This window comes from Plutella xylostella, chromosome 20, assembly GCF_932276165.1.
Source record: "Plutella xylostella chromosome 20, ilPluXylo3.1, whole genome shotgun sequence".
Classification (NCBI taxonomy): Eukaryota; Metazoa; Arthropoda; class Insecta; order Lepidoptera; family Plutellidae; genus Plutella; species Plutella xylostella.
Window position 1 is genome coordinate 5,701,182 of NC_064000.1, and position 123,475 is coordinate 5,824,656.

The 123,475-nt window shown below is 37.1% G+C and overlaps 4 protein-coding genes across 6 annotated transcripts; 1 reads left to right on the forward strand and 3 right to left on the reverse strand.

Moving 5' to 3' along the window:
* Positions 1–643: 643 nt before the first annotated feature.
* Positions 644–8,640, reverse strand: LOC105384681 (zinc finger MYND domain-containing protein 10). Its single transcript, XM_048628376.1, has 10 exons — positions 8,458–8,640; positions 8,270–8,378; positions 7,899–8,012; positions 5,656–5,795; positions 5,238–5,360; positions 4,049–4,203; positions 2,015–2,160; positions 1,585–1,740; positions 944–1,176; positions 644–781 (listed from the first exon to the last, which is right to left on the reverse strand). The coding sequence occupies exons 1-10, from the start codon at positions 8,559–8,561 to the stop codon at positions 712–714; spliced, it is 1,350 nt and encodes a 449-aa protein (XP_048484333.1). The 5' UTR covers positions 8,562–8,640; the 3' UTR covers positions 644–711.
* A 546-nt stretch (positions 8,641–9,186) lies between these two features.
* LOC105387235 (60S ribosomal protein L7-like) lies at positions 9,187–14,141 on the forward strand. Its single transcript, XM_038109358.2, has 7 exons — positions 9,187–9,339; positions 10,064–10,193; positions 10,728–10,847; positions 11,215–11,304; positions 11,936–12,079; positions 12,943–13,092; positions 13,979–14,141. Exons 2-7 carry the CDS (start codon positions 10,068–10,070, stop codon positions 14,117–14,119), a joined length of 771 nt encoding a protein of 256 aa, XP_037965286.1. The 5' UTR covers positions 9,187–9,339; positions 10,064–10,067; the 3' UTR covers positions 14,120–14,141.
* A 720-nt stretch (positions 14,142–14,861) lies between these two features.
* On the reverse strand, positions 14,862–17,464 carry LOC105387234. The gene is made up of 2 exons (XM_011557931.3): positions 15,266–17,464; positions 14,862–15,184 (listed from the first exon to the last, which is right to left on the reverse strand). The coding sequence occupies exons 1-2, from the start codon at positions 17,390–17,392 to the stop codon at positions 15,071–15,073; spliced, it is 2,241 nt and encodes a 746-aa protein (XP_011556233.3). The 5' UTR covers positions 17,393–17,464; the 3' UTR covers positions 14,862–15,070.
* A 359-nt stretch (positions 17,465–17,823) lies between these two features.
* LOC105387248 (transcription factor AP-2-epsilon) lies at positions 17,824–62,880 on the reverse strand. 3 transcript variants are annotated; one of them, XM_038109738.2, is made up of 11 exons: positions 62,571–62,880; positions 50,414–50,530; positions 29,522–29,668; positions 29,218–29,370; positions 27,648–27,761; positions 27,079–27,133; positions 25,838–26,027; positions 21,198–21,316; positions 20,657–20,799; positions 19,979–20,146; positions 17,824–19,403 (listed from the first exon to the last, which is right to left on the reverse strand). In XM_038109738.2, exons 2-11 carry the CDS (start codon positions 50,471–50,473, stop codon positions 19,296–19,298), a joined length of 1,257 nt encoding a protein of 418 aa, XP_037965666.1. In that variant the 5' UTR covers positions 50,474–50,530; positions 62,571–62,880; the 3' UTR covers positions 17,824–19,295. The 3 variants fall into 3 exon arrangements, with proteins under 3 accessions (XP_037965666.1, XP_037965667.1, XP_037965668.1); XM_038109739.2 differs by lacking the exon at positions 50,414–50,530 and having other exon boundaries at positions 62,571–62,879; XM_038109740.2 differs by lacking the exons at positions 50,414–50,530; positions 62,571–62,880 and adding an exon at positions 34,793–35,211.
* Positions 62,881–123,475: the final 60,595 nt, after the last annotated feature.

The window sequence follows — 123,475 nt, forward strand, 5'->3', positions numbered from 1 at the left end:
TTATCAACGCTATCCTTATCACCAGCCTTATGAATCGGATGGACGATTGCTTTTTTAAAAGCTTGTGGGAACACTCCTGAAGAGATGGCTAGGTTGCATATATGAGTGATAGGAGGAACGAGTACTTCTGTGGATGATTTTAAGATTTTTGATGATATGCCATCCCAGCCCACTGCACAATTGTCTCTAAGATTTAAAATAACAGTTTCTATTTCAATAAAATCCAAGCTAAGGATAACCAGAGACTCTTTAGAAGTCCGTACATTATCAGTGTTGGGAGATGAAGATGGCTGTATAATTTTGGCGGCGAGACTTTCTCCAATTTGAGAAAAAAATTGGTTTATGTGATTAACTGATAAGTTAGGACTGATGCAGGATTTTAATAGTTCGTCAGGGGGTGAGATATTTTTCTTAGTGTTTGAAATAGACTTAATGGTTTTCCATAATTCTTTAGGGTTGTTTTTAGATCGAAGTAACTCAGATTTTTCGTAATTAGTTTTAAGATTATGAAGTAAATTTGTACAGAAATTGCGATAGCGCTTGTAAGAAATTTTTAGTATTATATTATTTGGATCTTTATTGACATGTTTGTGCATTTTATCGCGGTTTGCGATACAGCGCAGCAAGCCCGTTAATTAATTAGTATATAAAAGTCTCATATCTTTAAATTAACACTAAAGAAACATAATTAAATCTATCCGCCATTAAAATCTAGATCAGAAGTTGAGATAATTGATCACATAGCTCCTTATGTTTTGCCCATTGCTTCACTTGGCATTCTCTGAAAAACAAAAGCAAATCTAATTAAGAAAACGGCCTGAACAAAGTGAAATGGGTGAGTGAAAATTCTTGATTAAGGTGTTTACCGAGCTAACTTATTAGTAACTCTCGTAGCTGTAAATGGTAGAAGATACCTAGCATTCGTATACAATAAACCACCAACCTGCCACAATACCATTCGCTAGAGCACCTTCCACACTTCCTCCCCGCCTGCTCCCCGCAGCCCGCGCACCGCCCCCCCTCCAGCGCCAGCGCCGCGTCCCCCGCGTAGCACTCGAGTAGTCGCCGCGCCGCGTCGCGAGATGATGATGAACCGTCCACGTGGAAGTATTGTAGTTGGGCTTTAGCGATGGACTTGGCGCGCTTGTGGACTTGCTTGAGGTATTTGTCTTTTATCTGTGGATGCATTGAAGAAGTGTGGATGATGAAGGAGCAGTAGACTGGTCATCCAGACGAACAGAATAGGTACCAGACGTGATAGGGTAGAAGAGATGACGAGGTGGAGGGGGTCACAAATAGGAGAAATCACTTAGACGACCAAGAAGAAGGTTTAAAGTAGGTAGTTAAAAGTACGACCTTAGTAGTTAAAAGGCATGGGACCAATGAGCGCTCATGGGGATAACGAATATTTGCTAGTTATTCAGTATGCCGCTGCCGCTCGTAGATTAACATACGATATGAAATAAAAGACGTTACATAGACATAGGTAGGGGAAGACCTAAGATTAGAGTAGATAGGATGAGTCCGATGTTTTTATTATTCGTTGGTTGTTTACCTATTAACGTTTAACGTTACATAACTCACCTGCGGAACTATTTCCACCAGAGTGCATCCAGGGCTCTTGACCCCGTTAGCCGCGAGCCCGGCGCAGTCGCCCACGGCCAGCCGACACAGGAACATCTTCAGCTCAGCCAGCGGCGGGATCTGGTCCAGGACCGACTCTGATAGCTTACTTTCCAGCTGCGTGAGAAAATATAAAGTTGTTAGACGTGCTTGGGTATGAATTTAGCTAAGGTTAGGAATACGCTCGGCTAATGATATTCAACGCAAGCCATATATCATAAATAATTATTCGATATAGCGTAAATGAGAAAGTAGAATATGTGTTACATACATCGCTAGATGCCGCTGTCAGTACCATCCACCATGAGCTCTACAGGTAGTAGGTTAGGTTTCGGCAAGTTTTTGCAACACCCTGTATATCTTACATCCAAAGGCACAAAATCCAACGCACCCTGCAGAAGGTAGCCCGGGCGGTGTCGTCGATGCGGTAGTGCTGCGCGAGCCGCGGCTGCAGGAGCAGCTGGCGCAGACACAGCCAGAGCTGCGCCTCGCTGCGGTGGAGCTCGCTAGATGGCGTTGACGGCACCCATTTGCCCGCTGCAATGGCGAGAAGTTGTTAATTAATTGTAAGTAGATTAAATGCCTTGTACCTAGAGGGGTAGTGAGAGCTGCTTTGCTGCAAGTTTCGCTACTCTGAGCAATCCTGCCGAAGCTATAGCATGACATGACGGGAAGGAAGTTATAGGTCTGGGGTTTAAGCGTTGCACTCTTCAATTGCATTAGCGGCCCACTACGTATTTATTTTATCTGCCAAAGTGGAATAGTAAGCCGAAAGTGATTGAGTCAGTAGATCATCCTGAACAACTTTGACTGCATGAAATTCATTTGTAAAATGACCCCCTGAGAGGGACCCTTTTTGTTGACATCGACTAACACAAAAATAATGTCTATGCTACTCACACTCAAACACCTCCTCGCCCCGTCTCCACGGCTGGGCCTGCAGCAGCAGCGCCAGCAGCGCGGGCGCGGCGTGCGCGCGGTAGAGGCCGCTCGCGATGCACGCGCCGCCACTCACCGCCTCCATGTGCTCCGCTATGTAGCTGGAGTAGTTATGTAGCTATAGATGTTGTGGTGTGCTAACTACTATAGACTGACTCACATTCAAACACGTTGTCCCACCGCCTCCATGTGTTCTGCTATGTAACTGGGGTATGTATGTAGTTATAGAGATTGTGTCTATGCTACTCACATTGATATGCAGATAGCTATGTTGCCATGGTGAAAGCCCAGTTGTCCAGTGCGTCGGACTCTTATGCAGAACTAGACTGGTCTTTTGCCGTATTGCTAGTGAGATTCGCGCCTGTTGCTGGTGCGCTTGACGTAATACGAAACAGTTGTTAGGTCAATCGAGGAGGTACAGGTAAGCGGCAGAGAAACCTGACCCTCCTCAAGAAGCATTGTTACTATGAGAGGGGGTCAGGTTTCTCTGCCCTTGACCGTACCTATAGCATGGTATAAGGTTAAATGCTATTGCGCCTGAAGCTTATAGTCGAAGTGTTATATAAGACTCACACTCAAACACCTCCTCGCCTCGTCTCCACGGCTCCGCCTGCAGCAGCAGCGCCAGCAGCGCGGGCGCGTCGTGCGTGCGGTAGAGGCCGCTCGCGATGCACGCGCCGCCACCCACACCCTCCATGTGTTCCGCTATGTAGTTATGTAGCTATAGATGTTAGTATGGTATGCTACTGTGGCTGACACCTCGCCACACAATCAACAGATGGCGCTCGGAACGCAACACACATCAAGTATAGAAACGAAGCAAATCTCTATTAAATCCTAAATCGTGGTATCGAAGTTTCACAGCTACACTGCAATATACATATACAGAGCCCCAATGCTAACCGTAGGGCAGTTGCCCGCCAGGCCACACCACATCACTCGGCCTGGTCGGACGATCCTTCCTTTGCCATAGGGATGCGCCAACACTCCAGCATCTCCATACTACTATAGACTAACTCACATTCAAACACCTCCTCCCCCCGTCTCCACGGCTGGGCCTGCAGCAGCAGCGCCAGCAGCGCGGGCGCGGCGTGCGCGCGGTAGAGGCCGCTCGCGATGCACGCGCCTGCACCCACCGCCTCCATGTGCTCCGCTATGTAGCTGGACTAGTTATGTAGCTATAGATGTTATCATAGTATGCTACTCATGGAGGTATAAAAAAAGACGGAAGGAATCTCGCTAATTAAAAAGTGAGGCACCCAAAGTAAGTCAGTTTCATTTTTACCCGCCACACACACAATCACCATTCACACACAGTAAGTCAGTCCGCCGCCGCGCGCCAATCACGTCGCGCCTACGCACCCACACACACTCTCATGTCGCCGCCATTGCTGTGCCTCAATTTTTAGTTAGCGAGATTCCTTTCGTCTTTTTTTCTGCTTCCATGATGCATGATGGAGTTATAGTTGTTATAGCGGTATGATACTATAGACTGACTCACATTCAAACACCTCCTCGCCTCGTCTCCACGGTTCAGCCTGCAGTAGTAGGGCCAGTAGCGCGGGGGCGTCGTGCGTGCGGTAGAGGCCGGTCGCGATACACGCTCCGATGCCGACCGCCTCCATGTGCTCCGCTATGTAGCTGGACTAGTTATGTAACTAGCTACAGATGTAATTATGGTAATTACTATATAGACTAAGAACTCACACTCAAACAGCTGGAGTACTTATGTAGCTATAGATGTAATTGTGGTGTGCTACTATGACTCACATTCAAACACGTCGTCCCACCGCCTCCATGTGTTCCGCTATGTAGCTGGAGTACTTATGTAGCTATAGATGTTGTGGTGTGCTACTATATACTGACTCACACTCAAACACCTCTTCGCCTCGCGCCTCCATGATATGCAGATAGCTAGTCTGTTGCTGTGGTGAAGCCCACCTGTTAACCAGTCATGGTTGACAGTCTCTGATTGCCGAGGGTTCGTCGGACGGACTTATAATTTATGTAGAATAACACGACACTAGACTAGCTTTACAATAAGAGACTCACATCACTCACATTCAAACACCTCCTCGCCCCGTCTCCACGGTTCAGCCTGCAGTAGTAGGGCCAGTAGCGCGGGCGCGTCGTGCGTGCGGTACAGACCGGTCGCGATGCACGCTCCGATGCCGACCGCCTCCATGTGTTCCGCTATGTAGCTGTGAAAAAGTGTGATTGGAAATATTATTGTGGTAGAATCGCCCTGCAGATAAATAACTACTTACCTACTAAGTATGCCTTAGACAATTTTTCACTTCTTCGTGAAAAACATACTCTACCTGCTAACTACTGTACAATCGTATTGAATGGAGGAGCTAAATATGCCATATACATATATGTGTATGGCATATTTGAGTACCATATATGTATATATGAGTACCATGACGTATCTAACTAATATAAGAATTATTATACGCTATATACGTACGCTAATTTGTTGAATTCTGACTAGGTAGTACATGGTTAAATTCTGACTAGAAATTATGATGGAACTGATGTATAAATAGGTGACTAGGTGGTAGGTACATAAACATAGTTAACCCTCATTTTTGCTTATGCCGTAGTCGGGAAAATAGCTACGCTCCATCTAGTGGCGAACTTACGCAATTAATTAGAAATGCTTAACTTCTTACCGCACAATGGTAATGCATCTCATGCTGATGTCAAACTGCAAATCATTCTTCTGCCGCGTCAGTTCTTCAAGGGTCGATTCCGATAGTTGTTTCTTCACATCTTCAGGCTTCAGGTAGTCGGAGCTAGAATTATGAAAATAATAGGCATAAGTAATTAAACTGTTGAATGTTTTTTTCTAACTACCTAGTCCAAACAAAGTTACAAAGTCAAAAAAGTTTTTTTTAGCCTTCTCTTTTGAATCTTTGGATATATGTTTTCCATGCCATAGGCCTACTATTCAACTCAACAGAACATCATTATTGTAAAGGTATACTTTTTAGTGTAAACTTGTATAATGCGTAGTATGGGACAAAAGTTTAGCCAAGTCTTGTCACGAGCATCTTATGCCCCATGCTACGTGTGCTCGCGTTAACTCACTTGATAAGCCCCACCAAAGCCGTGAGCTGTTCAATAGCGTAGTCGAGGAGGTCCACGGTGACGTCACTGAGGCACTGCGCGCCGGCCTCGTGGAACAACGCCGTCTCTAGTAGACCCACCGCCGCCGCCTCGTGGTACAGCTGACAAAGAGTAACTATGCACTTAATGTGAGTACGTAGGTATATGTACAGGATGATAAGGCTCTCATTCACAGGCGCACCAATCCGCCGAACCAAATCTGCGTGTGAATGTGTGGGTGGGCGCGGCTCGCGGCTAGGCGCGGCGCTCGACGTCTGGAGACGTAGGGTTATGTTCTTTGTACAAGGCTCAACAAAGTTATTCACAATCGAATAGACTACTACTCGGCGTTCGTGTAGTGTGTGGACGATGACGGATTTGTTCACGGATTGGTACATTTGTTCACGGATTGGTACTGCTCGCGGTGCGTGTATAGTGAATGGGGTGCTTTAGATTAGTGTTGCCACGAATAGTGAAATGGCCGAATACCGAATACCGAATATTCGGCGACGCTGCCGGCCGAAGCGCCGAATATTCGGCCGCCGAATATTCGGTGCTACAACCTGTTTTTTTTGTTCCTGGAACTGCTTTGAAGAAGTCGCTACAGATTATATGAGAAATGCTAATTATTAGGAGGCAGAATGCTGTGGCAAACGAGTTGATTTTTATTTGATAATAGTTCGCCTTGATCGGATGGCCGATCCTTACAAGTGGTGGTCAGCAAACAAAAAACAATACCCGAACCTTTTGAAATTTGCAAAAACTTATCTTTTTTCACCTGGAAGTAGCGTTTATAGTGAGAGGTTATTTTCTGAGGATGGTTACAATGAAAAACGCAATCGTGGACTACCAAAAAATGCTGAAATGCTCGTTTTTATCCAGCACAACTTACTACTGATTAGGTCTAGGTACCACTCAAAAAACCTACTTAGCGAGATATATATAGCTCTGGTACAGTCTGTCTTGATGTACTGCATTCCAATATGGGGAGGCGCTGCAAAAACACGTTTCATAGAATTAGAACGAGCCCAGCGTGCTCTCTTAAAAGTTATGTATTTTAAGAAGAAGCGTTTCCCGACTACTGATCTTTACAAAATTGATAATCTACTCTCAGTTAGAAAATTGTATATCCTCTTAATTACGCTAAATCAGCACAAAAAATTACAATATGATAGCGCCATTTATAGTAAAAGAGTCAATTTCAGAGTGACCACGATTCCACAGACTAAATCTAAATTTGCAAGCATACAATATAGCTATCGATCAGCTTTCCTTTATAATATGATAAATAAAAACATTGGCATTTACAATAAAAACTTCTATGACTGTAAAAAATATATTATAAACACACACACACATACATATTTATGTACATACATACTTTTATATATATATATATACACAAACACGAAACTATATAGACTTGCACACTTTGTACACACTAAAAATTTTCCTTTTGTTATTTTTGTTATTTGCATCTGCATGCCTTTTAGAATTTTGTTTTTAGTATTTAATTGTTAGTAAATTCATAGCAAAATTGTTAAATTAATGTGATAAAACTAGAACCTTTATATGCGTACAAAATAAGTATCTATAGGAAGAGCGGAGTCTCCTGGCACAGGTGTTTGTAATACTTAAAAGGAGGCTTCAGCAACTAGCATTTAAGCATATTTTTGGTTAACGTAAATAAACAATTTTGAATTTTGAATTTGAATTTTGAATTTTGAATTAATTTTAAGTACTAAAATGTTGTGATTTGTAAATAAATACACAATTTTGATTAAAATAACAAGTAATTTTTACATGATTTACTATTCGGTATTCGGCCCGAATAGTACGCACTATTCGGCCGAATACCGAATAATGAAAAAACTAGCCGAATAGGCCGAATACCGAATAGTTGCCGAATATTCGTGGCATGTCTACTTTAGATGGTATGAGGAGGTCCACGGTGACGTCACTGCTGAGGCACTGCGCGCCGGCCTCGTGGAACAGCTGCCAGAGAGTTGTGTGTAATGTATGTACGTAGGTATCGTACAGGGTTTTAGATGGCGAGCCGAGAGGTAGAGTATGTAATGTGAGTAGGTACCTAGGTAGGTATAGGTACTTAAATATTAAAGTCAAAGGATAGAAATAAGTTTCTACATAAATGGTTGATTATATCATCCCTTTTGGACACAAACTTCCTTCTTTTTAGGGGTGGTTACAATTTAACAACAACTTACCACCATATAGATCCCGAAAGTGGTGGCTGGTTCTGGCTCCAGTTTCAAGATCTGAGGGTAGATTTTTTGCCGCCATACTTGAATACAGATCGCCTCGTGGACCAACACGGGCAACTAGAATCATTTAAAATAAGCGTAGTTAGTTAGGTGCATTGCGGGAATAAGCACAATTTACATCTACTAATAACACGCACTAAACAGTGTGTGATCCTGATCCATACAATATAATTATGTAAGTATAAGTTAATAAATGAATCAGAGATAAGTAATTTAAGTAAGGAGTTGAAATAAATATATCTATCTAACTAACTAGTTAGTTCTTACTTAGGTGTTTTTTTTTATTGAAAACAAAATAAAAGTGTTTTCGGTACCTTTCCCGCAGAAATAAGTGTTTCCTTGGTAAGTTCCTCCCCCATAGATGTCGCCTCCAAAACCGCTTGTTGATTCAATTTTTGCAATCTTATATGCCAATCTACCCAGCTGTGCAAAAGAAATCATCAGGTATAGCTACCAAACAATTGTACAATGTTACGTATCGCTGAAATTAATGAAAACTTACGATTGATTTCCAATATCCTCTATACTTTTCGGTTCCATGCTATCGATACATAAGTTCAGTTCGCCAACTTCTAAGGCACTCACGGCGATAGTTTTATCAGCCATTGTAATGGTTTTTCAAGCGAATACTTCTGTAAAATAAGAGAAAGAAATAATAATGAGTGCGGAGTATAGTCACTAGTTTAGGGTTTAGGACTTTAGGTTGACAATGACAACTTGACAACAAACAGACAACAATTTTGTTTGTTCGATAAACATTTCAAATATTCGCGGCACTGGAAACACTATAAAATGTTACCTGTGTAAAAAAAACTGGATACGTTTTGTTTTTAAAGTTATCATAGACCAATATTACAACAGACACAGAATATTATGCTCAATGAGGCGTCGAATCTCTCAGAATAAGGCGTGAGTACCCAGTTTTTTTCGTTTTGACAGCGCCATCTATTTCTCCAATAATATAGGTACACTTTTTTTTATTAACAAACGTTTCATCATTAACATCATTTCTAGCCTGAAATAAATGACTATTTATTTATTTATTTTTATTATTACGACGTCAGTAGGTATCTATATTGATGGAGCCAAAAATAAAAAGGCAGTGGTGGTGTATTCAGCTCTTTTCGTTAGAGAAATACTTATGGTTCTTGATTCAACCCGAAACTGAATTTAGAATACCCTGTCAGCTTTCAAAGCTTAAAAGAATAACAAAAAAATATTGGCTTTTGCAGATAGTTCCATTGCCACAAAATATGATGCAAAAAAAATGTTAGTGTGACCAGCATAAAAAAATCTGTTCAAAATGGCAGCCACCGGATGTCAATTTTTCTTGTCTTTCTTTTGATAACTTGACACACGTGCCGCGTGGAGTTTTGCCCCGCAGGTTGATAATTATTTAGTTTTATACGTTAAAATTGGTGCTATTTAGGTGATACTAGAATAAGAAGTTTATATATTGTGTCAGTATTTGAAAATAATCATTGGATATAGTGATTTTGTGATAAAATACACTTGGACATGTTCGACGGCATGCCGTGCTCTTCACGTATCGTTTCTTCTCATTATTGTTTACTATAAACCTGATCCTTTCACGATTCATTTTGCCATGATATTCCTTATATTTCTTTAAATTGTTGATCCTAAAAGAAATCAACTTCCTTAAAATTCAAATTCTAACCTCTTCAACCATGCAGTGTCGACTCATGCTCTACCGCCTACAATTTTACCTCTTTCTTTACTTTCAATGATTCTTGACTGTAGTAACATAGCCATACATGCATTATTTGTGCATTTTTACTGCTAAAGTATGCTCCTTTCCTCCATTTCTTCAGTTTGTTGTGTCCACAAATGTCAAAAATATTCTAACCTCCTCATCAATATGTTGTCCAGCACTATCATATTAATCCAAGTATCTGACTATCTTTCATGGAAATAGAAATATACTTGCATGCTATCTTTCTTTTTAAATTAAATCATGATTCACTAGCTCAATTACTGAACCAAACATCTGTTAGCCAGAAACAATGAATGCAAACGCACCATAGCAATTAACATCAGCAGTGTGTCTTCTAAGCAGTGATTTTTCAAAGTGACGGTTATGTTTCCAGCACAATGGTTGCCACTACAGCGAAGAAGCCCGTGAAGGGTAAGGAGGACAGCAAGAAGCTGCCCGCAGTCCCCGAGTCAGTGCTCAAGCACCGCAAGAGGAGGGAGGCTCTCCGCACCAGACGCGTTCAGGTTAGAGAACAACACTAGTATCCAGTTATTGCAACACCCTGTATAGACAACACATGTATCATACAATACCAGACAAAATTATTAACGGACATAAGAATATTGAACATAAAAAAATTGGTAAAACCATTTTAAGTGTCCCCTACAGTTATTTGTGTGAATTTGTAGTCTCAAAGGTTTCATTTTCCTTCCTGAATGTCGAATTGTACTGGTCTACATAATGTACGTACTTCAAAAAGAACTTTTCCCAAAATGACCTTTTACCTTAGGAACCTTTTGTTTGTCAACATTAAATTAATATCTTACATTTTCATAAACTAAAGTTTTCATATGGCTACTGTATTGTTTGTTTTGGAAATAGAATGATATTTTGTTGTCTAATAGGATTATGTATTGTTAACTAATTATGATTCTTATTGAATGGCATAGTTCATCTGATAAAAAATGCTGTTATCTTTCAATTCTGATTTACCACAGCTGTCAACATTTCTGCCTAAATATCCCTTCCAATAGTAACAAAATCCTCTCCATCACCAGGTCACCCTCAAGAGGCGCACAGCAGCACTCAAGAAGAGGAAAACTATCTTCAAGAGGGCCGAGGCTTACGTCAAGGAATACCGCATCAGGGAGCGAGATGAGATCAGGCTAGCCAGACAAGTGAGTTTCAATTATCTTCAATGAGCTTTATTATTTATCACTTCATGGAAATAGGTCACTATTGTTATTAAATAATTATCAAATTCATAAAATAAATAACAAGTCAATGTCTAATGTATTTGCTACATTCAGGATGAAGATAATAAAAAAATGAGAACCAGTAGCCTCTCATATTATGGGAAGTGAAGGCACTAACATCTAAATCTACAATTTGTTACTGTTGTGTATTGGTGTTATTGATGAAAAACTTGCATTTGTATAAGCAAACCATAAGTGATAATAAACACAAAGTTATTATGGCCAAAAAGCCAAATTCTGTATGCCCAATTATGCTTCATTGGTAACAACCTAATCTTTCTCTTTCCAGGCACGCAACAACGGTAACTACTATGTTCCCGGAGAAGCCAAATTGGCCTTTGTCATCCGTATCCGTGGTATCAACCAGGTCTCACCTAAGGTAATATTCCCGAATATTATGAATTATGATATTGATACATACCTAATAAGAAAAAACATCTACAGTAAATCTTAGAGGTTACACTCTCTTTTTGTAAACTTCTCCTTCCAATCACAAGTGAAAGTGTGCCCCAACATTGTATTCCTGTGTAATGGCTCCTCCTTACTTATGTTTCGCTCAGCACGAGCCGCCCCCGCCCTGTGTGGGGAGTGGCACATTACGAGCGTAGACTGACGTGAGTGCCCCTATGGTGCCTCGGCCATATGCCGAGACCTACCTTCCTAGCACTCAGACATTTTGTTTATTATACATACAGCCAACATAAGTGTCAATTAAAGTAAAATATTGTACATATAATATCTGTACAGCTGCTTATTTTGTAAATGCTGGGGAAAGTCTTATTGCCCAAATGTTTTTTTTTTGCTATAAATGAATAATTGAATGCTAAAAATGAATGAACCCATCATCAACTTAAAGATATCATTAACAAGTCACAGATAGACAGTTTTATCTGGGTCTTCCCTGACGCCCATCACAGCTTGACATTTTCCTGCCCACCAATGGCACCAATCTTATTCAACTTATTATGTTCAAGTGGAAGTGTAAACCAAAACTTTAACCTATATTCCAGGTCCGCAAAGTGCTGCAGCTGTTCCGCCTGCGGCAGATCAACAACGGCGTGTTCGTGCGCCTCAACAAGGCCACCGTCAACATGATGCGTATTGCCGAGCCCTACATCACGTGGGGATACCCTAACCTGAAGAGCGTGCGCGAGGTGAGCTAGATTGTTTATTTAAACACAGTTACCCTTGAGAATTAAGCTGTGGAATTGGTTATTAAGCCTATTCAGAGGCCTTCGAGCAGCTTGAAAACATCTTACATGCACTTACCCAATACTCTGAACACAAGCTTGCTTGTGTTGGAGTCCACCCACCCATACTCGGCCAACATAGTGGACTAGGCCTAAAACCCTTCCTTCATTGGAAGGACCCCATAATGGTTTGTGGTGATAACCCATGGGAATTATGGGATGAAAAGTAGCATACTCTGAGAATCAGTGTCCTACATACTAAATTTCATCAAAATCTGTGCAGTTGTTTTTATGTGAAAGAGAATCAAAACAGCTTGCATCACGTAATTTCATAGGGGTAGTCCATAATAGTGTATATTTCGCTCAGCACGAGCCGCCCCCGCCTTGTGTGGAGAGTGGCACATTACGAGCGTAGACTGATGTGAGTGCCCCTATGGTGCCTCGGCCATATGCTGCGACCTACCTTCCTAGCACTCAGACATTTTATCACTGTATAAAATCGAAATATTTTCGGTACCATGGTATTTAAATTTGTTTTAGCACAAGTAGAATTTGTAGAATGCAATAAGTGGGAAAAGCTACAGCACTGGGCCTCCTAGTTAAGTGCTAGTAAAATACAGCTGAATTTCCATAAATTGGACAAGTAAAGATGGACTATTCAGACCTCAATAAATGTTCCGAGTCAGTCAACTATTTCATACCTAGAGCGATGCATCCTCCTCTTACGTCTTTTAGCCCCTCCCCTATGTCTGAAAATGTTTCTGTATCACTGAGGTACTGATTTAATTTTTTATTCTGTGTGACTCACATTACCCTCATCCCCACAGCTGGTCTACAAGCGCGGATTCGCCAAGGTGAAGGGGCAGCGCGTGCCGATCACCTCCAACACCATCGTGGAGGACAAGCTCGGCAACAAGGACATCATCTGTGTGGAGGACCTCATTCACGAGATCTTCACCGTCGGGGACAAGTTCAAGGTGGGTTTTGAAAGGAAGACTATCAAGTATATCAGTTGTGGCTAGGACTAGAATAGAATATAACTTTATAATGCACAAAAATTAGAAGAAAAATATGTATAATAGGCGGCCTTATCGCTATGAGCGATCTTTTACAGGCAACCTTAGTTAGCAGACTAGCTTCGAATCCTACCATTATTTGGCATACCTGCATTATGTCAAAAAATCGTAGGATTGCTATTGCAGTTGGTGTGTCGCGTGTGTATGTATTTAGATTTCAATGGAGATTGTCCCCATCGAAAAATAATGATGCTGTTGAACAGGCATGGTAATTGTCTCATATTAAAGTGCTGCAAATTCTTATAAATCCAATATGTAGTAGCCCGCCATGGCCATGGCTAGATCCAGTGTATCATCTGATTTAATCACTATTAAGGTGAAACTATTGCTACACTTATAACTTCCATGAACTGACTGCAACTGCTATTGAGGATATATTTCGCTCAGCACGAGCCGCCCCCGCCTTGTGTGGGGAGTGGCACATTACGAGCGTAGACTGACGTGAGTGCCCCTATGGTGCCTCGGCGACATGCCAAGACCTACCTTCCTAGCACTCAGACATCTGTATTACCTTCTCAGTGTACTTACTGTAAAGTTGAAACAAAGTTGACACGCGGTCAAGACACATTTGGTGCATGTTCAGTGCGGAGCTTAGTAGCGGAGCGGTGTGCGAGGCAAAAATCATCCTTAGAGGGGATTTTTTATGCAATCTTATTATAGTAAATTTTTACCTCGCACACCGCTCCGTTCCCCTGCTCCGCACTTGTGGACAGGCTGCCTTAATCTACTGTAGATTTAAGTAAAGCGTAAAAGGTTAATTAACACATCCATATGTTTTGGTCCACAGTACGCCAGCAACTTCCTGTGGCCGTTCAAGCTGAACAACCCCACCGGCGGCTGGCGCAAGAAGACGATCCACTACGTGGACGGAGGAGACTTCGGGAACCGCGAGGACAAGATCAACGAGCTCCTCAGAAGGATGGTTTAAGAATAAATAGAGTTAATACCTATTTGCTGGCTTTTATTTTGGCAACTTGAGATAGGGCAATAGGATAGATAAAAATATAGGCGATGTTGATTTCTTAAGGTAGGGAAGGGGTCAAGATTTGTGTACGCCTAGTTCTATCGATGCGATAGCACAGATCAATTATAGTAGCTTACCTAATACTTAGGGCTGATTTTTCAATAGTCAGATAAATGTTTATTCTTGTGTATGTAAATGTTATTTCTCTCACGCATAGAACAACGCGGACTCGGCTCTCACGTATAAATTTGTTGCTGTCACTATCTAATACAAATATTTGGACGTGACAGTATCAGAATTACTCTTCGGATAACTTTTATCTGGCTTCTTCTTTTATCATGTAATCTGTCTATTGAAAAATCAGCCCTTATTCTGATTTCGTAAAACAGGCCATTTCTAAAGGCAGTTTAACAGCATGCGGGTTTGATCATGCACATGTTCATACACGTATTGATTGTTTCTAAGGAATGGCGAATGGCGTGCAACACAGGGTAAGTACATAATATTATTCTGGCGTGCAATCTCACGCGCGTGATGAAATCCGCATGATGTTAAAAACAGCCTAACAAATAATCACACAGATGGCAAGAAGTACACTGCAGGACATGGGCTTCAGGCGGTCAGGCCACTTACAACTAATCACATCATTCACAACGCGTTACAACTGGGAAAAAAATACTACTATAAGTAATATACAAAATTGTTAAAAAAAATTAAAGTATATTTCACACAAAAATAAGAAAGTACGTACTTTATCACAGCAATGGAATAACTTAATTCTCAGATCCATATGATCTTAAACTATACTATACATAAACCTTAGATTATTTACACTTATCGATAACGGTGGGTGTTAAACTTATACATAAATAATTAACCAAGTGACAACAGTGGATCATTAGTTGAACAACTGTTCTAAAATGGAAGACCACCAATGACATTCTTTTGGAACTGATCAGCCAACTCGCGTATCCTGTCTTCATCTTCTGTAAGGCTCTCGAGACAACTGCGGAGAGATCTTTGGAGGCCCTGAAAAGTAAAATTACCATTAGTAACAAACACAAAACAGGCAGAGCATATTTATGTATGTATGTAGTTTTTTTTCTTTACCTCAATAACAGCATATTGTGATTGTGGAATGAAAAAACTGGGAGAATCTTGCATTTCATATGTCCCATACAGAATGTTGGACATAAAATTCCTGAAATCCTGAGCCACTTGCATATCCTCACTTGAGACTTTCAGCAAGTCCCCTAAGAACTGGTCAGCCTTCATTTGTAGTTTCACTTTATGATTGTGAACTTCAAGTAACACTGGATTTCTTGACTGAATAAAGTTATCTGAGGACAGCTTCTTGTATAGGAATTCCGCTTTTGCCTCATTGAAAATGTTGTAGTATATTTCCTTATTTTTCAGTCTTGAGCTATAATTCTGTGGAAGTTTTACATAGAAGGTCCACTCTGTTGCTTCCGTCTGTTTCTGGATCTCCATGATGTTAAATTTATCACCATATTTACTTTTTGCAAATCTTAAAATTGCATCTTCAGCACTGATTTGTGAATCTTGTAGACAGATAACATTTCTAGAATATGGGCTACTCTTAAAAAAATGTTCGGAATTGAATTTCACCTCCCTTTTTGATAGAACAATGAATATTTGTTGGTTGATATCTAATGCTCCAGGCATGCATGGTACTAAATTGATTTTAAGTGTGACACTAGTTATATTTCCAACCCTCAGAGGAATTAGGATATTCATCTGTTTCACTATATCTTGTATTGAAACACTGACTGTTTTTAGTAGTTTGTCTTCATTGCAAAATGATACATGCAATTTTAGATTTCTGAGAAGACTTGAGATTACATCATTTAATTTGAATTGTTCCAATAGTGTTGCTTTGATTAGGAACAGAACTGATTCAGAATCATAATAGTCGCATTTTTTGTTTGTTAAAAGAATAAGATCATTGTTGTTTTTAGGTATGGCTTCTTCATAATCCTCATATACAGTTACATTGTACTGGATCACTTTTTGCATAACATCTGGTCTGTTAGCGAGAGCCATAGCTGTTATGTAGTTACTCTCAATTTCAGCTTCTTTTGCAACTCTTGTTGCTTTGACCAATTCTGTGGTTATTTTATCAAACTGATGGCATTTGGGTACCACTTTCTCTATAGGAATGTAGTCATTCTCACTGAACACCTTAACATAAACACTTTCATCATCTATTTGAAATAAATAGATAATGTTTGAGAAGGTGACACAAACAACTTGATCCCCAAATTTTATGAAATCTCTGGAAAGTTTCAAATGTAGTTGTCTGAACTGAATCTCACTTGTATATGTATTTTCACTTTTCCACATTGTTACACCATCAGTGTACAGGACAGAGTTGTCGAATGCAAAGAACTTGAAAATGGAGGCATTTAGATGAATAATTTGTGGTTTTCTCTGACCTAATTCAAAAGGCAGAACAATTAGTGTTCCAGACTTGAGTCCAATGACTACTTTTATAGTTGTGCCACCAGTTATTTGTATATCACAGATGTCAGAGGGGCAGGAGTGTAGTTGTATCAAGGATGTTTCATCTTCTGGTAATCCCTCACTGAAGAAGCCTCCGTAGACTGTCATACCATCAAAAGAAATAATCATAAGGTTACAGCCTCTCTCTATGTGTACATTTTTGAAAATACTCTGTAGCACTTCAGCATCTTGCTCAGTTATTTCATAGCTTTTCAAAATGGCTTTTTCGTGCATTTTGTAAAGAGGAGGTGGCTGAGAGTTGAATTTTAGCAAGACCTTGTTACACACGGGGAAATCTGCTGATAAATGATTCAGCAACAAATATGAAACCCCCAATTCTATTTTTATACTGAATACGTAATCTTGTTTGTGCAGTGCGCACACCCCAATGTCCTGTTCACGGGCCTGGAAATTACTTTTAAATCGTTTTTGGGCAGGATTTTTAAACTTCAAAGAAGTAACGTGAACATTCCCACTGCAGTCCACACACATTAAATAATTGTTTGTGAGAAATACTTCGTGGATCAGGAACTCGGGCTCAAATATAATTGCTACTTGGTCAAAGTTTAAATTTTCATACACAAATATTTGAAATCTATTCCACAATATTACCATCGAGTTGCTGGCGTTGTAAACAACATTTAGTTTGTCAACTACGTGACTTGGTATAGCGAAACATTGTTTTGTATTGTCTCTTTCTTCACAAATATCCATTTCAAAGACAACTATAAACTTTCTTGGCTTATGTCTTCAAAAAATTGTAAAATACAAGTTCACAACAACAAACCAAAATAAGTACAAAAACAACGGAAACTTTGACATTTCTAAAAGTCAAGTTACCCAAAGTACTCTGTTAGTGTGCCGGTACAGTGGCGAGTTAGCGGGAAAGTAGCTACCATGACGGACTGCGACGGTGTTATTATTCTGAGGATGACTACACTTGTTTGGTATTTGCTACTCAACCAGAGATGTCGCTGTCCTCCGACAGACCGAAGGTAAGCCTATCTAGTTCTTACTTCTTGCTACTTAATTCCAAGTGTTTTTTTTTGTTTTACCGCAAGTTAGAAACGCAAAATTAAAAAAGCTTTCGGTAAAAATAACATACCTACGGTACCTATTACAAAAATGTTATTAAGAAAACCAGATTAGTTGAAAAACTTATTTCATTTACTCCAGAAATAAAATTCATTACATTTTGTCAAAATAATTTAGGTACAGTCAATAAAAACACGACAGATATTTTTATTTTAGACCAAAAGTGCGGCTTACCTGCCTAAGTACGATCACTCAAATATGTAAGTTTGGTCATGTAGTTTTCCATTCATAATACAATATCTTTTGGTTATACCACAGGTTACGGTAATACCCTCTGTATTTGACAATAATTTTATTTATTTTGCATTTGTTGGATTTTCTTAAATTTTTGCACGAACTTATTTTTGAGCATTTAAATAACTAAGTTAAAATCTACAAGAAATCTTACGACAATGAGGTAATCGGCGCAAAATTAAACAAAAGTTATTATTTTAATTTCTAAACAAAGTTGACTAAATATAAAACTAAATTAATTCACTATACAATGTCGTTGATGAAGATACGTTTCAGATATTGGTAGGTAGGTACTTACAATACTTTTTGTCCTAGTTTGGCACATTATTATTTCGGCATAAGCCAAAATTATAATAACTTTTTGTTATGTATATTATGAGAATAAAATGAAATGAATTTACACAGAGTAAGTTTTGAGCTTTTTCCTATGGACAACCTCGGCCAAAGAGTCACAGTGATTTTATTGTTAAAGGTACTTACGAATAACTATTTACAATTTTCGACAATAAATATTTTAAAATACTTTGCTAGGTGTCTCCAATAAGACTGTTACACTAAGTACTTGGCACACTTTCACATATTATTTCCTAGCAAAACTATATTGTTAAGTACAAAACTCTAAAATTAAATTATATTTAAAGTTCACATATTTTTTACATCAAACTGGCAAAATATATACATAGATATAAAGTCACATTTATAAGTTTTCGATTTGATATGTGAATTTATTGCATGTAGTAAGTAGGTACCCCGATTATTTCTTTAGGCGTGTAGGTAACGGTAACGGTTATATACCTACGCGCCCCTTGATATGGCAAGAATACTTTAGCTGACAAAATATATAAAACGTTATATACTAAGTAAATGCTTAAATTAATACTTGAAACGTGTTAATAGTCTAGGTCAGTATTTACAATTTCTCACAATCTTGAGTATTATTATAGGTAATTGCACTTTATTTGTATGCGGCCAGCAACAAACGAGGGTCTTCATAAAAATAAATTTGCCTTTTAATTTTCAACGGCTCGGATTTACCAAAAATAACTTTTGAAAATTCTTTCTCGTTAGACCTAGGCATTACGCGTTGTGGGATTTTCAAATGTTATTTTTGATTCCAAACATAATATACAGTGCATTATTTATTTAACAACGTCTAGACGAAGTACTTTTCAGGATTCCATATCCTTCCTATTTTTTCAAATAGTTCGCGCGCGACGTGTATTATCATTGTACAATAAAATCTAAAGCCGTATCTCTTCACGGCGTCGCCGCCGTATTTTCGCTTTTGTTACTTCTTTATATCGGGGTCCATTTTGGTTTTGTCCATTGATGAGGAGACCATGCCGCTTTGGGGATATAACTTGTCTAAATGCTTCAGGGATTCGTTCAGGAAGTTCTGTAACAATAAAAACAGACATGTCAGACAACAAGTACCTAACTTATAAAAATAAGAAGGTTTCATGCTACGTTTGTAGCCACGGTCTTTGATAGCGAGACGAAATAATAGTCATAACTTCCTCTTACCAAATCTTAGTTCGAAACGGTCGCGTCTAAAACCTCTAATAAGTATGTAGTACCTAGAATCAAGAAGTTATGTAGCATTTTCGCTATATACTGCAGTTTTTAAATGTTAATGTGTGGTGCGTTAGCTGGTTTAGAAGGTCCCATACCCACTACGAATCCATACCCAAGTTCAGATCCACTAGCTGTCTCGAGATCCAGCCCGAAGGACCGTTTGACTGTATAGTATCTTATTAACCAGCTGCAGTCAGCTACCTGCTTGTTGATTGCTACAGTGGTAGTAGTGGTACAGTAGCTAGGTTAGCAGGTTCATCTGCCATTTCTTACCATGCGCCACTAGGAATCCATACCTTAGTACTTACAAGTAGCCTGGGACTATATAGGTATACATGTAGATACGTCCCGAAGGACCGTGGAACAGGATCTTATTAACTATCTGTAGACGTGTACCTGTATGGCGGTGAGCGCGGCCACGATGGCGGGCCCGCCGAAGCCGTGCGAGATGAGCGAGAAGTGCGTGAGGTGGCGCTGCACGGCCGGCTCCAGCAGGTGCGGCGGCCGCGTGTTGCACAGCGGGGAGCGGTCTTGGTTCAGGAGGTCCATTAGCTCTTTCGTCACCTGTGGGGGAGAGGTTGTGAGTGGTTTTCTAACAGGACATTTGAACTTGGCGCACCATGAGTTTCAGCGACTGATAGCTAATATGACTGACTAATCTTTTCACCGTGGTGACCAACGCTCATCCAGGAGAGATCAACTCAGGAGATGCTCAGGAAGGTCACTCAATCTTAAGAAAAACCGATTGCATGACAGCTCTCGTTCGTTCTATCCAAGAATCAACCTGCTTAGTGCCCAGTAGATCCATGACAGAGGTTGCATACAAATGATACAAAATAACACTATACTCTGTCCATTATATTATTGGTTTTTTGACATTCGAAATCCCATACATATTTAACGACTGCAAAGGAAAATCAACATTACTTACTAGAGATAAGGAAACGTCTAAAATACAATAACATAGTGGAAGCTCTATAGGAGGTCGAACGTCCAAGACTATTAGTTGCAAAAGAGGTCACATCATATACTCAACCTAACACAAAGAGGCTAAGGATAACCTCATTAACCAACCTGCTTGGTGGCCTGCAGCAGGTCGCGGCGGCGGCGCGCGTCGTGCTCGGCGTACTGCCGCGCCAGGTACTCGGCCAGCGCGCGCGCCGGGAACTCCGTCTCGCACACGTAGCCGAAGTCTCGCGCTAGGTGCACCGCCTCCGCTGGGGGGTGGAGAGGGAGGTGATTTTTTAGCGTTGGCAATACTATATTATATAGTCAATTTTAATAACAAACGAGTAGTTACTGATTTTTTTACTGCGTTGCTATTGGACCTAAAAATGACTCATCTCACTCTTTCAATATCGTAAATTTCAGAGAGACATACTTCAGTACTCTATTTAAAAAAAATAGACGGTAGGAGATCTAAGAATAAAGTTTGATGGCAGTATGGATATCGCAGGCTTATTTGAAAACGCCTAGTTGTATTATAAAATGCATAGGCAGAATTAAAAACGCCTAGGCTTAAATCCTAACACCTAAAGCGAGTTACAGTTACAAGTTACAAAATGTCTAGGTGCGTTAAACAGATAAAGTTATAATGTTTTATTTCAATTCTCACCTTCAACTAAGGAGGTCAACAAGGTGACGTTGGCCGCTTTCCGCCGCCCCGCCGGCAGGTTCAGCCCGATCTTCTCCAGCTTCTCCCGGAGCAGGCGACCGCCATTCTTGCTCTTTGCTCTGTAAAAAAAAGAAAAATGATTGAGTAAATACACGAAATTCAGGTGACAAAAACAAACAAGGTTATATTATAGCATTGTGAGATACTTATAGGCCATTAAAACTTAATTAAGTACCTACATACTTTAGAATATAAGAGAATATTTTTATGGAATGCCTTTACTGTAACTTCTTTATAAAGTACTGTAACTGTAACTTAATCATATTTTTGTCTAATACAATGGCTGGTGAATTGGTGATTGTCATGCTCATCCTATAACAAAAGTATTAATTTGACATAAACGTCATAATACTTCGTTAAGTAAAGGCTATCAATTAATAGACGTTTTCAAATTGGACAGAAAGTTTTTCTGAAATGAAACAGCTAAAACATATAAAAAGCTGAGTTTGGGTTTAAACAATAATTATAGGTACCTATGTGTTTTTTTCACGGACATTAGCCGTAATTTACTGTCCTATGCAGAATGTATTGTACCTATCATACTATTCATCACGGCCCATTAGAGTACGTCCCCACTGCTGGGCACGGGTTTTCTTGCAATGAAGGAAGGATTTTAGGCCTAGTCCACCACGCTGGCCAAGTGCGGTATCGTACTATTCAGAATATATTTATAACATACAATTTTTAAATTCATATTTTCAATTGCTTGACGTTAACTACAGCAAAATGGAAAACAATAAGTATGTGTTTATTTTTTGCATTAATAAAATAAAACAAAATAAGTACCTGCTACCGTGCCACCACCGAGACATATGCAGTTAACAATAAGGTAGCATCGCTTCTGTGAGACGTCTGTCAGATCCATACAAGTTACGTCAGATTTGACTGATAAGCAGTACTGCATTTAAACATTGTCAATTTCTTATTTTCGGTGGTGGTAGTGGTAACCGTGCAGCTAACTATCCTACCTAGGTGCCTATTTCAAAACGTATTTATCTTCTAAAATACAATTTGATTGATTAGTCTCACTGGGCACATGGCTCATACCAATCTTGATTAACATGTAGCTATAAATATAACGTATAGGAAGGCACCTTACGAAAGTTAAAACGGGTTTCTTTGTCACTGCATGCATTGTTCCGATAACTGTATAGTTTTTACTGTGTAGGTTTCGTGCTAAATAATAATACTTATTGAAATCTTAACCATAGAAGTAAAGAGGAAGGAAATTAACCCCCTTATTCATAGAGAAGTTACAATACGTTTTAACTAATAAACTGTTTTGTCCCTCTCCGACAAAGAACAATTTGTTTCTTGACAGAGAGGGACAAAACAGTTTATTAGTTAAAACGTATTGTAACTTTTCTATGAATAAGGGGGTAAAAATATAGAAATATATGTTATGGTTGGTTTTATAAATCACTTTAGTTTTGACAGCACTACATTTTAATTTATTGGATTCGTAATAGGTATTGGGCCCATGTGCTACATTGACCACACAGTTCGGAGTGAGAGAAAAAAAAAACATTCGGAAATTTAAATTTGACAGATGGCGGCGCGCGCTGCTACTGGACGCGAGATGGCGTTGATAACCTATCAATTACCGTCAAAAATTTGATTGACGGTTAGAAAGCCAAGGCGTGTTACCGTGTTACGTAGGGCTGTTTTAATATCGAAAACTTGTAATAAAATAAGATAGTTTAAAATACTTTTCAGATATAAAAATTCGTCCTCAAAGATAGGTACATACTTATTGCCACATTAACGCTGAGTTGAAGAAAGGATCATTAATTACGCTAATGACGGAATTAAATGTATGTCTGTCTCTTTCTGTCCGTTTATTGTCAAAGCAAGGCGGCCATACATTTAAGGTTCACATTAGCTTAAAGTCCCTTTCTGCAACTCAGTGTAAGATTACTTTCCATTATTATTAAAAGTACTTACATGGGTAGGTACCTACTTAGACTGAAGATATAAAAGATATCAGCCATTTAGAGAAATTGTAAAAAGATATACATCCGCGGTGTGTAATCGGATTAAAGATTTCACACGTATCGAATTTTCTGTAATGACAAAAGAATCGAGAATCATCGGCTCACCTATTTATTCTAACCAGCCAATGAGTTCCGATTTGAAACTACATCGGATGATTCGACAATTTGAAAAGCGAACTAATGGGCATAGATAGTATAGATTTATAATCTTGCACTCTTGACTGTCCTACAAAGAGGTTATAGATCAAGCACCTACCTACTTTGATTTCCCATCGATAATTTGATAACTAAAAAAGTTCCCATACAAACACATGCCAATTTAAGAGCGCAAGATCACTTGATGTCCAATTATTCGCGTCGGATGATACAAAATACTCGACTGTGTTGGTTAGTAAATCCATTAATAACACCACGATTGATTAAATCGAAATGACGGTCCCACTTACCACACAATGAGATTTGAATTTGGAAATAATGGCTGTCGAACGGTCGGTGGCGTACTGTTTTGACAACCTCTTTTTATGATAGATTTGAACAAACTTTTTCACGTATGATTTATACTGTATAGATAAGTTTTGTAATGGAATTTATCTAGGTTTACTTGGGCATTTTGTATGGTATTTATCGATGTATCAATCAATCAGAGTGGGATGGCCTCCGCGGTGGTTTGTTTGCGTTGAGTGTCGGCCACAAGCTCGTTTAGAAGTCACGAGTCGGCAAACAATGGGGACTGCCTGTACGGTAGTGTGGCAACACTGGTTATGAAATATTTTATGATAGCTATACTTAGATGTTTAAAATGGAGACAGAGTAGATACAGTATGGTCAATGGTAATAGTAGTTTATAAATGTCGTAGTGTTTTTCGGGGTTGGAAATATAAGCAATACATATCAGCTTTAACTTTAATAAAAGATTCCCCTGAAACAAAGTAACGGTCGTGCCAATTTTAGCTCGCACAAAATTGAATTTAGAACAAGTTTGCGCGCGAAACGCGGTTAACCAGCAGGGAGTGGCTAATTGCCATCATTACACGAGCCGTTGTCAAAACGCAGGGCTGGCCGGCAAGAAACTGCGGCTGCGGTAGAAAAAGAAAATATATTAATTTATTCTCCTACATGGCAACACCGCTACAAAACATTTTGAGTTTCATAAAGCTGGGTGTTTTTTTATCTAGACATCTTTGTATCATATCCTGAAACCTCAAATAGTACCAGCCTGCTTAAATATATTTGCAGTCAGTGATATACCTATTTAAAAAAAAATGCTTTTGTTCTAATAGTTTAATGTTTATTTAGGGTGAATGAAATATTTTTTCACTAGCCTATACCTAATTACAAGAGTAAAAAATGGTTTAAAAAATATGCAAGGGGACTATTAAATATGTGACTCTACTTAGCAAGTGACTGTGTCTCTGCTAATTTGACATTGTATGAAATACTTCGCATTCGTGTGTCGCACACGGTCCAATTAACGCTATATTTTTATAAATTTAGTACCGAAGTGAGTAAATAACTTACCCGTGTCACGTGAAGGCTAATTACACGTTTAAATACAGTAATTTTCATGTTAAACTCAAAATGTTGACTTGGCGCATCTCTTTGTTAAGGGCGAATAAATTTATTAAAAGGATAATAAAATTGTGTATCGCAGGTGTCGCTTGACAGCTCTCTAATCGATATACAGTAATATTTCCTATAAACACATGATTTTTTTTATCCTTAACTTAGTACTAAGAAGTACTTTAACAATCGAGGCAATATTTTAAAATGTGGCTGCAAGTAGAAATATAGATCAAAGTGTAGGTAAGCATTAAAAAAAACTAACCATAGACCGGACGATACCCTATGGTCTACTTTCTGACCGCTAATGTAAAAAGAAAAAAGTCTAAGTTTAAACCACGAACGCAAAGCGTTGTTTCAAAAGTTTTACATCTGTTATTTACCTCACCGCAAAACATACACAGCAGCGTTTAATCGTCATTAATGTATCCTTTTATTATATTTTATATTCATTCATAGTGAATATAGTTATAGTAGGTATAAAAACGCGTTGTAGTAAAATTGGTATCAGAAAGCCAAGTGTTCTTTGGTATCCAAAATAGTTACTTACACCCTTAATAAATATCACTTAAATCTACAACATACTCTTATTTAGCTATAAAAAGAAGTTTCAATTACTTACCAACCATAAATTCTCATTGAAATTATTTTATAATTTACGGTGTTAAAATTAGCATAAAATTGCCTTTATGGTATGTTTAATTAACATAATTATTCGTAGTGAGTGACAATGCTTTTTTCATGGTTTTTTTAGTTACCATTATGTTTTAAATGTTCCCTAGAGCTATTCCAGTTTTCCACTGTTTTTTTTTGTGGATGACAGAAGTTTTTTCTATATTGGTACCTTCTCGTAAATACAATTTAAGTTAGTTTTTCCCTAAGAACTGTCAATGGGAGTTGACGAATTAGATTATCGTGTGTATCAAATATAATACTTAAATAGTTTGAGTCTTTTAAAAACAGTTTTCACCTATTTGAAAATCGAACGCTGCCAAAAATTAAAACAACGTTCCATTTCACACTCACCTCCTCAACACGCCGCCGAGCAGCGACGCGTTCAAACACTCGGGCGGCGACAGTCGCCTCTGCACCTCGGCCACGGTGACCTTGTACTTGCTGGTGGATGACAGGAGCGACAGTCTGCCGGGGACGGAGCAGAACACGTCGTTCGGAGCGCAAGACCCGTTGCCGCCGAGACCGTCGCGCCCTTTCATCGCTGCGCGGGAAGATTTGACAGGTTAGAAATGGATGATGGTGGGTTTCCGGTTCCGGGGTGACCATAGATTAGTAGCTTTGCTGGATGTAATTATGGCTGGATTTATTAGACGGTATGAGTGTTGGTAGTTATCTTTTTATTCGGTAAAAAGAGGTAGGTAGTCTTTTCATGAATTGATTTCCAAATTTTGAAACCTACACTTACATTAAACCTTAGACCTTTGTAAGGTACCAAGTGGCAAAAAGTTCGATGCCTTAACTTGACTCTCAAGTCAAAAATAATAGAAACGAACTGTTATAAAATGTACCTCTACACTACATAAAAAATAGGGGCTATTACAAAATTCAACAATGGCACTCTAACAAACTCGCCCCGCCCCAAACATGCGCCCAGCGTGATTGCCATTATCATTGTAATACTCCTTTATGCCGACCCTAATACAATAAACATTAGTGTGTCATTAACTTTACATCACACTGGCTGTTTAACACCCAGTGCCGAAAGAAAAAATAAGCCACCAGAGACTCAGCCAATTACATTTCATAAAATCATGCGCCCCGCTGTTCAAAATTGGAACATTTTGGAATTCAATATTCGATTCTTACGCCAGTGCGACCATGATTATTGTAACAGAGGGACTTTTAAAGGAATGTACTTAATCAAAATAACGGACCCACATTTTGCATGTAATTACAGACAAGAGGAAGGCAATCAGCTGATATCATTTCTCAGACATACTATTCAAATAGATTGATTAATCGATACTTTTATTTCCAACGTGTCGAATCGACTGACCGTTGTATAGTTTTTTTATGAGCTACTTAGAAAAAATGATACACCTATGCGATAAGTTCGAATCAAGGCCTAATTACAGACTTATCTATAGCGGGTCATCGCATAGAAATAAATAACAAAAGTTTTCGATAACCCGATAAGTTCATTACAAATATGTGCAGTTACTATAATTGAAATTTAATAATGGTATTCTATTTTGAACAAATAGGTATAGCCATTGTAAATAGTCATATTTAATAAACCAAAGTTTACTTACTTTTCAGTAATGGTAGATCAGTCATGAAACCCGTAGTATCGTCCATACTGGCGTTCTATGGAAATAAAAATACAACATGTAAAATATTCTGCAAAAAAAAAAACGAGGAAAATATGTCGATAAACCGATTTTGATACCCCTAAGATATTAATTTAGTTAGCTTATTATTAAATTCCTTTAGGATAGTCGACATATTTTCCAATATAAGTAGCCAATGAAGAGGGATTTTCGTACAAAAATGTTAGTTAATACTTGTACATAAAAAAAAATATATTTGATGATAGGAATTCGGTAGTTGTGTAAAGAAGAAGGTTGTATCTAACCGGTTACGTGATTCTTTTCTTTCGTTCATAGAGCTAGAGAATAGAGTTTGTCACCGTGGTGACAGGATTAGCCAGTCAGAATGTGCGCAAGAATACATAATATAAGGGAAAGGTGATGCTGATGCGTCACTCTGGCAGGCCTGCATCCCTCGCGCATCCCTCTTTGCGTGCACCCTATTGGCTGAAGATGATGCATCAGGCTTTTCCCATCCACTCCATTGGCTGAAGACATTGACAGTAACCAACCGGCGTCTCCTCAGCGGAGTGCAGCGCGTGATGCAGCGCCAGCTCGTGCTGCTCCCGCGCCCCGTAGTCCGCGCGCCGCTCGCCGCCGCCGTAGCTGAAGCCGCCGTGTGACAGCTGTCAGTGACAGACCATAGAGTTAGTGAGTTTGAAAAATGATTTTGAAATTTGAAGAAGGTTGGTACGGATATGGGTATTTGTGTATGATGTTTGAACACTTTTGAATTTAGAAGATTTGAGAATATTGGAGGTTTGAACGTGGTATAAACGCATCTTTCTATAAGTTGGTATGATAGGAATTCGCGTAGGCTCATGTATGGCTGGAAATGGCTTTATGGTGTATTAATTTATTTTGTTACATGAATTTAATTCATATTGTTCGAATTAACTAGACATGGCTTTCTTAATCGCAATATAAGTAAGTAGCAGAAAAATATATAACAATGCCAAACATCGCTATTCAATAACAAACAACATTGAATTCTCATATAATAATCGAGTCGGGAGTCGTATCGAGTGAATGGATTCGACTTCTTCAGACCGGGACATTACGCGGCTAATCTACTAAAGTGGGGTCACCTTACATTCCACGTTCAAAAAGTTTGCATTGTCCCCAAAATGTATCTAAACATATTGACGTTCGATTTTTGATTTTGTTATTTTCGTTTGTAATAAAATTGATGCATGAAGACTGTACCCGTATCATGAAAATTCGAGCTAACGAATAGAATCGAATGCGAGTGCGACTATTGTCAACTTGACAGCACTTTCGAACACTTTTTACCTTTCGAATGAGTTTCGAAAAGAATGACCACAGAGTACATGATATTATTCTGACAATGACCTATGGAATGATAGCTGTCAAACTTTCGCAAATCTGTACACCGCAATACACCGCCATTTTGTTGTTGACAGGTTGACAGCACTTTCGAATAGACTATCGAATAGAATATGCTGCGGTTTTTCATGATACGGGTACTGAAGATATTAAAGATGTAGTTAGACATTATTACTCTATGATTAAAGCATCATAATGTTTTTGTTTCATCTTATTCAATATCTTGGATGCTGCAACTTGATTTACGTTACAAAATTTAATAAAATAAACTTAATTGTTTCTAAATATGTGAGCTATAATGCGAAGGATTTCTGGAGTAAAATTGAGATCTTAATAACATAGTTGGGGCTTCTAAGTAGCGTAATAGGGCGAACTATGCTAAGACATTCTTTCACTAGGGTGGCAGAGCTCCGAGGGTGAAGCAAATAGTTCATACACATTTTACCAACATTGTTATGAATATGAGATCGATTACTGAGGAGGTGGAATAATTTCATTTATGCGAGAGTTCAAGATCTTACGCAAATACCTTTCCAGAAGTCTTCGCGAATACCAAATGATAGCTTCTATTAATAAACATCTGTCTATGATTAAGGAAGTTGTTTGAAAATGGAACACATTTTGTGTAATAATATTTTAACTTCTTAATCAGCCAGCCTCTTTACTCACACCAAAAAGTCCGTCTAGCGTCTACCTTAAAACTCCCTCTCTCCCTCAGAATAAGGTATCACTTACGTGGTGAGCGTGTATCGCGTCATGGTGGTCTCTGTGATGCCGCAGATGCGAGTGGGGCTCGTGGTGGGTGTGGTGGCGAGGCAGCAGCTGCTGCGGGGCGTAGTGTTGAGCATACTCCGCGTTGCCACCGCCGCTGTACTCCATGCCATGGCTCTGGTGAAGAGAGGTGGGAGTTAGAGGTGGGAGGGTTCTTGTGGGCTATGTGCGCCTGGTACTTTCAACTGGGTGGTTGTGTAAGAAATTCATTGATGCTGTACTCTGTTCTTATATTGGGTAACGTAAAAACGTATAACATAGTAATTACCTGTTGCTGATGATGAGGAGAGGCAGCATGCGGCGCGGGCGCGAAGGGCGGCGGGAAGTAGGGCGGCTGGAAGTCGGCCAGCGAGGGCTGCCCGCCGCCGCGGAACCCGCCGCCGCCCAGCCCGAGCCCGCCGCCGCCCAGGCGCTCCTGGGGGACAAGGGGGAAGATATGATTAGATACTCTGTAGTAGTATGGAGGTAAGAAGTTGTGATGAGATACTCTTTGGTTGGACAAGGGAGAAGATATGGTTAGATACTCTTTGCTACAAAGCATGGAGGTTCTGAGCATGGAGGTTATAAGTAGGTATATAATGGTGACATACTCTTTGGTACAATGAACGGAGATGAAATGTGATGATACTCTTTTTAAGCAAGAGAGAACAAAGAGAGAAGGACTCAGAGAGAGTATAATAGTCACGTTAAGAAACGAGTTTGTTGCATTTTTAGAGTCTGATAAAAAGAATAAACCATATGACTGAATTGTATGTTATTAATGGAATGTATGTAGGCATCTTCCAAATATGAAACAGTCATAAATCAAAGTCACTATAATTATCAAATAACATACACTTTGTAAAGAGACAATGGCACAAACCATCAAATGAAAATAAATAGCATCTGGCACGTGTATCTAATGATGCTTTAAAATTACTAATTATCTTGTTAAAAAGTTATTATAAGGCAATTATAGCATCGGAACGTCTAAATGTTACAAATGGTAATTTACGGTGTAATCGCACCTATGTATGTACTCTCTTTGTATTCATACACAAATTAAACGTCAATTTATTTTGAGTGTGTAGGTATCTAGGTGCGGTGCGGATAATACGTTAAAAATTTACAAGTACCAAGTTCAGTTAATAATAAATTATACCTAGTCATAAAAGAATTGGCGTAAAAATTTGGGTAAATTAAGATGTTTCAATAAAATCGAAGCTATTATAGATCAAATACTGTGTGGTATGTCTAAGGTACACATTATTAATGATTTAAACATGATAAAATAATAATAATGGGGGTAGTAGAATAATATTTTAAATAGTCTCTGTACTTAAGTAATTGAAAAAAAAAACTACTTTGGATACTTACTATGTATAATCATGATATTAAACTAGGACGATAGGTATCATCTGTCAGGCCCAAAATGATATATTGATATAATATTATGTCTTAGGATTAGTATGATTAGAAGTAGCTAAGTAATTCAATAGCTGCATGCTACTTAATTGCTTGTCAAAATTTCCTACTTTTATCTTTTGTCATAGAATACAATATTGATATGTCAATAAATAACGGTTTTTGTAATACCTACTTAGGTAAGTATATTTTTTGTTTGTTTATTATTTAAGCCGACTTTATAATGTGTGCACATACATAGACTGAATATTTTCAAGTTTGTCTTAGTAGAAATAATTTAATCATAGTTCTTGATTCAGTCGGTCATTATTATATAAATAAATGTTTACATAGGCAAATTTAATGCTTAAAGCATTCTCTCTCGTTCTTCCAGATAAACAGGTACCGTCAAACTTTTAAAAATGTTTTCATCTGACAGCCCTACTACGTCTAGGAAGGTTCTTAATTTAAACTTATAAAAGTAAGTGCGTTGCCTATCAAATGTCGATCATTATAATACTGGCCGTGCAGTTTGATAGTTATTTTTTTTCTATCAATCTCGGGAGAACCTGTTGGCTTCCTGATAATTTTAAAGATTGCGGGCGCGAGTTACGCTTTTTACTGGGGTTGCCTGATAAAGAGAAATAATGATCATATTTATTCATAAAATACTAATTGGTAAATGATATTAAATTAACAATAATAGGTCAACTTTTAATTCTGAAGGTAGGAAAAAGAATTGATGGAGTTAGAGTTTTCCCTGTATTTCAGATGTTATAGCTCTACTTTTTATATTACGTTTCTTACTCAAGTAATATGTAGGGTGTTGCAAAATTGGTAATTTTTTTTTCCATAGTAAAAAGTCACGTGACCAACAAAGTTTCTATGGAAAAAAAAAATCGCGAATTTTCAAATTCTGATTTAAGTTTCGGGCTTAGATATACCTATAACATGCTGCACATGTAGGTTTCGGCTTAGTATACCCTTTTTGCAACACCCTGTATATGTTTGTTTTGAATCCAAATTCTGATTTAATAGATAAAAAAATACTTTTTAATTTTACCAAGATTAGCTAGTCAAAAGCTGGTCACACCAAATTATTTTCCTCATTCTATCCGTACCAGCACGCGTAAGTAATTATTATGTATGTGGAGCAATTTACCCGTAGATCAACTATTACTATTATGGACACTAAATCAATTCATAGGAGCAGCTTTTTGTTAATTGTAACGTTATACTTCATTGGTTTTTGTTAATCAACTGAGTGACTTTTTAAAGGTCTGTTTATTACTTACGGATTACCTAAGACTGTCATAGTTATGACATTCATGACCCCAATTTTTTAAACATTAAATTATTGAGAATTTTATCAAAATATTAACGTTGTTATAAATTTGTTGGTTATAATGTGCACTGTTAAATTTCCTTCAATATTGCAGACATTAAGATAGTATTTTCCGTTTAGTCTAATTTCGTCAGGTAAAGTGCAATAGCAGTTTTATTGCCAGTAAGTATGTTTTTAATTTTGCCATAAAGTTTAAATTATATGCATGTTTATTATCTCGATTTGATTCGAAATACATCCTACTTAAACACACCAGTTTAACAAGTAAGAATAATGTTTGATTTTCAAATTATCAAAGAGCAATTAATAGTTTATTCATAATGTAGGTAAATAGATCACAGCGTTCATTTGAGAAACGTAAATTATGTAAGAATGTATATTAAATGAATTGGATCAATTACCCAATGCTTAGTAACAATTTATTTTCTAGATAAAGTTGTGAATCTTGTTTAATTAAAAGTGTTATCGACAGTTCACCTGTCGACTATGTACCTACGTAGTCTCTCCGATATAAAAAAATACCAAATTACAAAATGTCGACACCAAATTTTCCGAATTTATTTAAACATTAAAATTTGACTTTGATCAAAATATTCACTTTATAGTTGTTAATATTATGCGCTGTACTTGAATATTGCATTTCATTGCTCTTGAGTGTATTATGCTGACGTCACGGACACTATACTATACCGCACAAAGTATAGTTTGGCAAGGTACAAAAATGTATAGCTACTTATGAACCGTGGGTACTCAAATGATAAATATTCGTGTGGGTACTCCCACTCTGCTGGCTACTGAATGTTAATTACTTTTTAAACTAATTCTTTTTTATAATCCGGCATTCTGTGTCGACCTGCACGTGCTGGCCATTAGCTACTTGTGTTTCAAATGTGTTCTAATCTGATCAACTTATTATACTCAGTACAAAATCATATGCAATCAAACCTGGATAAGAGGGACTTCAAGGGACCTAAAAATGGAGAAGCATATTTTTTTGCATATTTCCAAAAGTCGTAAAAGAAAAGTTGTTCAGATTGACCACCAGGGTGACCCCTTTTTGGCTTAGTATAAATAGGTACACTACTTTTGCAAGATCCTGTTTACTTAGGTATATCTATATTCTTTCCAATAACTTATTGTATGTGTATACAATAAAGTGTTTAAATAAATAGATGTAGAGGTACAAGCAACCAACATGTCGCAATTGCCTCACATTTCAAATAACATACAACTAAGCACTTATAAAGATCTGTCAAAAACTCCATTACTAAATACTGTAATGGCGGCGTACGGCTATCGATCACTAGTGGAATGTGTATTACGTTGTCCCGATCACAATACGGACTTGCATCAATTAACAATAATACGTGACAGAGCTTAGATTCTGATGGCACAAATACAGTTTTGCGACCATCATGCAACCATGGAAATGGAACCTTCTGAATTAGTGGCAATTTCTCCATAGTCGGTTAGAGCATAACCAGGGAGTAGTGGTTGATTTGTGACACATCTGAAATGAATTTTATATGGAGATGACGTTTAAATTATAAATCAATCCCTGTCGGTTAGATAACCGACTATTGAGAATTTGGCACTAAGAGCCAATTTCACCATTCTCGGTTTTCTAACCGACAGGGATTGATTTATAATTTAAACGAAAAGTTAACCATTACTCCCTGGGTATGCTCTAACAGAGAATGGTGAAATTGGCACTTAGTCTATGCCTTTAACGGATCCTTGAAAACGTCGCGTAGGTATATATTATATGAATTCTACATGGAAAATTACAATTTGCGATTTGATCGCGACTGTCTTAGAGGAGAATTGACTCTTTGTTTTGCACCGCAACTTTCTGTAAAATAAAGACTAGATAAAAGTAAGGGACGTCAAAATCATTTTAACAATCTAATGATAAACTATCTATACTACGAGTAGGTAACTTAAACTTTGAAGTCCCGAGGTTCAAGTCCTCGCCAAGGGTAAGGATGGCACTTAACTCTACCACTTTGGAACTAATGTGACCCTAGTGAAAAGTGCAGCTATGAAAGTCCGTCTCGAGACCTATTGAGCTATGGAGTTACTTGAAGGAGATTGAAGAATCTTTATTTTAGAAGTATTTGTAGGTAGGTACGAGTACGCGTGCCCAATAAACCAATTAACTGGTATCCTAGACAGTTCGAACAGAATAATGGCCTGCCAACTAAAAACTTTATAGGTAGCCGAATGAGAGAACGATCGTAACATGATATATGTCTCATTAACTAGCCGCTTCTAACCCGCCGCCGAATCGATAAAATAAAAAGAATCGATTTTAACGATCCCAAGCAATCAATCGATGAAAAAATTCGTTTATGACAGACGAAATTAAAAAACCAGATTTAGATTCAGCCGCGCGATTTTTTTCAAATTGTTGTTTAAGACAGCCACCGTTACGTTTCATTTTATTGTGACAGTTTTATACTTTTATTTGAGCCAGATTTTTTTGGAGTTAATTTAGCTGTTATGTTAATTATGAAGCAATTATTAACTATCTTATGAAAAGCGTGAATGAATTATAACTGGTTCTGGAACTGAGTTTGAATCGATTTCCTGTCCTGTCGTTCTTTATTTGAAATATGGGAAACAATAAATAATTAAGAAAAAAAGAATGGTGTGAAAATTACGTTCGGTTATTTTTTTAATATATAGGTATATTTTTTATTTTGATTTTGACGTGACCACTGTCGGTCTATTGAAAATTTAAAAGCGTTCGTGTGTAATATGATTTTTACAATCTACGTCAATAAATAATAATAATAAACAATACTTTACCTGCACCTCAATCACGCTGGACAAATCTACGTACGCCAGCGCCACTTTTATTGCTCACTTTATCCAAAAAACACCAAAAAGTCTCTTAACTATTTCACTTACATTCACTATAACTTATACATTTCCTTCCGTTGCATCAAAAAGTTCCTCAAACAAGCGTAAAAACTATTTACGCGCAAAAAGGTTGCACTCCTACGCTAATGAAAAGAGGTTTTAATTTTTACTAACAAACTTTTTCGTGTTCGTTCGCTTCGGTGAAAGCTATACGAGCTGCGATATGTAAATGCTTCGTCCGTCGACAATCAGTGGGCCCGTATAAGGCGGTTGATTCCGGGTACAGACCTCTAGTGATTACTTTTTAAATTGCTCGCCGATGACCCAATGGAAACGGACTACCGGATTTTTTTTCAGTTAGTGTTGGGCTGTAATCGATATTTTATTAATTAATGTAGCTTTTAAATGTTATTTGAGAGATTTTAACCTAAAGTAATGGGGGTCAGTTAATTGTCAATTTACTTCGATTTTTTTTTATTTATATCCGCAAGTTCTAAACTCTCCTACTGAGCTCGTCCCATTTCTAGATGTGCTAAAACTTACAACCAAGCAGGCAGGTATAGTTATCAACACTAACACATAGCCAGAGGGTTATTTTATACATATTGTATATTTATATGTATATGTATATTTAACGACAAACAATCGATCGAGAGCTATAGTCTCGCAGCAGCGCTCCGAAACAAATTTTGTATCATATGCCTAGAAATGTGAGATTATTGTTTTGATTCTTAGGTAACCATTATTATGCTTTGTACAAATCTATGGGACATACAGTTCCAATTATTCTCTTATCTTTTAGAATTACCCCCTCCCCCATTTTCACCGATGTCGATAAAACGTCAACGCATCACTACTGGCGTATAAATCGATTCTCTATGGTAAATTAACGCGCTCATTGTTACCGACATAAAAAGCGACTGTAACAAGCATCTAAATCTAAATTATTAGTTTCGGTACAGTTAGTTATTTATCAACTGAGTAATAGCTGCAATGCTGGTATGAAGTATGTGCATATTTTACATATGTAAAAAGTTTTTAAAACTACTTATATAAGTACGGTGGCCTGCGCCTAAAAGTATACAGGCGGAGTTTTTAAAATAAATCCCTGATTATGAAGGGACCAGCTACATCTGTTATAAATCTGGGGACGTGTTGTGTGTGATGTGTGTAGCAGTGGTGTTTATGTGGATGTGCTTGAGCAGCATGTGAACTTAAGATCGCTATTTTAAAAACTCCGCCTGTATACTTTTAGGCGCAGGCCACCGTACCTAAAAAAAGTAGGCAGGTACCGACTTATGTCAGCATCGTGGCACGTGGAGATCTATATAATAGTCTCTGCCTACCCCTCTGGGAGATAGGCGTATGTAAATGTATGACTATGTAATAGGTACTTAGTATTTATGTCGACGTATGACGTAGTATTTAGACTACATTACTACAATGTCCCGACGGCGGCGGCTATACAGTGTCTTCCGAAAATTATAGTTAGGTAAGTTGTTCAGAATGACTGCAATGATTTATGAACTAACGTTATAAGGCAAACATTGATAGGTATAATTTTTTTTGATTAGTCAGACTATACAGCTAGACATACTTTACATGAAATAATTTGAATCGACCTTTCTTTTTTACGGATAATGATAACCGTCCGAACTTTTTATTTCTTGACGAACTTTTCTCAACCTTCTACAGTTGTAAAATAACTTGCTATAAGAATAATACAGTACAACATACAGTATAGACTGAAGTCATTTTCCTGAAACATATTGGATATGTACGTATACGTTATTAAATTTACTTTCATTACAATGACTAAAAGAAACAAAACGCATTACAATTTCTCCATTCGATTTATATCTATACCAAACCCTCCATACCACACACACCTACACGTCTTCCTAACCCACCGCCCGTTTGTAGGGTTAAAACCTCAGCACAATAACCTCGCGCGCTCAGTGCAAACTTATACTTTTTTTTCGGCAACGACAATGAATGTTTTCAGCCAGAAGTTCGGCGTTTCGTTCGGAAATCGACCGGCGGCGGTTGGGTCTCGCGGGCGACTGCCAGAGGGCGGGCCGCGCCGCCCCTGGGGTATTCAGAGCGGTTTATTTGCACAAGCTGCGGCACTATTAGCCTTTAGGGTAAACATTGAGTTGAGTTAATAGTTGATATCGTTAAAAGGAGAAGAAATGTTGAGAAGAAGGTTACGTATGCAGTTACAGTGCCTAAGTGTAGATGGTACTCACGTACGGTACATATTGAGGCCATACCAAACTTCGCCACCAGATACCTGGTGACGGCTACACGGAAATCGGGTCGTATAGTCTGAAAAGGCAAATCAATTTTCTCAGAAAGAGTAGTATTCAGAGGTACCTTTGGCTATCGTTTTAAAACGAGAAGCCCAAATTTCCGTAGCAAAGTGTAGCAAAGCATCAAAGTGTCAAACTCCATACAGAAAATAGGTATGGCTGCGTTGCTATTGCAAAGTAAGCGTTTTTGTTTTTAAATGGGCTAATTTGGTGTTGAAATTTTGTAAGTTTCACTGCTCGAGAGTATACTTATTTATATCAAAAACCTTTGACTTGTCGACTTTGTGACAACAGCTCGAGTGTCGGTAGTGCCGCTCCGCCCCACCCCGCGGCTACATTAATTGCACGCACGTCGCCCAGGCGCGGCGATTGGCGATCACCGAGCCGAGCATGAGTTATGAACGCGACTGTACACAGCATTGTAGCTAGCATTAGAACTAGTCATTATGTACCTACATGTACCTTTACCTATATTAACATAAAATAGAATAGATGTACCTACAGGCTACAGGGTAGGACAGTCAACGTCCTGTTACTCCTGAAGGCTGTTTGAAACTAGGAGCCATTATAAGATGAAATGTAAAATCAAGAAAAAAAAACAAGTGTCCGGAGAACGGATCCCCTTTTTTCACCATTTCAGAGTTCATGACAAAATTAAGTCCATAATATTTTACATAATTTAACATAATATTTTGGTCGCATCGGCAACAGAAATTTCAGTACTAAAATTAACCTGTAAAAATAGTGGAAATTTGTACTAACTCTATCTAGCTTGATCTTCGGGCAGTACACATTGTATATAGAAATACATTCGCATAATCTATTCAGGCGTTACGTTCAAGAGTGCGAATAAATAATTATTAGCTCACACATACGAGTAGGATGCCCTGCAGCTCGCTGGATCGAAGCCCTTAGGGATAGGTTTACCATCTTATTCATAAAAAAGTTACTGGACGCTTTAGCAATTGAACTATTTTGTCACTCTCTGACAGAGAACAATTTGTTCTTTGACAGAGAGTGACAAAACAGTTCAGTAACTTTTTTATGAATAAGGGGGTTAGTTTATAGCCGTAAGGACTAGAATATTTCTGAATGCTAACTTCTTATTAAAGTGCAAGTAAAAAAATAGATCTAGACTAAAGTCTGTCATCGTGGTGAAAGGAATGTCAATTGTCTAGTCAGGTTAGCATTAGTCACTGAATGCCGCAGTGTGCATCGACTTTTTATCAGGAACAGAAGGCTTAGCACGGGGCGTAAGCGCTTATATATCTGCTGGCTGAAAGAAACTAGCCTATTAAAGTTTAGATACCTACGATTATTATAAAAAGTATCCACAGTTTCGTAGGTTTTTTTAACGTTACGTGCGATCAAATTGTCTATACACAATTTGTATGTAGAAGTACCTATACTGTGTTACAATCTGAAGCAACTATAGTAGAACCCTTCGACTGATTTACAATTTCTAATCTGCCTATTTCTCTTTATTTCCGTTGTGTTGGCACCCCTGCCTGAACTTTTGCCTCAGGCTTTGAAGAGACGAAATAATCTGATGAAAGAGAATATATGGAGGTTCGTTGAGTTGAGATGCCCAATGTTTTATATTTTATACGTCTATATAGAAAGGGTAAATGGCAAAAGGGGATAGGGACATTTTGGTTTTTATATGAGTACATAATATAAACTTCTCTTAACTACTACAGTACCTACTATGTATTTTACAATAGGTTATTTGTATCTGTCATGCGACTAAGAAATCTAGATCCATAGCTAGGTAGGTACGGCAGTTGAGATGTAACTCTGAGTTGTTCAGCTTGATCTTAAATTTAGATGAACCAAGTTACGTCGTACGTTGTTTTGTGAAAAAAAATCTTGAAGTAGGTACCAAAATGAATTAATTATTTAATGCTTCGGTTCACTACTTTACAAATTTATTTCATAAAACAAACCCAATAAGTTTTAAAAGACTGGCTTTATTGAAAAAAGAAGTAATTGAAAATGTAACAAAAAAGAATAAAAAAGTTCTACACAACATGCGTCTAATTCGAATTTTCAAATAAAGAACGCGCTCCTATTGGTGGCACAGCCCGAGGCGAGATGGCGGGGGGCAGGCGTTCGGCCGGAAATGCGTTTTATTTCGCTAATTACGTCCCGAAATCGAATGTGGCCATTCATTTTCTGAAGTGGCACTGTGTTACGATTATAATGAATATTTTAATGCATGATAGAACTGCAAAATGGAAAATAATGTATTTCAGACGTAATAAATCGATATTAGGGCTAGATGTGACGAAAATCTACTTTATGAGTATCTGCCTGAAGATTTTCGTATTTTAATTGTACACTTATTTCTTTTGATATAGTGGTTATAGGATTCCAATCTACTGAATTCGTATTTCGAAAAGCTTTTTACCAAAGAAGCTATTTACAATGAAGAGCCTGTAAATTATAAATTACCTACTTAATTTCCAAATGAGGTTTATGAAGACATTATTTACGTTAACCTTAATTTAAACTTGAAACTTCAGGTAAAACAATGGAGAGATCGGTTAAGGCTCGATAATTTAAATTCCGTGTAGGTACGCACTACGCACTCTTGAAAAATGCCTTAATAATTACCAAGGGCGTACCCAGGATTTCAGCTAGGGGGGGGCAGCTCTTGAGATGATGGTCGATCGGGTATATTGAAACAAAAATCATGAAAATTGTCTTTTATTAAGGTCAACTAGGCCAATTGCGTCTACAGGCCAAATTAATCTTTTCGATCCTATTTGAAAACGGCTTTATCAATATTGAAAAATGCCATCTAGTTACGGTGGCTTAAACTAAATACTTTTCATGAACTGCAGACAGATGGTGTTGTAGTCAACATAATATTATCCAAGTATTCAGTCATTTTGTGATTTGCACATTTTTTTGAAAGTTTGGTACTGTGACAGGTGATTGAAAATGTGAATCTAAAGTTTTCTTTATCAATTGATTTTATTCAGTAGGTATTCTAAACAATAGTCATTGGGCTACTTATATAGACACAAATTTTCAATGAAATAGCTTCATTTGATGAATTAATGATGTTAATTTTTTATGTTTGATAAAAGTCTTGAGGTAAATGCGTTAGGCGTAATGGGGCTATTGCGATTGTTGCAACGCATTGCCTCAAAACAGAAATCGTCAACCTTTTAATACATACATAATTATGCTCACGACTGTAGTCACCCGCTTTTCGCTGTAAATTTGTATCGCCGTTTTTTATTGAGTACAATGCACTAAAGTTGTCGGGTAAGTGTAAGTGTACAACCCGACTGCTTGATTTTTTCAAACTGCCCGAAGGCCTCTGACTAGGCTTAACAACTGCTGCCGAAGCAGCAACCGGGACCCACGGCTTAACGTTCCATCCAAAGCACGGAAGCGTCCAGAATAGAACCATTTGAAATCGGTCATCCATCCCAGGCTGACCGTGCCATGTGTTAACCTTAGTGATCCGTTACGATCACTGAAACCAGCTCGATAAGGATTTTTAATATTTATGAACACTAAACTTATTGAAGAGTATGGGTTTTGCTATGCACATATTTTAATTGATATCTAAGTTTAATACCCGTATTTGATCCAATCTTACTATTTTTCTAAAGAATATAAATGAGAGGAGGGTTCCCCTCATCTCGCATAAACTTTATTGCCCAAAACTCGTTTTGCATAACTCGTATGGTCTAAACTTTTTTGGCCGAATCATCACTTCATCAAGACTTATGTGGCATAAGTCTCGTTTCGCCTAAAACTCTTTTGGCACAATCTTAAATCACCTAAGTCTTGTTTGCTCAAATTAGTTTTCGTATAGGTATTATCTTGTTTCTATTAATATTATCTTAATAAATAATATATTATGCAGTAAATGTACACATTGCGATATTTTTCTCTTACATCATTGAATTATCAAAATATCGAAAGTGAATGACCATTATAATTATATTACAAAAGCCATTAAACCCCATGGGATCGAAACCTAAAGATAGGTGCGACGACGAGCAAAGCGAGGAGGAGCGTGTTAGGTGCACATGTTCGTCAAAAGCAAAGCGGAGCGCAGCGAAGCGGAGCGGAGCGTTTCCCACATAGCGTAAACAATGCAAGGCACCAATTGGCGCTATGTAGGAAAACGAATATGATTACTTTGTATAACATAATGCCATAGCATTATTAGGCTATTTAAGATTTGACCATACCATTATTAGGCTAAACAAGATTATGCGAAATAACTTTTTACTAAACGAGATTTATGACATACGATTTTCAGCGAAACGAGACTTTGACCAATGCAATACGAGATAAGGCAAATAAATCTTAGGCCAAAAAAGGTAGAACCATGAGAGGATGTATGGATGTTACTTTATTTTATTCACAACTGTCACTCACCACTATTAAATCTACATTCTTACTCACTTTACAGGAGTACTTAGGTAGTTCTTTTTTCATAAAAATGTTATTAGAATTTATCATGGAGTAAATGCGTCCATGAAAATTAGACGCATTTTCCTGATTTCTACTAAATCATCTGTGAATTCGTCAATAGTTTATTTTGGCTAAATTAACTGCCATACTATTAAAGTCTCTTATTTTTTACTCGACTGCCGAAGGAGGAGGGTAATGTTTTTCGATTGTATGTTTGTATGTATGTATGTCTGTTTCTTTGTTCCCTCCTGTAGTCTAAACTTGTACTTGTAGCCTAGGCTTGATAGATTTTGCCTGCGATACTTTCCATTTACATTACATTACATTTACTATACATTGGGGCTTGTTTTCATCTTTTTAGCGTGCAGTCGGGTTTTTTGTTTGTTTATAATTATTTCACGGAAAGCTTACCTATTGAATAGTTACATACTAAAAACACATTTGCCTCAAACCTGGAAAATGCGTTCAAAATTACGATTTTTTTAAGAAATCAATGCTTTAAATTTGCTAAGAAATAGTTGTTCAATAGTCGTTAGTTTCTTAAAGTCACTTTTACATAAAAAATTTCATACCTTTGCTCCCATTATTCCGAAAACTTTTAGTGATCTAAAAATACAACGTAACCCCAGTTGACCTGAATTAGTTTGATTAAGATACAAAACAAAATAGGTAGGTAGGTAAGAGTAGATAACACGTTTTTAATTCCGACTTGGCAGGAAAATTAACGTTTATTTTATCTTCTAGGGGGGGGCAGCTGCCCCCCCCTGCCCTTACCTGGGCCCGCCCTTGATAATTACTATTACTTACTTAATTAAGTTGTGTCAATGGGCTATTGTATCGCCATCTTAGGTTGTTATAGGACACGTTTTTATGGGAATTAACGAAATTAACCTTGTTTTCTATTTACTGGGATATAAACCAAGTTAACTAGCAGTTGATAGTTGATTTCAATAAGTACTTGATATTTACATAGAGTGACAAAACAGTTCAATAGCAAAAGCGTCCAAGAACTTTTTTATGAATGGGGGTCTTAACTATATTTTCGTCTATGGTAATTAAAATTATTAGTCAATTATATTAAATACCAAAACCTCGGCAAGATTACCGGATATTCCTCATTCAAACTCGAATAGGCGTCCGAAACTAAAACCTAAAACCGCAAGTGTGCCAGTTATCAGATCACTTATTCGGAGGTTGAGCAATCAAATGACATGTCCTCCGACGCCCGCATGTACGTATGATACAAGTTGAGAACAACTTTCTCGAACGCACCCAATTTTGACAGCCACTGACGGTCATTTAGGCGCGAACGCAAGTTCGACGTTTCGGTTTGCGATCCGATGTCTTTGTCTTATTTTTGGGATTTTTATCGTCTTTACAATTAAACAATTAAAGTTTTTAGAAAAAAATAATAACTAAACGACGTTGTTATAAAGTAAATTCAGTAATTCAATATGTTACCAAGAGAATTAGGTACATATTTTTATTGTCTGTTTATGTCACATTCATAATTATTAAGTTTATACACTCACGACTAATAGCACCAAATTACTCCTAAACGGAAATGACTAGCACAATGGCACCGTCTCAAAAATATTGAAGTATATTTAACAGCGCATCTGAATATAACCAACTAAAAAGCAATTTTTTTTTTATCAAATTATGAATTAAATGTTATTAAAAAATTGGGGAAATTTCGTATTGCCGTTTTGTGTGAGAAACTTTTTCATTGCTCGAGTCATCATCATCATCAGCCAATAATCATCCACTGCTGGACATAGGCCTCTCCCAAGGAGCGCCACAACACTCGGTCCTCGGCCTTCCTCACCCAACCACTACCGGTTACCCGCCTAAGGTCGTAATTGCTCGAGTGCATTTGTTAAAATCTCAGTACTGCGGATCGTCGCTTCAATTCGCACAATCCACTCGTGCGTGTGAGGACCGAATATTTTATCTCAATAACAACTGAATTTATCCAATGGGTTAATTGCATCACCTAGTATGCGTAACAGCGTATGTGTTTACATGATGGTAAAAAGTTGATTAATTTCTAGTTTATCACTAGCGTATTCTACGTCTAACTCTTAACAAAATTTATGATCCGGTTACATAAGTCATTATACACATTACATTCAAATACATATATTTACAACTACATATCCTGTCTTACATAGAGGTAATTAATTGACGACCGAATGTTGTATTGGTTAGTGACACTGACTACTATGCCAAAGGTCCCGGGATCGATTCCCGCTGAAGAAACTTACTAAAAATCAGTTGACAAATATAAGATAAATTTGTCTGACCACTAATAAACTATTTATTTTCTTTATCTTTATAAACTGGGAATGATGGCGCGAAATAAAAGAGTACTTATCGGAAAGGAAAAGTTTCCAAAAGACAGGTGTGCAAAAATGTCGGATAAGCGCGAACCAGTATTAATTTAAAAGGGTTCCGTATGTAGAGTTTGTTTCAGTATTGTTAGGAGGCACTTAAGTAATAGATACATAAATAATAAAATAATAAAAATTAAGAATAAATACGCGTAAATAGATAATATATTTAATTGTCAAGTAAGATTGCGTAACACACAGATGGTGTAAAATTATTTCTTAACTTACAATACACAGGTATTATATGATATATTATTTCTATTTATTAAATATGTCGCCTATAAATTAAGAATGTCTAATAACAAATTAGTCGAAGTTTATGCAGCATTTTTAATTAGTTTACTAGTTTTTAATGAACACACCATTCAATTAAAGTTAATTTATTATACTTCATTTGTAATGGCAATTTGCAATCAGTTACAAATTTTAACAATTAGAACTGTACTAAATTTTGTACAATATATTATAATTTAGTACCATAGTATCCTCCTCTACTGTGGAGACGGCCCTAAATCCTAACTAATATTATAAATGCGAAAGTAACTGTGTCTGTCTGTCTGTCTGTCTGTCTGTCTGTCTGTTACTCTTTCACGCCAAAACTACTGAACGGATTTGAATGAAATTTGGTATACATACGGTCTAGACCCTGGGAAAGAACATAGACTACTTTTTATCCCGGAATTCCCACGGGAAAACTTTTAAGGCGAAGCGAAGCGCGCGGGAACAGCTAGTATATCTAATAAAGTCGTGGCCATCACAGCAAGCAGCTGTAGGTTAACCATCAAATTCATAGACCATATTGTACTCGTAAATTTACTACAAGGTTAAAATTTACTTTGAAACACATGAGTTTTGACTCTTTACGTCATTCAAAAAGTTGAAATTCGTATATCAATATGTAAATTTTTAACCTATTGTAAAGTGTCAAAAAGTTCTATGAATTTGGGGGTTAGCTTTTCGTAAGCTAAAGTTGCCCCCCAGTCTTATAGTTCCAATCCCAGGAAGTCCCAGTTTGAGACCGTTTCCAAAGAGGCCCGGGGAACCCCGAATTCCTTGCACTTTCCTCGACATGCAACCTACTTGCGGCAACCTTTGAGCCTCTCGGCCACTGGTGACATGACCACTATATTTTATTATTATATTTTATACAGGGTGTTGTAAAGCGGTATAGTAAGCCGAAAAGAGGGATGATAGAGGAACAGAATTGGTTCACCCCCTGAGTGATCCCCTTTCTGAGTACTATACTATAACACTATATTATTATTTTTTTAATTGTAAAATATATAGGTAGTTTAGTGTAAAATATAATATAAGTGGATAAGGTACCTATATTTAAACTTCTCATTATATATAAACCTGAATAAAGAATGGAAAGTTTAATCTAAGTTAATCATTGCCCAGCAGTGGGACACTGAATCGGCTACATAAAAAAAAAATCATTGATTAATTGGTATATTGTATAAATAGTTCATAATTTAAGTACCTACATATTTAGAAGTTACGTCACTTCTTATTCTTCATTGGAGGTCTTACAATCAGAAAGCTATTGCGTTGCACTTGCTCTATCAAAATGTTATCTTTGAATGCATCCGGGTGGAAATGATACTACACATCGGGCGTGAGACGTGTTCACTAAGAGTTTTGGAGTGATATGTGTTTATTTTACCTATACATAAAGTACACTTTGTAAAATATAGCAGGAACTCTTTGACAGCTGTCAAATCCATACATTGTATGGGCCATTTGTTGGTTTTGAAGGCAAAATGAACTTAATTCCCCAGGCATAAGCATATGCATCTGTCAAGTAAACGTCATAGGGCTGTTTGCTATATTTACGACAATAATGCATCAGTATAGGTACTATATCTAATGAATGTTTTTTTTAATAATTTCCTATTAATAAAAAAGAAAAATAAGTCAGTCAAACATAAAAACGTCAGAATGTAAAAAAAATATTTTACAGTGTGATGGTTAATAACCATAATATTTCAATAAATCTGGTTTCTTCTGATCTGTAACTGCTAATAATTACTAATAAAGCTATGGAACACTTACATCAGCAGTGTCTTCGAGGTCTGCCACGCCGTATTCGTCACCGTTTTGAACTGTCACATCGTCATTCATTTGTTTTTCACTGTGCTCCGTTTCATCATCTTTTATGACATTATTGTTATAGTTAATTTCACTACTTTCCATAGACAAATCGGAAAGTTCTTCTCCGTTTTTAAATCCGTTTTCAGCAGTCGGTTGTCTCAGTTCCAACCTTATTGTTTTGTTTGGGCCTCTGCCTATGCTTATATTTATTTCTGTTGGAAGCGTCTTGTCAATAGCCAAATCACTTTGAGTCACTTCAGTTGTTTTCGTTAGTTTCCTTTTAAGGGATTGCGTTTCAGGTGCTTTATCCAAATAGTTTATGTTATTATTGTTATTGAGTTTAAGTATATCGTGTGTATCTTCATCCATGTAAGTATCTACTGCCGAAAATTTCGTAACTTCCATCTTTTTCGCTTCAAAATTTTGATTCAAAATATCTTCTACTGTCAGATGTTGTTGCTCAGTCATGTCCCTGAGATCGTCGTTGATTCTAGTCATTCTGGCGAAAGTCTAAGCGGCACCTAATTGGTCATATTGTATGAGAGACCGACGGGGGTTATCTAATGCCATTGTCGGTTTAACGTAGCGTAAATCATCGCCAGATCATTATCTATCAACTTGAGATGACCGATCTTGCTGGCCAGTTTAATGAGACCTCTACAATCATCGTTGGTTTCATAATGATGCTCAATCAGGCGCGGCTCATGGCCGGCTGGTCGGGGAGCATTGTTGCGGTCACCGTTGGGCAAGTATCGTGAACTTTTACAAGATTATTGTTCAGCTATTACAATTCCGTATGAGAATTCTATTTTCTTTAGATCGATGATTGGCGCTCTCTGTCTCTCTTTCGCCAGGTCTTTTGTCCCGCTCTAGCGCTAAGTATGTTATTGTTGAATTACCCCGTTATTGGTTGCAGATGATCACCCATGATAATAAACGTAATGAAGAACTTGAAACCTGTAGGTACACTTTATTTTTTTATGCTAATAAATACTGTTCCCATCACTTTTTACAAAACACAAGCAAATCACAAAATTATAAAGCTACACACACACTATCGCAAAACGCGCAATGAAAATGTCACGCGAAAAATCCTGGCCACGAAGAAGTTCGGCGTTTAAAAAAGTAGCGTTCTTAATTTAAAAGTAGTATCTTCCCGCGTTCGCCACGTGTGGGCGCTGGGGGCTATCACGTGGAGTGCGCGCGCAGCCTCCGGCCCAGCCTGCCGCGATAAACACGGGGAATGTGTAGACCATTGACAACTTGCAGATAAAACCCCCCATACTTATTTGAAAAAACAGTACTTAAAAAGAAGTAGGAACTAAAAACAACGTAATCTTCTTATTTGACTTTAAAATTGTTTTTCTTGTTTGACGTTAAATGAAATAGATTTTTACTATGATCAGTTACAGTAGGTTAATGCGATTTACAAATACATACGTTGGTAGTTCATGAAAAAGTTACAAGGTTCGAAACTTATGGAATTATAATGATGCCGAAAGATGAATGTTAAAAGCTGAACGTTGTTGTAAATAATAATATCTTGTACAGTAAGAAATATATTAAAATTCTATCAATTTTAATTACGATACTTTGAAACCAATTATTAATCTTTAAAGCGCACATTTACTTCCTCAAACCAGCTTCTTACTCGCACTTCGCCGAAAATCTATATCAGTTGTTCCTTTCACATCCACACTGCTTGTGTGGGTGTAATCAGAGTTGTGATTACGCGGTGTGTATGTGTGCGTGCATGATTGATTTTTGCTACATATGCTCGTACGCATGTCGCGACTTTTCGTGTAATTAGTTCTGCCATTATTCATTTATGGAATTTGATTTAAATTATTTCTTAAATAATAGTAACGTATGCATTCCTACATATGGAAGGCTTTATAAAAAACAAAGGATCAAAAGCTGCATACATGCAATTGGTATGAACAAGATAGAGTCGTGGTTCTATTCTATTCTATTCTAGAGACGTGAACAGAAACATTGTTTTCTTTATGCCTAGTTTCACCATAGTCTGTTAGATCATTAACATCCCTGTTACATTGTAATGTCATCAATTACACGCCATCTATATTAAATTTCGACAAATGTCTCAAAAATCAACAACTAACCCCTTGTTATCATCTAACAGAGTATGGTGAAACTTGGACTAAAGCTACTTCTTTTATCCATCTATTTAATCATCATAGTATGCACACACACTGCACGGTCAAGCGGCGTGGTCCAAAGACGATTGTTCGGGCATATCATTAATATGGCCATTGCTATCAGATATCTTACCACCGGCTTCTCTAGTTAATTAGAAAGTTTAGGGTTAAATCTTCTAGAGTTATGTACTTTGTACTTTGCCAGAAATAAGGTACTATCATGCTTAGTATAGTGGGTGACAGCTCAAGACTCTCAAGAGTAATTGGTCTAATGAAAGTGGCTCTTGTGACGCAGGAGGTAGGAATAGTATTAAGTCAAAGCAAGTTTTTGTGACCGAAACCGTAATTTTGAAACCTTATTGGCAAACCATTGTAATTATATAAAAAAATCAATGACTAACATAGCTTAATTAAATAACATATAATAAAATAGTATTTTTTCTACAAGTAAACAAAAACACACGTTTGAATTAAGCAGACTAAAAAAGTAGAAAACTAATTTATTAATTAAAAACGAAATAGAGTAATCTTTAATTTAATGTCAAATACATAAATTAAAAAAATTGATCTGTTGGAAGTTAAGTGTTAATTAAATTGACATCATCGACTATTGTTTGAAGCAAGTGTTAGTTCGTAGCATCTCGTAGCGCTACGAACATGGCCGGCGCTAGAGGAAAAGACATCAACGTGCGAACGCACTTACAAAATGCTTCATTCTAAAACTGTTGTATGGAAGAGATCGCTTTTGGCGATAAGCCCGCCATTTGTGCATTTATGTTATTTAAATTAAATTTTATTTTATGGTGTGTAAATAAAATTTATTATTATGTTAAGATATTAAAATGTTAAGTAATAGAATTTTTTATTAAGTATAGTATGATTTTAATTTTATAGGTACTTACATAAAAAAGTGTTGTATATTTGTTTAGTTAACAGTGATTGGAGCATAAATACCTAAGTACCTAACCTAACAACCAATAAACTCAAAATAAAATTTACTATTTATTTTATTGGTTTTAACAAGCTAAGCTCGCCTACACATACAGTTCCATACCACACCATTTTACTAACCTTTTTAAAACAAATAACATCTCAATTTCACCTCAACTCAGCTACCGCTACCATAATCAAGTAGGTGTCTTGCCCAGTTTCTTATTGCACCAAATCTAAATTAACAAGAACTTAATCCTGCTTAATAACTATAACGCATAACGCTACATTAAACTAATTTTCTACTTACTTTACGCGTTGTCAGGAGTGTCACTCACTAAAGTCTATTGATGAATGAACGAACGGGAATGGTCACGCAATCCGCACGCTTTATACAACGAGATAGAGTCGTGATTAGCACTGCAGTTATGTTTTTCCGAAGATTCGGAGCGCTGCGCTAACCACGGCTCTCTCTCGTTGTATTAAGTGTACCGATTTAGTGACAATTCTTGTTTCTCCGATCGTTGATTTAGAGAGTGACCCCCAGGTGTGAAACCGGCAGTAAGTCTATAGGCTATTGTAGTATAAATTTCGGCTTCCCACTTGAGGTGTCTCAACGCACTGTGGGCGGGTGTCACTCAGGCGGGTCACTAGTGGGTCATCGACATGTCAATAGACACTTGAAGTGTTAAAGCCCTATTCCGTTGGACAAGCAGGTTTAATTTTGCAATGAATTTTGACACGTAGAAAATACTTTTAGTAGTGAGTCCAACTGGCTGTATATTACGTATGTAATGATATGTATGAATACCAGTGTTAATAATATACACGTCCAAATATGACGTCTTTTTAAAGTCTGTATTTGTTTTAATTATATATTAACAATAACATATATGTATAACCAAGAGTAGGTACTTTTCTTTACTGCCATTGTCAAGTACAGTTTACTACATACTACTAGCGACATCTGTGTAAGAACCATGTAAGAATAAATATCAGTACATTTACATCGCCACCTATTGTCGAGTAGCCGAATTAATACTTACAGCAGCAGCATCCGGGAGCCTACATGCTTTTCTGACGAATTAAAGAGGGCGCTGTTACGTTTTTTTATTATTTAAAATACTGAAAGGAAATATATATTTTTTAGGTATTTTGATTATTATTTATTTTCGGAGTAGTATTTTCGTTTCTTCAAATGTTGAGAGTAAAAATAATAGTTTCGTTAAAACTTACCCAGGTGGCGCTGCTGTCGTTGGACACGGTTTGAAATGTAGGCACACAACGGAAAGTCATCTTTACTATGATTTTGTAATTATTATATCACTAAACTACGTAAATCTCTTCTCACAGCTTACCTAGAACAAAACAAAACACTTACTTAGTGATGCATAAACATAAACCCGTTATAGAAATGATTAATGATTACTCGGATACTCTATCTACCTGCTTACTTACTTCTATTCTACGCTTATTTACTTACTTATTCCTAGATATTTGTTGGTATATGATTTGTTACAAGCATCGAGTAAGAAAGGAGAACTCATGACGTCCGTGCCTGTATTGTTCTATATCTATAATTACAAATGATTTCGAATTCAAGTTAGTTAGTCAATTCACTATTCGATAATTAGTATGAAAATGTAATTCTACTCCGGAGCATTCTTCAGCAAGACTGTAATTGGTGATTAACGTTGTGGTCTACTGTAATCGATAGGATTTCAAATTGTTCGTGGTAGCATAGAATAACGAGAACTAGAAGTACTGTACTTGTCGTTCTATGGTGGTAGGTCTATGTACCTACTGGGTTAGTATTTAATTTAAATTTGGTGAACGTACGAATTTAGCTTAAATTTCGCTCCATATATAGGAAAATTCACTCAACATCTTTCTGTTTAGTGCGATAGTTCAATTGACGTACATTTCTAGGATTGTTATAATAGATATTAATTTTACATTACTTTTGGATCTATCATAGATAACCTGCAATCACATAAATCTTAATAATATATTAATAATATTAAGATTTCTGTGCCCGCAATGGACGTCGTCGATAGCAATACCGTGTAGCAGCTGCAGGTGTAATTCGGACTTCATACACAGTAGATACAGGTACGTTCGTTCATAGTTGTCTACATGTCGGGGATTGATTGGGCGGAAATTATCCCGTCAAATGTGGAGGTGAATGAATCACAGACAAGAATGCCGTACCATAGACTAATATTAGTCTTTGGCCGTACGCGGCGTAGACGGAACACCATAGACAACACACATACCTACATCCATTAAAAAATATTTTAGTAAATATGAATTTAAGAGTTTAACGACATGTTTTTATAAAGAGTTAGTTTAAAGTGAGAAGTTGCTACCTATGTAATCTATGTATACATAACTATGTTTTGTACCCACCTATTGGTGGAAATAACTGAAAGTAATACCAGAGTTTATTTTTAAGTCGATTTTATCTTGAACGGTCAAGTGTCGAAACCGCACCTACAATAATTATTCAAACCCACTATCAATAATGAAAAAAGCGTCTAAATTCCACCTAAAATACATTACGGACGAGTAATGCCGGTGTAATCATAACTCTGCCCAGTAATATACGTTCTACAATGAGGCATAAAACATGCGTTGTCTGGACCGAAAACATCATTGAAAAAAAAAGTAAAAAGCGTCGAGAGCTCGTTCGAATTTCAACTTTGATTGTACGCGCGAAAGTCGTAAGGAGGCTGTCTATGGTCGGCCGTCTTTTTTTGAAGGCATTACAAAAAGTTGGTCATCAAAGTTTCGCCGCAGGCCTGGCACGGGCCGCGTTCGCCCCGTCGACTTTCTGCCTAGAAATCTTGATCGTGTATCTGTTTTTGAACGCTAATAATAAACTTTTTAAGGACTCGTAACAATATTTTATAGATATGAAAATTGCCAGTTACAGAATGGCTTCGGGGTTATTTTTCGTAATGGTTTTATTGAGTTTTTTAGTGCCTAGACAAGTGCGGTTACAGGTTTGGCTCGAGCCAACATTCTTGAAATACTTAATTAGATGATGTCAGACTATTGATTGAGTTTTTTAAAGAGTATCTAAGAAATATAGTAAAATAAGAAAATAATGTAGGTACTAACTATGATGCTGAGCTATAATACTCAAAATAAACTGTTTTATATTTAAAACTTATTTATTAAAAACCTATTTAATTCTACCTATGCAACATAACATGTTTCAACAATTTTGCTATTGTGTCAGTCAGTTTCACACCTAAATTTGAGGATGGAATGCAGCACAATGATTCGCTGAACTGTCTTTAACTTCATGCTTAGGCATGCTAGGTATTATTTACACAAGTGAGAAACAGGACCTATGCCTAAAACTGTTGAAGCAACCGTTGTTGGAAGGAACTTATCCAAATCAGATGAAAAAACATCGGATCTAACAACCCAAAGCCAACTTTTTATAAGAGAATTCCTGAGAAACAGATCATTACATAATTGTTGGTTCAAGGCTAACCCTGCATGTTTTTTTTACCTTAACCCGAAAGAAAGGTTGTGATAATGGTGTAGGTCACGCTATAGTTTGTAAATTACCAAATTGTAGATAGTTTCTGTTATTTAGTACGGTAATGTTGAAAATGACACTTTTATCTTATTTTTCGAGAAATAACTATTTTCAATGATAAGTAGGTAGGTAAGTTATGTAAGTTAGCGTAAGTCATTTAAAAGCACTTCTATAGAGTCAAATCGTTACTGTAATATAAAAACCAAATAGTTATAAACTTAAAAAAATATCTTAACATGAATTCTTCTTCTTGATCATCTGAGGCTGCAATATTACAGGAACTACAAATTCAAATTCCGAACACAAGAAAGAAACAAAACAAATAAATCTCAAACCACCTGAAGTTAATAACAGAAAGTGGAGGAATGTTGATACGAGCCGGCTACCTACAAGGAATACGCTTCTGGAACCACCGATCAATTACAAACCTAACCTTTCACAAAATTCGGTACACTTTACCTTAAAACTGTTCTTGACTTGATGCTTTTCAATTATCAGTGGATTGCATCGACTTCCGTTTTTAAAATCGTTCGAGCAAAGAAGTGTAAACTTTAGTGGTTGAAAGATAAACTTTAAATTAGTTTGTAGGTCGATTACAGTGAACAGAAGTCAGGTTATATGATATGGGTTAATTTGTTGGTGCATATTTATCGTTTTACTTCGTTGTTTTAGAGCAGGAATGCAAGCTGTTTTAATAGATTTTGAAAAAGAGTATGGGTGGTTATGTTTTGGCTCTACACAGGATGGAATTTCATCAATGACCTTATCGTTTAGTTAGTATATGTTAAGTTAATGTCCCTTGTGTTAAATGTTCATTAATTTGATAGGTAGTAGGTACATACAAGACGACTGAATGGCGTAGTGGTTAGTGACCCTGACTACTGAGCCGATGGTCCCGGGTTCGATTCCCGGCCGGGGCAGATATTTGTTTAAACACAGATATTTGTTCTCGGGTCTTGGATGTGCCCGTAAAATGGCAATAGGCCCACCCCCTATTACATTGGGACTAACAGAACACTCTGGCGAAAAGTGGGTGCAGCAATGCACCTCTGCCTACCCCGCAAGGGAGTACATTAGTACAAGGCGTGAGTGCGTGTTTTTTTTTTAACAAGTAGGTACACAAAAAGTTGTTTTAAAGTTGCAGATTGATCTTTATTTGATACCAAATAAAATAATGCAAAATTCTAGTATTTCGTAGCGCTACGCACATTATGATTCTAGTAGAAAAGACATCAACGTGTCTCCGCACTTTCTTTTTCTTTAGCATATTTATTAAAACTTTTTCAGTTTAATTTATTAATACACTCTTACATACCTAATACTTATTAAATGAATTGTTGAACTCATAAACATATACACACAATAATAAAAAGACTTAAAAATAGTATAAAGATAATTTATTTTTCCAAGACATAGGTGTATTTATTTAAAACTATATAGGTTTAAATAAAGCATTGTATTTTAGTATTAAAAAAACTTCCCTCTAAGTTCATCAACCTCAAAAATCTTAAAACTGACTCCGAGTACGTTTAAAGCTTATGCAACTCTACTTCGCCATAGTGATAGACTAAAAAGTAATTAGGAGCTGGCTAGAAGGCGTCACACTGGAAAAAAACCTTAAATAGAAAATGGTGTATTTTTTTCAATACTTATTACCTTTACGGTATAATATTCTTCAACAGGGCCATAGTAAAGTTTGTTTATCCCAATGTCAAGTGAAGGGGGTCACTTTATATAACGAAAAACTAAGTTTTACTACTGCGCGTGCGACGACTCTTTCTCGTGGTATTAAAAGTGCCGATTGCGCCACAGCTCTCGTCCGTTAGTTTTTTGTCAGTATGGAGTGACCCTCGATAGCCGCTGTGGTGTGTTGTCGCTATCGGCCGACAGGGGGCGTGGCGGCGTGATGGATGACGGGTACAGATCGACAGTCTCGTCTGCGTCATGGACTAGTCTTTGTGGACTATACACTGAACAGGAAGTTGGAACATTTTAATACTGAATATGGGGAAATTTTAAAACCTACGTAGGTATAATATTAAAAAATATTTAAGGTTATTTTTGTTTATAGTGACTAGGTTTTTTATAAACCCCTTTAAATGACAGGGACTTCCGTGATTTACAAAATCATCAAACAGTTAACTAAGTTTACTAATGACGGTGAGTTTAAATAAATTGAAATGCCAGTCGGAGGGATCCATCATTATGACTGACTTTTACTGAAGTGTGCATTATTTTTGGGATATTGTCTGATGTAAACAACTTACAGTGTAAACTATAAGTACAGTGTAAACTTTATAATTGTGTCTAACGGTAACTTAATGAGTATAAGTACAGTATTCTATTCTATTCTATTCTCTGTGGGGGTGTCAGTACCTGCACCTGGCTCTCTCGAATGGAACCTTTGTGCATATCCCCAAGGTCTAAACTGCCTTCCCAAGCTTGGACCATTCCCCACCACGCTGGTCCACTGCGGGTTGGTGGGTTCACATATCTAGATGTGCTAAATCTAGATATGCAGGTTTCCTCACGATGTTTTCCTTCACCGTAAGAGCGATGATATACATTGTACTTAAATTCAGAAAAGAACTCATTGGTACATGTCAACGCCGGGATTCGAACCCGCATCTCTTGCGTGAGAAGCAGGCGCTTTCCCGACTGAGCTACCACCGCTCTATGTATATAAAATACAGTAAAGCGTCTGAATTTATTTTTCAGCTATTTTATGGTTTACGCTCCTATTTAAAACTTTTCTGAAAGTACTTCCTATACTACGCCTTATGGTAAATATTTATGGCATTATTTACACACATTTTCACGGCTAAAACCATCGATCAGTCATACCCAGTAGAATGTACCGGTATTACCCCCGCGCGTGCGCGAAGAGGTCACGACTCGCCTGGTACTGGCCAGAAATAAAAATAAAATGAAAAAAACAAAAACTAATTACGACACATTCTCTTTGGTCGGTTCACTCGCTACACCTAAGATGTACCAAAGTAACTTCTATCACAAGGTATTAGAATGCACTAGAGATATACCTTAAAGGAGTTTTAAGTTAAAATGAACGCCGTGTTACTAGATTTATCGAAATTTGTAGTTGGATTTTGAAGCTACCGGAATGGAGGGGTGTGGCAGAAAGTGTTTAGGTTTCCGTTGAAAAATGATTCGGTAGCTTAGCAATTAAAATTACTTACATTTTAAAAGGATTTTAAAGAAGGATTTAGATTACAATCTTGATAACTGATACATACGAGGTCTGACGATAGTGGTAAATTTATGTTCAATATTTTGGTACATCTTATTAGTTTTTGGTACATCTTTAGGTTTGTAAAAATTGGGTACGAAAAGTTATAACCAAATCAATTTTCTGCTATTGACTTAACCCTTTGCTTTCAACAAAAATATAGGTAGGTACTAATAAAGATAGAAATATTAACTCACATTACTTTTATTTATGATATTCAATAGGATTAGTTTTTAATGAACCATGCGTAACTCATGCTCGCGAATCAAGTGCCGGAAACGTCAGAAAACGCTCAGTCCATAGACAAGACATGTCATAGACAACTTTCTTCTATTCTGTGTTATTCCTCGAGATAAGAGTGCGGCCACAAAGCTGTTGTGAATAATTCCTTCTAACAGTTCGAACTAAAAATTAAAATCAAAAATGAAGAAAGAGACAACGATCTTAGAGAAAGACGAGGCTAGTCTATTATAATAATTGACGGCAGTAAATCGATAGGTGTCATGTCTTCCGGTGGACGAAAAAAAAAGTTAATGCCAGACCAAAGCGGTCGTCATAAAAACCTATAGAGTATAGAATGAGATTTAATTTTGGTAGAAGTATTTTTCATAATTTATTCATTAACGCTTTAGCAATCAAATCGGACTTAATAAATATATTTTTTACTGAAACTCCTTTAGCCAGCTGGACTAGCGACCTAAGAAAGGTCGGTAGTCATTAGATGAGAAAGGCCGACTACAGTGATATTTTATTTAAACACTTTATTGGATACTAAAAACACATTTACAAAAATGGACCTAAAAAGTAGTGTATACTAAGGCTTATTGCCAAGAAGCAATTTCTTCCAACCAACCTTTGAGATAATGATCCTTCTATGTCCAGCAGTAGCTGATTATGGGCTGATGATGATGATGTTGTTAGGACTTTAATTTAACTCTAATTGACAATAGTCCGAATGTCAATTGCCGGTGTATCATACAATGGATACACGAGTGTATCATTTTGGTAGAACGTGATCGGGTGTTCGGTGGACGGTTACGCCTCCAATCGTTCCAATTTTGAAATTAATATTCGAATGCCAGCCATGTTGAATGCAGAATTTATGAATGATTTTTAGATATCGCCCATGTACATATCGCATGTTCCAGTTGGACTGGGATAGTGTTTTTAATATTGTATGGTGATCGTGATAATTAGAGGACGGTCGGCTCGATTTTACTTCGTAAATCAGCGGAAATAAGTATTTTATGACATAAAACATAAAATAAATAACACAATAATAAAAACAAATCTTCACTTCAATTTAACAAATCGAACATTCCGTTTTTCCTGCATTCGCGCACGCAAACGGGAGGCCGAATTAAAAAGGAACCGTGTTCGAAATTTGAAACATTTAAATTGCACGTTATTGCTACCGTGCACGCGGCCATTGCATTCGATTCTTCTCGCAAATTCCAATGCAAAGATGTAATTATGTTCGCCGCTGCTCATCCGATCCAGTGTTGCAAACAATAAAAAATATTTTAGTTAGTCGTGTGTTTGAGTAATTCGCCTAATTCGTGGGAGTCGAAATTCTATACCTACCTACCTGCTTAGCGTGAGAAAGGCCTAAAAACAAAAGTCACGTTTTCGTGGAATAAATCTTCGACTGTCAATTTCCAAATTGGCGTAAAATTGGTGGAGGAAAAAAGTGACTTATTAGTTCGATAATAGTGTTAAAAGAAGAACGCCGCGGTGCCGATTTCTAAATTAAAATGAGATAATTCGTATAAGGAACGGTTGCTAGTATCCCGCTGCGAGCGCGACTTTAAAAAAGGAACGACGTCAACCGGACTGTCAGTACGCGGGTCGGAAAATGAGAAATGTTGCCAGCCTCGAAAAAAAGACTTAGACAAACTCATTCATGAGCCGGGCTGCGTTTAGAAATTAGTTTATTTTAATTACTCGCTGAGGGTATTGTTGTATTAATTATTGTTTGAGCTCCATGCGGACTGGACAATATATTTTATTGTCTTTCCGTTCCGCCATGATTTATGCGTCTAGTTAGTAAGTTATTTGAATTTTAATTTAGACGAGTTTTAATGGGGTACGCTTGAATGGATTCTAATTAGGGAAAACAACCAGCGAGGATCTGTTTTGAATAATGTTGGGCATAAATTTGGGTTATGGCATAGGAAATAGTGGCTATTTGACCTTAGCGTAGCGGAGCGGACACAATGGCCCGCGCGCTATGACAAATGGGCTGGGAGAGGAGATCTATGGGGGTTTTTGAAACTCTTTGTTGGTTTTCTAGAGGAGTAATAAGTTGATGACCTAGTTGATGTTGCTGCACAACTTTTGGATCAATAGTTCTCTAATAACGTATTTTTTTCATCAGACATGCGTACCTACTATTAATATGTGTAGTTTGAGTTGAGGGCCCAGATTTATTTTACTGTTTAAACAACGTTTATAACTATAAGTTGTACTTGTTTGTAATTAGTTTGTAGTCCTTTTATTTAATACTTAGATATTCGAGTTGATCTTGTTGGCCTCACATTTTTTGTTGTTGTGAAGTATTTCGTTTATTAAGCATAAAAATACTAAAATACACACTAAACTTACCTGCCTAGATTGTACCTATACCTAAAAATATTTATTCATTTCAGCAATAAAAAATGACAACGAAAATCCACAGATCATAATGTATAATCAAATGTAATATAATTTTAATGATTCTGTTCATTACTGCAATCGTAAAGGAATCATCACAAAAGGTGTATTGTTTATTGGCATATGAGTTTATATTGACGGGAATACTCTTGCATATAAATTGGCACCATATTATTGTCCAGTATGGTATAGGGCACCAAATCAGCTTAATTTGTTTTAGGTTTGGATTCAAATAATGTACCTATAGTTCAGTTAAACAACTCGTTAATTCTAAAGTTGGCAGCGAATGCACTTTTATACGTTGTCAAACTAACACACCGCCTATTCATTTTTCAAATATTGACAGTTGGTTAGGCCCGGGTCTCCTATTTACGCCGCAGGTCGCGTCCAGCGTCACGACGTAGGCCGCGTCACGATGCTCACTATAGAAATGTACTGATGTGGTCTCCCTCACACGCCGACGTTGGCGCGTAGACCTAGTGAGTATCGTGACGCGGCCTACGGAGTAAATAGGAGACCCGGGCCTTAGTATGACTAAGTCCTTGGTTTAACCACTTTTCTCCTATCCTCGCGACTCGCGATAAAATGCGGTGATGTGATTGATGAAACGCGCATAAAAACGAGTTTATCGTCGTCGATAACGGCCTCGTGCCACGGAGCCTGAAGGGGATAGGCACAAAGCTTCAATTCGAGTGTGCTAGTGCAGTGTAAGCTGCTGCTGCACCCTGGCAGAAAATAGAATTATGGAAAAAATGTAACAAAAGCATAAGACTATTTTTGAATCACATTCACAGCATTTCGTTTATTAAATTCGATGCGACAAAATCATAAATTACATAAGCATCATGTCCTTGTTTAATTAATTAATTTTATTTTAATATGATCTGTGTGGAATAATATTTGTGCATTTAAAAATTTTATAATAATAAAAATACATAAGACGATAGTAGAGCTTTATACTATTTTTAATTATATCTTTTTAGAGCTCCCAGTGTAGTGACATTACTCAATAGTTCATTAACGGGTCCACAATCCATTCAATATAAATCAAATTTATAAAAAACAACGACAAACTCATTTGGCTGTTCAATCCCAGTGCCCCGTGCCTTACACACTAATAAAAAATAAAATTAAAACAAAAACAACTGCTAAGCTGCCAGTTCTTATTGCCTATTAAAATTATATCGGCCAATGTTTATTGAAATTCTAAATTTAAAATAGCCAATTAGATGCGAGTTTTGATTCGCGTTGTGGGCGTTACGGAATGTGACATTTGATTTTGTCGAATTTATTATTGAAGTTGGTGTGATTTTTGTAGAAAAATATAATCATGAACTCAACTCTACCATACTGTAGTTTTTTCACAAGTCATTTATTAGGTATGGTACAATTATATCACGTATTTTTTTAAATTGTGCAATAAAAGACAACCAGCTCCCGTAACTCCCATTCCATCTCCAATTCGAAATTCGAAAATTAATGGCGTATTTGACAGGAGCTTTATTCTGTTCCTAATTTAAATCTTATCAAGAGTGCGATGACAGCGAGTTAATGGATTCGCGCGGTTTTAAAAAATCATAATAAATAATCTGTGGCGATTCGTTTCGTCGGGATCATCTTTTCTTTTCTAATTTTCTTCAGATGCTGATGGATTAAACCTTTTTTATTGCTCGTTATTTTGGCAGCACTCTAAACTTGCGTTAAGGTATAACTTTATAATTTGCTATATTTCAGTGCTGTTCTGTCATAAGTTTGTCACAAATTGTCGTCATAGACGATATTAGTAGCAAAGAAATTTTGTAAATTTAATTCCAAATAGGTACCATTGAAAGAACTGACTGTATCTCATCTAGGAACCTCAGAGAAACAGATGCGCCCTTACATTACACCTCTAAAACTTAAACCACTTCAGATATACTTATGTAATGTCACTGTAATGTGTAGCAACCCTAAATTTAAAAACAAAACGCACCAACAAATCGGAAACTCTAATTTAAAAAACTAAAATCCCATTAACAATGTTGACAAAACAAAATGGTGGCGGCGTCATAACCTTTGCGCTGGCGTATAATGGACCTGTCACAACGGTTAAATGATGCGCGCCGCTTCTTGCGCACAAAATGTAATGAACTAATGCGTAGTGCTTGTAATGGATGGCCTAGGAAGCTTTGTGGAAACGGGAAAGATTGCTACTAAAATACCTACCGTCTTATTTTTTACTTAACCCTTAAATTGTAATTAATAATAAGTATGTAATGTACTAATGCGTAGCGCTCACAATGGATGGCCTAGGAAGCCGTGTGGAAACAGGAAAGATCGCTACTAAAATAGGACCGACTTATTTTTAATTATTACTTAACCCTTATTTTGGCGACGGACATTATGAGGTAGCAGTTGTAGCAGACGTTTCGCAACGTAATAGTTTAAATTGTCTGCAAGGGGCAAAAGGAAAAGTCAAAAATACATAAGTATAGGGTAAAAAACGTCCTAAAAAATAAGCCCATACCAATTACATAGTAACCGTATTTATTATGAATTTCTATGCGGTCATTTTTTCGGTTCGCCGGCGGCGGCGGCAGACGATCTATACTTACAGGTGATCTTTCTGCGGCCTATACGGTCTTAGCATGGACGAGTTCTCGAGTGGACACCACGAACATGCAAACATTGCGTGGGACGCCCTCTAGCCCGCTTTGAGAAGTCGATGGCAGTTAGCTAATGATGGTGATACATAGCAACACTGACTTATTATCGACGCATAAAAAAATGTCTCGCGAAATGCAATAATCATATACAAAAGAATGAATACCTAAAATTAATATCCTTGGGTTTCGAATCTGAAAACAAGAAGTTAAGCAGAACTTAAATATGACATTCCTTGCTGTGATTGGCAGAGTTATCGCTGCAGCAGGACATAACTTCATGCTGTACATTTAAACTCAAATCAGAAACTGGGCCTATATTTAGTGATTCTGTTAAGAATTGTCTCCTCTGTATCTCTGTTCCACAGACCAACAATTAAGGCTTTAACTATAACTTTGGTGCCACTATAATTATAGTCTGTGCGCGGTTTAAAAAGTCTTAGCTGTTGCGTTCCTTTTTGGAACATTTTGTCTTTTTCTTTGTTTAACATGTGAGGTGACTTGGAAAACTGAGTAGTTATTAATTATACAGGTATGGTTGTATTGCCTCAATACTGTTGTGGTCTGTTTGACCGTATCCGATATTAGTACTTTTTTACATTGCAATTCTTCGATATACCCAAGTTAATTTGTAATCCAAAGATATTTTTTTTACTTACCTAAGTACCGGGATAAATGAGCTTACATTTATTTTAATATATTTGTTTAGCTAGGTTGGTCATCAATTAACCCTTAAAAGCACAGCGGGTTTATAAAATTATGAAATCAACAAAATGTACTAAGTATGTATTTTTGAAATTAAGTAAGTAACTTTAAGTAAAGCCTAGTGATTAACTTAAATATACTTTTCTTAATTCATATTTCTTCTGACATAATTATTGGGCTATTAGCCGAGTATCTCGAGCGTTGAAGATTGACCGTTCAACATTTCTACATAATTGTCTTTAAGTGCCATGATTTATTATTTGTATTTGCGTGTTTAACATTGAACTGATGAATAGTAACTATAACTGCCTGTAAGTAGGTACCTTGGAACAAAAATTTATCGTGAAAAAAACCGTATTAAGTTCCAAAATATCTGTGGGTTTCGCAAAATGCGATTTTCGTGATGCAGCGCTATGAATTACCAAAATGTATCATAATAGTATCGTATCTTAACTTAATTTTAGTTATTCCTTGTTAGCCAAAGCTCAAAAGTATGCATCCATGATACACAGGTATAACAGAAGAAATGTTTCATGTTACAGTCAGCCTGATCTTCTTGAACACTTAAATAAACGAATAAATGTGCTATCATACCTCACGATGGCACTGCATGTATAGGTTCATATCGTCACAATGTTTATCTATACTAAGGCAAACATATCACAGAATATACACAAAAATGTCTCTTCTTAAGTAGATAGATATCACAGTAGAGCAAAAAGTTCCTTATTCAAAAAGTTTTCAGTATAAGTTGATTCGCACTGAGTTTGGAACATAGCTATCGATCGCCAACCACCCGGGGCTATCCGCGGAGATCACCGAATCACGCATACGAAATGTAATAATAATCGACTACCATCCCGCGGGCTTATCTGTAAACGACTGCAGGCGAAAAGGTTTTCGCTGGGGGCGAAACACCGAGCGACGCTCGAGGCTCCGCCCCGGGGGCCGCTATTGGCCGCAATGAGGTAGCGAGCCCGCGCCGCGCGCCGTCATTGGCTACTCGCTGCCCCTGGTAGGGATGACGGTCACAGACAATATTTTGACGTTTTTTTGCCGACGCGGTGGCATTTCTCGTCGCGCCGATTAATTGTAATTCTTTATGGCCATTGTAGGGTTAAGTGAGCAGTTTGACGTGACGTCGCTTTTGTGATCAATGTTTGAATGGATTTGTTTGTGGAGTGTTTTTTTTCTTTATTTCGCTTGATTTGCGCCAGCGCATCGGTTTCAGGGCGACCGGAGGTTTTTGAGTGTTTGAATAGGCTGTTACTGTATGCGAGTTAGTTGCGGTGTTTTTTCGGGTTTTTCGAATGATTTGTTGAATATGGTAAGATCGCTTTGGCACCTGTGCACTTTTTACGAAATGTAAACACTCTTGTTGACAATGGATAAGGAAGGATAGGATAGTGTAGAGGATTCTTGTTCAATAGAGCCTGATCCATTATCAAAAGTTTTAAAGTGTCTACCTAGATCCTAGAGAATTCTCTCTAATCTCTCTGAAATAGGTAAATGTTTTATTATTATTGCATATTTAATTATAAGTTTGTAAAAACACAAGAACATGTCACAGGAAAAATCTATTATTTCTGTATCGCCATCATAATCATTTATACTTAAGTAAGTAAGTATATTGCATTAACAGTAGCCAATCCATCCAACGCCAAAATATTACCTAAGCCATAACCTAAACCTATCTGTCTGTACCTACCTACTTACCTATAGAGGTGTGATATAATGGCTACATTAAAATAGCAAGTGTTACTGTTAGTGTCAACCTATCGGTACCTATGGAGAAACGGCGTCGAAAATGCTGATGAAATGGGCGCCCTCGGCCGAAAGGTGGACGGTTACCTCCGCTTTGCATTGGTTGTAAATACTCCATGAATATGAGCTAAATGAATAGAGTGATCAAAGGATGCAGGCACCTGATGAAAATTCTATGCAGTACTGATGTGTTTGTGTCTATGATCATCCTCTATGGAGTCTATGAGTCTATGGTGACCTCTTGTCACGCTAACTCTGTCTCTAACTAATAAAATGGCGGCTAACGAGCAAACCCTATTATTTATTACTGTATTGTTTGGGGGTTCATATATTTATAATAAAAAGTCTTCACTGGCACAGTAATTGATATTGTTTTATTTCAGACACAGTTGATACAATCTTGTAGACCAGACCAAGTTAAAAGTGACAAGTTGCTATCGATGACATTGACAGAACTAGAGATGTGATGTGATAACTAGTGATGTGACATCCCCTTTCTTAAGTTTGAAATGATATTATGACAATACAAAATATTAAATAGACATTGACAGAACTAGAGATGTGATATGATAACTAGTGATGTGACAATTACTATTATTTATTATTATCTTAGCTAACCCGCAAATACTTCAAGTACCCAATGATTTAATTCTAAATTAAAGGTATGAAAAATGTTGATGTCTAAAGGAGATCTCTAATAAGAGTAATAAGACACATCACACATGGCCTTTCGGCTATCCGACCCCAAACTATAATAATTATATGTAAGTATAGGACAGCTGATAGGGTATATCAACACCGATACATAGATATAGATACATTATTATACATATATCAACACCGATATACATATAGATAGTAGTAGATACATATTGACACTTAAGACCCGAGTACAAATGCTTCCGTGCTTTTAAACAAATATCTGCCCCAGTCGGGAATTGAACCCGGTACATTTGGCATAGCAGGGTCACTAAGTAACGACTAAGCCATTCGATCGTCTGTTAAATTGACTCTATACACTATGGTATAAGTTAACCTAAAATCATAGAATAACAAGTTCTTACAGTAGTAGTACTCGTTATTCTATGCTAAAATGGATGAACATGGTTGGACTCCTAGACCTCGTCCATTCATGAACTGCCAAGAATTTCGGTGCGCATCACCTCTTCATAATTTACGTCCCGCGGGCACCCTGTGCAGCGATCACAGGATTCGATACTATTTTAGAATCTACACAAACATATGGAAAAAACAAATGTCACTTTTGGAACTGACTAATTTGCCTTACATTTTGACAGTGACAGTTGACAATACTGTTCTTTTTCCATATGTTTGTGTAGTTTCGAAAATAGTATCGAATCCTGTGATCAAGGCCCTGGGCCCTGGGCTGTCAGTGTGTCAGTTTCCGCTGGGGTGGTACAAACAGTCAAACATAGTATATACAGGGTGATTGGTAAGTCGATGTATTCCTTTAAATGGGTTATAGACCAAGGCATTTCCAGTCGATTGAACCCCATAATGCATTATCCGAAAGTCAACCATTTCTGAGTTATTTACGTTTTAAGTTTTTTTTTGGTTTTTGCCAAAATTTATTTTTAAAAGCAAAATATTTAAAATAATTACAATTTTTTTAATACTTTTTTGATTGATTTGCATTAGTGACACCTTAGCCTAACCATGTTATCGGACAAGCATTATTTCGGTGAAGCAACAGCAAGCAATCTGTGCTTTTGAGGAACCGCGCTATCGGAGAAAAATAATTAATAAACGGTTCAGAGCTCTACACAGTCTAGTTATAAGAGTTTTTACCTTAAAATTTGAACGAATCTTGTTCGTTTCCGTACTGAGATTTGTCCGCCTATGTGGTTGTTTTGGCTATATCTTGGTCATACCTTGATCGATTTTGGATTGGCATATGTCATTTGAAAGCTTATAAATTTACTATGTTTTTAAGCTGAAGTGCCTGAATTTTTTTCAGATAAAATTCTTTTTAAATTCACCTTTTTTGTTTTGACCTTTCGTAACATTTTCTGAATGTTTCACCTATTTTGAAGCACTGTGTTTAAATGAAGTTAAACATTGCCCATTTAATGATTATAATTAGTTAGCTAAGGTGTCACTAATGGAAATAAATCAAAAAAGTATTAAAAAAATGTTTATTATTTTAAATATTTTGCTTTTAATCATAAATTTTGGCAAAATTCTCAAAAAAACTTAAAACTTAAATAACTCAGAAATGGTTGACTTTCGGATAATGCATTATGGGGTTCAACCGACTGGAAATGCCTTCGACTATAACCCATTTAAAGGAATACATCGACTTACCAATCACCCGGTATATCAGACTGTACCTACGACCTACACCCTACCCCAAATACTGCTGTAAAATTCATAAGACAAATAGGCACCGGATGCATTATGCAGTATTGTATGTTAGCGAGAGCCGAGATTGTACTCTTCTTACAAGAGGGTGAGACAGGGGTGAGAGTCAGTGCAATAGTGGTATACTGAGCCGAAAGAGGGTGACTCTGGGAGTCATTCTGAACAACATTTCAGCTCTTCTGTTATTGAAATAAGTAATCATTCCTAATTAAAAAAATAATAATATGGACATCTCACACACGGCCATCCGACCCCAAGCTAGGCAGAACCTGTGTTATGGGTGTCGGACAGCTGATATATCTACACAAATATATAGATAAATACATAGTACCTACACCATATGCGAAAACTATTAAATGGCTCTTAGATGCAACATATAAATGTAAACTAGTTTAAGATAGCTGTAAGTTTTCCGAATACGATAAAATAAAAAAAATAAAAATAAAAAAACATACAATATAAATATCAACACCCAAGACCCGACTACAAATATCTGTCTTTGAACAAATATCTGCACCAGCTGGGAATCGAACCCGGACCTTGGGCATAGCAGTCAGGGTCACTAACCACTACACTTTAACTGGGGCAATTATCTTTTTATTGGAACATTAAGTGAAAACTTGTAATTGGCTATCTATCACTATTTAAAAATTCTTATTTAAAACAAATTAGCTGTAAGTTTTCCTATAAATAAAAAATAAAAATAAACTAAAGACATTCTGAATACATTCAGTCATATGCTCACAACTGTAATCCCCGTAGAGGTAGTCAGAGACGACTTGCAAGCTACATTCTAATAACAAATGAATAACATAAAAAACTTTTCTATGCCAATTTCCAAAGGTCGTAGGAAATAATAATATGTCCAGAATGACACCCAGAGTCACCCCCTTTCCACTTCATCACAACCCATCACGTCACCACTGCTAGGGCACGGGTCTCCCTTCCAACGAAGAAAAGGTTTGTGGCCTAGAATACCATTTTTGCAACCTCCTATAAAATAATATATAAAACTAGCTTAGTTTCTCGCAAATAATATATTTTGGCAACGCATGCAGTGTGCACACAAGTAGTAAGTCGTTATTCTATGGTGCCCACTTACCTAGCGAAGTCAATATATCTCGATACTGGTGACAAATTGACATGGCGTTTTAAACGCTACACCCATTTAGATGAAAATTATCTGAAGACGCTTTCAATTCAGCCCTTTTTTCACAAATAAATATATACCTGTATTGGATTGGATTGAGTACCTATCTATGTACCTAGCTACAGTAAACAAATTACACTTTCATCGGTACTTAAAACATATCAGGCCATTTTTGGTGTTATTGCTAGAAAAAACTGTCACTGACAGCTGTCAAACTGTGTGGTCCTCTTGCGGTGCGGAGGCAATTTTCAGCCCCGAATAATTCCAAGATAATTATTAATTTCGTGTGGAAACGCTGTAATATCGTTTCCGTGTTTTTTTAACACCCCCGGGTTACACACATGTGGCCGGCGAGGGTTTTAAATCAATAACAAAAACTGGCTTCTGAAATAAGGCTTTTCGTAAAATTATTGTAATGACAAAAAATACGACCGAATGGTGCTGCGATTAGTATTGCGCCTGCAGATAGAGAAAGAGTATGAAAATGGCCGCCGTTGTACTGTCACAGTTTACTCAACAATTTAATACTACACACAGTGGGGAAAAGGTATTATAGTCTAGCTAGATAGAGTGATCTACGACGACGGTTAGTTCGAGATAAAATATATCGCCATTTTCCTATTCTTACTTTATCTGCGCTCGTTATATTTACTTAAAATTAAATTATCTGCTTAATAATAATTAATAATAAAGTAATAATTCTAGACTACATGTAATCAAGACTGGCTCAATACATGGGTTTGTTGGAACTAACATCACACTGCTCTACATGTAGCGGTCGTATTCGACAAAGGTTAATGAAACTACTTATTTAGCGTTATAGGGCATGAGTTTGTTTAATAATAATATGTAATAATACGTGTAGTAAAGAATTATTCCTTAACTTAGCACTTATTCCGAATCACATTAGACTCTGAACAAAAAGTAAATCTAACACGCAACTTGCGGCAACCCAAAAGACTTTCCCAATAAAATAAAAAACAAATCGCCATAACACATTAGCAGCTAATTTGTCCCTAATTTACCACGTCGAGCTGAGACTGGCCACTCATCAATTAAAATTAAAAACAAAAGAGAAGCCGCCAAGTTTTGAAAAAAGAATTAGAAACGTCAAATCGATTTGATAAATTCACCCGTTTGATTTGTTAGGGTGTCCCGTTATGGTTCACGCGTATTAGCGAATCGCATTTTGGGTTAACTGTTCTTTAAAGATAATTTGATAGCAAAAAATATAAGTAAGTAATGCGATAAAAAATGATACGTTAGGCTAATTTAAAATGGATTTTAATTGTCTAATGTGCGACAGAAATACCTACTGCAAGAATTTTACACAATTTATTATTCTAGTCTCATCAAATCCTGTGGATCCGATCCCAGGTCTGGCCTATCAACATTCCGATCCCGCATATCAATCTGGGCACAATTACTCTGGTATTTTGATACTACGACAATTTGTCTGGCACGCGAGCCTCGAGTAGGTAAATGTGAAATTTATGTAGTTCGGTGCTGCGCTCTATTCTGAATAAGTACTTACCTATGTTGCTTCGTAAGGATTATACTTACTTATGATTCTTTTTATAGTTGGTATCATCAGTTGTCATTAACACTTTTTCTAAACAATAAATAAATAAATAAACACAATTTAAATTGAGAATGCAGATTTTAAGTTCATGTCTAAGTAGAATTACTTTTGTGGGAAATTGGGCTTTATTTTGATGATATTCTAGAGATGCAGTTGCTACAACATGTACAATAGAATAGAATAGAATAAGTTTTTATTTGCAAAAACTAAATTTAGCTTAAGTAACAGTTAATTGGTACCTCCTATTAAGCAAAGCCTGTGGCAGGAGGCACCGCTCTTTCCTTACTATGTATACATTGCTAATTAAGAAATAGTGTTAAGTTTACATGTAAGTAGGTACCTACATATTTATGTAAAAAAAAACTTTTCAAGTTTTCTCTATATGTTTAGTTTTGATGTAAATGTTTAAAATCACCACCACATTATAAACCTGTAGGTTTACTCCAATTTGATAATTAAAAACCATAACGTTTTTTGTCTGATGAATGACCTTTTCATGGGCTATAGGTATCCTAACTAAGCTATACCTAGGCAGAGCCTAACTACATAATTACATATATTTTAAGTATAACTGCTGACCCACAGATCTTTCTGACCCGCACTAATCGTTTCGGTATAGCACGATATCTTTAAACAGCCGCAGATGTTCACATAATATATCTAGTGCCGCTGCCGGTTTGAAACTGATAAAAACAACACGCAACTTCAGTCTATTATGTATTTATTTATTTATTTATTTACTTAGAGACAAACAGTCATACAATTTATCTGTAAACATAACTAGGTAGTATATTTTAGACCTTAATGCCGAGTTGCAGCAAGGGACTTTAAGCTAATGTGGACATTAAATTTATGTCTGTCTCTTTCTGTCCGTATACTGTCAAAGCAAGGCAACAATACATTTAATGCCGACATTAACTTAAAGATCCTTTCTGCAACTCAGTGATAGTCCCATAAATAAAGTATTTATAACAATAATAAGCTTAAGATCGAAAAGTTAGTATTTAAGTAATGTAATTATTTATGTAATTACAATAATCTAAAATCTGTAAAAGTTGCACCCTATACTTTTATTTTACTCGTCGTAGTCATTGGGATTAAATCAAAGTATAAGAAAAAACATACGTCTCGTAATGTCACTATTACTTATGGGACTTTTTAAAGTAGTGCTACACCACTCGTCTTCAGCCTTCCTCATCCAGCCACTACCTATCTATGTCACCTGCCCAGCCTATTGGAGGGCGTCCAACGCTATGTTTACATGCTCCTAACCCACTCTCTTCTTACACCATACCAGAAACTAAAAGATTCATATCACTATATAAAATTATGCATACGATGGATCATCATCACTTAGTAATGACTCGAGGACATTATACTCAACAACAGGCACTTAAGTAAACGCTAACCTATACTTAAGTACGTATTAAAATCATTAAGGATTCCCTCAAAATTTTATAATGAGAGTGTTTTTTTTCACTTGGTAACATTCTAGAGGACATTATGGGATGTGGTATGTTAATTTTGGGTTAGTACGGGCTATTCGACCTTCTTCTAATGTTAGATTTAGATTAGATGAGGGTCAGGGCAGGGTCTAAGATATCGAGTGTACTTAATGATTGAATAGGTTTTTTCGGATAAAAGTGCGTTTATGATGGTATTTTTCTAGGAAAGTTGTTCAGCCTTATTAGTGTAAAATATTGTTGATATAGCTCTAATGTTAATAGTCACCTTCACAAAAAGAGAAGTAGGTACCTATACTTACCTAAATCATATAGGTAGAAGGTACGAGGGTGAATAAGATAGGTAATAAAAGCGATATATTAGATTATATTTAAAAAAATAGGAAATAACTGAAAATCTATATCTTCTTACGGTTTATAAAGAGCTAAAGGTATTTTGTATACTTACTAAAGAACTTCAAACAAAAAGGTTAACATGCTTGGTCTGAGTCAATCATACTATTATCGGATTAGGGCAGGATGATCGCACTAACAAATTATTATAATTTACCTCCTTTCTACATTTTATTTTCTTTTTTCGTTTTCAAAAATGGAACGTCGTTTAAATCTCGGTTTAAAGTTCATCTCCGCGTGATGCAGCCGTTTAACTGAACAAATTGTGATTGATCCACGATTACGACCATCACGCGTGTTTTATTATAAATTTATATGTATGTAGGTAGGTGGTATACACATACAGGATGTTTTCTTACTTGACGATGAACCCAACATTTAGGTGGAATTTCACCAAACGCTAAACGTATTTAGTAGCCTGTCAAACGTCTGTCAGTTAATACAAAATGTATTTATTTTCAATACGTTTAGCGTTTGGTAAAATTGACCCTTAGGAACGGTGGAATTTCAATAGTGATCAACCCTAGAACAGTAGAATCTATCAGAAAAACCGACAACACATTTTTGACATGTTGTAACAATTTCATCGCATGGTTTGTTAAAATTGTATACAATGAAATATATAATAGCTAAACTTAGAACTTAGATAGATAGGTACATAAATGTATTGTATCGGTAAACTTTTGTCTCTATAACTTGAAAGCGAAAACAACAAACTACCAAAACCTAACCTGGATGCCAATAATAATTTATAACCATAGTCTAAACCTAAATCCCTATTCCCAACTCGTACCACGATTAGACCCGAATCAAATAATTACACTAAATCAAAGTGGCAGTTCACTTTGTACGGTACGTTTCGGGACAATTTGGAGCGATCGCTGAGACAATATAATTTGACTGATTGATAGCCGGGTCAGGCTGGGCCCGTGCACGCGACGGAGTTGGACCCGTGTGACGTAGGCAGTTGGACCCGGCATTCCAAAGAAAAAGGTAGAAGGTAAAATAAGTAAAGTAATTGTTAACTCTTCAATTGCTTATATACTACAATACTCTTTATTTGTACCAAAATGAAATAATACAAGAAACAATATAAAATATAAAAATCGTACAGAAATGCAGTCTTATTGTTTAAAGCAAACTCTACCAGACAACCGAAGTACATAAAATTATAACATAAAAATACTCACGAAAAATATGAGAGATGATTTGGGCCTAGACTTTTCACTGCTATTCTATTGTACTATAATTAAGTACCTAGTTACAGAATAAGTTTACGGCTGCATTATCATACATAAAACAACAGAAACTTGGTAGTATAGGGGATATCATAAGAATTTAACTTAAACTAACTTTAATTTAAAAGTGGGTCAAAATATGAGTACAAGTTAAAAAAACGGATTATCCAAAAAGCTGTAAGGAATTTCAATTGAGACGATAACAATTTTTGTACAACATTGTTTAATCTAATGAAATAAATATAGTTCAAATCAAACCTCGATTGTTTCAATTTTAATTAATAATAGAAGAAAATGGCCTCGGTTATCAACCAGGGGTGCAGGGGTGAGGTGGAGGTAATATGATAAAAAATATTTCTTTATTCGGTGTCTGGCATTATTGTTTTTTATTCAACTAAATATGGTCTGACAAAGTTAAATTATAAATACTGTGTCAACAATAAACCTAAAAAGTTTGATTCGTCAGACGTGTTTTTGTTTGTGACCCTCATCCCGGGACTATCCCGGGATCCCAGGATTGTCTTCATCCAGTCCCGAAATCCCGGGATCGCAAATAAAGGCCGGGATTGTATTCCCTACTGGCATGTCACACCAAAACAATTTATGTGATTATTGAAATTATACACGTAAAAAGTGTGTGGTCCAGTGCCCAAAAGATCCGCGCCTCAGGTTACACCGCTACAGTGAGGTGGCACCCACCTACTAGGCGCTTTCTACACCTACTAATATGTGCGAATCCCAGGGCGACTGACCATGACCACTCTAACCTGACTAGCTAGAGGCCTTAGTGCCAATTTCTCCATAGTCGGTTAGAGCATAACCAGGTATTAGTGCTTGACTTTTGACACATCTGTCAAGAATTTTATATGGGGATGACATTTAATTTATAAATCAATCCCCGTCGGTTAGATAACCGACTATGGAGAAATTGGGGCTTAGACCATCTTTAGCGTGTGTCACCAACAAGCTGAAAAAGGAGACAGTGTTTTTTTATGTTAAATCTGATTGAGGGTGAGCGGGTACTGTCAATCAAATCAAAATCAAAATCAAAAATTTTCTTTATTAAGTAAATAGTCTTAATCTATATTAAAGTACATCCCTTTTAAGTTCGCAGAACCTGTATTAGGGATGAACGCTCTTTCCCAATAAGTTAATAAACTAATCTACTTAACAAATCAATTTAATAATTAATTTATTAAACAACAAAATAAAATAACAGGCGGAAAAAAAGTTATTCTAATATTTCTAATGTTACAAAAGTGAGGTAGATAAGAATCAAACAAGACCGTTCGATCGTATTTGAGCCATGAATGTACAAAGTAACTATCGAGAAGCTCGAGCAATTCTAGTCCGAATGTCATTACCAGTGCAGGTTAGTTCGGCGTAGCATGTATTCTTATCTACCGGACGATGCGACCACATAAACTATTGACTTAGTGAATTTAGGATCAGATTACAAAATATATGGTATTTGAAAAAATATTTCTTAATTTTAAACCTACATTATTATCTTAAGAATAAACTATTATTTATTTAAATAGCTACCTATAATATACCTATACCTTAAATATAAGTACACATTTATTAGTGTTTACTTTTTTAGACACATAATAATGATTATTTTTAGGATATTGATTATATTATTTTAGAATTTATATTATTTTGATATAATAATAATATATACCTAACTATATTTTTTTTTCAATTCATAAATCATTTTTAAACATTGGATAAATAAAATAAAAATAAGACATATCATTTTTTTGCAGTTATACAAAAAATGTCTTCAGCTTGCTCATATATAATTTTTTTTTTTGGTTTTTTTTATTTTTTTTTAAATGGTTTTTTTTATAATTTATTATTTTTGGATTATTTTGTTACATTACTGAATTTCTACAAATAAGTCTTCAGTTTGCTTATAATTTAATGTTTTCAGCCACTTTGTTACCGTGTTTTTGCATTCTTTTAAGGTCATTGGGTATATGTTTAGGATTCTATTTATTTTATTGTATAATCTTCCAGATTGTGTCACGAATTGCTTTGCGGCAAAAGTTGTTCCAACAGTATCAGTCTTAATAACATTGTAATGGGTTCTTTTACTTAATATAGTTATATCTAACGCGTTATTTTTGTGAACTTTTAATGTGCATTGTAGAATGTATAATTGTCTTACTGTTAAAAGATCTGTGTCTTTATAGATTTTTTCTGTTGAATAAAATTTGCTCTTGCCAAGCATTATTTTCAAGATACTCCTCTGTGCACGTTCAATACTCACAAATTTTGTTTTAAAAGTGCCGCCCCATACGCTTATGCAGTAAAGAAGTAGGGACTGTACTAGGGTTTTGTATATATACCTCATAAGCTGTAGATCACAAACGTTACGGAGTCGTTTAAAAATCCAGATCAATCTCCTAGCGCGTTTTGCTACTATATCTAGCTGAGGGTACCAAGTCAAGTGGCTATCTATAATAACTCCTAAATATTTTGTGGTAGTTACTCTTTCGATTTCAGAGCAAGAACATTCATGATGCATATCACATATATGAGCTTTTATTTTTAAATCAATATTTGGCTGTGAGGAGTTTCGTATGGAAAACGAGATATAATTTGTTTTACCTAAATTGAGTGAAAGTAAATTTATTTTAAGCCATTTCATAACTGTGTTCAATCCCAATTCAGCAACATTAAACGCTTCAGTCCAACTCTTTCCGTAGAATAGTAAGGCTGTAATATAACGTTTTATAGGATAAGACCGCCGAAGATTGTTATGGGTCACACAGATGGCAGAAACTTCACTTATTTATATCTCACATAAAAATGTACAAGAGATCAACTTAAAAGTGTTTATCGCCCAACTTTCGTGATTTATTACTGACGAGAAAAAATCTTATAAAATCCTGCTCCAGCCCACTCTTATAATGAAACATAATTTGCACAATAAACAATGCCGGTTGATTTATTGATATAGACGAAAATTTCGCAAATTATTTTATAAATTGTGTTTCATGACTTTCATGTGATTTATGAATATTTTTGAGGAATGATTGATGTTTTTTTTTTTTAAATTCCGAGTAAAGAATATTGCTGGATCTTTTTTTATTAATAAAAGGTTCAGTAATATTCTATTTGCTAATCCAACTGTAAGTTCTATGCTAATTTTCAACTTTACCTATTCAGTGCTTGATCTGCATAATCACTATCATACATATCTACCTACTAGTACTTAGTAGGTACTTACCAAGCTTCTCAAGTGAATACTAAGTAGGTACCTAAATAGGGCCAGATGCATTCAGCCATATTGCACGTCGCGTGACCGAATAATCAATCAATTATATGCATGTATGTATATCGAATGTAAATCGATTCTCTAAATTACTAACAGGTGCATCGATGCATTCGGAATCGAGGAAGCGGATCATCCAATAACAAACGAATTAACGAATATTTTTGAAATTGGAATCGGAAAGCCTGTAGGCTATTGGCTGGTTTATTTATTAATCTGTGCGTAAGCAACTGGCTGGCTGGATTTGTGAAAAAAAATATGTTTATGTATGTAAAAAACTTCATGAGCTGATTCTTGAGGATATGTTTAAGTATTTTATTTAGTATTTCATTATTTTTTAAAACTCTTGAAGGTTTTCTTTTGTTTGTTACAAATAAATTCGAACGAGAAACGATCTCTAGTATCTGGGTAATCATTGTACTCGTAAACAAAGTACGTAATACATACAGAACAAATAAAAATCTGCAATTCCAACATATAAATTTGAGGGGTGCGATGCGGCGACAATCGATGCGAGACGTATTCAATCTTGATTCGTTCAGATTTCGAGTGGGTACGAATGAGATCTTTGATGTCGAAACTTTTTGCGTTAAAAATACAAGTGTTTGGTAAGGGGATGGTTGGGTTGGGCTACAATAACTCGGCACTTTGATTTGTGATCCAGTATCGGTTCTTTGGAATAATATTTGGCTTTTCTTCTAAAACTTAGGCCATTAAAGCAAAGAAAATGTAATTCAGGATAAACTGAGAACGTCTATAAGACCAAGAACAGTGATAGTGGTAGGTATGTAATGTATAATTAATATTGTATTTAGTAGTGGTAGGTATATTTCGGTGAAAATGTATTTCTAATCACGAAATACGGGCAGAAATTGCCAGACATAGATTTAAGGTGGAACTTAGTTATGCTTTTTCCACAAAAACCTTACAGGCACACACATCCGCACATCCCAATCATAAGAATGTAATTTGCATTAATAAATTACATAGGTACATCCAAAGGTTTTCTGGAAAAGATTGCTATACGTAAGTGATAAGACCGCCTCCGTTGCCCTAATTAAAACTGTATACTTAATCTAAAAAAAAATGTTTTTCTTGGTGTACAAATAAAAAATATAAAGTATATATTTTATCTATCTATCTAAGCTCCAATTTCTCCATAGTCGGTTAGATCGTAACCAGGGAAAGGTTGGTCAATTATACGTCATACGTCACTCATCTCCATATTAAATACTTGACAGATGTGTCAAAAGTCGAGCAATAATCCCTGTTTATGCTCTAACTCACTTCGGCGAAATTGGCACTAAGGACTGATTCGTAGATAGTTCATTAATTTCCCACAGCTCCAACCCTGGGGGTCACTCTAAATCGACGAACGAACGAACGTGTTTAGGGCTCCAAAGTTTCGGAAAAACAAAACTGCAGCGCTTACCACGACCCTATCATGTTGTATTTGGTCGTACATTATAGATTAAGAGAGTGACCCCCCTGTCACTGCCAGCTCTCAATCAAACGGTCCACACCACACGCCGTCAACTCCATATGCTAATGACGTCACAAAGTGGGCTTAAAACAATGATATGGAGTGTGAAGTAGTGAGAGCCCAGCGGGGGTCGCGGGGGTCGCGGGGGGGCACGGGGAGTCAGCGGGGGGGGGCACGGGGAGTCAGCGGGGGGTGGCGCGTGCGCATCGAGAGATTTACATGCGTAGTAGTGAAGTGGAAATGACTTCTACGTGTCTAGAAATAGTCATATAAGTAGGTGGTTCATTATACGAGGAAAGAAAAGGTTCCAGTGACAATAGCAGTAATGGCACCCTACAACTACTGTACACTGGAACTTTTTCATTGCTCGTGAGTATATTTTTAATGACTTGAATATTTCACCTGAGACTCTTCGGATGTACTTACAAACTTTTGCATTATAGGTAGATTTCGTTAACCTTTTATCAAGTAAATAAGTGCGAGAATAACTACTTCGTCATAAATTAATGATTTACTGCACCCTTATATCGTCATAGATTTATATATTCATTATATTTGTATATATATGTAGGTATTTGGAATATGTATTTTATAGATATGTATTTGGAAAATTTACGCATAAAATACTTGTGTTTTTTACAAAATAATTCGATTTAATGAACAATAATCTTAAGAAATATGATACCGTGTTATTTATAACAATACCCTATTACAGATATCAAAATAACAAACCATTTCCACAACTTTTTTCCTCCTAATAACATAACGAGCTTAAATAAAAAGGTCTTGTTAATAAAAATTAATGAAAAAACTGCCCATATCAAGTGTTGACACGTGGCGCAGGGTGCGTTTGTATGGAGTTTTGTATGGGAGTTTGTATGAGACGTCTGCTGCGTAATGGGTGACGCGTGCGGGAGTGCTCGCTTGTATGAAGCTTCGAGAGGGGGCGGAAAATGTGGGTTCAGGGGTAAAGAAACTCAGTTTTACCTTTACCTAGCACCGTGGCATTGTACACCCGAGTCCGCGTTGTTCTATGTGGCATTGCGACTAGAAGGGTCAGTCACTACTGCCCTATTTTGAGAAGCTACAAACAAGAACAACGATTTAAAAGTAACTTTGAAAAAATTGCCACAAAATAGTAAATTCTGTAGGTGCTAGGTTCTAAATAAATGTCTAAATTATAAGTTATTATGGTACAGTTTGGTCCAAACAACTTGATAGATCCTGAAGTTGGCTGTCATTGCACTTTTAAATTCTCAAACTAACCAACTGCCAATCTTTGAAATATTGAATAGGCGGATTGTTAGTGTGACAAAGCACAAAAGTGTATTCGCATCATAATCACGAAGTTGTTTGAATCGATACGAGCTTAGAACATAGTTTTTTTTAAGTAGGCATATCTATTTTTTCAATAAGTTGCGGTTGTTGATACTAACGGGATACACGTGTCATCTTCAAGCACTATATTGAAACCACCCTTAATAAAACCCTATGGCTTTTATATCTAGGAACGTAAAGACCATTTTATAACTTCCATATATTTATCAACTTCATATATATGAATGTAATAAATGCCGTGATCCTTTATTCCCTTGATATAAAGGCTACTTTAGCTCGATCTCCCTTCGATAAGGTACTCAAACATTCACACGTGTTGATACTTTTAGTCAAGAGATGGCGCACGTTTCTTTTGATAGAATTATCATAATTAATACGTTGATTAATTAAATTTCCATGTTTAGAAGTCATGTTGAAGTATGAAACGGATAGTTTTATTAAATAGGGTTTGTTATGATTGTAAAAAGTGGTGCTGTAATTTTTGTGAGAACTATTTTCGTATCTTTAATAATTAAATCTACCATCAAACGATTAGTAAGTAGAAAGGCATACAGAAATTCACAAAGGATAGTCATTGTGAAAACTTTAGTTATAAATATGGCATTGACAAATTCGGAATAAACTTTTGGCCTCTCCATAGTCTCCATACAAAGTGCTACCAAAAAGCTGGTACGAAAGCTACTGAAAAAGTACAACTGCGAAAATCACCAAATTACTCCTAAACGGAAAACGCCTTCTGCAACATTGAAGTACCTACATTACATCAATAGAGAACAGAGCATCAGGATATTACCAACTAAAAACTATTTTGTTATTTTTTTATTAAATCTTTGAAAAAATTGGGTTTCTTTGGTGTTTTCATTTTGTGAGTGGAACTGTTTCCTTGCCCGTGAGTATATTAACATTAATTTCATAAAATTGAGGAATTCGAACAAACATTGAAAGATATTCATAATTTTTTATACGTATGATATTCAATACGTGTCCAAAAATGAAGAAGAGCTTTTCCTTATTAATGGTTATAATTACAAATAAATTCAACTCAATAATACCTATAATTACACACGAATTTATGCCATCAATAAATATCTAGTCCCTATGATATACTTAGCAGTTGAGAGTTGTATAACCACGTTATAAGTAGTGCTTTTGGTCAACCAGTTCGAATCCTGTCATTAGCCATATTAGATTTGTGGCCGATATGACGATAGGGATGAGATGAGATGTAGAGAAGTTCCAGTGACGTAACTGTTTACGATTTCAAAAACACATTCTGAGGATTATTTGACACCATTTTATAATAATCGTAATATTATCCTAAAGAATAACGATTAATATCGTAATCGTTATCGCCGATTCGTTGCTTTCCTAATTTGTTTGTTTTTCGTACGTGCTTAGACACCATATTTGTCATTTTTCGTATTTATAATGTTAAACTTAGATAAATGCTCTAAAAGGTAATCCCACATATCCCACTATTATGTAGTCTGAGCCTATCTGAAACCTAGTTAAACATTGTGAGATATGGCGTTTCGACTTTCTCCGTGTTCGGCATCATAAGGGTCACAGTGTCAGTTAAATAAAGTCCATTTTTTCTCTCCACCTTTAGTTTGCAAGGTGCGGGTGCCTATATAAATAGAGTGAGTCGCCCGCGCGCCTCAGTTGGTTTTTGATTTTTGAAGTGAACACTTCGGCAAAATGGCTCAATGTCCACGGTTCTCGTCGGCTTCGCTCCGAACGGGGAAAAATATAATATTGAATTTGCGGAGTCCTCGCTGCCGGGAGCAGCGTGATGCGGACCAGGCGGCGCGGGGCGCGGCCACCGCGACACGTGGCGTCGGGGAGCGGGACCTGCCGGCTGCTGCGCACGCAGCCATTGCTGAGGATTTCGCAACGAAGGTTTGAGTTGATAAGCCGTGAGTAAAATGCTATTATTTACTGCTTTTAAAAGCTCAGCCACTGGTCATAATGCTCCGGCGCTTGGGGTTTTTATCCCACGCAGTAGGGTCCGATTCAATAGTCGTGGTGATGATTGATCACATATTCCGGTCCTACTAGTGGCGCTTGAGCTAGATACTTACATTAATGACCGCTTTAAGTAAAGCATATGTTAATTTTATACAGGAAAAAATAATAAAAATATATTTTTCTACCCTCAATTTCTAATATTTTTAGAAAACAGTTGATAAAAACTTTGCTATTACAATAATGCACTTGATTATAGCTTATGTAAGGCTTTACAAACAGGAGGTTTCCAGGACCGTCATAGGATTTTTTACAGGAAGCACGTGGCTCCGAGTTTCAGTATGTTGGGACATTGTGGCATGTGCGGCAAGTAATGTGATCCGCCGGTACCTACCCGCTGAAGGGTAGGCAGGCCGATTCGGTGAAATTGAAGTTTCGTGTAACCTGCACCCGGCCCTGTGCTCCCGCGCTGGCCGCCGTCTCGTGCCACCTGCATCGCAGCGTACACCCGGCCCTGCGCTCCTGCCCTGGCCACCGGTTCGTGCCACCTGCATCGCAGCATACACCCGGCCCTGTGCTCCTGCGCTGGCCGCCGTCTCGTGCCACCTGCATCGCAGCGTACACCCGGTCCTGGCCCTGGCCACCGGTTTGTGGTACCTGCATCGCTGCATAGACCCAGCCATGCACTCCTGCCCTGGCGGCTGTACACCCGGTCCTGGCCCTGGCCACCGTTTTGTGCAACCTGCATCGCAGCGTACACCCGGTCCTGGCCCTGGCCACCGGTTTGTGCTACCTGCATCGCTGCATAGACCCAGCCATGTACTCCTGCCCTGGCGGCTGTGTTGTCCCACCTGCATCGCTGCGCACACCTGGCACTCCTGTTCTGGTTGCCAGATCCAAACGCCCCCTGTCTGGGAAGAGATTTTATGCTCAGCGGAACCGCCTGCACTATTGCTAGCACGGTCATCATCATCATCAGCCATCATTATGAGTGACTTATTTAGAAGGTATCGAGTAACGTGCGCTATTCATCAGTGATTTAGGCATATGCGGACGAACGTTTACTGCCAAGGTTGGTCATGTTAGCCATACAAGGGCACACCAACGAAGCCTGAGTAACCACCTGCAGTCGCCGTAGCCGCATCGGCATGGATGACGACAAATCGGGTAACGTGCACCGCTTCTAAAAGTGTTATAGCACTTCAATTTGTGTCCGCTGAGGTAGGGTATTCTATTAAAGCAGCTTTCTTCTGAACTACCCAAAGTGACCTGTAGACTGCTCCTGGGGATAGTTGTGCAATCAATTTTTTATTTCGATGTCTCTGCTGAAGAAACTGTATAATGCAGCTTTTGTTCTAAACTGCCTAAAGATCATTGGACTGCTCATGGGAATGGTGACGCACGGTAAGTACAGGAGCGTTACTCTATACTGATGAGAAACGAACGAACGAGAGCTGTCGTGCAATCGGCACGTTTAATACATACAAACAGATAGAGCGGCTCGCGCCGCAGTGCACTGAAAGTTCGTTTTTCGTCATATAAAGTGACCCCCCAGACACTATCTTAAGTGTCATGACACATCGGCAGATTCCAGCTTTGAGTCTTTTCTTTTCTCGGCTGTGAGCAAAGTGAATCCCACCGGCGAGTGTTCAACCTAAAAGCACTGAGCTAATTCCTGATTTCGTGAAAGTCGCTGTTGCTATACCATACCGCTTCACAAGTTACCGAATTTATTATGATCCTCCTGTGTCCAATCCTGTCGGGTGATCATGATCGGAGTGTCATCGCGGTTTCTGAGTGGCACCATATTAGCTGTCTTCCTTATGTCCCAGTGGATTGTGAGTGTATCCGAGTATCCGAGCTCTTTGTTGAAAAATGCGTGAACCTCCTACGCAGCAGCTGTCTACTACGAGTAGTTGTGTATCGAATAAATCGAGTAACGGTGCTCTTGCACGAGACGACTACCTTTTGGTAAAATTATAACTTCCACTATTCTGGGAACATGCATATACCTACTGTGTACTGTGTATCACATCACGTGTAGCCGCAGCCCTACTCAATGTACGGGGCTAGATAATAAACAATGGCAGTCGTCATTAAATTTCTATGAATTTCGAAGGTCATCATTTGGAGCACAATCCAAAGGGTGAAAGTACCTATTCATGCCTAAACGGCTTCTCTAATGAAAATGTATTTTTAATTCGATTCTGGCGCAAACGTTTCATAACTATTTTTCAACGCTGTATCTGCTGAAACTACTTAGACTGACTGGTTAAGATGCAGACGTGCCGTTTTCACAATTCCATTTTGAGTAATCCTCAACTGTTTTATGGATCTTTCAGTTAGTTACGTAACTAGTTACCAAGTAAAAAATTACTTGTGTCATGCTCGTACTCGCATCTCATTTAGGAGCTCTCTGGCCTCTAGCTGAAGGCTAGAACTGGTATATATATCTACTAAGCTAGTACAGAGCTATAACCGGGCAGCGGTGACGTGGTAGCTGCTTGATTTATTAGTTTGCTGAAAACTTTCTAAATAAGTAATAATTATTAGTCATAATATTAACTCTTCGCAGTTCTTTCAGAATGCAATACCAGGTCGCTGGAGTAGGTAACCTTCCTTAGCTGGACAACAAAAACAACAGCCTTTTGTTTTAATGAATGTCACAGTTATTCGCTGTTCCACTCTCATATCGATGTCCAAGGAATTTTTCTTAAGGGTATAGCTAACTACCTAAGTTTACCTATAGATAGCCGCAAGCTATCTGCTGTTGGCGAACTGTCAGTTCTCAGGCTCGAGGTGGCTCGTCCAACTGTCCATGTTCCCGCCACCGTGATTGTTGCTTCCACAGATTAGAGAGTCTATGTTGGCTGTCGTTGCATCAGGTACAACTAACATCTTTACGTACCATCTTTATTTAATCGAGCTATTTTGTTTTATCTAGGTTGACTTAATGGTTTTAAAATCGAACCTACAACAATGTAAGTAGGTACCTACCTACGTACCTTTGAAGTTGCAACAAGGCGAAGCCTTAAGGTTTTGGCCGAGACCTGCCCTTAGTATTGACGAACATACCTAAAGGTGACCTTGTTAATGTTTTTCATATGAAGTACTGAACATTTTACTTATCCTGGTGGCATGACTGATCATTTACTTACCCAGTTAAGACATGTTAGCCGGGTTTCATTTATCAACTATTATAATTGTTATTGTTGTGTTAATCAATCTTTATTAATTGATGTCATCTACCAAGGAATGCTGCCAGAGCTCGTAATATTCACACATGATGATACAGAATGATAGTAGCCCACAAAATCGGTGCAAAGGCTTATAAAATAACTTTCCTTCCTAGTAGGACTGCACAGGAACTCGTTAACCGCCGAGTTAGTTAGAATACAAAATTAGACTGTGAATGTGACCTGCATCATGTTTTGAAAAACTGAATACTTAGTTATCCGCCAGTGTCACAGCCTTCATCTAATCTTTTCCAGTAGCTGATGAGGCTGAGATATTTAGTAAAATTATCTTCCCTTCAAGCACCACTCCTCGTTCCAAGGACTAGATGCCGCGCCAGGTGTTGCAGGCCGTGTCGTCGTACAGGACTGACTGAGCAGGTCCTCGAGGCTCCAGGGTCGGCTGCTGCATTTCTGAGGTCAGTCCAGAATTACATACCCTAGTCAGCATGTGCTGACCTGAGCCCCAGCGGCCTGGATCGATATTCTACATTTTACAACTTTTAAATATTGTTGCAAAGTATTTCACTGGTTCCATCCATTCGGCTAGTGTATGTTAAAAATATTGCCTTGACAATAACAAGATTTTGATCAATAATTACTTATAAGTATTGCTTTCGAAGAGGCACTGTATGTATCCATATGTATAAATACCTACCTATATGTATAGGTACATACCTTCCATAACTTTCTGACAAGTCAGGAATAATAAGGAAGTACTTAAGTCTTATGTATAGATATATACCTTTCTTTTTAGTATATCTATTACCTAGAAATCTATGCATTATAAATTTATAGATTCAAATATTTATCTACTGATACACTCATCAGTAGCTTATGGGTCACAGTTGGTTTTCTCTCCACCATGCGATAATAAACACATCTCACAATGTTTAACTAGGTTTCAGATAGGCTCAGACTACATAATAGACGCATTTTTCCTGAAATAAAAATGACATATTATGTATCTAGCCTATCTGAAACCTAGTCATTTCTGCATGGTGATATTACAACTGAGGCGCGCGGGCGACTCACTCTATTTATATAGGCACCCGCACCTTGCAAACTAAAGGTGGAGAGAAAAAATGGACTTTATTTAACTGACACTGTGACCCTTATGATGCCGAACACGGAGAAAGTCGAAACGCCATATCTCACAATGTTTAACTAGGTTTCAGATAGGCTAGATACATAATATGTCATTTTTATTTCAGGAAAAATGCGTCTATTATAAAAATAAATAATAATTCAAAAGTGTTTTTTAATAAAAAATACTTTCATGGTGCACTATAAACAGTATTCTATTCTAACATAAGCCACTATACCTCCGCTACACCGAGGGCGGCGCTGGTAGTGAATATAAAAAACTTGGGGTCTCATAATTATAGTTTGTGCCCGTAATGGAGGGCTCGGTGACGACTCGAGGGCTGTTCTGTGTTTAGAGGTTTTAACCACCGACGACAATGAGGGATGTTGTAAGTTGGACTTCTGTTTGGCTGTATGTGATGTGTGTGTTTGATGAAAGTAATAGTTTTGTAGTATCACATAATTGCTTCTATATTAATTGATGCAAATGAAATGATAATGTAGATTTATCATCTGGATCTCTGTCTGGATCAGCTGGATCAGCACTATGGATACCATCGTTTATATTAGCTGAAGGTCTAGTACGGGGCGCATTTAAGACGTGATAAGAGTTTTTCATCGCGCTCACTCACATCGCGCAGCCTCAAGAGCGACGGAGAACTCTTGTCACGTCTGAATAGGACGGCAGAATGGCGTAGTGGTTAGTGACCCTGACTACTGAGCCGATGGTCCCGGGTTCGATTCCCGGCTGGGGCAGATATTTGTTTTTAAACACAGATATTTGTTCTCGGGTCTTGGATGTGCCCGTAAAATGGCAATAGGCCCGCCCCCTATTACATTGGGACTAACATAACACTCTGGCGAAAAGTGGGTGCAGCAATGCACCTCTGCCTACCCCACAAGGGAGTACATTAGTACAAGGCGTGAGTGCGTGTTTTTTTTTTTTTTGTCTTAATAGCGACCTGTGCTAAAGGGTCTGGTGGCCCTAAAAACATTTAACCTCGCATCTATACCGCTGGGGGTCACTCTAACTTACGAAAAACGAAGAAGACTACTGCGCTAACCACGTCTCTGTCTCGCTCCATTAGACTTACCGATGGCATAAAAGCTTTTTAAAGTTCTATTCTATTCTATTCTATTATCTGTGGGGAAGTAGGTAAGTACCTGCATCTGGGTCTCTCGAATGAAACCTTTGTGCATGCCCCTAACCTCACCGCACCGCTCTTAAAACTAATTTTAAAAGCTCTCGTCCGTTAGTTTTAAAAAGCTAGAGTAAATACAATACAATAGACTTTAGTTGCGCCAAAAGGAGGCCTTATTGCTTATATCTCTACCAGACCATGGCTGGAAGAGAGTGAGTTTAAAAATGATTGTGAGGTAGTTGTGGTGCATGTAGATATACTAACCATTTTGTTTTGATCCGCTCCCTTCGGTTCCGTCGTGACGGCCGCGGGGCCTGGCTTACGTTCAGACGCTCGCATCCAACAAATGAGATAGTTAGGCCATACCATACGATACACATGACACGACACAAAGCTAGTAAGTACAGCTGTTTCGCAGTAAACGCAAGGAGTTTCGGTTGAGAAGCTAAAGTCTGTTTTTTAAGCTCAGATGGTAAATGGAAAATCGATTGTCTCGTGAGTGACGTAAGTACTCTTATCGTTCTATTGGCGCGACAATCGATTGTTGATGAACCGTTCAGAATCTGTCAAATTTTGAATCTGAGATTAAAAAAAAGACTTTAAGTACTTTCCTACGTTAAAAAAAACTTGGATATAATTAGTTTACTTTCTATATGGGTATATAATGTTGTGCGGATTATGTCATTTGGAGTGGCTTACATCGAACGTGTCTGAGCAAAAGAGCTATAGATATAATATTGATAAATTTTAGGTGCAGTTGCCCTTAGAATATTATCTTATTCCAGATTTTTCAGGGTTTGAAGTTTTCAGTAATTTCAGCTTTTTACTCATGAAACAATGTCGGGAAGTAGATTTTATGAGTCTTAAATTTCTCAAATTTACTAGGTAGTATACTATAAACCATAATTAATTACTTATTATGGTTATACTTTTCAGAAAAAGCAAAGGAGGATGTATACTCACGTATGGCCAAGGATGCGTAATGCGTATGCTTATGGCTTAGTTCCTTACCTTTACGACCCTTTTCTGGTAAATACAAAACACAAAAACAAAACCCTTACAAAACAGTAATTAATCAACAAAGATCTCAAAGGATTCCTTAAAAGATATAAAATAATAACAGTGTTTGGAGATATGGTGCGGAACTTTTTGGTGAAACAAGAAGGCTCAAAGCGGCCTGTGTTATTATTCCTCGGCCGGGCGCGGGGCGGCGCTGAAAAATGAAAGTAAATGATAAACAGGTCTTTCTTTGTGCTCTGTGGACTACGGGCCCATTATACAGCCATATGTATCTACAGGGTGATGCAATAGTTGTGTAGTAAACCTAAAAATTTAGTTAATTATCAAGTGACTTTTTAGTTTTTCCTGCTTTCATATACTTATCTTTTTTTGCACCTTTTCACCTTTTTACTTGTACCTCCTGTAGGTTGGCTGGTAGAAAATGCTTTTAGCATTAAGTCCACCTTTTGTACACTTATATCTCATATTTGTGCAATACAGTATTAAATAAATTAAAAAAAAATCGTAAATACAAAAGATGTTCAGAGTGATCCTCTACACCTATAAGGCACCTTTTGGAATATTTTATACCACTTTTACAATATTCTGAATGTGCATAATTATATGCTATATATTTTTTTATAATTATATGAATAGGCATTTGGAAATCTACCTATATACTACTTACATTAACGATTCAAACACCATTCGTTTTTTTTAAATCTTTTTTTCCATGTTTGGTACCTAGTACGGGTACTTATCTAGGCCTGACTGGCAATGAAAAAGTACTGCCGTAATGCCAAAGTATGTTTATGAGGTTTTTGGTACTTATTGTAAGTATATTTAATATTTTCATACCTCCTCCATCTTCCTTCATCTATTTGATTGCTTTTTCAGAAAAACTCTGGCTACAGTTTTACAAAAACGAAAATTCCTTCTCAACTCTCTAATAACAGACTATTATGGCGGAATGTTGAAAAACACAAGATTATTTCATACTTCGCGTGACAAGTAAATGTCCACTATGCTGTTTCCTTTGCTGCATACATTAAAAACGGACAAGAGGGTCTGAAAATAAGCAAGATGGTTCCATAGCTGTATTCCAGATTCGTCAATCCAATGAACCGTCTAAAGAAAAATTAAGGTACTTATTATATCCATGAATTACGAATAGTCCAAACAACAAAGTATATACAGCCTGGGAAGGTTGTATAGAAACGGAACAATACATTTTTTGTGCTGGCTCTACTCACTCCCATTGGAATATTGGGAAAGCTATTTGCCATATACTGAGGCCATTTATTAAGAAAATTGGTGCCCTATTAATTTCCACTCTATCTTTCCAGACTGTTCTTTCATCAGTTTTCACAATGACAGTTACAAGACGGATCCCCACAACTCTCCCGCCATTTCCTTCGCCGTTCGAAAAACAAAATTCAAACAAGAGCACCAGCCACAGCTGCGAGGAGGTTGCAACAAAGCGGTTGCAACAGGAGGGTTACTCTATACTGACAAAAACAAACGAACGAAGCGCTATCGTGCAATCGGCACGTTTACTATGACGTTCGTGGTGTGGAGTGACCCCCAGAGCGGTGCGTACCGTGATGACCCGCGGCGCGCAACCGTACGCCACGAGTGCCGCCATAGAGTATATTATAGCTGGTTGCCGCCGACATGTGCGGAGCTGGCTGGAAATAATGCCGCGTGATTGATTCGAATTTTGAATCTGTTTTTGTCTTTTTGAACATTTTACCGTAATTATAGAATGTAGGTACGTTTGAACTGAAATGGGAAATCTTTACGTGACATTGGTTGATACAGTTCAACTTAAAGTCATAAAAATAAAGAGTGCGATTTAAGACTTTTTATCATTACTTATCATTAATATAAATAATTGTATTTACTCACATTTACATACGTTTTCAAAATAAAATACCGATTAGTATTATAGATTGTTAAAGGATTTGTGCTTAAATAAATATAATAGATCTTTAAGACAGCTTTGTACCATTTATGACATCTTCCGTCCCCTCAGAAGTATGCAGCTCATAAAAAACGACAGGCCGGATGCCATGTATTGGTAGATTTTGGAACTTTTAAACGTCAAAAGATAATCTCCCATTAATTAGGATCCACTTCCGTTTTCAGGATTTTATAGTATTTCTGTACATACGTAGCAAATAGCCAGTTCCGTGTTGAAGGTAAATAAACGGCAGAATCACAAGAATATTACGTAAAGTTTGGTCCATCCATCCAAAACATGTCTGGAATAGATTGCTATAAGACCACTTTTTGTACCTTAATGAAGCTTTAATGTAAAACTGTTATTTATTCCTTGGTGTACAAGAAAAGAGTACTCTCTATCTATATAGTCTTATCCCGTAGTAAGCACGGCGACCACAGTAACCGTGGGCGGGGTTTGAATGGCAGGTGTATGATGAAACGAAATACTCTTAGAGAAATGATCGAGTACTAAATTATATTGTTCTCCGTATCGCCTTGAACCCAGCGCTGCTCGCTACTTATCTATTCATCTGAGACCAGCTGAGTCTGTTGCCATTTGCCTCAGATCCATTATGTGTAGATATACCTACTAAGGTGTTACTCTATTAAAAGGTTTAGATTAAGTTGTAAGGTAAGGTTTAAGTACATCTTTAAAGTGTAAAATTTCGTCTGTGGCAATAAAGTATATTTTCTTTCTTTCTTTCTTTCCATCTAAGGGCCTGGATGGTTACTCTATACAGACGAAAACGGAACGAACGTGCAATCTGCATGTTTAAAAGACCGAGATAGAGTCGTGGCTCAGCATCAGCAGTGCTCCAAAACTTCGTTTATCCTCTTATAGAGTGACCCCCCTGATTCCACTATTATCTTCGAATTTCAATATCCAACCTGTTCTTTGAGTAGGTATTTTTTACTGTTGTGGTTCTGTCGTACGAGAAATCGCTAGTTTATTCGTTCGTTTTAGGTAGGCAATTAATTGACCTTAACCTCATCATTAGAGTATGAAAACTAAAAAACACTGACGATGAGTTCCAAATTGGTCGTACTACTATTCTCAGTTGTCTTGGGACGGCAGATACCTAGGTTATTCATTCAAAACAAATTAAATTTTCGAGGATTCCATTTTAGTAAAGTACTTATTTATAAAATATACAGGTATAAAGTAACTTTTATTAACTTTATGTTCAGAAAAACATACTCATTTCTCATTTGCAATACAAACTGCGTACACTGATGTTAATAACCACAAACCCGCACGTCAAAAAACATCTAAAACATCATAATTAGAAAACAACAAAAACAAACAAATGTCTAAACTTTGTGAGATGGATGAGGTGTTTCATGAGACCGACATTTTTCATAGGGGATTCAAAACCACCCTAAAAGTTTACTTTAATCATTGTAAAAAAACAAAGTACCTGATACATAATAATTTAAATTATTTTTAAATTGTAGCGTTCAATCTTATGCAAAAGATGATGAAAGGCAAAAGTAGTTTCAGCATATTTATTTACTTATAGGGATTTATATCATTGACAGCGTATTCTTGTATGATGTAGACTTTATTAACTACAAATGCAAAAACTTTTGCATAATACTTATAATTATTTGCGTGTAAGTACAGTTGTATTAATTTATTCACCCTATTGCAACTAAAACCACACCATGTTTTAAACACGCCTACGATAAAGAACTCATTTATACGGCGAATTAACTACGAAACGGACCGTAAAAAAACTCTATAAATAAGCGGAAAGAAAAAACAATTTGAACAAATGTCACTGGCTGAATGCGGTGTAATTGAGCTGTCAACTTTCGGAGGGAAAAGAATTGTAGCGTTCGGAAACCAAGATTCGTTATAATAGGCATCCTTTTGTTTTAATTAAACTTATTGTTTTTGAAGCAACTTCTTGGCAAATGGAATTATAATTTAATGGATTTCGAGATGAATGAGCGTGGTAATTAATAAATATCAACGCAATATCGTAAATTTTATTTATTGTTTTGAATCTTTTAAAACGGATTCGTTTTAATAACAAAGCATTTATGAATATTGCTTGTACAAATTTGTAGGTTATCTAATACCTATGTTTCCACAGTTGACTAGGACCTAGCTTTCCACAGGTTGAATCGAGTTTTTTTACAAGAATCACATTTGTAAAACTAAAAGGGCAGTCATTTAAGTTTTGTGTGGTCTATTAACTTTCCATTTAAATGAAGCTATCGTAGATACTAAACGAACGCACCCCAAGAGGGGCCGAACTCATTTCTCGCCCAATTTGTGGTTGATTAAAAACAAATTTTCTGTCAGAATGCTCGCGCGGTTTTAAAAACGATAGTGATGCCCTCTCTAGACTTGTCATGCCCAGGGAAGTTATGATAGTTTTCGGAAACGAAACGATAATGTATATCTTTTCATCTGTTAAATGCTTTGATAAGCATAAGAAACGTCTCGACAAATACAATACAATACAATACAATCCTCTTTATTTGCACCAAAAAAAAAACAGAATCAATACAAAGTAAAACTTAAAAATAACAACAGTACAAAAAGGCGGCCTTATTGCTTATAGCAATCTCTACCAGACAACATTTGGATGGAAGAGAGTTATATAAATTAAAAAATAGGATTAGAGGTAGTTGTGGTGCAAGAGTATAATACACTACATATACTAAATAAACAAAATAAATAAAATAAAAATAAGTAACAACTTACTTTCCAAGTGAGTTTTTATTTTGATTTTGAACTTAAAACTTGGTTTTAATGTAAAAAATAGTATGTCGAAAGTATACAACTTCTGTAACTGTAGATATGTGGGTATACATTTTCTGACATTTATAATTACTATAAAATTTGACTTAAAATTATCCTATTATTAGACCTTATTAAAGCGGTTGCAATCTTGCAATGTAATTGTTATCGAAAATTAAATTATAGGTACTACAAATAATTTAAAATTGTACAGGGTGCTTAATACAAAAGTGGAAGCATGAAGAAGTTATTTGACTAGGAAACCAAAAGTTTTTTTTTTATTTGCTTATTTTAAAAGACGAATTTCAACAACTAAGTTACAGATTCTGAATAAGTCCTCTCGTCACAACACAACACTATCTTCGCAAGACTGCATCTCCATATTAAACACTCCCTCTTTGATGTCCCTGCAAGGGGTTGACAGTTCTAATACTCACATACACGCGCAGTGCACAACCCTCCAAGTTTACCGACTGCTGCAACGAGTGCGATGGAGCTCGTTGATTTGGATTGTCGATCTTTCTTTTTTTTTTTTCTTGATTTTAATACACTGGCGAGCAATAAAAAAGTTCCAATAAGTAAAATTACTCCTAAACGGAAAAGACTAGTTCAATGACGCCGTCTCCAATATTGAAGTACTTTTATATGCTGATATATCAGAATTTATTACCAACAAAAAACGTGAATATTTTGAATAAATTCTAAATTAAATGTGAACAGCAGATTTTTTAAAATAATTAATATTTGGCCGTATTAATTACTCATATGAGTATGAAAGTTGCTAAGTATATCCGGCAAATCGCCTGCCTTTGAGATTGTATACAGAGTGTTGCAAAAGTAGTACTTACTTACCTATATACATATACTAAGCAGATAGGGGGTGGGGTGACTCACAGGTCGTTGTGATTGACAATGATCCTAAAAAAATATTCTCCATAGTAAAAAGTCCCTTCTCCCCTACCAGACTCTTTTTTAACACCCTGTAGAGTACTCACCTATGTCCAGTTCACAATACAGGTTGTACAGTAGGTACATGAGTAGTTGCATTAATGGGCGAGGCGGGAGGCGGGGCGAGCCTTACCGATGCACTTAGTAATGTAATGTTGTGTCTTATGTACGGAGCAGCCGTCGAACTGCCATTAAGCATTTACTTGTACATTACATACATAGTAGTACGGTGGCCTGCGCCTAAAAGTATACAGGCGGAGTTTTTAAAATCGATCCCTGATGATGAAGGGACCAGCTTCATCTGTTATAAATCCGGGGACGTGTTGTGTGTGATGTGTGTAGCAGTGGTGTTTATGTGGATGTGCTTGAACACCATGTGAGCTTAAGATCGTTATTTTAAAAACTCCGCCTGTATACTTTTAGGCGCAGGCCACCGTACATAAATTAAAAACTTAAGGTTCCCGTGGTATTTATACATACATATCTAACATACATGTTATTTCAAAATTGGTGTATTAAGCTGAAAGGGGGTGACTCAGGGGGTCATTGGGAACAAAAGGCTTGGTATAAGGAGCACTTTTATAAAGAAACGAAAGATATATTATTTCCATATAATCTATTTATATATTGGCATTCGTTTTTTTGCCAATAAGCTGAAGTTTAAAGTTAGCTTTACACGTAGAGTTCTAAGAAAAACGAGCCTTATGTAGTTCACTAAGAGATAGTGAATTAAGGCTGACTATAAAGATGAGTTGATATACACACAAAGGGAACACACCTGCTGCAGAATATTTAATTAATTTCAAGTAAAACTACACCTCTTTATTGGTAAAATAATTGTAATTAATTTAAGTACAAATTTATTCCGATACACGGCCATTTATGGACACTTAACTGTTATTTAATTCAAACTTAATGAAATTTTCTTTTGTTATAATGTAAATCGTAATGGGCATGTATGAGCATATTATTATGTTTTACAAGTAGATAACAAAAAAAACTATAAAAATATATATTCTGATAGATGTTATTGTACACCAGAGAGTCTATGACAATTGTAATAATTTTATTTGAGTTCTTTAAAGTTTGCAAATATTTAACTTTACGACATTTGCAAGTTTGCAACAAACAAATGCTCACGACTGTAATCCTCAAAGGGGTAGTCAGGTGACTCGCTTTTCATTGTACTTTTCTACTTAAATCTGGTACAAACCGTATCGCCGTTTTTGAAAGAGTACTATGGGTCTACACATCTAGAATCTCGATCCACCTTTGTTGTTTCTACAAATTATTAAATTACAAAAATCTGAAAGTACTCGTCTGCTTCAAGTTGTAAAAACAATTAGGCGGACAATTCCAACCATTACATCTCTTTACGAGCCCCCGCCCCCCACAGTAGGTGTAGCAGGAAACAATTTTACCAGAATAAAAACCGCCATAAATTATAAAACAACAGTTTTGTTGCTCTTTGAAACAATAAACCTCCTTTGCGCGCGCCGACTGAAATAACCCGGGAACAATACAAGAATAATATTACAAAATACTTTAATTTCATGGCCGTGAAAACACATGTAGGTATGAAGGGGTTATTCTAGCATACGTGCTCTCTCAGCCTTCCATAGTCCACTGTGGGACATAGGCCTCTCCTAACGATCGCCACCCCAAACGGTCACCCGCCATCTGCATTCAGCGGCATCCCGCTTCATTCTTGCATACGTAAATGGAAGTTTCGGAGCGCTGCCGCTGCTGAGATAGCCACGACTCTAGAAATGTACCGATTGTATGACAGTTAGTTTTTAAAGATAAAGTAACCACTATGCTTAGATTATTTTAACTTCGGTACTTACTGTTTTATAGTGTAGGAGCTAGAAGCAGAGTCTAGGAGCGTAAAAATTGCTGTAGGAAAAAAAACAAACAAAACGGTTTTTAGCATACAGTCAAGAGTGTAGACCGATGATAATATTGAATTATATAATTTTATTACATAATTATGTCTACAAAATATTATATTTTTTACGCGATGAGTATCCATAGAGGGTCGTAACGATTATCATATACCTAGCATACCTGCATCCCACATCGCGTCGGCGTCGTCGTGCCTATTACAACTCCTATCGAACTACCTGCCTAGCTTTTTTCTCACGAATCAAAGCCAAATTCTATACCGTTTATCGAAACAACAATATTGGGCTGAGCCACGATCGCCCTGCACGCACATCTGAGTTCACACGTCCCTTGAACCTCCAAAAACAATCCTTTTAAATAAATTAACGGGCAATCTAATAATTACACAAGCTCCCATTACGTGCCTAAGGCAAAAACGCGCGAAACATTTCGAATGCCCGCGTCACGTTTCAAATTCGTGGCATTCCACGTTCGGAAATTTTCTCCGAAATTATCAGCCGACCTTTTTCATTAGGCGGTTAGTTTCTGAACTGTAACTTATTAACCTCCTTGGTGTTTTGCACTCGTACGCCCGGGGACGTGGTCGTGTGCGTTCGGGAACCTAAATAACTAGTGCATGACCGCCCGAAGACAAAGTGGTATAATGCTCAATTAGTAGGTGCATTTCTGACGTTGGCAGCAGTGCAACTGATCATTTCAACTACCTGATCACATATTACTAGTGAGCGGCTGGTTAGTTAATTTGTGGGGCACATTCCGAAACTGAAAATTGTGAGCCGCTTGTGGGAAAGGCTGCTTCGTGCGTTCTGATCGTGCTGAAAAAGGTTTAAAGCATTTGTTTATGTATTTTAAATATTATTGGAACTACAGAGCTTTCCATTAAAGATAAGATTTACGTGTGTAGTAGATGTATTTCTTACTTATTTAGAAAAAAACACAGGCTTAGGTATGTTGTTATTATTATTATCGGTGAATAACACGAAAAAAATCGGTATTTTTTTGTCAAAGCTATGTTACATTACAATGAAGCAACGTAAGTACAGTGCTCCAAAATTTATAATGCGCATAGAAATCTTTGACATATCGGTTGTTTTCGATTATGTGACACATGATATTGACTCCTATTTCTTTCGAACAAGGTGCAAAATGTAAGTGTTTTTTTTAAGGCTCTTACGATTTAATGATTCGGGTGTGAAGATCTGCATGTGCATTATTAATTTAGGACAAGTGTACATGTTACGTTAAATAATCAACAAAATTACTCAATACAAAGCATAAAACACAGCATTTGACCTAAAAGTCTTAATTTTCCTTTTCTGAATAAATTATGTTTGATGAGCAACGTCAAAAGACGATCACGATTTTCATAATAAGCCATCTTTATCGCAAATGTCAGTATAATTATAGGTACAGTGTAACCAACGTTTACATTGCAGAGCTCGATGTCGCCACTTCAATTCTGTCCATTCTTTAAACAGATCTACATAAGTAGAACTATATTATGTCAAGTACGTACTTTTACTGGCAGAGATCTACAGATCGTTGTCTAAAGAATTCATAAAAGTTAAGCAATTGACATCTAATCTTAATGCCTAATTTGGTATTGTATCACGATTAAAGAAAATCAATTCATTCCCTTAATAAAAAATGGCCAGTATGTTCCGACGGGAAGCTCACTGACAAACTTCCTCCTTGTATAGGTGGGGATGACTCATCGATTATCGGCATACTAAGTTAAAATTAGTTCTACCAGTTATATACTTTAAACCTGAGGTGTCCTGATTTGGTAAAAAAAAAAACACTTTTTATGCGATACTTATTGATTCTATAGAAAATATAAGTCGAGAAACACAGTACCACGTCACCAAGTTTTGAAATAAAAAATCGCAGCAACGAACGTCTGTGTGTGTGACAGCCGTATAGAATGTCATGTCGAATGTAGCACCAATTTTCAGTTGTTTAGAACATATTTTCTAAGATTTTTACTGTCACCAGATTTAAGAACTTTAGTTCCATTTTCAACCGCATTCAAACAAACTAAGTACCTAATACCTGACTTGGATCATCCTGACTATTACGACATCGAGAGGACATTATTATAGAGTTATTGCATTCTGTGTCATAGTTAAGCGATGTTTGACAAAACACACAGATTATACATCATTATTCAAGTTCTTACTTAACTTAATTCATGGATTGTTAGTAATCATCAATTATTGTACTTAAATATAATAAATACAAGTAAGTACATCTAGATACAAGTACATACCACATATTTAAATGCCTATATCATTAATGATGCAGTACCTATTGTAAGTTATTATGATTTGTTTTATAAGATTTTTAGGTAAAATATTCAATAATTTAATCATAAACGTATCCACGCGTCAAGATACAGCCTAAGCACCAGTATGGAGCGACTGAAATTTCAATTCTGATTATCTGGCTCCTGAAAAACCATTATCTACTACTACGTAATTTTAATTACTACGTAAATTAATTTTATTTACTACGTAATTTTGCTGTAGTTGGCTTAAAACCACACAAAAGTTAAAAGTTATAAATGTAGAGTCAGACAATAACTAAACGAATGCCTTTTCTTATTTCCAGCATACCAAGGATACATAACAACACCACGGCACATAACCGCATAACAATATAATAAACGCACTTTTTCAATCCAGCTAAATTACCCTCCCCCCTACCATTCGAAAAACCTTCTTATGCAGCGGCAAGAAAGTTAAAACTCGAGTGTATGGAAGGGTTTGTGTGTGCGCAAGTAATGAGTGGCACGTTTTCCACATTTCGCAATTTGCGGGAGCGAGAGACGCCCCGGGCACGCGCCTCGCAGACTCTTGCGCAGTCCTGCGCGCCTAGTACCTGCTGCTCGAAACACTAGTCTATTTTTCTTATTAAATTTCTTACCTACCTACCTAATCTAATGCTGTTTTCACATTCCACACATGCTTTTTTTATACCTCACTCTTGCGCAATTCTGTGCACCTAGTACCTGCTGCTCGAAGGAAACTAGTCTATTTTGCTTATTTCTAGTTAATGGTTTTTTATTTATGTAAGGCTTGGTAGCTAGTGATATTACATAGAGTTTCAGGAACTAACATCGTATCAGTGATACCGTACCATAATTATCTTTCAGGGTTTCTGAGAGGGGCGTAGAGGTAACCTCTACTTTTTACCATACTTAGGTACTTATGTAGGCATTCATGTACGCATTCAAGCACTTAAAACTGGCTAGCGAAACTGTACAATCTATCTAGAGATAAAAAGCCCTCCTTGAAAGCATGAAAAGAGTGCAAGACACAAAAGAAGCAGCACGAAACCGACTTCACATACAAAACTTTGATACAGAAGAAATAAAAGACCGTACGGCTCTAAGTGGTCGTTTTTCCATTGTCTCCGCAATAAGTAGTTGTTATGATTTTATTTTTAAAAGGTCTTTTTCGTGCACGGCAGTCGGGCCGCGGGCGCGGATATTTTGAAAATAATAATTAAGCGGATACATTTATTATGCGCTCGCATATGTAATGGGCACTGATATGTAACTACGGCGTGTTTCCTTTTTAGATAAGTCTTAATATTTAATATGTTACACCACATGATAAGAAAATATAATTTCCATGCTTATAAAATCTGATTATTTTTCGTTCATTGGGGATTGACAATGACAAAAATCAATGTTTCCAAAAAAAATACTGTAATATTATAAAACCAAACGATTTGAAAAGTAACTAATACAAATCTATATCTACATTTAAATCCTTTTTCCCCCTTTACAGACCATAGCACACAGCTCAAAACATAAAAGAACCACAGAAGAAGAAAATAAGCTGAATCTTGGAGCACCATGTAGACGCGAGCCGGGGTCGGTCCGCCGGTATACAGGGTGCGTTCATTACAGCGCAGCTGCAGTAAGGCACGTCGCCCGGGGCGCTCTCATCCGTGCACCGGGACAGCTTTAGTGGCACGCGGTTTCACGCCGGTTGTTTTGTCGCTTCAAAATCGTAAGGTTTTTTGTTGATTAAAATGGAGGAAGCATGTGTCAGTAGGGTAATAAATAAGGATTATTATTATAACTACTGCCCTTGCATATTACACAATTTGGAAGAAAACACATTTAGTAAGATTTTTTCATCCAAGGAACATAGCGAAAGTAGTGAATATGTTCATAGATTTTACACCAAAAAGTCTCTTCATGAATGAGTTGTTCGTAACTAACCTCGTAGCAACTTCGTAGCGCGTAGCCGCGTAGCACTGAAACCGGCCTGCGTTTTGAACCTGTAACGTCCAAGTCTTATAAGGACTTTTTATAGGTACTATAAATATACTTATAGTGACCCGAAGAGAATGCAGGAGAGATTTTAGTTATATTTATAGCCACTGTCACGGACACCTGAAATATTCATGATGCTATTATAAAAATTAGGGGTTTTATAAGTTTAATGTCGATGCGTCGGACTGGTGGTTGAAGTAATATCGACTTTTTCTGCAATGGCGACTGACCCGTTGTTTAGAGGTTACGTTTCAGAATGCTGCCATGTACTACGATATGTCGCAGTAAGATAGATAAAGCCGTAATATGGTACATAGTTATACGAAAGCGATTCATTACTATCACACTAGGGATATAGTTATAAAGCAGTCCTAGTTTAGTGATAAGATACATTAATGGATAGCTCAGTCAATCATCCATTGCTGGACATGTGGAAATTGGCCTCGTTCTTCTTACAACAGTGTGCGAATCACATAATATTTCGACTCTAGTCGATATATGTAATTTTTTATGCGTTTAATTAGGTATTTTGGAATTTTACCGGCGCTGATCAATATATATTATACAAATTGCGGTTAACCGCCTATCGAATTACCTAGCAACTTGAGTCATACTCATATTCATGGTTGGCACACAGTTGCTCACCTTCCTTATCTAGCCTATACTATCCTTACCGACTATCTGTCTGAGGTTCGTCAGTCCAGAAGGCTGGTGGTGCCCCAGCCAAAGGCACTGCATTAGCTGAGTGGACACCTTTTTGCCTTTGAAATTATATTAGATTATGAAAGAAAAATATATATAATAATATATTAGATTATGTTTGTGTAAGTTTATCAAAAATCTTTCCGTGTCAAATAAAGCTTTTTCTTTCTTTCTTTCCCAGGTAGAATACGTTTGCCTATTCGTAGTCTGATTCACCACTCAAGCTTCCAATGGCTTTGGACTTCTGTTTGCTGATTATAATGCAACATACCTACCATGTTATGTACTGTCATACATACCTTAATTACCTAGATCCTACTGCAGCTTAAAAGCAGTGGTACAATAAAGTTGTAATGCACGTATCAGTATACCTCTGAAATGAATGAATTAAGTATTGTTATTTAAACCGGCTCCTCTATTGATTTGTGCTGAGCCCGCGGCGCCGAGGAGCTGTATGGAGGCGCCACAGAGCTACGAGTGGATAGACACGGCAATAAATATATGGCTGTTATAGCACAGTTAGTGTTACATTCAAATTTCATACGAACGCGTAATGTAATAAAAATCCATCATCACGAACCATCACGTCTCCACTACTGCGATGGGGCACGGGTCTCCTTCCAATGAAGTAAGAGTTTAGGCCTCGTCCACCACGCTGACCTAGTGCGAGTGGAATTATGCATTGATACATTGGAAATACATACAAACATAAAAACAAACATACCCGGCTGGATATAAATTTTATATATTTATAACCTTAACATATTTCTAGGCTACTTACTCGTATCATTCCAAGACATGCTGTCACTGTCTAAAAAATTATTACAGAGAGTGACAGCATGCCTTTTATCCCACAGGTAGCCATTATTCAGACATTGTGAAACAGGCCCTAAGCGTAGGATTGACGTAAAAAGACATGTCTCGAATACTCCGTCAATTCCCAGCTTCAAACCTTCCTTAACTCTATGGGAGAGGGTTGTTCACCCTTTCCCTTTCATTTCCAGTCGGCCATTGTAGTTCGGTGTGAGCCACGCCACCTGTCCCCCGCACCCGCAGCCGCTTCCCCCGCGGGGGCCCGCGTGTGCTAGCGCAGAGGGGGGCGGGGTAGCGCAATGTACACCAGCCGGTGTATAGGGATTTTGTCATACTTGTAGTCTCGAACACAGTTTTAACCGAATATGTTTTGTTCAGTCGGGAATTGTCGTATATTTGTGACTGTATTTTATCTAGCGAGGTAGTTGAGTTACACGAATACAGCCTGGCATATACCTAATAGAGTATAATATAGAAAACGTAAAAAATAGATGCTTACCATTACCGAATTCACACTTAAGTAGCCTGGCTGTACGAGTGTAGGTACGTATCGGTATTTTTTGTACATTATTTTCATCATCATCATCATCACGACACATCACGTCCACGGCTCTCCGAGCTCCAGCAATGAGACGCGAATGAGACGAGATTGGCAGACGCCAATCCGCCGTCTTCCATTGAAGGAAGCGGTTAGGCCTAGTCCACCACACTGGCCTAGTTCGGGTAGGTAGACCCCAACACAAAGCAAGCTTGTGCTGAGAGAGTTTTCTAGCTGCCTCAAGGCCTCCGTCTAGTAGAAGCAGCAACCGGAATTAATGTGCCGTCCGAAGCACGGAAGCGCCCTGAAAACAGCCACTTGAATTCGGTTACCCATCCAAAGAGTAGCTGTGCCGTGTGTTGCTTAACTTCAATTATCAGTTACGATCACTGAATCTAGCTCGACTGCGAACGCTATAGTACCTACTTGTACACACCCAATGATGTAAGGGCAAAAGCTAGATCTGAAATAGTGTGTTTGTCAATGAGGTGAAGTTATTACCCATGTTCCGTCATTTGCTGTAAAGTCTGTTTTTAGGGTTCCGTAGCCAAAATGGCAAAAACGGAACCCTTATAGTTTCGTCATGTCCGTCTGTCCGTCTGTCCGTCTGTCACAGCCGATTTACTCGGAAACTATAAGTACTACAGTGATGAAATTTGATGGGAATATGTGTTGTATGAACCGCTACAAAAATATGACACTAAATAGTAAAAAAAAGAATTGGGGGTGGGGCCCCCCATACATGTAACTGAGGGATGAAATTTTTTTTTTCGATGTACATACCCGTGTGGGGTATCAATGGAAAGGTCTTTTAAAATGATATAAAGTTTTCTAAAAAACATTTTTCTTAAAGTGAACGGTTTTTTAGATATCAGCTCTCAAAGTCGTAAAAAGTATGTCCCCCCCCCTCTATTTTTATAACTACGGGGTATAAAATTCTAAAAAAAATAGAGGTGATGCATGCTAATTAACTCTTTCAACGATTTTTGGTTTGATCAAAGTATCTCTTATAGTTTTTGAGATAGGTTGATTTAACTGTAATTTTGGTTAAGTTATTGTGCTTACTACGGAACCCTTTGTGCGCGAGCCCGACTCGCACTTGGCCGGTTTTTTTTATCTCAGATACTAAATTGACGTAACATAAATATACGTCACTTAATCGCGGGACAATCGACTGTTGATGAATGTGTCAATTTAGTATCTGATATAAAAAACAGACTTTAGGTACTTCTTTGAGAGGAATACATAGTTCATAAAAAACCATAAGCTACGACGAATCCACATCATCAAGACCACAGACTAGTTAGGTAGTAATAAAGTACAAGAGAACTGTATTTCTTAGCTTCAGCCTCTACAAAGACAACTCACTCTACCCAACAAATCTATTTAAACTTAATTCAAAACTCATTACTAACCACTCCTTAGACTCCCATCATCGCAGCTAACAACCATGAAAAACAATCTAGCGCTCATGTGAAAGGTGAAAAGCGCCAGACAAACATGACCTTTGAGCTTCTAGGCAGCTAATAGTTTTTTTTCATCTACCCGGTGGGTTGGAGGGGTCAACTAAGCGTGGCTGCAGTGTAGAAGTCATCAAAGCGCTTTCCGCTAGTTTTCCCGTGTTAGTCACGGCTGTTTACTTCGTAGCTTGGGAAATTGGCGGGAGAATGACGTTTCGTCGTTGCCATGGCTACGTCGCGGCGGCTATGACTATCGATTTTTTTGGTGTGATGTTACACAGTTCTCTGTTTGTTTTGGTCGGTTTATACTACGGTACTAAGTATCGGTAGTATATTAGGAGACGAAAGGGTTTAAAAAGTTTGGAAATTTATACCTACATACGTACATAATATATTTTCGACTGTAATTCCCGAAAGGGTGACCGTATAGCCGATTATTCTAGAATACAAACTTAGCCCTTGTACGGAGGGTGGAATTATATCAACTTAATGTAGGCTAACAAATCAATTCAGCTTCTTTCATGGTGAAAAAAATTATAGCTTCGTACTCATACATTTCAGTTACAACACAAAACCCTGCACGAAAGGAGCCACTTCGGGATTTGTTACTTATGGACATCGGTTTTAAATATCTCTTGTTTTCACACGTTACCCATTTTCATACTGTCTATCTATGTGGAAGAGATGACTTTTAGTAATAAGGCCGCCGATTGTACTATTTCTTTTCTTTTCTATGTTTGTGTTTCTGTTTGTGTGTAATAAAGAGTGTCTTTACCAGTTTCACCAGAAGCAATAGTATAGGCAGCGAGCATCTGAAACCCATCCTTTCACCAAGGTGACAAAACCTAGTCTTACCCAAGTGCTTATCGAAGCGATAAAAAGTTACCAGCTCATCGAAACACCCCCCTACCCATGTCCCTATCACAACTCTATCACACTTCAAAACTGTCGTTTAGTCATGCCCACTTAACTTCAGAGGGTAGATGCGTGATAAACAGATAACATCTGACTCTTTGCGAGCTTTTAAATTCCAAATTCAAATTATGTTAAACGAATTCAATTACTGTTTTTGAATATGGAATGTTGCGTGAGGCGGAACTAAAGAGGTTGTTACACGTTTGGAAAAACAGTTTTATTTGCAGTCGACTTGTCGAGTTTTACTTGTCGTAACTTGTTTCAGTCGATGTTAGGTATCTTTGTTGTATCACAAATAAACAATAATTAAATTAGATTATTCGTCAGTATTTTATTATTAACATTTATTTAACTTTAAATAAATAACTCAAAAATTAGAAAAAGTCTTTGCAAAGTCATACTCTTTATGTTCATGACTTTGTGGGTGGACTTTACTATAGTATTTAGAACGCTGCCCACGCCCATGCAACACCCATACAGCATGCATGGATCCGTACATCTTACTTCTACTGGTGACATCTTCTGATGATAATAATAACAATAATAGCTTTTCCACTCTTCTTAAGTACATAATTATCTCCTTAATAAATATGTGACTGTTGAACCGAAGCTCCCACAAATAGGCCACACTACACAAAGTGCAATTTTTAACTTGCGAAAACTATTTATGAAATAAAAAAGCTGATGAATCCTAAAAACTGAAACGTAATGAACTCCCAAACCAGATTGTCCACCTGAAGGCCGTCACAAAGATGGCGACAAACGTAGTTTCCGCAACTTGACTCTATTTGTGGCTGATCCGATGAGGCGGCTGCTGTAAATTGCGCTTCCGGTCGAGCGAGCCATTTCCGCCTATGAGCTCACTTCCGGCGGGACAGGTGGCTGACGCTTCCGGGTTAGGGGTTTTTATATGTTGGAGTGGTTTTCTTAGGTTTAATGCACGCTTTTCTAAATTTAAGTACACATATTTAGGATGATAGAGATGCCTTTTACGATGCGATGTGATCTTAAACAAGTATAAAACGCATTCAAATCCGTTGCACAGTTTAAGACACATTAAACGAGCCTGGAACGAATTTATTTCATATCCTCTTACTACATAATTAGGTATATAGTGACGATACGAAAACCGCACCCTAATTTCTCCACCTCCGCTACGCAAAAAAAACAATCCTAAGATTTCGTTCCAATCCAAATGAAATAAAAGTAATCTCCTTTGCTGCGAATAAATAATTTGTAAAAGTAAGGGAAAAATACCGTTTCTGCCTGGCGAGGGCCGAATCAGGGAAACCGTATTTGTAGGGAACAAACTTCTCTTCCTTAACTAGACTGTCTCAGGTAGCTTTGTGTGGATGTGGCAGATTATTCAGTTATCCTGTTAAAGGTAAGCGTCGACCACCGGTATTTTACGTACTTTTTATAAAATTATACGATTTTTCATAAATTTATGGATAAACGGCGGCGGCAATGCCGATGAAGTGGACGTACTTGTGTAAATTTCTATATGAAGAATACTGTCACTCGGGGAGGTTCTAACTACCTACCACTTAAGGGCTGATTTTTCAATGGTCAGATAAAATTTTATCTAAGGAATAAAACTGTTAACGTCATACAATTACAAACATTCGGATGCGACAGCATCAGAATTATTCCTCAGATAACCTTTACCTGACTATTGAAAAATCCGCCATAAGGCTGTATAATATTATTTCACATTTAAATATTTTTAAAAATTGCAAAAGCGTATCCACACTAGCCTAGCCACCAATTTTTCGCCGAGAAATAAGTCGTAACGTAGAAGTTTCAGAAAAATAATTACAATAGGGCTCCGGGGAGCGAATATTTCAGCGAAAACCGAAAGAAAACTGTTCCCTTTGTAACTTTACGTTCGCCGAAGTTTTTTAAATAATTACGCTTCTTTATTTTTTTGGCAAACAATCTCTAACAAGATTAGGGCATGATCATTACTTCTCCCCTCCTTCTTTTGTTTTAGGCAGGACTTTTTAATTTGGTATTTCTAGTTGGTACAGCGATTCACTATATATATATATATATGTATTACTTTAAGCTCAGCAAGTATAGGCCTTATTAATTTGGGTGTCCATCGTTAGTATTTTTATGTTTCATATAATTTAACTGTATTTATTTTACCTAATTTTGTTTCGTAGTGTGTTCTTGTTATTTGTGAATTAGTTTATTTAGGCAGAGCTTGATAAATATAGACAGACAAGTTAATAGATTCGCGAGTAATGAAAAAGTTCCAGTGACATACTCGTAGCCTCGTATCATAGCAATATTTAAAAATCCTAACTTCCTAACTAATATTATAAATGCGAAAGTAACTGTGTCTGTCTGTCTGTCTGTCTGTCTGTCTGTCTGTCTGTCTGTCTGTTACTCTTTCACGCCAAAACTACTGAACGGATTTGAATGAAATTTGGTATACATACGGTCTAGACCCTGGGAAAGAACATAGGCTACTTTTTATCCCGGAATTCCCACGGGAAACCTTTTTAAGGCGAAGCGAAGCGCGCGGGAACAGCTAGTATATTATAAAATATTCACACCTTGTACTAATGTACTCCCTTGTGGTAGGCAGAGGTGCATTGCTGCACCCACTTTTCGCCACTTTCGTCTACTACGTCATCCGGTCGTCTATTTAAAAACAGATATTTATTAAAATTTACTATGAGCCTTTTTCACTATGTCAGGACAAAAGTTATCAAGTATGTAATTATATATTAGCTTCAAATGAAACGTATTGAAATAGGTAAGCTTATTTTGTACACAGTAATAAGAAGCTGTTATGAATAAATAATTACGTATTACCTAAATGTAACATTAAGTTGTAATATTCATTAGTTTATAACCTCATTATTTAGTTGGAATTAAAATGGCCTATAACAACATAGCACAGCACAGTCCACAAATCGTGATATTTTTTATACTTACAAAATAGGGTAGGTACTTACTTTTTCAGCATTACAATTTTTATGCACGTAATTTTTTCATTTAATATACCTGACCAAAAACTTCTTATTTATTTCAAGTTGTAATTATTTAAAACTACTTACGAATTCTATATTTTATTTTAAAAAATACCTTGAGATTTTTAGAAAGCCTGTGCAAATCATATAGGTATGTAAGTTTCGGTTAGTTATAATTCTGTGGTTTAAATGTAATTGTGAGCGGAGAACTACGCAGACTCGGGTTTATTATTTGTAACTTTGGCAACTTATTATTATTTGAATTGGATTACAGATAAAGATATGCCATGCCTGAAATATATAAGTAATATGAAGACATTTATCATAATAGAAATCCATTACATACATACAGAGTTACCAACAATGTTATTATACTCGTACCAAATCCAACAGAAAACCTCAGGAAAAAACTCTCGAAGAAAAATAATTGTCTCTTCTCTTACACACACACGCCTACGCAGTTATTCACATACACACGCGACACGCACACAGCTGCACGACACATTTCCCGGACCGAAAATTTTGAAAAAAGAACGCACGCACACATGTTTACAGTTTTCCGTGTACAGATAGGGCCGAGGGTGAGGGTGCGTGTGTGTGCGCGCCCCGCCCCGAGCGATACGCAAGACTCTCGGGGACGCCGCCGGCGACGCCGGAGGTGCACACGGATGTAACTGATATTTTGTACAACAGATGCGTAATTTTGTGGGGGGGCTAGAAAACGAAGAATAGACGTAGAAAATAACGTTGTGAAAACAACATTACAATTTTAAAAGTTCGCTTGCTACGACTAAGTATCAGTAGGTAGTTCGTGAGCCAGGAAATCGCAGTAGGTACTTCCTGAATATTTAGACTTCGCTTAGCTTCGCATCGCCTTGTGTTTTGGTTAGATAAAATGTAGCTTATGGCACTCAGGGAAAATGTAGCAATGTAAAACATATACATATTTTAGTCGTTTGAATAGTTTTTGCGTTGATACGTAAAAACCACTTTGATAACATCATATGAAAAAATAACTGAAAGAAAATCCCTTCATGAAATTTCATGTTACTTCCTTATGTGGAAAGCCCGCCACCGTTTACAGCAGACATAGGGCGGGCTACTGTTCACAGCCTGCGGCCTTCCTGACCAATCACAGCGCTCCGAGCTATATCGCTGTCCCGCTCCAACACATTGGAAACCCTATCCGGTCATCTGTATCGCTCCCTCGGGCGAAAATCGTAAGACTCTTCCATGACATACTTAATTTAAACTTTATATGAAAGTTATTAGATTGCTATTTCGCTTAAAACATTTCAGGACAGTTAAGCCGTTTCGTGCCTGAGCAAGAGTTTATTTGATATCGAGCGTCAGGCGACGATTTTCAAGTTCAGATTTCCCTTTCGAGTGACTATGACCCTTATTCTGTTAGGCATTAAACCTAACTCGGGGAAACGTTTTGCTGAATCGTATTTACGTTTGCAATGCGCGCAGTTTCATTGTCAGGCTTCTACGGGGAATGGAAACTGACGATTTTGGCCCTTCTCATTTTAAGCTTAAGTCCTGGTTTTGGATGAGGATTTTTGGTGTTTGCGTCGTTTTGTGCGGGGGTCGGTTGGTGCCTAGGGCTAAAGCTATTTGGATGACAATTTCGCGAGCGCTGGGGAGCGAAATATGGCTTTTATTCGCGCCGAAGCTGGATTAAAGCGCTAAAACGGAATGAATGTCAGAATGTGCAAGCCTCTTTGTAGCTGTATAGGTAGGTATAACTGTAGATCTGTACAGATATAATTTGCAAACGATATACGTTTAGGAATTTATTTCAGTTATGTTGTCTACTGGATAACTTTTAACGTTTTGGTTTAAGTACTTAGGTACTAAGTTAAGTTAATTCGTAAAAGTATACAAGAAGTCCACAAAAATACACAAAACGTGCATTTATTGTAAGTAAGTGTAAGTACCTAACCTACTAACATTGAATAGGGTAGGTAATTTTCGTTTTGACATCTCTACAAAGTACACAGGTAAAGGCTTTGGGTACTAGTAACGAGCTCTGTTTGACAAAGCCTTAAAAAATATTTTACTTACCTACTATAAGTAAAGTACTAATATGTCATAAAACTAAAACAGAAATTCATTATTCTTCACAACCTAGAACAGTGCAATATGGTGTACCGCAAGGTAGTGTATTAGGGCCATTACTGTTCCTCATTTATATAAATGATCTGCCTAAATCAGTGTCACATCCTATGGTTCTATTTGCGGATGACAGCACCTTGATTGCTGAATGTCAAAACCCAAACAACTATGAAACTGAAATAAATAACTCTCTACGAACTATTATCGATTGGCTTGAACATAATAATCTTGTTATCAATCTTAGTAAAACACATATTATGACATTTACCAACAATTACAATAAAATACATAAGAAACTTGACATTCAATATAATGATGAAAAAATTAACGAAGTAAATGAAACAAAATTCTTAGGACTAAACATTGACGCCCATTTAACATGGAAGCCACAGATAGAACAAATTTGTAAAAAAGTTAGTCAGTTTTCCTATGCTCTATACATGCTTGCTAAAATAGCCAGTCTATCTGCCCTATTAGCAGTATATCATGCATTTGTGGCCTCTACACTAAGATATGGAATAATATTCTGGGGAAACTCGACTCACAAAGAGATGGCATTTAAAGCGCAGAAACGTTGCATAAGGGCAATATGTAAACTGAAGCAAACAGACAGCTGTGTGCCACACTTTAAAAAATATAATGTGTTGACCCTACCATCACTTTATATCTTTGAAACTGCCGTATTCGTTAGGTCTAATTTAAACATGTTCAATAAACTTAGAAGTAAAAGAGACACTAAATTGTGTGCTCCGGTCCGCTCAACCACCCTGTTTAGCAAGAGCATATTTGGTATGGCTCCAAAAATATATAATAAGCTACCTAAATGCATTAGAAATATAGATAATACACATTTGTACAAACTAACATTAAGGAAATTACTAATAGGCAAATGCTACTATAGTTTGCAAGAGTTCCTAGACGACAATTTTGACTAGAAATAATATAATATATAATTAATAATATTTGATGATCTTAATTTTATACTGATAGTGACATAATTGTAATTAGATAATAATATTTGCATGCCTGCATGGTAGAATATAGTGATTTTTTTTATTTATTGACATTTTAATGTAACATCTTATGTAACACCTATATTCATGCAAATAAACAATACTTTACTTTACTTTACTTTACTTATTCAAGATTATAGTGGTTTTTTCCCAAACCCAGAAACCTGTCTTCAAATAGTCAGAGAGCCAGCCCATTGACAGCCGACAGTGAGTATCTTTCCACGGGGATTGTGATTTCACGTCCATTTCACGCCACTTTTTTACGGCTATCGAATTCTAAAAAAATGCATTAAGTACCTACTTACTTTTATGACTTACAGGTTATTTGGTATATTTTCACATAGGTATTAACATAGCATAACGAGACTAGCACTTGTAGACTAGTACTTGTACTTGTTATTCTATGGTATTAAGTAGGTATATTTTTTTCAAGCATAGTATTCTGTCGTCAATCTTATTGTATTTGTACAGCAATTTAGGATGATGTAGTCAGGTGCCATCCCATTGCCATCGCTCAAAGCGATGATGCGATTTCATCTTCCGATGAGTCCGTTATACTCGTCGAAATATAATAGGCCCGCTTGGACAGCTCGAAAATGTATGGGATGACAGCTGGTGTCAAATCTAAATCATAAAAAATCTAAACGATAAGTAACTTTTAGTGCTTCAAACGTTCTTTTTTCTTTCAGCCGGAAAAAATAAGCCTGATTATGTGTCTTTTTATGTATTTAATCAAGTAAATCAAGAGTAAATAGCAAATTTGTGTAGCTGTCCAAACGGGCCAATTATATTTCGACGAGTATAGTGCAATTAGAGTGTGTCCTATTTTTGAGCGAAAATCTAGGCATTGCTTTTAACAGAGATGTATAGTTTTTCACCCATCGAGCAATAACTACTTACCTACTGTTTTATTTTGTGGCTACCAGGTTATAAAAAAAAATGCACAACCAAATAGGTATGTAGGTGTATTCTCCCAAAAATCCTTCCATAGCATCCTTTTTTAAAATCACACAAAGATTGTTTACTTTGCCTCAAAGGCTTCAACGCCCGTGTAATCCCAAATCAAAATATCGATTCAAGTTGCTGCACAATCGATAAAGGAGCACAATCGATTGATTTTACGCTCGATTCGCTCACAAAATCATTCACGCAGGGTGTATCTAATCGACGACAATGGTTACCTTTTTATATTTTAAAACCTTATGTGGGCGTTAGGGTTTCGTTCCCGTCTTCCCGGGAATTCCCGTTCCCGGGAATTCCCGGGAAATTTGTCCTTCCCGAAACCGGGAAAAAAATAGCATTCCCGGGAATTCCCGGGTTTGGTTTTAAATCGATTCTATGCTATATTTTCATCTTTATTTATCTGTTTCTCTTACCTTAAACCAAAAAAAATATCGGCAGGCTTGTCGTCTACGATCAGAAACTCGGTTTTGTTGTAAATTATTGGAAAATCATACGTGTTATTGTTTTCGCGCAGCTGCATTGCAAAGATAAATGACTCATCTACATCACCTTGTTTCACCTCTTCCTGATTCAATATTTTCATATTTATTTATCCGCTGGTCCTACCGCCTACCGAAAACCAAACAATTGATCGGCGTTTACATATGTGATCAAAGAGTATGTAAAAGCTAACGCTAGTGTGACGCCTGTCATATATTTTTTTTATGTCCCCGTTTTGTGTCCGCTTTTATTTTTTATAAAATTACTAACGCATAGAAAAAACCAAAATAAGAAGTAGGTTGAGCGAAAAATCGTTGAATGAATATTTTTTTCTAAAACATGTGTAATTAATTTTCTATTTTAATTATATGTCATAATAATATTATTTTCAAACTGGTTATTGTTTACAATTAAGAAAAACAAATGATTTGGCATGTAAAACAAATAATTATAATTTTGGTTGCTAATTTATCTGACTGTTGCTTTTTTCTACCTATACGAGTGATAGAAGTATATTTGATTATATTGTAAGTATTTTAATAGACTTTTAATCCCCAAAATAGCAAAACCAAGCATTTAAAATAAATTCCCGTTTCCCGGGAATTCCCGGGAAATCTTGAAAAAAATTCCCGTTTCCCGGGAACAGAAAAAGGTCGGGAAAAACGAAACCCTAGTGGGCGTTCTGGATTATATTTGAAAATACAACGTTCCGTAAAAAAACTTACGACTTTCCTCTTTGGATCTCACAATAAAGACAAGTCAGACAAAAGCAGACAATAGTGTTTAAAAAAGACTTCAAAGAAAGGCAAAGGAACTTCCTCAAACATCCAAGTTTTATAAACTCCAGACAGCAAACACCGCTCGGCTGCAGCGCTGCAGCTACGTATAAAGCTAAGCTGGACGCTAAATTATGCAGCAGTCATTAGTAAGCGCTTTACGCTGCACATACACGTATTGTCCTCCGTGTGTGGAGAGAAGCTTTGCTTTTTTCTGGGAGCCTGGTAGGTGCTCTGAGAGAAGTGGACGATTTCTAGTTTTCTACAATATGAAGAGAGTGCTTCTCAAAGACTTTAGTTTGTTCTAAGCTAGCGCGAGCTTTGCTTTGCTTCATCTTGTCCTATATTACTCTATTGTGTTCTTTAGCGAGTGTTAGTTCCTGCAACTGGCTAACTTAAATCAAACCTTTGTTCATATCCCCATTCCTATCCAAAATATTTAATGGTACAGTTGGCATTTGCACATCTATATTTATGTAGATATGCAGCAGCTTCTATGAAAAAGCAGCTGAAATATTTGCGAATCTGACAGAGAAGTAATGTGTTGTGTTGGATGTGGTAAGGTAACAGGTCTAAACCCTGACCTGCTACCGTAGGTACCACGTCCATCTTGCTTTCTTAACATTAATTATCCCTATTACACAATTAAATGTAAAACCAGGCATTAACACTTCCACATTCCTACTTAGCGTGTTCTCGTGCTCATCAGCCGGAATTACAAGTGCAACAACAAATTCAATAAAATGGTAAAAAAATAAAAAACCTAAGCAGCCAGCATCGCAGCGTGCGTCCGCGACCGCGGCGCGAAAATTATAACCTCCTTGCCGCGCCGCGCCACAAATCAATTCGAAATTCGAAATGTTGTGAAGCACGCGCTTGCGTGGTTGGTATACGATACGGCCTTTTTGGTGTCTTCATAAAGATCACGTTGACCAGATAAATTCCTTAAAATAATAATTATATTATTATATTATTGTATTAATGTTCATTTTGATGTTGCTATTAGCTTTTATGTTTACGTTGTGCATAAGTTTACATCGTAGAACATAGCCAGACGTACACAGAGATGACCGTCAAATTTGCAATTATAACACCACATTTTTTATCAGAGACTAAACAGACCATCACTTAGCCAAAGTAAAAGATCAAAAAGGGCTGAACCTACTCTTGCAGGGATGTTTAGTCTGTATGTGACATTGCTTTGTAGGATTACGTTGGAGCAAGTTGTAAGTACCTACACAAAAAGGTCCCTTTGGCTAGAGGATGGGTAGGGGTCGGCAAAACACATTAAATTCTTACATTTTATGTTATAATAGCAATGAAATGGTTTAAATGGTCAAGGCTTATTATTATAAAAGTAGGTTTATTCCGTAAATTTTGTAAGTAGGTATTCCGTATATTTCGGATTTCGTCAATTTATTTCTTCATGTAGGTATTTCTCTTATTAACTTAAAAAAATCGCCAAACTCATTTTAATCAGCTAACCTGTAGTCCTGTATAAAGAATATCCATAGATAGTTCGCTTTATGAAAATTATGAAATCAAACCTATAAAAACGCAATACCTACCTACGTACTAACAGTACAGGTAGGTAGGTATACTGCACAGTGGTTCGAGCTATAGCGCGGCCGCACGCTGGGCTAAACGGATTTGATATATTTGTCGCGATCACGACAACCGACGATAATAGAAATAGCCGCCATTTTGTAATTTAATTATTTCATGCGTTTCGGTCAAGTGTGAGCCTCCACCAGGATTTAAGGTACATAATAATACTTAATATTACAGTAAACCTCCTTTTGCTGGACCGACGACTCATCTAACTGCCAGTAGCTAGAGGAAAGCATAGGACAAAGCATTATCTTGAAACCTTAGAAGAGGCCTATGAGAGGAGATTACTTAGGCAGCCTTAATTCATCATCAGCCTTAGTAAGGCTAATAATGATGAATTTAATATATTTTTACTCCTAATTTACTTACACTCCTTGTTTAATGTACGGTCAGGTGCAGAGAAACCTGACCCCCCTTTCATAGTAACAATTCTTCTGAGGGGGGTCAGGTTTTTCTACTATACCAACGTACCGTACCAACTACTATAAAGAACAAAAGTTTTTACCACTTAATTAACAGAATTGTTAAAGGAAGCTAGCAGCTTCAAGCTATGCTTTCTGATGCCCACTTAGGCACTGAATTTGGTGAATAAAACCTATTGTATTTTTCTAAAATAAACTTTAACGCGCTTTGACAAAATATTTGCCCAAATTGTTTATGGGGTCCTAATCCCTGGACTAACTGATAAAGATACTACACTTGACTATTTTCTACAGTAAATCTCTCCATCCAATAAAATACACGGCCATTTATTGCTTATTGATTTAAAAATCAGTGTCCGATAAAAAAAAGCCGTCTGGAAGCAGCAGTAGCGTATATTCCGAGGCGCACAGTGGGACGCCGTCGCCGCTGCGAGCCACGAAATGTTAACGTGTTTATTAAAATACCGCTGTTTGACCACTGTGCACGTGAAGGCTATATGTGTGTAGGAAGGTACTTAGTGGTTAGGTGTTCGGTAGTAGGAAATTTGTGAAAGTTTTCTTTTGTTTTGTGTGACACAAATTACCTACATACAGAAAAAGACCAACATTGAAGAAGCTAATATTTGAGTATGAATGTTACAACTAAATAGAATTCATTTTTCGAAATGGAACGGATTTTGAAAATTAGTGAGTGTCCAAAAATATGAAAGAAGTTAGAAAACGTGAATTTATCAATCGGTAGGTACATAATGCTATTTTTCATTATGTATAAGACTCAGAGTAAGTTGTTTCAAGCATACGTAAATATGAAAAAGACTTGGCCAATTCGTTATTTTTTTTTATTTTCGACTCGTATTTGCAACGCTGTAGTATGCCGTGTATGCGCGTGTTTACTGCCTGTTAACGCAGTCACACAGCGGGCAGCGCAGTTCCTTAGGGTGAAGCCCCATTGGTACGTTGCGTTGCGACGTTCCAAAGGAACTTCACGAACATTTAAGGTGTTTGGCCCGACCGTTAAGTATGTACATTTAATGCAACGAGAGAGATTAGTGGTAAACATAAAAGCGACTTATTTTTTCGTAAGAGAGTAACCCCACCACTTGCTTGGTTGAAACCACACAAAAAAATCATAGAAAATCAGGTATGTATGTATACATGATCTTACAACGCCCAATTTTATCGATCATGGATTAAAAATAAAGTTGCAAATGACAACTAAAGCTTGAATTTAATTTCCATCCCGTTTAAAAACTCCAAGCATCTGAAGAAGGACCCCCGTGGCGCGGCCGGGCCGGGGGTCTACTTTTGCTTAACATAATACACATTTTAGTAAGACGACCGAATGGCCTAGTGGTTAGTGACCTGACTACTGAGCCGATGGTCCCGGGTTCGATTCCCGGCTGGGGCAGATATTTGTTCAAACACAGATATTTGTTCTCAGGTCTTGGATGTGCCCGTAAAATGGCAATAGGCCCGCCCCCTATTACATTGGGACTAACATACACTCTGGCGAAAAGTGGGTGCAGCAATGCACCTCTGCCTACCCCGCAAGGGAGTACATTAGTACAAGGCGTGAGTGCGTGTTTTTTTTTTTTTTTTAGTAAAACAATCATCAATTGGTACGTTTAATGCAAGAAGATATAAAGATATAAGAATTATTTTAAGATCAATGTACACTTGATGGCAATACAATATTTGATTTGATGGTAGTGCATTGGATCATTGGATCCCAGTTGCTGTTTTGGCAGAAAGCCTAGTCAGAGGCCTTCGGACAGCTTAAAAACATCTGACAGTCGGGTTGCCCACTTACCCGACAACTCTCTCAGCACAAGCTTGCTTGTGTTGGGGTCCACCAACCCGCACTTGGCCAGCGTGGTGGACGAGGCCTAAACCCTTCCTTCATTGGAAGGAGACCCGTGCCCCAGCAGTGGGGACGTGATGGGTCGTGATAATACCTACTGATGATAGATCCACTGCTCCATGGATCCCTGATGTCAGACTGCAGTCTGACTGAAGGTATAGTGCCTGTAGTTTATGACCAAGTCGTCGGGAGCTACAGGTCACTATAATTATATCAAGAAGTTTAGAAAACGGGTTACGTGATGATAGAGTCGTAGAGCTGCGAAACTTCGTACTTCGTGTAAGCTGGAGTGAACCCTCAGAACACTAGTGGTCGATGTTTACACCGTGCGTTCATGTAGTAATATGTAGTAATTTATTGTTTTATTTTATTGTGGCGTGGCGTGGTGAGAATTCAATTAGCACTGTGGCGAAAAACATTATTACTATAGCCAGGCAGAAATAGTGTAAGTAAGTACATGGTGGAAAACTTATAATCAGTGAACTTCCTGAAGGCAGATCGATATGTTGAACAATATCTCTGCTAAACAAAAAAAATCGCGAAATAAATGTATGTCATGTTATTAAAATATCACAAGAGGTTCTCTATGTTATATACTTGCATCTTGCATGTAAATGTAAAGATATCAAATACTAAAGTTATTATTATCAATGTTATTATGTTCCTGGTTAGAGAAGTAAAGGCTGTGTTCCCAGTAGGTATGTAAATGTTTTGTTATTAAGAAAAAAACAAAAACCTCTATCATTAATTCATTCGTATATATATGCATAAAAATGCTATTCTACATTCCCCTGTCTCCCAAAGAGCTATTAGTGCTATAAGAGTGACAACATTTACCCACCAATATCGTTCACCGGTGATTAAACAGCATCTGTTCAACGCGCGGTGAACGGTGATCGAGCAGTGAACAGCCATGAAATGTCACGAGCTTCTATTAAAAATACAGTGAATAAGTTATTAGGGGAGAGCGTTATGCAAAAGGACTGTTCATTAAGTATACTGTCCTAAATGATTAATTTTAAAATAAAAACTAAAATAGCAAGTATAAAATAATACTTAAAATATTTTCGTGATCATAGAGGATAGCTGCAGGCAGTATATCGCCATAGTGTGATTGAATAGGATTTCGAATATTTAGAGCTTAGGCCTTGCAGAGTAAGAGCTAAGTTCCAGAGCAAGGTTGTCTGTCTACGTCATTTCACATGATAATATTTTTAGTTAGCATAAAAAACTACTCTTGACATTTGGCATGCAACTGTCCATATCGATTGCAGACATAATCACAGTGCTAACCCTTCCCGGGGGTGGCGCAGGGGCTGCGGTCACCCCCTTAGTACTCTGCTGCCCTGGTACTATTGTCTTTCATGTTTTAATTTAACACTAACATTTATTTAATTAAAAACAGGTACACTCATTAATTCTGCCTAATTTTTGTACTACTATTACCACAGAATAATAACTAGTACCAGCCTCTACTAACTGCCACTTTCAATAACTTTATCTATCGATAGCTGACAGTTTCTACTATTTTGACAGAATACAACTTTTTATGTGTGAAAATCGTATGATGTGAGTGTGACTGTGACTGTAAGTGCCAATTTCTCCATTGTCGTTTATGTAACCGACAGGGATTGATTTATAAATTAAACGTCATCTCCATATAAAATTCATGACAGATGTTACAAAAGTTAACCACTACTCTCTGGTTATGCTCTAACCGAGAATGGAGAAATTAGCACTAAGTGTCAGCAATCGATAGATAGAGTATTGAATCTGGCAGTAAGAGAGGTGTATGAACTTATCTCATAGTTTGTTACAAGTGATACAACTGAACCGTATAAGTAGGTAGAAACTAGCTATACTTAAAAAGTAATCTTCGGCCACGATACGATCTCATAATATGAAATTAACAAACCCATTATTTAAAACACCTACTTAAAAAGTACCAGGGAGACATACAATGTAGGAGCTCATAAAATAAATAGTCCGCATAATCGTCTCTCCCTACGCGGCCATCACTTGAAGCACCATTTGACAGCTAATTTTCAACAAACAACGACATCTGTTGGTGAAGAGATCGCAACTAGTAATGACTAAAAAACTGCAGAGCTATGAATAATTCACCGAATGTGTTGGGACATTATGAAAGATTTTTAAACTTGTCGATATCGATACTTTGGCCGGTAATTGGCAGACTTTTCTACTTTCATGTTTTTTAAATTCGCGTTGTAATTCCTTTATGGATTAAACAGCTACGACATGACTAAGTATTTTGCACACATCATTATAATATATATGCATAATGTTCATTGACTAAGCTCCATTTCCCAATAGTTGGTTAAATCGTAACCAGGGAAAGGTTGATCAATTATACGGCATCTCCATATTAAATTCTTGACAGATGTGTCAAAAGTCAAGCAATAATCCCTGGTTATGCTCTAACCCACTATGGAGAAATTGTAACTTATACTTATACACCTTTATACAATTTTTATTAGGTTTTTGTATCTACTTAACAGAAAACACACGTTTTACGACTTTTTTTGTTTCTACATATATTTTTCTACAGTCCATAGACTGGCTATCGGCCATGCATGTCCCATCACTACGTGTCCACACTAGGCCCATAACTGTGACAGATGGCGGTACCCCAGGCCATACACATACGTCTTACTAAATGAGATATTACACCAGATTTAAACAACTGACTTACGATTTGTTACTTATTATGAAAACTGTATATTGGTCATACCTACTGAATAAATTATTATAATTTTAATAACAGCTAAAAGAGATTTCAACTTTGAGTAGTTAAGTATAAAAAACCGATCAGTTTTTAGAAATTGCCTGTTAGCAGTCTTGTTTTATGCACTGCTGAACCTCTTTTAATGTAAAATCTTCAGATTTCGACACCCCTCCCTTTTAAAACTTTGAAACTGCAATTTTTGTATTCTTGTAGGAATATGTTCCATAAAAACCACCGCATGAGTCAGCCCTCTACAATATTATTATTCTTAGTTAATAAAAAGTTAGGGATTACTCCAATCCGTACATACTATTATATTATATGTGGCTATATATTTGTACAGTTTTTGAACATCGGAGCAGAGTAAATAGCCGTAGGCTGTACAGGATATGCAGTTTTGTAATATTGGGGTTTCTGTAGGAGGGTGCAGGAACTATTATTACAATATCTCAATTGCAATAAGCTATTCTATTCTATTCTATTCTCTGTGGGGGTGTCAGTACCTGCACCTGGCTCTCTCGAATGGAACCTTTGTGCATATCCCCAAGGTCTAAACTGCCTTCCTAAGCTTGGACCATTTCCCACCACGCTGGTCCACTGCGGGTTGGTGGGTTCACATATCTAGATGTGCTAAATCTAGATATGCAGGTTTCCTCACGATGTTTTCCTTCACCGTAAGAGCGATGGTATACATTGTACTTAAATTCAGAAAAGAACTCATTGGTACATGTCAGCGCCGGGATTCGAACCCGCATCACTTGCGTGAGAAGCGGGCGCTTACCCGACTGAGCTACCACCGCAATAAGCTATATAATACATACTTTCGGTTTGAGATAAGTATACGGATCACTTCGTATTCCCAATCCATATTCAGATTCACAAAAAAGTCTAGTGTGAGAGCACCACACGCTAAGTAAAAAAAGGTCACGGTACAACACTACATTCTAGAAGGTTAGTAAAGCCATTCAAACTTTGTCTGGAAGAAAACATATACAGTATACGTACCTGTACATAAATGTAAAATCTTCTTAACTAACATATAACTCTGGCGAAAAGTGGGTGCAGCAATGCACCTCTGCCTACCCCGCAAGGGAGTACATTAGTACAAGGCGTGAGTGCGTGTTTTTTTTTTTTTTTACATAATTGTAATAATAAGTCCTGATCCAATTTTCAAAAAGGCGCTAATCTATATTTACTTTCAAATATAGGTATAAATTCCAAATCGTTGGCTTTGATAACCAATCCAAAATTTGTTTTGCCAAGCTCCTAGAAAAACAACTCTGCTTTATTCTTGAAATCCCAGAGATAGGTATATTTGGATAACAACATTACTTTCTATCTATATATACTACGTTATCAAACCCACCCTCAAAGGATCTTATTCCAATGCACCCTTCAAAAGCTGAATATACCTTCAGGCAATAGATCCCCCTGCAAAACTGTGCAATATCTCTCGATATGCCAGTTTAAAAAAAACAACTGACGAATGACTCAACACTGGCTGTGTTGATAGAGCGATCGCCGAGAATATGTTCCAATTAAAAAAAACTCATTCGATATTTGAATGAAAGCTCGCCGGCTGCCACGCAGCGGGAAATGCGGAAAACAAAAGAAAAACTGTGATTATTTACTCACCAATCGAGTAAGAATGTCGGCTCTTTTATAATTACTCGTAGCATGTATTTATTATGTGTAGGGATATTTCCAAAGAGCCAGCTAAGTTTTATTTCAAAATTCGTTTTTCCAGAGAGCTTTTGACGGCTAAAGCTATTATGAGACCTTAGTTACAGTGCAGATTCTTATAAATATTTCTACATTTAAAGACGATAATAATTATAGTCAAGTGGCATTGAAGTTTTTAAATCCCAACTCATGTTTTTACAGGCACTTCTGAAACTTCAAATTGCATTACAATACTTTTATTACTAGGTACATAAATTTTCCTAGACCTGCAACAAAACAACCGGCAGACAAGCGATTTCCCTGTCTCCTATTAGCCTAGGTTAGTACCAGGTACCAGGGTTGCAAAACTGCAAGGAGGCTGTCCGGTATCCAAGAGGCGGCACGGGGAGGTCCGAGCGATCTGTCGGCTCGGGGCTATCACGACGGACGACTGCAAAGGTGGAAGCACATTGGAGAAAAAGCCAACAAAACCGGATTGTGTTTATGATAGGAAATTATAGTTCGGCGAAGACAAAAGTCAGGTTGGACTGGATGTGAAGTCATATTGGTATAGATTGCGTCTTCTAGATTGTTAATGTAGAGTTGAGTGTGTTATAGTATGGAAACACCGCACCGAGCTGTCCGTATTGCTACCAACGTGACGAGTTTAAGTAGATATATGATCCAAAGAGGTATTGAACCTCCAAATAAGCATAAGGATGCATTCAAAATGTAATGCTCTGTGTACAGTTGCAAACCTCCTTGGTGTGAACGAATCCGCAGTTGGCGCGCGCCGGCCACTCGCGTGCCAGTAATTGCGAGCGTTCCTTTTTCGAACAACTATCACGACTTTTTCGCTCCAAATACTCTTTTCTTTTTCCTTGCTCTTAAAGGCATGCTGCCAGGGTTCCCGTGCTTAAAATATGGACGTACCATAAGTTTTATGAAAAAAGAGGTAAGAGGAAGTCACAAGTTGCATATTAATTTGTAAATTTTACGTAAAAGTATGTTTTTAATTTAATTCATGCATATTTATTAGATTTTGCACTTACCTACTTGAAAGCTATAAAACTTAACACAACTTTATATTATGTATTATTAAGTAGGTATATGTATACTATGAGTGGGGTTGGTACAGTAACTGTCCAAGAGTTAGAGACCACAGTTAATTCTTCAATTCGTTTACCCTAAAATGCGGGAATAGTGGTTCAGGCTGGTATCCCTGCATTCCTTGCATTTGGCCGGGCAATTTGGGCGCGTTCGGAAATTTCAGGCATTTCTCTTGTAATAGCGTCGGTCGCGGCGCCGAGCGGTGCTCGCCTGATGACCGTTGATTGACGCTTATGGATTTGAAGATTTCGCATGTTTCCAAACGTAGTGTAAAGAGTACCTACAAGGCGGGCGAGATAACTAGACACCTGGGTTAAATGACATTTGTCTTTAGTACTGAGTGCAAAAAAAGTAATATCGATATTACCAAAAATATTTCTTCTTCCTCTTTGCTATCAGTATTTTTATAATTAAGCTCGGCTAGAAAAATAATAAATCTCGCCATACTGCGCAGTTTTAATGGAAATATTTTTTAAAGAAAATTGTTGCGAGAACGTATCCATAATGGCTCCACTACACGTCTGCGGATGCGTCCGCAGATGCATCGCGCTCCGATATTTGAAATTATTCTGGTTATCTAAAAACCCGCATGCAAAAAAAAGAGAGAGAAAGATAAAACTTTATTTGTCAATGACAGCAATCATACTTAATTATATACACCATAATACAGAAGTTACGTATAAATTTGCTGTCCGCCAAAAAGGCGAAAAACATACTTACCTGACTTTTGTTATATTGTAATAAAATGTATAAATATTTGTTTAAATAAGTATTCAAGTTGATAGGGTAACGTAACGTACCTTGGGACGCTTGTACCTCGGGACATTGATTGTATTTTAAAAACCGGCTAAATAAACACATTAAAATTCTACCCTAGGTATAGTATTTTACTCGCTTGGCAAAACTAGTGAATCTCGTGATCATACCAGCATGGAGTGTGTGTTGAAGACAATATGAAGTTTTTTGGAGTCAAAAGTAGCTTTTGTATAGTTTTTTGTGTTGCTTTATCTCATTGAGGCATGCTCAAAATAAAGACATGGATGTCACGTATAACTTTTCAGTTGTTTAATTTTATGACATGGCAATTATCTGAAAGATTCCTATTAATTAAAAATAAACATATTTAAATTTTGGTCAAATATTGCTTTTTTGTACCTTGGGACACGATTAAATTTGTACCTTGGGACACTGTTTCCTATGGCTTTGTACTATGGAAAATGCAAACATCTAAATAACGCCTTATATCTCTGTTCTTATTAGTGCCAGAGTGAAACTAGACAGAAGAGAGATGCAGTAAATCAATAAGAACAGAGATATAAGGCGTTATTTACAAGTTTGCATTTTCCATAGTACAATAGCTATAGGAAACAGTGTCCCAAGGTACAAACGTGTAACGTACCTTGGGTCAAAACAAGCCTTTTTACTTTTATCTTAATTTAATAAAATCTGGCCACACTAAAGCTTTAGCACAAATACTAGTGATAATAGATTATATATCCTACCGAATAAACAAAATTTCACATTAATATCTTAGTTGTACGCTGCGATAGCTTCATTCAAAGTTGGGGTAGTCGAAAATGTCCCTAGGTACGTTACGTTACCCTACCTACTTGTTAAAGTAGTAACAAAAAAGTATGCGATAAAAAATATTTATTGTTAATCGTCTGATAAAATTCTTCGATAAAATTGCGACGGACTTATGCTAACGCTACAAAAGGACGAGAGCGGGGCCTCGCGCGGGGAAGAGGGAGTGGGGTAGATTTTTGAGCCAGGTGTCTAGAAACTTTGCGCGGGTTATAGTCGAACTATAAAGTCCTGTCAATAAAGAGTGCGATTTTGCTAAGACTTTTTTTGTTTGTCATTTATTTACTTAGTTTACATACCTACATTTTAAAAATAGAATACCGATTTTCGATTAAATAATATGATCTTTTACAATTAGTTAGTATCCACTTCCGGTTTCAGGACTTTATAGTTGGACTGTACCTTAAAATGTATTGAATTTGACAATGATTATTTCGTAAATGTTATTTACTTATTTCCTGTTAGGCCCGGGCCCTATGCCCGGGCTGTCCATGACCACTCTTTTTTAAAATGTAGATACCTACTTACATTGGGAGTATTGGGAGTAAAATTATTCCACAACCCATTCGAGCCCAATACCTGATTTTCTTAATCTTGACGACAGCTCTATTAAACGTCTTTTACACAGAAATTTTGATTTGTCTAGATTAGGATAGACTTAAAAATATAATAAATCAAAATAAAGACCTATGTAATGTAATACCTAACAACTTCTTTCTAGCTTTATAAAAATTTTCAGGAGGTAGATTGTTAGATACTTACCAAAAAAAACATATTCTTTTGAAGATTGAACAATTAGAACAAATGAGGGAACGTGTAACATTGTTTCGTTTCGTTCAAAAGTTTTTTTAGAAGACAAAGCGATGAGTTTTTTTTTTTTCAATTTATTAGGTAGATTTATTTGCTTTGTAGATCAAAGAGGGCATTAAATTAAGTCCAAATAATGTTATGGAATAAAATAGCTGTGCAGCTGGCAGTGTGTTGCTAGGGTTGGGAATACGACTCAATCCAGTGATTTTTATTATTAACCTCCCTCGAAAAATAGGATGTTATAAGTTTAACATGTCTGTGTATCTGTCTGTGGTAGCGAAGCTCCCAAACGGCAGAACGGGTCATAGGTAATTTTACCCCGTGTATCATATTTCATCAAAATTAGCTTAGCCGTTGAAATATGTGACTTTTGTGTTGAATGACGGGGGTTTTTAACGTTGCTTAGGTTTTAATATAAGTAAATATTTAGTTTAAAAAATATACTATGGTAATAAACAGTGATAGTATAATTTACGAGTAGATATGAGATAACAATCCATAATATTATTTTAACATTATATTCATAAAAACAC

Excerpts from the sequence above, each read along its gene's own strand:
- LOC105384681 (XM_048628376.1), bottom strand. The coding sequence starts at position 8,561 with ATGGCTGATAAAACTATCGCCGTGAGTGCCTTAGAAGTTGGCGAACTG. Across the intron at positions 1,741-2,014 it reads CCCGGGCTACCTTCTGCAGG|CTGGAAAGTAAGCTATCAGA; the intron begins GTGCGTTGGATT and ends TTTCTCACGCAG. Across the intron at positions 782-943 it reads AGCGAATGGTATTGTGGCAG|AGAATGCCAAGTGAAGCAAT; the intron begins GTTGGTGGTTTA and ends TTTGTTTTTCAG.
- LOC105387235 (XM_038109358.2), top strand. The coding sequence starts at position 10,068 with ATGGTTGCCACTACAGCGAAGAAGCCCGTGAAGGGTAAGGAGGACAGC. Across the intron at positions 10,194-10,727 it reads TCCGCACCAGACGCGTTCAG|GTCACCCTCAAGAGGCGCAC; the intron begins GTTAGAGAACAA and ends CTCCATCACCAG. Across the intron at positions 10,848-11,214 it reads AGATCAGGCTAGCCAGACAA|GCACGCAACAACGGTAACTA; the intron begins GTGAGTTTCAAT and ends TTCTCTTTCCAG.
- LOC105387234 (XM_011557931.3), bottom strand. The coding sequence starts at position 17,392 with ATGGATATTTGTGAAGAAAGAGACAATACAAAACAATGTTTCGCTATA. Across the intron at positions 15,185-15,265 it reads CACAATATGCTGTTATTGAG|GGCCTCCAAAGATCTCTCCG; the intron begins GTAAAGAAAAAA and ends TTTACTTTTCAG.
- LOC105387248 (XM_038109738.2), bottom strand. The coding sequence starts at position 50,473 with ATGACTTTCCGTTGTGTGCCTACATTTCAAACCGTGTCCAACGACAGC. Across the intron at positions 29,371-29,521 it reads CTCCTCATCATCAGCAACAG|AGCCATGGCATGGAGTACAG; the intron begins GTAATTACTATG and ends TCTCTTCACCAG. Across the intron at positions 21,317-25,837 it reads CTCGGCGGCGTGTTGAGGAG|AGCAAAGAGCAAGAATGGCG; the intron begins GTGAGTGTGAAA and ends TTTTTTTTACAG.